Genomic DNA, 112,490 nt, shown 5'->3' on the forward strand with positions numbered 1-112,490 from the left:
ATAATATTATAAAGAAAAATAATATATATTAAAAATATAAAATAATATAATATAAGCTCTATTATAATATATATCTTTATATTATTAAGTTTAGGATTACTTAATTCTAGATTCTATATAARAATAGATAATAAAGCCTAGCACTATAATAGAGAAGGATTTTTATCTAAAGATTAAGTATATTAGCCTATGGTTTTTCTTTTATAGGATTTGATAGATAGATCTAGATATCCCTAGCTGGATATATTGGGATTAGGTTATTATTATTATTATATATTTAATTTTAGTTAATTATCTTAAATTAACTAATTAATTTTAGATATATTATTATTTATAGATCTAGATAACTTAGGCTTTTCTAATTATTACTTAGGTATACTGCCCTTTTGTCCTCAGAATACCAGTTAACCACCATTTAAGTGACGAGTTCTCTCTGATCTAGACGATTATGAATCATCGGTTTGCGACAATATTATAATAATTATAGTTACTCATGACTAAACCTGGGTGTATGGGTTCAAATACTCGATTCACTCGGAGAGGGATGTTTGGGGAATAATGAATTATCTGACGGGTGTTGTCAAACGTACGGACAGCTGGCTATGGGCTTTTCAAAACCGGGAATAGCTTCAAGTTGGTGACGGCTCTTTACGAGTGCGTAACCTGTATACCACGCAAGTCCAGTTCTTAACGTAGTTAGATCGGTTAATCTGGAGAATAAATTCCGGTGGCTTTTTTTTTTGTTGGATAGTGCCAGTCCGAACACTGCCAACAAGTGATTCCAACTCCTGGCACTTGAACGTGCTCATGATCCTCACTTGACGTTTTAATTAACTGACGCCTGCATGGAGAATGAATTGATCATCTTGTTCTTCATAACCCTTATCTAGCACATTATCATTACAAGCTCTCCCCTAATTTCGTATCATATCTATGTCCTGTCAACTCATGCCTCACTGACACCATTGGCATCGGTGTCTGCTTCGACCTCGCGTATAACACCGTTGCCCTGCTTCTCATTTACATCGGGAAACTCTTCCTCGAAGACTGGCTCAGGTTCCACAGTCTCGAACTTAGTCTTGAAGTCGGACAGTCCGTGGTTGCTGCTGTTGGAGCGACGTCGAGCATTGGTAAAATTGTAGTCGTAGTCCTGGACTTCTTCTCCAGAACGACCCCTGAACCAATTGGAGTTAGTTCGAGATTCATACTTTTGACGAGTTAATTGCCCAAATATCAGGATTTCAAAGTCCTACCAGTTTCCCTTGCCACCTCCGTCTTTCTTGGTCTTGTTTGGGTCGGCATTGAAAGGTCCTGTCTTCCCAAAGTAGCGCGGCACAACCCCGGCTGGGTCATCGGCAAGGCTGGTATGGTCTTGGTCGTTGAGCTTGTGGGAGCGTGTCACTTAAATAGCCATGTCAGAACCCGACAATAGAAATGAGGATCTCTCGTGAGACTTACTTTTGAAAACGCAGTAATGGGATTGAGGGATTGTCTGAGTACCAAGCAAGGCAGGTTAGCAGGAGCAATGGGTCGCGTGATCACGGGAGATTGAGTCTCGATTTTGTGAATCAATTGAGTCATCAAGCCGTAGAGTATGAAGGTGAAGCACTTACCTAATAACTAGTGGAGGGAGAGATTGAGTGGGAGGAATTGTCTTGATGATGATGATGATGGTTGCGAGATGCAGGGTCGTCGCGTCAGAGCTGAGAGATGGTGAAAGGAGATAAAGTGGACGGAGAGAGAGGTCCAAAGGGAGGGAGGGAGGGAGGGGGCACATGACCTCATACGTTCCCAACGGACCATCAGCAGACACTCTTTGCCCTCTGTGGCCCCAAAGAGGTAAGCGCAATCCGGGGTAATACCCCGGATCTAAACGTTTATTGGCCTAGCCCGCAGATTATGTAATATGGCATGATCAACTTCTTCTCCCGGATGGAGCTACGCCGCAAGCAGTTAGCCGGTTTCTCTGTTATGCTTTCTCACTCTACAATGGTAGAATTTCGCTGTCAAATGCCTTGCATCATATGAGGTTCCTAGCATGCCTGTAATGCAATACACATCTCTGGAATGTCCCTGAGAGCGTAACTCAGTGGAGAAATGGTTGACACTTCGGACGATGGTTAGGTTCGAACCAGCTCACGCGTGGAGAAATGGTTGAACAACCAGCCGCAAAAGATCAATCAGATGGATGTCGCGCTTCGTCCTCCCAATTCCACATCTTGTCCGAGACGCCGATGTTTGTCGTGATCGTATGCTTAATATTCGTAGTTCTACTACTCCGATATTCGTAAGATACTCCGTAGCCAGTCCGACGGAGATGGATTCATTCCGAGTCTGATAAAAAGCGGCCAATCAAGCCGCGTACATTATTAAAACGCTGCCGAGTCGGCCAATCAGGCAACGAGGCACAAAGGGAAGCCGAGGACGGCTCCTGCCAATCCGAGTCAGACCGCCGTGCTACATTTGCCGCCCAGCTGCCGTCCCGCACAGAATTCCGTGAAACTGATATCTTTCCTCCTGACACTATACAACTCTTCACTGCTGCTTGCGACTGTCTCTTGCAATCCTGTCGAAATCGCTTTCATCTTGAAAAGCTTTGACTCAGTCAATAATCAAAGTCGTCAAGACCATTGCCGCAAAATGTCTTTTTCAACTCTAGTGTCCGATATAGCGTTTCGAGACACCGCTCATGAGGATCGCGACTCACAGATCTCTCGTGCTCGGTCTCAAGTCACTGCTCGATCGCTTGCAAGCACCCGAGCAACCAGCGTCAGTATCTCGGGCGATATATCGAGTCAATTACATGCGGGCTATAGCCACCCACTAGCCAGATCATGGCAGGCCGAGAGGCAGTTGACAAAGGTATGGACTCAACTACAGCACTTGTTGAGTATGACTTGCCTAGACTGACAATTGGTGGTAGGAAATGCTTATTTACCCATTGTTCGTTACCGATAACCCCGATGAAGAAACGCCCATCCCCTCTCTTCCAAACCAATGTCGCCGAGGCTTGAACCGCCTGGTACCATTTCTCACACCGCTTGTGCGCAAAGGATTGCGAAGTGTGATGCTGTTTGGTGTCCCTCTCAATCCCAGCGCAAAGGATCCTTTAGGAACTGCTGCCGATGACCCATCCGGTCCCGTCATACAGGCAATTCGATTACTACGAGCACAATTCCCAAACCTTTATATAACTGTAGACGTCTGTCTATGTGAATATACGTCGCACGGTCATTGCGGTATTCTTTGCGACGATGGAAGTCTTAACAATACCCAGTCAGTTGAGCGGATATCAGATGTCGCCTTGGCATATGCGATGGCCGGTGCACATTGCGTTGCTCCCTCAGATATGAATGATGGTCGGGTGCGCGCTATAAAACTCAAATTGATTGAGGCCGGTGTCTCTCACCAGGTTCTGCTTATGTCATATGCTGCCAAATTTAGCGGTAGCCTCTACGGACCTTTTAGAGACGCAGCAGGTTCTACACCGTCGTTCGGTGACCGCAAGTGCTATCAATTGCCACCCGGTGGTCGTGGACTTGCTCGTCGTGCAATCATCCGTGACGTTGCCGAGGGCGCAGATATCATCATGGTGAAGCCCGCTAGTAATTTCCTCGATATCATCAGTGATGCAAAAGAGCTAGCCAAGGATATGCCCATCGCCGCATATCAAGTCAGTGGAGAGTTTGCCATGATTCACGCAGCCGCCAAAGCTGGTGTTTTTGATTTGAAAGAAATGGCTTTGGAGAGTACGCAAGGAATTCTGAGGGCTGGTGCTGGCATTGTTATTAGCTACTTCACACCAGAGTTCCTCGACTGGCTATCTACTTAAGCTTTCTACGATCTTTATATATTTCGTTTCGTACTGGAGGCGTTTGACTATGTTTCGGATTATACGCTACAGCACGGTCTATACACATAAAAAAAATAATAAACCTCAAATGGCCTGGACAGATTCCACATACAATGAATGATTCAATAATTTCAACGCAATATCAGATGCAACTCGAATTTTCCACATGTCTAGAATTCGTTCCCAATCGTAAACTTCCGGCGTCAAAACAAAGAAAAAACGTAAGTAATCGCTCAACTCATTTCAATTACAAAGAGACATGTATCATATACCATGCGACGCAGAAGAAAAAAATTTTGCAACACACCAATTGACAAGAAACAAGAAGCATATCGCTTTCACATGTAGCTGGGCTTGAGCCCTTGAAACCCGTAGGCAACGATGTCTGATTTCACCACCTCGCCTGGCGCGACATAGGCACCTCGTCGAAGACGCACACCAGGGTATATAGTGCAGTTTGCACCGACATAACAATCTTCTTCGATGGTAACGGGGCGGCCCTGATATCTGCTCTGCGAGCCTTTGCGCTCCTGCATATTGGCATGGGCCATTGAGCCAAGAATAGTGACATTGGGACCAATCCACGTGTGGGCACCGATATTGATTGGACAATCGTCAACCATAGAGCAGTTCTCGGAGATCATCACATCTTCCCCGATGTGTATGTTAAAGCCGTAATGACAGCGAAAAGGAGCCTCGACAACCGCACCTTGGCCGATCGAACCCATAGGCCGCGGCGCAGGAGATCCAGATGGCGTAGTCGCTGCAGCAGGTATGATAATCTCCCTTAGCAAACGATTTTGCTCCTTGGAACTCACTCCAGATAGTGGATTACAAGCATTGTTGAATCGCCACAGTGCGGACTTGCAACGGTCACGGTCTTCCACTAATTGCATGTCAAAAGGACGATATAGCTCACCATGAATCATCTTCTCTCTCTCTGTGTCCTCGCCTGTATTATGGCGTGCCGATAATTGATGCTCAATGCTCAAAGCAAGTCGTGCTTGAGCCTGTGGACTACTAGTGTCGATGGTGCTAGGATGTGGAGGTCTTTGATCGACAGGTCCTTGAAACATGGGCATGCCAGGTTTCGGATGCGGGCCTTGTTGCGAGAGCTCACGAATAGACGGCACGACATGATATTCAGCCTTTGGTTGGCCCTCGCGGGAAAGTTCATGGATCGGAGGCACTTCTCGGTAATCGGTAGATTTTGCCATGTGCTCGGCCATGTAAGGAGGATGTGATGCGCTTGGCCAGCCTCTTTTGGGCCAAGCGTTCCGACTTCCTGAAACATTCGTTGGCGTGCCTAGGTACTGCGCGGCGGCATTGTCATCCTCAACGACAACCGGCCTAACTTTGTTGACTTCAGCCTGTTGCGCGGTGGTTTGAATTCGCTCGTGATGGCGAGCGTTAACGTCTTGCAGATACTGATTGKCTGCTTCGGAGTATCCATCCTTGGATTGCAAAGGTACCGGACCCTTGCTGCTTGATGGTTTCTGCCATGTACTCCTGGAAGAGTAACCCTCGCAAACAAATCCACCACGTATACAATTGTTACCTATTGTCAAAACGTGATTAGGCAACCTTTCGACAAACGCACCGAGCAGATGAGTGAACTTACATGCGGGATGCTGTTCGTCACACTTTTTCTTCCTCCTCCGACAGGTCAGACATCCAGTCTTGGTCCGATTGCTGAATACCCGCTTCCTCTTTGGCCCAACCTGAACAGTTGACTGTGACTTTTCTTGCGTGTAAGGCGACATGGACTCGCCCGTAACGGACGGCGGACCCGTGGGCCATGGTTTCTGCTCTATTGAGTCGGCCGAATGAGTTTCTCTCTGAAGCGCTTCCACTAGTTGAGCATCAGAGGTATCTAGATTCTGGGCCTTCTGGGCTTGACTAATCAGATGAGAGTCGTAATCCTGCCAAGATCCGCCTGTTCCGTTGATCGCCTGTGCATCCTTCATCTCTGCATGCATATAGCCGCCGGTGGAGGACTGTCCCGAATACTCGTGGCCTGCGGAAAATAATTTGGCACCGTTGGAGGATTCTGACTGCATTGGCGGTTCCGAACCCAGCTCCGAAGAGCGCGCAGAAATTGCCTGGGCATCACTTGGTAGGTCCTGTTGTTGCGATTGGCGTTCGAGAGACTCGGAGCGCTTTCGTTTATTCTTGTTTCCTCCATTTGGCGTCGTCTGAGGTGATGATTCCTGAGGAACATACATGTCGACTTGTTCTGCGCTTGCATTCAACAGTTCGCGTTGGCTTTCTGCTTGTCTTGAGCCATTTGTGTTGCCGTTGACCCCTCCTCCTATGGCGGTATTCTCGTTACTCTGTGGTGGGCTGGCGGTGGAAGCTGCCGCGTTGGAGTTGTGCACGGTTGTGTCTTTGCCGTTGACAGCAGTGAAACGCGGAGGGCCATGTTCGGTATGCTGGTCGCTTTCTTGCACATAGGTCCCGTTGGAGATGGAGGCGGGCTGCGCTACAGTGGCCATCGTGTACGAAAGATTGTGTATTTCTATCGGTCGTTTCTGTCCGTTGTACCACGAGGGTTTCCTTGAGATAGTTCCGAATACGCGCAACTACTGCTCCCGTGAATGTGTCTTTTGAGAAGCTGCAGGACAATCAACTATGCCAGATGAACATGGATTTGATGATATGTAATTCTCTGGTTTGCTCCGACAGAGCGAATCACAGGGCACGTAGGCCCGCTTAATATCGATGTGGTCGAGTCGGATTCAGTATGTAGGCGGTTTTCGACTCCTGCACTCCTTTAATCTCGGAATCGAACTTGCGCCTCGATAGAATCCGTCAAACCAGCTGATTGAATAGAAATTGAAAATCTCTTTTGAGACTCTCAACTGCGAAACGCGCAATAGTGGGATCGCGTGAACAGCGGTGAGAACAAATGCGACGAAGTTATCAAGAGACGTTGGAGTTTCAGCGTACACTAAGCGGCGCGGGCCTCGGGTTTCGCCAGTGCGTGGTAATTACCTCACAGAGGATCGCGGAGAGACGAAAGACTCAATCAATGTAAGGACAAACAATAAAGCAAGACAACTCGTAAATTGCTGATCAGTCAGCTAGTACGGGCATCACGGGGGAACGTCGTATCCTCAGACGAGAAGAAGCAAAGCAAGACGAGAGAGTGAGAGAGAATGGGAGAAGAGAAAGAAGGAGCAGATTGATGGGGGGAAGGTAGGAGGAAGGAAGGAAGTACTAAGTTAGAGCCGGCAAGTCTCCGCGCAGGCGATACTGTGTTTGGCGGTTAATTAGATAGGATTACGTCCATATGCAGTTGATTTTATAGCATTAAGCATTAAGCGTTGCGCATCAGCCAAGGTCTAAGGGCAAAAGGCCGGTGATAAAAGTCCTGGGAAGGAGCCTACTGGCGCGCATGGCAGCTGGCTGTCGGCAGTGGCAGTGGCAGTTGTAGAGGCAGGCGCAACTGGCAAGAGCAGACAGAGCAGAGCGACAAAATGGAAGGAGGGGAGGGGCGGCGGGCGCAGCTTCCCAAAACGCCCAGAGGCAGCAAGCAAGCGCGCGAGAGGTCGGGTAACAGCACGGGCCTAGGCCAACAGTGAACAATGAGGCGGAATGGGCGCGCTGCGGGTGCACGTTGGCGCGCGATCGGCGGCGGCAGAACAGGAAAACTCGCGCCGTGGTTGGCTGGCTGTCCGGAGTGTCTCATTAGCGCCGGTGCCCTCCCTGCCACATGCCCGCCAATCAGCGCCCGGAGTCGCGTGTCCCGCCTGCAAGGACAGCCGCAGTGCACCAATGGCCGTTTGTCAAGCGTCTCCACTTGCGTTTGGAGGGTGGCAGCAGGGAAACCTCGTCGCTACGATTGATCTAGCCTGCTCCCCGAGAAGAAAGGACGAGTCGATGAAAGGATAAAAAGGTAGCATGTACGTAGTAATGCACTCTCTTGTTGAGAGCGACACTAACTACATTGGGTCATTACTCGAGGGTTCCTCAAGTTTGGGCCGCGTCGCGCGCGCCAGAGCGTATGGTTTAGCGCTAAAATGCAAACTGGCCATCTTTCCATTCAGCCCGGAGTGGCGCCTATGCTGCTTTCTCATTTGCTCCATGTCCGTGCTGGGAGCCCAAGGTGGATTTTTCACGACAATGATTAACCTCAATCCTCAAGCTCTGCCTGCTCTTGAAACAATTCCAGGGCGTGTAATTGATAGAAGCTTCCACATCGGAGCCAGGAAATGGAGCCGCCGCACAGGTCCAAAGCCGCAAGAGGCAACAGCGGCGGCTGTGACACAGTCAATTTGCTTGCCGCTGACTTGCGTTGGTGGGGGCCGGCGAGCAAGCACACTGCAGATGCATGTCTGTCACGCCGTCCGTCCTGGCTCCTGGCGAGAAACGCAGCACCTTTTCCTCGTCAATTTATTCGCCATTGGCGCCGTAAGGGCGCGCCTACTCAAGAAATAACCACTGGAAGCGACCGTCCTCTTTCTTCCGAGCTCTTGTTGTTTTGCGTGTCAGGAGTGAATTCTAGCCACTTTGTGCTACATGTAGAAGACAGTCAGGAAACGACTTGGGCGGCGGTACAATCTCTGCGAGTCAGGCGCTCGATAAATTCATAGAACCTCTTTTGTGTATTTCATTGGCCGTCTAGGACATTACTCAATGCCTCTAGTCATCGTTGGCGTCTATCTGAGACGACATCCTTTCCTTCATTACTATTACTATGTAAGTATTAATCAAATTCATTGCGTCTCCTCCAAAGCGGCCTGGCGAATCATGCACTCCTGCTATTTTTGGAAAGAGGAGTCCTGGCAATTAAGGCTCCCGATCAATCACTGCCGAAGCCTTCTAAGTTCTTCAAGAATCCGAAACGCAGCGTGAAATCTGGGCCTCGATCTCTGAAGCTTGGCGCCCTTCTTTGGTGTTCACCCTGGTAACTGCTGGATGCCGTCTTTGATAGTCTTTGCTTTTGCCTGGACCTACGTAATGAGAGGGGTCCTTTAGTTGCAACAGAACCGCCATGACGCCCTGATAATACCCATTACGCCGGTACTCAGCTTTGAAGTAGAGTCGGCAGAGTACGATATAGCGTGCCGTATAGAAGAGGTACACAACGAGAATAAACTCCTTCGTTAGGTTAGCTAGGGAACTGTGGTTGTTATTGTTATGGATGCTGACTCAGCATGACGGTGCTTTTCTTCCAACCAAGACTTACTGGCCCGTCACTGCCTCAACAAGCTTCCCAGACCGAGAAGTTTGATCCCTTCATTTTACCATCCAGCCCTACACTGAACGGCTTACGACCATATCGAGAGCGATCAGAGCTTCACCTTGCCTGAACACTCGTCGTACCGCCGATTCCCTCGACTGTTTACCCGTATAGCGCTGGCTGCTTCGCGTTTGACCGCCCAGCAGCTATCTTTCTCTGCCCCGCCCCGCCTTCAATCTTCCTTCTGGCCCTTCTCCCATCGATCTTCCTGCAGCAACCCCACCGGTTTTTATTACTTTCCTTTGCGACATTGATTTGGAATTATCCTTTCGATATACTGCGACCCTAGAATCTGAAGCGACGCAGAAGGCGATCTCGCCAGAGTTTGGTGCGGCATGTCTTTCTCAGTGCAAGAATTGGACAACACTGTCCGCGCCTTCTATGAGGGCAAAGGCGATGTGGTGAGTATCCATCGATCGGTTCAGCTACGTGCATCTGGAGACACCAAGCAAGTGAAAACCGAGCGTACAAGGGCTGACATATTTCTATCTAGCAAAAACAAGCACAACAATCTTTGACCGAGGTATGATGAAAAGTCATCACTGGACTCGCAGGCATCGACTGATATAACCTAACAGTTTAAACAAAATCCCGACGCGTGGTTGTCGGTGGGGGAAATTTTACAGGAATCGTCGTACTCTCAAACAAAATGTGAGTGTGCCTTTGACGGAAACTCGTTGCAAAAGATGTGAATAAAACTCATTGTGGTAGATCTCGGATTGCAGGTTCTAGATGAGGTGATTATGACAAGATGGAAGGTCCTACCACGAGATCAGTGTCAAGGTAAGATCGGCGACAGATACAGGTGAATTGCTAAACAAAGCGGATAGTTGACACTAGGAAATAGGAATTCGTAACTTCGTCGTCAATTTGATCATCGAGCATTCGAAATCCGAAGAGAAACTGAAGAGCGAACGCGCATTTCTGAACAAGCTGAACCTCGTCCTCGTCTCGATACTGAAGCAGGAGTGGCCGCATAACTGGCCGACCTTCATCAATGAAATCATTTCCTCATGTCACACCAGCCTTTCAATCTGTGAAAACAACATGGCTATTCTTCGATTGTTGTCGGAGGAGGTTTTCGATTACTCGCAGGATCAAATGACGTCTACCAAGGCCAAGAATCTCAAAACAACGATGACGCAGGAGTTCTCATCAATATTCCAGTTATGTTCCGAGGTTCTGAATACCGCGAATCAGCCTGCCCTGATCAAAGCAACCCTGGAAACCCTACTCCGCTTTCTCAACTGGATTCCCCTGGGCTATATCTTCGAGACACCCATCATCAATACTCTTCTTGAAAGGTTCCTCGACGCGCCGGAAACTCGTAACGTGACACTGAAGTGTTTGACTGAAATCGGCGGCCTTCAGATCGGTCCTCAGTACTCTTACGACGAGAAACTGGTTGTGATGTTTACCGAAACTCTCACGCGTGTGGCTAAAATCATCCCACTCTCCTTGGATCTGAAGAGCACTTACATGAACAGCAATTCCAGAGACCAAGAGTTTGTTCTGAACTTAGCGCTGTTCCTCTGCAACTTTTTCAGCGTACATCTTAATGTAAGTCAATTCTCCTTTTGGATGTCGGAACCGTCTAAGTGACTAAATGCTTCAAATAGCTCATTGAAAAATTGCCCAACCTGGACTATCTCACCCACGCACACTTCTACCTTATCCGAATCAGCCAGATTGACGACCGCGAAATTTTCAAGATTTGCCTGGAGTACTGGACCAAACTTGTGCAGGAGTTGTACGAAGAGATGCAACAGCTCCCGATCACCGATATCAATCCACTAGTAAGCATGGGTGTCACTGGTCTTTCGAATGGAGGCGCACCACACCCCAGCACACTCGCAAACTATCCTTTGCGCAAGCACAAGTATCAAGAAGTACTATCGAGCCTCAGAACTGTCATGATTGAGAAAATGGTACGACCGGAAGAGGTTCTGATTGTGGAAAATGACGAAGGAGAAATCGTTCGCGAGTTTGTGAAGGAAAGCGACACCATCCAACTCTACAAAACGACAAGGGAATGCTTGGTCTATCTCACACATCTTGACGTTGTCGACACAGAAACTATCATGGCCGATAAGCTCGCCAAACAGGTCGATGGTACTGAGTGGTCCTGGGCCAACTGCAATACTTTGTGTTGGGCCATCGGTTCAATTTCTGGCGCTATGAATGAGGAGACCGAGAAACGTTTCCTGGTCACTGTGATCAAGGACCTTCTTGGTCTTACGGAACAGAAGCGTGGAAAGGACAACAAGGCAGTCGTTGCCAGTAACATCATGTATATCGTTGGTCAATATCCAAGGTTTTTGAAGGCTCATTGGAAATTCTTGAAGACTGTCGTGAACAAGCTATTCGAGTTCATGCACGAAACACACGAAGGTTTGTTATGATATGACTCCATTTTTGAACGTTCCACTTACTGCTTCTAGGTGTTCAGGACATGGCTTGTGATACGTTTATCAAGATCGCCAATAAATGCAAACGTCATTTTGTAGCTCTTCAGCCTGGAGAGACTGAACCTTTTATTGAAGAGATAGTTCGTAATATGCGAAAGATTACCTGCGATCTTTCACCACAGCAGATCCATACCTTTTATGAGGCCTGTGGTTACATGATTTCGGCCCAAGGCCAAAAAGGCCTTCAGGATCGACTGATTGAGAGTTTGATGGCATTACCGAACTCTGCATGGGACGCCATCATTGCTCAGGCCAACCAAGATCCTTCAATATTGCAGGATTCCGAAACGATAAAGGTCGTTGGAAATATCATGAAGACCAATGTTGCAGCCTGCTCCTCCATTGGCACCTACTTTTATCCTCAAATCGGCCGCATTTACCACGATATGCTCAATATGTACCGCGCTTCCAGCCAACTCATCTCCGACGCTGTCGCTAGTGATGGTAAGTCCTCTCAACTTGCATTCTCGTAACTTTTACTTATTGCTATCAGGAACTATTGCAACGAAGACCCCTCGTGTGCGAGGATTGCGGACTATCAAGAAAGAAATCCTCAAACTCATTGACACCTATGTCCAAAAGGCAGACGACCTTGAGATGGTTAATCAGAACATGGTTCCTCCATTGCTCGAAGCTGTTCTGCTAGACTACAAACGAAATGTCCCCGATGCGCGAGAAGCAGAGGTATTAAATGTTATGACGACGATCATCCACAAGCTTCATGTACGTTGGACCCCAAGAACTTCGCGATTCTCGGTTAGAATACCAGTCGCAATGCCATGTGATATCAATACTGATTTTGCTTTAGAATCTTATGGATGATAAGGTGCCGGCTATCATGGAGAGCGTCTTTGAGTGCACTCTTGAAATGATTAACAAGGACTTTCATGAATACCCCGAACACCGTGTTCAATTCTTCAAGTTGCTACAAGCGATCAACTTGTATTGTTTCCCTGCGTTGTTGAAGTTGGACGGCAATCAATTCAAATTCGTTATTGACTCGTGCATGTGGGCAAGCAAGCACGACAACCGCGAGGTCGAAAACACAGGGTTGACCATGTGTCTTGAACTCATGAACAACATGGCAGAGACTGATCTACAGACGTCGAGTATCTTCTTCCGTCAATTCTATCTCGCTATTCTTCAAGATGTTTTCTTTGTTTTGACTGACACTGATCACAAAGCTGGTAAGTTGATAGCACGCATCTCAAACCTTGAAAAGTCTTGCTAATACCTTTTGAAACAGGATTCAAGTCGCAAGCAATGCTTTTGTCACGCATGTTCTACTTTGTTGAGTCGGGCAAGATTCAAGAGCCCATATATTCCCCAGAACAAGCACCAGCTGGCACTTCAAATAAGGATTTTCTACAAGAATACGTTGCCAGCATTCTCCAATCGGCTTTCAAGAATCTTCAAGAGTAAGTCAATCCGTTTTTTTCTCTCTTCTCTCGGTTACTAACTTGAAGCTTTAGAATCCAAATTAAGAATTTTGTCATCGGATTGTTCGCGTACAACGACGACTTCACCAAGTTCAAGACACATTTGCGAGACTTTTTGATCTCTCTCAAGGAGTTCGCCGGGGATAATGCTGAACTTTATGCCGAGGAACGAGAGCAAGCGTTGCAGGATGCCAAGGCTGCGGAAAGAGACCGTGCCATGAAGGTCGGCGGCTTACTCAAGCCCGCCGATATGGATCAGGATGATGACCTATAGTGTCATGGATCACTCGTGTGGTCTTCAGAAACTTGGTGAGATTGGGAGCAAAGCAAAATGTCCACTTCGCTTCACGAGTTTAGGAAACAGCGCAAAGTCTCAGGTATCTCATCCCGTGACTGCCGTGTCCTTGCCTGAATCTTTTCCGACTGTTGATGTATCAAAAAGCATACCCAGTATACCTGATCTGGAGTATGCATATTCAGGAGGATGCGCTTGCTGGGGTTCAAAGGCCCGGATCGGTGTTTGATAACCGTTTTCTCAGGAGGAGTATATCTAGCATTAGGTCTTATCAGTCTAAAGATCAAATAAAATAATGATATTGCTGAGGGTATTAGTTGTCCTGTATTTTAAAGCAATTTGTACATAGTAATACATTGATGTCGGACTTGATCTGCGGGGAATCGCTGGACGATTAGCCCCACTCATACTTTTAAGCCTGCCATTTCGCCATCGCCAGAGTCACCTTCGCAATTTTTGGCTTGACTCTACAAATCTTGACATTCTTTGCACCTTGTACAATAGAACAAGACTTAAATTGACCAACGATGCAACGGCAACAGCGACAACGGCAGTTAAATACCGGCACAACGACATCCACCACAACATCAGACTCCGAGTCGGCAATAGCCGCAGCAAGCTTTCCGCGCACCCTTCGCCTCCGAGGCGAAAGCCAAAGCCATGTCGCGACTGTTGGTGACAGTGCTCGTACAGAGACGCCGGAACAAGAAGCAGGAGACGGGTCTGCGTCTCGTCGCGTGAGATGGGATGAGAACGTGGTGAATAATGAGGGGATGGGGAAGAAGAGTTCAAAAGGTTGTTGGCATTGATATCCTGCCTGTGTTACGAATTTGACTTGCTGATATCTCTTCTGTTGGTTTAGTATGCTGTATATATCATAGACCTCGAGCCATGGACGAGAGTAGTTCCGAGTCCGAGTCGTCGTCTAGCTCAGATGATTCGGATACCGATGACGATAGCGATATGCGTGCCAGGCGGAGACCTGTTCGACGAGAAGGATGCGGTCACGATGGTCATGACCTTGAGCACGATCACGACCATGAAATTAAGAAAGCGAAGAGGAAGAGGCCGAGTCCGAATGCTTATGAGCGACAGCCCAGGAACGAGCGTAGACCTACGCAACAGCCCAAGGCTGCTGATTAGCAAAGGTGATGACGGAGGGCAGAGAAAGCAGTAATGATTATTGCATTGTCATTATGAACTACAGATTTCTAGTCATGAGATATGAATATCTAACTGATCGAGACCGACGAATGAAACAACTGACGGGTATATCTTTGGAACCGGACCCTCTTACTCCTGTCTCATACAACTCCGACGCCTTGCAAAAAATAGATGGACATTCGAGAACGCAGTCACACAACTCCACAAACTTATACCATCATACTTCGCCTTCTTGTCGAGATACGCTGGCCACGCTTGGTTTGCAAAATGCTATTCTCTTCCGTGAGAGTCCGTGCTGTTTTGGCTTTGATTGTGCCGATATCTTTGATGCTTGACTGAGAATCCTCCAAGCTGTCGTCGTGGAATTCACTGTCATACCCTGATATCTCATCGTCTAAGCTGGTCTTTCCGCGATCAGAAACAGAAGGGTTGGAGGAATGTCGGCGGGACTGCGCAGTAGGATTTGCTGATCGTCGGCGTGTATTATCGATAGAGGCGCTCTTGCCGGCTGAGGGGCTCAAAATGGCGCTCGAGTCGTCGATTGACCCAGTCTGCTTCGAAGTTGATCCAGACTCTAAAGTATTCAACCGTATAATATCATTCGTGCTTGCAGACAGTGTCCTTCGTTTTCGCTCTGTAACCATGTGCTTTGGTAACTCAGTAAGTGCTTGTGTCGTGATAGTCGCAGTAATACTGTCGGTAGACGATTCATGCTCTTCGGGGATGTTATTCAAAGTCGCGGTTTCGTGATCGTGCTCTCGGCCAGGTGTGCCTGTAACAGTGGTTGAAGTACGCCGACCACCTGCAATTATCACTGCATCCACAAGTTCATTCGTAGCCCTTCGCATCTTGTCACGCAGATTCGGCTCTGCATAGCTGACTGCGCCTCTTGCGCGCCTGGATGGACGCGATCCAAGCCCGGGAAGGGGCATCGAGTCTGTGACTGCGGATTCATTCGCATTGAACGACTTTTTCTGAATATGTCCGCTTTCTAGGGGCTTCGGCATGGTTGGGACTAGCGGTTTGATGGACTCGTCCTCGTATATGGTAGCTGTGGCTGCTCGCTTCGGCTTTTTCGTGTTTTCAGATCGAAACTGTGAAGCGTTCTTCGCTGGTTCTGCTCTGCGTGAATTTTCATCGCCTCCCTGTTTATTCATCGATTTCTCTGGCTTGCCTTCAGCCTGTTGGGCTGTCTCCTTGGTCTGTTTCTTCGTTGACGATGCCATGTTTGTGGTTTCTGCAAGATCTAGTCAGCGTGATAATTCAAATATCATGAGTGCAATCGACTCAACGTACTCGGCTCCAATACCTTCCGCTTAGCAGCAGGTGCCTTCTTTGGGGGCTGTTTCTTTTCTTGGACCACAGACTCATTCACAATTTCAACGATCACCCTCGGACGATCGGTTCGTAATTCGACTGCACGCGTGAACTGAAAGTCGTCGTCCATTGTACTTGTGTTGGTCACAGGCAGCGGCGAAAATGTGAGCTCGTCTTCCGTCGCGCTGAACTTTCGCTTCGAGCCGGAAAGGACAGGAGGTGATGCAGACTTGGCTGGCGAGACTTGCTGCTCCTGTATTGGTAGCTCCTCGTTTATGTTGCTTACAGATTCTGCAGGATTGTGCCCGTTATCTTCCGCTTCTGGCAGAATAGCCTCGTCTGTATCAAGAAAGTCGCTGTGTCGTCTTCTTGCGAGTGGACTCTGGTTTATATCGAAATGTGCAACTGGGGGCGACCCTATGCTAGGGGAATCTATGTCCTGTGATTCTGCGAGTTCCTGAGGACTGAATACGGTTAGCGCTAGAACTCTGATGGGAATCGGTGCTCATCTTACTCGAGCGTTCGTCTTGGAAAGTATTTGTCTTCCATGATAGTCGGTAGTCTGTCGCCATTGTCGTTCCATGTTAATGGTCTCCGGTTGGGATCAGCGGAGCGCTGAGTCTCACTTTCCGCCTCAAGATGCGCAGTCTTTTTCATAAAGCTCTCAGGGATCAAACCCAAGTCGCTGACCAATTTGTTCAACTCCGATACCTTGGCTGCCAATTTATCTTTGCATTGATGAATTTCCTTGTGGAAAGCTCGACCGGCGGCATACTTTTCGGCATCGTGCGTTAATGAAATGACCTGTTCCTTGAGAGCGGCGTTTTCTTTAAGTAGATGAGATAATTCGGCCTCTAGACCTTGGATTCGCAGTGACTGGAGTGAGTTCACCCGAGCAATTTCACGGTTCTGACGCACGAAACGTCTTTTGACTATTTCGAGTTTTTCTCAGCGCTGAGTTCAAATTAGTCAATAGACAGATAGACAATTACTTACGAGCCTCTACAGACTCCGCCGGTCCAGGTATTTCGTTCAAACGCGCCATGTCGCAGTTTAAGATGTTTCTCTCTATCAGGCTCAATGGCCTTCAGCCGGTAGCTGCGGCAACCTTTCCACGATTTTATGATATCCTCGTATCATACAGTTTCTGTTCGTCGTAGTGAAAGCAACAGCAATTGGCGACTCGATGTTGACCGAAAAGTGATGGAGATTTGTCGTGTGTTCGGTTGTTGAGGAATGATGTTTTACCGCTCGTTTGGGTTGCTTGTTGATGTTTGTCCGGATCTGGTCTAGCTTCGCTATGGACCCCACCTACTGAGATTCACTTCTTCTACACACAACTTCTGCTTCTCTATTGTTTGAAGACTCTAGTTCTCATTTAATCGGTGACTTTACTCTTGCGAACAACACAATGGCGCATCCCACCATTAACGCATCTCTCCGCCAGAGCAGTGCCTACCCGACGACGTCACAGCAAGCCATGGCTTTAACCATGCGAATCGAAGCGAAAAAGGCCGAATTGGAGAATCTCACCCAGCTACGTGATCTGAGCAATGCGCTTGCCTCGCAAATGCAAGCTCTCGAGGCAAAACTAGCTACCTTGAAGGACGGCACGGAATGTATGTCGATAATGTGTTGTCAATCGCCATGTTGTCTTTTGTACTGATACATTTAATAGCCATTGCTTGTGTTTTGGCAAATTGGCAGAGCGTTTTGCAGGCGATTAATATGGCGACCAGTATGAGCTTCCTTGCGATCGATCTTACTGTACTCGGGTTGTTTTGCATAGAGCGAACGATGCTGATGATATTAATTGAGCAGAGAAAACAGCGGCCGGCGTTGAAGGGCTTGCGACCGGCGAGAACCGTCCAGCTACACTTGTGAGGATACCTACTGCGACGATTGACACGCTTCGGGATGCTTGATCGGTCTACTACTGGATTGAGCTCTTTCGAGTGCTAGACAAAATTGCGAGATTTCAACTATGCGCAAGTACGACAAAACACGTGTTCCCACTACATACTTCCGGATCGAAGCTCGATGGGACCGTCTTAGTCCAAGCTTGAAACTTTTCAAACTCGTGCCACGTACAAACTCGGCATCCACAACGCAACACGATGATCCACGATGCTTGGCCATTATCGCATTATCGGGCACGAAGCAGGCAATGACCTACGAAATACGATGATTTTTTTTTTTTCGCAGGAACTACAATGCGATCGTCACCGAGTTCGAAACAGGCAATGAGAGTAGTCGGAGAAGTGGGACTGCAGTGATAGACAGTCTGTTCGCGAGAATCGATGGCGGCGATCGGGATAGGGCGTAGCGTCGAGCAGTAGATAGCCAACAAATACCTCCAGAGTGAAAGGCTTTCGAGCTAGTTATGGGGGCTTGTTATCTTGATCTCGAAATTGGGGAAGGGAGGAGGGGATTCAAAGAGATAAAATCTAAGGGAAGAAAGAGTTGGGAGAAAAACTCCTCGAAAAGACGTAAAAAATGGCCTACACACTGGATCGAACAGAGCATACAGTGCTACCACACCATATGGGCATGCTGCGTCGGGTGTACTAGGGTGAACCGCCCACTCGGCTCATCGATTCGACACTACGTAGTGATTTGGAATCAGAGCATCGTACCTAGCTACAATAGATATGTGTACATGTGAATAGGAGGGCGCAGAGTCGAAGATAAGCTATCTATAGTCAGTGGTCAGTATGAGGTGTGCTGGGATCCGAGTGGCTGAATCATGGCTGGATCGAGAGAGCCGGCTCACGATTCGTGATAGCTACGTTACGTCCATATATGGTACATAGTATATCTAATCTGTAGCGGCGTAGTTAGTTGGAGAGACTAAAGTCATTCATGGTGTGTTCGGTTATCAAGACTGATCCTGGTCGCTGCGTTGATCATGTTGCAAAGCATACTATATCGTACATCGTATGTATTTTTGATCTGCGCATACGAGATGAACGGTCCAATCAGACAGCTAGCTTAGGTTTTTGCTTAAGCGCGCGAACCCGCCGAAATTATCTGCCCGTCAGACTTGGAAGAATGCTGAATACTTGATATGCATAATCTTTCCACCTGTTTCTACACTACACACAGTACGTACATAGTACGTACTGTAAAAGACCAAGCGTCCGTCGCACAGAGCTTCCCCTCATTTACTGGCGTGGGCGGCCATTGGAATGCTTATAGAGTAGTTTTGCTGTTTCAGCATCGACCATCACCTCGCCTCGAAGCGTGCTAGGCTGAAGTCATCTGATACGTACAGTGAAGGAATTCCTCGACAATACGGAGTAGTTATTCAATTCAGTTCAGTTCAGCAGTCAACGGCGAATCAACGACGGCATGTGCATAGCAATCGACGTGGAACCATTCAGTCTGAGCGTGGTTGTCGCTGGCCAGTCCAGGAACAGCGCTTAGTGCGTGCTCGCCCACACTACGTAGCGCTATGTAGAGCTATATTGGCATACTAGTAATACCGTAATACTTAGTATGCATGCTGATGCAGGCCACCATGAAATGAGGTACGATAGGAGACGCCCAATCAGCCTGCACCGTGCGAGCTGCCGGAGGACGAAGCACCGCTGGAATCTCATTTACATACTATGTGTATGTAGTATGTGTTATTAACTTACCTAGAATAACATGGTATGTATCCACCGCGAGAGTCTATCATCTGCACCTTCTGTGCTCCGTGAGTGTGTTTTTGGATGATATATCTGTGAATATATAAATATACATATATATGTATATATGTATATGTGTAGATATGCAGTCTCTAGTAGACAATCAGACAATACGGTACAAATATTCCTCTTCGATGGTGCCATCAGATGACATTCCACTGCATGTCCAGTACGTGTATGAGCTAATTAATTATGTGCAAACCCTGGTCAAATGCCCGTAACGTTTCGTACGGCAGCGTAACGCTGTAATTATCTGCAGGGTGACCCCGTACTAGCACGTATTACTACATAGTGCAGAGTATGCACTAACTAAGTTAACTTACTGCCTATGCTTCATTGGCTTGACGTGGGAGACTGGAGGTCATGGCGCTATCGTGATCATTGCTCAGACCAGCCAATTCTGACGAGCTAGTATGTACTATGTTTGCTAATGTTGTGGGGAACTTGGGGATGAAACCCCTCTGCGCAGACAAACTGATTATATATCCACGATTCTTGCCACTTCTTTTCAGATGTTGCTGTTGTTTGGACTTAGGACTGATTCCAAAGTCGAGCACGCCTACCTGTGATGGTCCGTTGTTTTCTATTCTCTTCTTCCTACTGTTGCTCTCGGACACGCTTGGCTCTTGGATCCATCAGCCTTGCTCTTGTGTGAGCCTTGTGGTCTTGTCTTAACCGGTAGCTTAGACCAGGCAGACATGATACAGCCTTTTGTCGGATACGTTGTTTATAATCTGTGATTGCGAAAGCCCTGAGTCATCCGCAGACATCCGCGAATATAAAGCTGGCCACTTCTCGTCAGATAACCCGAAGGACTCTCAGTCATACCAAATCTCACCAACATAATGTCAGCCGACTGGTCTCTCGATTTTTGCTTGGTCTGTGACCAACAGACCTCCGGAGCAGGACCCTACTGCTCCCAGAGCTGTCGACTAGCCGACTTGGATCAGAGTGCATCCGAGTCTTCTCTCTCGAGTTACCCTGTCTACCTCTCTTCCAAGTCAAGCATACAGCCCAAACCGAGTTCAGTCTCATCCACACAGTCCAGGACCGCTACCGGCAGTCGACAACCTCTCGGCAAACGCTCTTCTTCCTCCTTCTCCTCCACCAGCTCGAATGAGCAGTCGTCGAGCCTGACATCGACTTCGTCTCAGACGTCGCTGTCGTCCCTTACCAGCACACTGTCTCCTTCTGCAGCACTGTCGAATCAGGTCCGGCATGAACTGCAAGACTATTCGAAGAGCTTCGACCAAGTGCGAGACTGGAAGAGACGCTTAACGAACTCATGATCATCCTTCCAATCATCATCACCACTCAACACTCTGCTACGCTCTCACAACGACGACATCGATGGCGTTCAAACAAAACATCTTCCTTTCGGCGTCTGGATTCACTTTACTACTATCGGCGTTTCTGAAATCGTTCACATCAGACATATCACGAATATCCCATTTGCGACCATTTTCTTCAACATTACCATCATGAAACATTATTCGGCGTATGAATGGAGGCTCGACTGTAATATATATCACATCACATTTCATCAGACTATCGATGGACTATCCGGTAAACAGTGACGGATTGCCACGTCGGTTCATTTTACCTGTGCTTGGGGACGGAATAAGGGTTAAGGTTAGGGTTACAGGCATGGAGTTTTCTTTGCATCGGCGGATCAATCTACATAGTAACGCACGATACTGGACTTGACTTGGAGGGATACTATGTAGTGTCAGCATGCCGGTCACATCTCCGACATCATTTGCGCAATCTCGGGCCGAGAAGAGGCGCTGCTCCACATGATCGGCATCCCTTTTCTTGATAATCTTGAATGCTTTTGATGGCAAAAGGGAAGCCGTGATTGTCCTGAATCGTACTAGTGCAGCATGACATACTACATAGTATGAATATATATGATCCCTCCTCATCCTCTGTACCGCCTGAATACTCCGTGTCCTACTATGTATACTCGTGACTGCATTACCCACTGGCAATTGACAGGGGACTGAGAGGCTGGGCCAGATTTTCGTGCGGAGGCAAAGGTACCGCAATTCTCCCAACTCCACAGTGGGTAACGCGAGATAAAAAAAATTATGGGTATTGTATCAGATTCTGATGGTCAGATGATGACATTTTTAGCCTGGGCAGACTGAAAGCAGTAAACGAAAGTAATCTAGAACCGTCAATTGATCTTGAGAGTATTCACTCAGCACTGCAAAGGTACCACTGAGGAGGGAGGATATATAAATATCTCTATATATATACTTACTATACCGCGTAGTATATAGGACTATGAACTCTGGCATGCCGCCACTCCCGCCCATGATTGGTGGGAGAATTATGTCCGACACTGTTCTGTACTCTGTAAGTTACTAAGTATGTGTGCTCTGAGCGAACACAAAGTATTGCGAGCACGAGTAGGCACTATCGCGATGACTATTCAATAATGTCAACCCGCAAGGAATACATGTGACTGTACAAAGGCGTGGCTGGCATCTGACTGCCATAGGTGGAGTGCGCACTCCGTATGCTAGCACGGAGTCTCACCGGACGATGGCCCGTAGATCGTTGTCGTCTGTTTGACTCATCTGTCATTCTGCCAATTGTCGTATATAATTCTGTACATGGCACTGTTCAATTGAATGAGTATACACTGATCTATACTGTGAGATATATATATTTATATACGTACGAGCATACAAGGAAAGACTTCCGCAGCTCGTGGATCAACCACGTCATAGTTCTTGCTCATCCACTTTTTTTTATTGAACCGGTTCTCTCTTCCTCCTGCTCGCTCACTCTCCCGGTCATCTCTCCAGGGGCTCCCTTGTGTCGTTTATCATTTTTTCTCTTCTCTCTCCTCTCCTCCTTCCGTTTGCACTCTTCGACTATTCGTTCATCGCGGTGTTAGACAATGGCCTCCCAGCACTCCCGCCGCTTTGTCCGGCCTCTTTTATATACGTCCGCCGCACTAGCCACCGGCACTGGTCTTCTCTACGTCGCATATCGCCCACGCAACATCCCAGGTTCAGAGCCCGCGGTTGTGCCGCCGCCCGGTTATCGTTCGGGAAAGCTTGTGCCCCCAAGTTTCCCGCGCATCAAATCGCGTGAAGAGCAGATCGCCGACTTGCGCCGGAGCGCTGGGTTCGGTGCCCAAAATGGAGAAGAAGAACCCTACGACTTGCTCGTCATCGGAGGAGGTGCGACCGGTTCTGGTATCGCGCTCGATGCTGCGACCCGCGGTCTGAAGGTCGCCGTGGTCGAGAGAGACGATTTCAGTGCGGGAACAAGTAGTAAGAGCACCAAGCTGGTGCACGGTGGTGTTCGTTATTTGGAAAAGGCCGTTTGGGAATTGGACTATGCCCAGTATGCTTCTACATCATAACACCATCTCAAACTACCCCGAAGAATCCGAAAACAGAAAAAAGCGAATCACCAATTCTTTCGTTTGAAAGATGTAGCTGACGAGGTTATCTTCTGCCATTTCTCAGGTACTCGCTCGTCAAGGAAGCGCTCCGTGAGCGTAAATACTTCTTGAAAACCGCTCCTCATCTGTCTTCATGGCTGCCGATTATGGTCCCTGTGCAGAAGTGGTGGCAAGCGCCATACTTCTGGATGGGTTGCAAGGCCTACGACTTTTTGGCTGGATCCGAGGGAATTGAGAGTTCCTACTTTCTTACACACAGCAAAGCTCTAGATGCTTTCCCTATGTTGAAGAAGGAGGACTTGTTCGGTGCTGTTGTTTACTACGGTAGGATTACTTTCGAAGTGTTTTACAACATCATACTAAGAAGTTACAGACGGTGCACACAATGACTCGCGTATGAACGTTTCTCTAGCGATGACCGCGGCCTTGTACGGTAGCACAGTCGTTAATCATTTGGAAGTGACCGGTTTGACCAAGGATGCCTCTGGAAAACTCAACGGAGCATATGTCAAGGATCTTGTGGCCGAGAAGAACGGCCAAGAAGCAAAGGACTTCCACATTCGCGCCAAGGGCATCATCAATGCTACCGGTCCTTTCTCCGACTCTATTCGCAAGATGGATGAACCCGAGACCAAGGAAATTGTCGCCCCTAGCTCTGGTGTCCACGTCATTCTGCCCGGTTACTACAGTCCCTCCAACATGGGTCTTATTGACCCCTCGACGTCTGATGGCCGTGTGATTTTCTTCTTGCCATGGCAAGGAAACACCATCGCTGGAACAACCGACCGAGCCACTCAAATCACTGCTCATCCTCAGCCTGACGAGGAGGACATTGACTGGATCTTGAAGGAGATTAGCGGATACCTTGCTCCGGATATCAATGTGCGACGAGAGGATGTTCTTGCGGCATGGTCAGGAATCCGACCTCTCGTCCGAGACCCCAAGGCTAAGAATACCGAATCTCTTGTGCGAAACCATTTAATTACTATCTCTGCAGCTGGTCTCTTGACCTGCGCTGGTGGAAAATGGACAACCTACCGACAGATGGCCGAAGAGGCTGTTGATGAAGCCATCAAGGCATTCGCATTGCAGCCTCGCAAGGTACAAGATGTCCCTGACGTAAGCGGTACAGGACTCAAGACGGACAACTTCAACCTGGACGGTACCTGCCAAACCCATCAGGTTCGCCTCATTGGCGCACACGGATACTCCAAGACTCTCTTCATCAACCTCATTCAGCACTTTGGAATCGAGACAGACGTTGCCAAGCACTTGACAATCTCATACGGTGATCGTGCATGGCAAGTCGCCGCCCTCTCTTCGCCTACAAATGCTCGCTTTCCTCTTCGCGGAACACGTGTGTCCTCTTTGTATCCCTTCATTGATGGAGAAGTCCGCTATGCCGTGCGACACGAGTATGCTCAAACCGCAGTCGATGTTTTGGCCCGCCGAACCCGTCTTGCATTCTTGAATGCTCAAGCTGCCCTCGAAGCGCTACCCAGCGTTATTGATTTGATGGCCGAGGAATTGAAATGGGACGAGAAGCGAAAGAATCTTGAGTGGAAGGACACCGTTCAATTTTTGACTTCCATGGGTCTTCCTCAGAGCCGTGTCAACATAACAAGAAAGGAAGTCGAAGAAGGAAAATCTCGTATCTTGATTGAGGGCAAGCCCAGCTCAGCCAGCACTGGTATGTTTCTCTCCCTTGCGCCGTGAAATACTCAGACTAACGACTTTCCAGACTCGCCGGCCGATATCCTCCAGGGCGATCTTACAAGCATCGGCAAGAAAGATCCCGGCATGAGCCCGGAGTCGCCCGTCAACAAGTAGATTGACTTTGGGGAGGCGGTTTGTATTATACCTATAGAACAATATCTATAAAATGCTGTATGAGAGGGTATGATCTTGGGTCGTTCCTTGTGTTAGTTGATAGAACGTACATAGATCGTTGGCGTTATCAAATGTTTTTCATCAATATTTGTCTCAAGACCGTTTCCCCTAGTAATCCTACAGGAAGTATAGAACAGCCGCCCGCTTTCATTGGCGAGACTCCGATAATGGTGCTGCCCCACCTGATCTCTAATTTTGTACGCTTCAATCCTCAGCAGTCTACACCTGCAATTCTCAGCTCTGTGTATTTGAATACAGTCGAATTCTCAAAATGGTCTACTACTTCGTTTCCAACGTCGTCTCTCCCTCTGCCACCATCTACGTCGGCAAGGACAAGTTTGAAAGTGAGCCCTCCAAAACACCGAACAAGTGCTATACAGGGTCTGATGTACAATTCTCTAGATGAGGAGCTTATAAAGCACGGCCTGGAATCAGACGTTTGGTAATCCACCTTCATATTTCCCGGTTAAAAACAGCATCGACCGGCATATACTGATTGCATGATGCCAGGGTTCGTTGTCTATTCCCTTCCCCGCCAGAGTTCTATGCGAAAGTAAGAAAGAGAAGCCTGACACGGCTGCTAGTTCCACGTCGATAATCTGTCCAGTGCGCACGTATACCTACGACTAAGGGAAGGCGAAACATGGGAGAATATACCCAAGGAGCTCCTGGAGGACTGCGCGCAGTTGACCAAGGCCAATTCGATCGAGGGTATGCCGAACTCGACATAACCAGACGGAAAGTTACTGATGGGACCCGGAGGATAGGTAACAAAAAAGATAACGTCACAGTCATTTACACCCCCTGGGCAAACCTCTTGAAAAACGCCTCCATGGCCACGGGCCAAGTCTCATTCCACAATCCTAAGCAAGTGAAAAAGGTGTTCGTCGCCGTACGCCAAAACCCGATCGTCAACCGGCTCAACAAAACACGCGTCGAAAAGTTTCCCGACCTGCAAGCGGAAAAGGAAGAGGTTCTCAAGAAGCAGCGCAAAGAAGAGCAGAGGGCGAGAGAAGATAAGAAATCGGCGGAGAAGAAGGAGAGGCAGGAGAGGGAGCAGAAGAAATGGCAGAAGGAGCATGCTTATGATGATTTGTTTAGTGAGGAGAATATGATGCAGAGTAACAATCAGGATCGAGGAGATGACTTTTTAGATGATTTTATGTGATTTTATCACCAATTGAAGAGAACCTCAACATATTCATATAATCATTAATCAAGAATATACTCGTAAGAAACAGTTGGATGTATGACAGAAGCTCCGCTATTGACACGCACCTGCCACGGCCCGCATTGACTAAATATACTCCTGCGTCGACAGTTACGTATACCACAACCATCTCGACAACTACACAACTGCCAAACAACAGTCCACCATGTCGCCGGACAAGCAGTCTTCTAGTTTGTCATTCTTCTCTGATTATCTACAATTTGCACTAACAAAATGCAGGCGCAAAGTCCAAGAAGAATAAGAAGAAGAACCAGGCCAACAAGCAGCATGCCGATAGTGGCAAGGCCGCGGAGAACGACACACAGAATGAGAGTGTTGTAGAGGAAGAGTTAAGAGATAATGAGGGAGCAGAGGTGAATATAAATTAATGCAGCTCCTCAGACATTCCTTGCTAACCTATCACCATTCATAGAACGAAGCCCAGGATGTCAACGGTGAAAGCAAAGCCATCGCAGATCCTGCGACGGAAGAGCAGAGACTCGATGAGGATAATGACGATGACAACAAACCCCCCGAACCTGAAACGAAGACAAGTACCAAACCGGCGGACTCGGAAGACAACAGTAAATTCGACGACCTGGTACGAGACCGAGACTCTCTCCGCGCCGAAGTGACCGAACTCCGCAAATCGCTGGAACAGATCCAACACAAACACGAAGAAGAAATGGAAGCGTTGCAGCAGAAGTTAAACGAGTCTGAAGACAAAAAAACGCAGGCTGAGACACAATTTCAGAAACTCTTGGAGCGAGTGAATACGATCAAGTCGCAATTGGGAGAAAGGTTGAAAGAGGATGCTGTACGCCAGCTCAAACACATATTATTGAAGCTTACTGACAAAGTTACAGGAAGAGCTTTCTCATGCTCGATCTCGCATCGAAGAATTGGAAGACCAAAATACGGCCCTGACAGCCGAGGTGAGCGAAAAGTTGACCAAAATCGCAGACTTGGAGAAAGACGCACGAGAACATTCCAATGAATTATCGAGTCTGCGCAACAGGGCCAATCTATCGCAGCAGAACTGGCAGCAAGAGAAAGAGGAGCTCATTGAACAAGAGTCGTATATCCGGTCCGAATTCGAGGAGGCGAAACAGGCAATGCACAATTGGGAGGTGCTGGCGATGGAAGAGAGATCGATCCGCGAGGGACTTACGGAGAAGGTCAATGATTTGGAAGAGCAGCTTTCGAGCCTTCGTGATGAGTATAATAGTGCTGTGTCGGATAATAATACGCAATCCAACACGATTGATGGTTTGCAGCGAGCGTTGCAGGAGATTCAAGACGGTACTTTTCCCTCTCAGGTTGTTTATATATTACTGGGCTGATATGAAACAGCACGAAAACAAGAACTCCGTGAGCTTGTGCAAAGCTCCGATGCACAACTCGAGGAACTCAGAGAGAAACTCCAGCAGGTTGAGAAACGAGCAGAAGAGGCCAATACGGAACTCAAACAGGCACAGGCAGAATTGGATCGACTCCTCCCCTTCGAGAAAGAGGTCAAGGAGAAGAATCTCCTGATTGGTAAACTGCGACATGAAGCTGTTACGCTGAATGATCATTTGACAAAGGCTTTGAGATTTTTAAAGAGAGGTAAACCAGAGGATAATGTTGATCGGTATGTCAATCTATCTACCCTATGATGATCCGGAGAATACTGATCCATCAAGACACGTTGTGACAAACCATCTTCTACACTTCCTGGCCCTTGATCGCTCCGACCCGAAGAAGTTTCAGATTTTGCAGCTCATAGCAGCTCTTCTACAATGGGATGATGGTAAATCTCCTTTTTCTCATCACTCATCCATTGGTACTAACTTCTACAGACCAAAGAGAACAAGCTGGACTCAGTCGTCCCGGCACCTCAACTACAATAAGCAACATCACCACTGCACTCAAAGTACCCAGTTTCTATGTACATCGAACACCGAGCACACCCTCTCTCATGAGCGATTACATGGAGAACGGGAATAATGCTGCTGGCGGGAAGGAGACTCTTGCAGAATTGTGGTCTAATTTCTTGGAGCAAGAGGCCGAAGCTGCTGGGAATGGAAATAAACGGGGGTCTGCAGCTGGAATCTCGCCTCAATAGTGATCATGATCCCTTCTTTGGTGGGTTCACAGTGCGTGTAACAGCATGTCCCAGATGTATGTATTATTAGCCTTATTTACGTAGATACAGTACCAAACAGTTCTATATGCAACATGAACTTCAAGTCTTGAACCAAATCAATCACTAGCCCCAAACTTACCCCCATCAACAATCCAATCTCTTAGCTCTATATAGGCCTTTTCCAAATCATCATTCACAACAATCTTGTCATGTGCACCGGGCTGTTTCGAGTACTCCAACTCATTCTTCGCCTGCGCCAGACGTTTACTCAGACTATCCTCCGTCTCGGTGCCGCGACCCCGTAGTCTGCGCTCAAGCTCTTCAATGGAAGGCGGAGAGAGAAACAAGAACCGCGCGTTGAGGTCTGTTCGTTTCACTTGTTTTACGCCTTCCATTTCGATGTCGAGGATGCAGATGCGCTGTTTGGAGGCGATGTTGCGCACGGCTTGTACGCTGGTGCCGTAGAAATTCCCGCCGAATTGAGCGTCTACATGAAGCAAAAGCTGGTCAATTGAAAATGTGTGTTCCAGTTGAACAGTTGGAAGGGGGACCCACGTTCGATAAACCCATTCTCGCTGACGAGTTTCAGAAAGTCCTCTTTTGTCGTAAAGTAGTATTCCCTTCCATCTTCCTCGCCTGCTCTTGGGGAGCGAGTGGTGTCTTTATATAGCGCAATGTCAGCAAGTCGTGTTGCATCAATGCCACCCAAAAGGAGTATCCATACGAGAAATCGAGAAACCAAAGGTATCTGGGAACTCTTCAAAGAGTCTTTTGAGAAGGGTCGATTTGCCTGTGCCAGAGGGACCGGATACCACGACCGGGCGGTATTTGTGTACTATACGAACATACTTGTAAGCTTCATTTGGCGAAATGTAGGGCAAAGCTGTTCGTACCTGATGAAGTAGCCATGGCTGATGCGCGCGTGCGCGGATAGATGTTATAGGTAGCTTGGAAACTCGACTTTGCGAATACAGATCGAAATCTTTGCGAGGCCAGCGCTCGGCAACTAAACATGTAATTGACTGTCCACAGTTCTGGGGCGTAGAAAGTTGTGTTGAAGACTTTCATATGTCGGGGAAAATTGGCGCGGGGAAATTGTTCAAGTCGGGCGGTGAGAAGCCTGACTGCCTCTATAAATTCCATTAGAATACATTACTTAGAAGTCCATAACTTTACAGCCTTGCTCTTTCTATAGGAACTGACTGTTTAGCCGAAAAAATTGTGCTAATTACTGAATGTCGTTGTAAAGATAGCTAGTCAAGCTCAAGTCATACCCGTATCGGGACAGCAAAGGAAGCAAAGAAAGGAGAGTAGTAACAAGTGACTCGAAAAGAAAATTGCATAGTTAAAAATGGATATCTGTAACAGGCAAAAGGAAAACCGCTCTCACGGGCTTATTATAACAGTAAGCTTGTTTATTTTTGTCTGCGTCCCCGTCCGTCCCCTTCGTCAACCGACATGTCGGTTGTCCATTAGTCGTCACCCATCCACAGCCAATCTGAACCTAGTAGCCGTTCATGGTGACTCTCTGAGAGTTCCGGCTGAGCTCGCGATCAGCAGATGGGCTGATGGGTCGGCTACCACCGGTGTGTCCACCGCCGGCAGCACTGCTCTCCTTTAAGGCCATGAGTTGTTTGGCACGGAAAGTCTCGTAGTGGATCTGGCTGGTGGTTTCAATGAGGTCTTGGAGGTGGGTGCGGGTCAAAAAGTTGCGGAGGTACACAAATTCGCAGTGGTTCTCGTCTTCGACGTTGATCACGCCCCAGCGGTTCTGGCGGCCGCGTACTTGCTTTCCGTTGACGACAATGTTCTTCTCGCTTCCGACGACGGCGAAGGGGATGATATCCTAAATTCATTAGCACCATTGTCACTGTCATAGTGCTAGTAGCACACACCTTGATCTGGACGTTCATCACGCGCTCCTCATCATCCAACTCGTCATTGTCGTAGGGGTACATCTTCAAGTTGTGGAAAGTGAATTCCTCCTTGATTCTCTCCTTGAATGCTTGTCGCTCTTCCAAGGTTAAGGAGTCGGACTTGGCAATGACGGGAACGACATTCACAACGTCGGAAAGCTTTTTAAGGACGACGATATCGATCGGCTTGAGGCTAGGACTCGGTCAGTATCATTAGTAACCAGAGTGCCGAAGAACGTACGCATGGCCGGATGGTTGGATGAAGAAAAGACAGCAGTGAATACGTGTGTCTTGGATGTAACGCTCTCGCTGAGCTGTGAGTTCCTTGCGGAGGTAGGCAGAGTGCTGATCTTTGATGTATTTAACGATGGGGTCCCAGCTACCACAGTCAGTACAAATAATCCTGTTCATGTCTAATCGCGAATTCGTACCATCGGTCATTGTTGACTTGGTCACCGTATCCGGGGGTATCGACAATGTTGAGCCTCAAACGTACACCGTTTTCTTCGATGACTATAAACACAGCAAGTTGAGTATACTATACTTTCCGAACATGTAGATATCATGGCTGACATACTGTGAGAGACGGTCTGAATTTCAGTCGTGGAGCGGACGGGCTCATTAGGGGTCAGGCGACCCTTGGAGTCGATCAAATGTGAAGCAAAGATGGTATTGATCAAGGTCGACTTTCCGAGACCAGTCTGGCCTTATCACACAAAGACAAACAACAGTTAGCTCATTGTTTCGTAACCAGAAAATGTCGAGCCGCGACTGTAGCACTAACCGACACACATAACATTAAACTGGAAACCACGCTTCAGGAGCTTCTTCTCGATCTGCGAGGTGATGCTGTCGAAACCGACATGGCTGCGAGGGAAGACGGTGCTCGGGGGAGCTGCGACAGTGGGTGCAGAGGCCATGGCTAGATGGAACGAGACACGCACGTAATGGGGATGAAAATCGACGAGAAGTGACAATATGAGAGAACAAGAACTGTGAATCAGAAAGAAACAGCCGACAGTCCGAACACCAAAGACGTTGTTTCGTCGATTCCAGACAGATGACCCCCTATTATTGAGTTTGGGAGTTGTTTCTGGCTGTTGCGGGCGGATCAATCAGGGGGACCGCACTAGTCCCGACATGATCTAGCCCATAACAGCTTCAATTGCCCAACGAAAACATTCCGTGCGAGCTCCACCTCGAAAGGAAAGGCTTCATACGAAATTTCTAGGCCGAGCAGTCGGATGCCGCGTACAACTCCAGCACCCGCCGTTGTGTCACTCTTACCGTCTGCGATTTGCGCTCGCTAGTTGAGCACTGCAGTCATTCACGCTGCAATTTCTCGTTTTCGACCGATCCATCCAAAACACAGCCATGGCCGTCCGACACATCTCCGCGCTTCCATTTCTGTCGCCATTCACATCCCCCGTCCTGCGACAGTCACGACAATGGAGCAATCTATACCAGCGAGCCGTTTTGCTCCAGGGCTTACCACTCCTCAGTGGATACATCGCCAATGAAATCCCCTCGTTCCTAGCCGGCCTCTGGGAATCAGTTCTCCGCGCCGTCCCCAAAAAGAAGACCTCCCACATGAAGAAACGACACCGACAAATGGCCGGCAAGGCATTAAAGGATGTGAAGAGCTTGACTAAATGCCCCGGCTGTGGAGAGCCGAAGAAATCGCATGTTCTATGCCCTGAGTGTGTTAAAGGTATGGCAGGKTTGAAACCATTTATTTCTGTTCGCAGACTGATTGTTCTTCTCATAGACATCAAGGGTCAATGGGCGCAGGCCGCAATCGACAAACAGAAAGTAGATGCTGCGGCTAAACGCCACTGATTCATGTCGCGCATCATGAAGACTAAATACTTTCGAAGTGGACTACTTGATTCTTCAGTGGTCGGTGCATGGCAACAGGCGTTATCTGGGTGTTTTGTATTGTAGCATCAATGTTGTTTAGAGCTGTCAAGCTTACTTATCTGTACTATCTGAAAATTTCAAATTCGATCAACAAAAATGTTCTTTTTCATTGTGTGCTTCATTTCCCGTAAAAAAAAGCTGTACATAAAAAGGGAAGGCACCACCCGCACATCAACCTTGGCATCATCAGCCAGTTGATCGAAGCTCACAACCTTCCCCGCTACAAACCCCGCTGTTCTAGAGACAGAACTGCGAAAAAAACATGGTGAGGACACGAATTTCATGGCGCTAGAGTATGACCATATCTAACACGCTTCAAAGTCCAAACAGTATCTTTCGTGGGGCTCCGCGGACAACGGTAATTGCTTGCTCTAAGTGCGATACTACGATCCAAAGCTGATGAGCTATAGCCCACTCCGTTGATATTTTTTCCCTGGCTGTGACTTCCAACCAAATCATTTCAGCTTCAGGAGCATCCGCGCTCAAGATACACTCTACTAAGGATACAGATTTCCCGCTTACTCAAACAATCGAAGCGGCCCACAAGATTGGATGCCATCATGTCGTCACATCAAGGAATGGTCTGAAAGCTGCCAGCATTGGCTTCGGGGGCGAGTTCAAGATCTGGAATAACAATAACGGCGAATGGTCTGAGGAGTCAGCTTTATCGAGTGAGTGTTCTCATGCATGCATGAGCTAGGTCGTCTCTAAGAACGGATCAACAGACGAAATAAAAGAGCCAGACACGTGGGCGATCTGTCTATCAGAAGATGGGCGATATCTTGCAGGCACAACAAACAATGGCCATATCAAGGTCTGGGACCTAAGCAACGGCGAGCAGTTCAGAGACTACGAGACTAAGGGAGCCTTTGGTGCTTGTATTGATATGGTGCGTTGGAACGAAAGCTGTCCTTGAGCTGTTTGTTTATGACTAATTATGATCTAGTCAGGCGATGGAAAGTACATTGCAAGTGGTCACCAGAACGGGAGTATTTACATGTTTAGCAACGAAACCGGTCGTATGCCATTCTCATTATCTGGTAAGGGATCTGAGTGAGGTCAGAGAGATTCATTAATTTAATGTATTTGCAGGTCTTATTAAGCCAGTTCGCGCAGTGGCTTTCTCACCGGGTGGAAAGTTACTTGCAGCAGCCGGAGATTCCAAAGTCATTGTGCTCTATGACACAGAGTCGGGGGAACAAGTGACTCAACTGACCGGGCACTCGGCATGGATTCTATCACTGGACTGGAGTCACACTGGAGAGTATCTGCTAAGCGGGTAAGTTTATGGTTGCTTTGTAAAATCTGGATCGCTTCGCTTCTTCTGACAATTCCCAGATCGTTCGATGGCAAAGTGAAAGTATGGTCGATTGAACGCAGAACATGTGTTGCGACCCATTCAGAGAACGACAAGGCCGTATGGAGTGTGAAATGGTTGCCCAAGATAGGCAGAACGGAAGGCTTCGCGACTGCTGGTGCTTCTCGCAGTATATCCTTCTACAGAGAAGCTACAGGCGGTTAGGCTCACGGTCTCTGAGTTCGTTCGATGATGGAGTATTTGAATTCTATGCATGAAACGTGACGATGTTGACATGACGATCGGTGTGGCTGCAACTTTTTGCGAGCTGGTCTTGTTATATTACCCATGAAAGAATATTCTAATGATTTCATACACATCACTTTGAACACCAAATACTTCTGACAAGTCATAACCCATTATTTCATCGACTCCAAAAACAGTCGGCGCATCCTCTTCAAAAGTGCCCCAAAATCTCGGTCTTCGTTGACAATGTCCAACTCGCGTTCAATGGCCTCCCTCTCCAACTTGGGTTTGGTATGATATATCTCGTAATCCCTCGACGCAGTACCCAATTCAAACCAGGCCTCTTTCTCCCAGTCTTTCTCCAGAAGATGTGTGTATACTATCTTCAACCGATCTTCCCTTCCAGCACCCTCGATCCGCATACAGAGATAATCCTGCCAGAATTCTAATTCAGGAACATTCAGTCGAGCTTGTGAATCGAGGTACTGAGCATGCGCCTTTTGCGCCTGTAATTTCTGGTCGATTGCTTGTTGAGTCTCCGCAATTTGTCGCTTTAGTCTATCCCGTTTTGAGAGTCGGTTGTCGCGTTCAAGTGTGATCGAGGAGATGTGTGCGTGTATCTCTGCGGCTTCGGCGCCTTCGCGCTGAATCGTTTGTTGGTGGTCTTGAGTCTTGGAAGTCAATATTTTGATATCATTCTGCTTCATGTCGTAGTCCTCTGTTCAGGCAATACAATTAGCATGCTACGGCATTCCGCGACATGGCCACATACTCTGAAGTTCAGCCAGGTTGCTGTGAAACTGATTGCGTTCCTGCAAGACTTGTTTCCGTCCCTTCTCAATAAAAGCGTCAAATTTTGCTGTAAACTGTGCCATTCGACTCCGCAAATCTTCAAAGCCGAAATTGAGGCTTGGGAGAGTATCTGCTATGGAGGGAGCCTCTGCAGATGCCAATGGCGGTCGCATGGCGCTGGTGGATAATGAAGGCTCGAAGGACGACATCTTAGCTGCGTGGAGGAGATACAGTGCTGTAGAGAGTTTCAGAGACTACTCTTTGTTGTCTGGGTGTATGGCTGTATGGCAGTGAAGAGACGCGACTGATAGAGATCAAAAAAGGATGGCGCGGATGGCAGTTGCGGGGCAACCGCGGACTCCATACAAATTACTAGGCCGAGCTAGACCGCAACAGGAAACCCTTTGCTAAAAAATATCTCGAGAGCTTCTTTCCTTCCTTCTGCTTGATCCTCTATTGTCACATGAACTCGCTCACTTCGTCCAGATTCGTTATAAACACTTTATTGACAGAGACTCTCGATCATCCACATATCTTCGCCAGTCACCACCAAGTCCAGCTCCTACATGCTTGTTGGCCGCAATGAGTGACCGATTCTACATATTGACGAACATCGTGACAGCAATCAGGACAGGTCCAAATGGATGACCATACTTTTGGCCTTGCCCTTCAATACGGCAACCCGAGTCCTGCAACTTATACTTCAGCTAGCCAGGAGTGGCATTTTGCCCGACAATTAAGGCCCTGTGAGTTTACATAGACGATTTCATCTTGAATAATGCAAGCTGATGGTCTGTAGCGCAAATAATCTCCTACACAGGGTATGAGCGACGAGTAGTTGCCCCGTCTGCAGCGAATTTCCCGGTTGCTAGAGAAAAAAATAAAGACATCAATGCGCTATTGGAAGACTACCCCGAGCTGATAACCATTGCCCCATCGTTTGCGCGCGAAGAGGAATTATCGCACACCGTTCAAGAGGCCGATTCGCATTTCAACCCGCAAATATCTTCAGCACTCGAATTCGGAAATGCGCAGCTATCCGAGTACGTACGCACTCGTCGAGGTCGAATGCGGACTGTTCCTATTGCAGCCTTTACATCTGGACAGAATCAGAACGTGCTTTCTCTTCGCACAATTGAAGCTGAGAAAGTTGTTTCCAATCTCGACCAAGACGCTGCTTTTCGCGTGCCCACGATAGGTAATTCCAAGGGAGTCGATTGGGTTTTTACACAGACGCCTATCCGCCAGATCAAATTCGCCGACAGCATCGAAAGCCCAGGGGGTTTATTAGCCGTTCGTCTACTCTCTAGCACGGCTATATTGCAACCAATCTACCATCGAGAGGCTCAGCTCATAGAACCTCCTGAATTATTCGGCACAGCTTACTCTAGGTCGCAGCTTTCTCACATCGACCCATGTGTAGTTGCCGAGGTTGACGTATCACAGACGGGCGGCTTCACTCATGTTGATGTGACATTCAACCCGTGGTATCTTAAACAGTTCGCAATCGTGGATGAGCGCGGCCATTGGAGTATCTGGCAGTTGCAGGATATTGTCAGACTCGGTAGCGGTGTTGTTCCCGAACTGCAACACTCTGGCTTGCTACCTTGCGACGCCGTGGAAAGCGATGATGGTGACAGTCTTACTGATGAGGTAAAGTACGACACTTGGGGCAGAATTGAGTGGGTAAAAGATGTCAACACATTCATAGTTTGTGGGCGACGCAATGCCATGCTCTACGTTATGCAAGGAACGACTACTACGTCTTACGGAATTGAGCTGAATTGGCAATCTTCAACCGAATGGATCCTTGACGTCAAGTCCTTCTCGTCTCGGATTTCTCTCGTCTTCGTTCTGACTACGAGCCGAATTCTGTGCTTCGACTTCAAGACAGCAGGCCAAGAGGCACAGCTTATTCGCCCGCAGTTCGCCTGGCTGCATGATCGCGACGCCGACGATCTCACTCTTCGACTGACATCGCTCATTATCGGTGAAGGTATGAACATATACCGGATCTTATACACACCGTCTAAGTTTTGCTAACTTCCCCTTTCAGAATATTACTTACTTCTCTACTCGCGTCTTGACTCCTGTATACTGTCCTTTAAAGTCCCAGTTGAAGGATATGAAGATGGCAACTACTCGATGTCGGACCCATTCTTCGTCTATGTTCCCAGCAAACTCAGCACAAACGGCCTGAAGACGATTCGATACGAGACCCCCATCAAACAGATTCTTTTCAAAGAGGTCGAACAGCAAATATTCCTGTCAAAGCGCGTTGCCCTCGATCACTGCCCAAGGTTCATGAAGCTTTTCATACTCGACGGTGCCATGGCTATTCATGAATACTTGTACTCAATGCCAAGTGGTCTATCATCTACTGAAGAGCTGGAAGTGGGCCGTGAAGCTTTGCTCCTAAGTGCAGTCTCTCTTCTGCCGAACAAGAAGAAACGAAAAGGAGGTCGAGAGACAAGCGTTGAGCTATCTGATAATGATGAACTAGATGGAGTCACTGAAATGCCTCTATGTTTCTCTAAGCCTGTTGAAACCAGACCTGCTCGAGTATCTGTGGACTTTACGAGAATCTATTCTCTGCTTTCTAGCGGCGACTGGCATAAACTAATAAGACCATCAAACTCGCGTCCAGAGTATCAGAGCTTGAGAGATTATGTAGAGCATCTGATAACGGCGGTGACCGATTCGGCCGAAGAGGGCCCTCCTTTCGTGCACACCATGTAAGACACATCTTCTGTATATTCTTTGGGCATTGGCTGACTCCTTTAGGTTGGACATAATCGATAACCCTCCTGTTCTTTCTGATATCGACGATAGTTCTCATGAGATCGACTGGTTCAGATCTCGCTTTGCGCCCATGGAGTCCTCTGCAGAAACTGCGTTATGTTTTTTGCCGCTGAATTTATTGTCTGAACGGTCACAAGGACAGGTTAATGTACTTCGTTCATTCCAGCCGTTTGGTGTTTTGGTGCTCTACGAAAAGCTTGTGCGCGACTGGCTTTCCAAGTTGCCACGGCAGTTACCAAGCCGGATCCGAATCTCCAAGGAAAAATTGATCCGGCAAGTGTCTGTTGAACTTTCTTTGGCAGGCACGGTACAAATAGACACTTCTATCCCCGACAGTACCAGTGTCGTTTCATCTCAATCATCATTGCCAGGGCGGAGGAGCTCGACCGTCAGTCAACGAAATTCTGTCAATGAAGTGACCGATTTCTCAGAAGAGCATAACGTGATCACTCATGCCCTGTTAGATCTCAGGACAGTTTCACCGCCAAGCATGAGTCACTCGTTGGGAGGTGCCATACAGGATGTTCTTTCCTTTTGGGATGTTGGAGGGAACCCTGATGCCTTTGATTTGGAGAGGGCTCTGGCGGCAGAAACAACCGATGGGAACTTCAGCTCCAGATCTAGATCCAGATCGAAACAGCGGACGCGCACTCGTTCGCGATCGAGGGCTAATAGCGTCAACGCGAGAACCATACGAAGTTCTCCTGTTGTACCATCGATACAATTCTCTGGCAGCCAGCCTCAGTTCGACAGCTCGAAACTGCCCATACGAAGCAGTCAATTCTTACCAAGCAGTCAGATAACAGATAGTATGCCTATGACTCAAGTCGAGCGAGGCGTATTCGGTAGCCGACAAGCTGGGGGAAATAGCAATGTCAAGGCAAGAAAAAAGAAGAGAGCGGCAGGTTTCTAGACAGGTTGTCATCTGTGATCAGTCATCTGATGTTGACAGTAGCTATTAAGGCTTTCTAGACAGCTTTGCTGTATGTTTGAGAGGTTGTATCAGATGGTAGCAGCATTATCAATCTGATACGCCCGGAACATACGTACATGAAACATGAATGAGATATTTTTGCGCCGAGTCATTTATGCGTTGCATCTGCCACATAATCAAAGACTTTTTTCCAGCCAGTAATGCTCTATTTAGATATGATAGTCAAACAAGCAAGGAGCAATTTTTGCCAAACTAGTTAGTTACTTGCGTCGAATGCATTTGTAATGCATTCAGCTAGCCATTTGCCGCTGCGGAGATAAATGATTACATTACATCTTCACGGATGGCATCATCAGCATAAATATTTAACTACCTCTACCCACCTACCTTTCAAAAAGCAGTCAATTATTCACCTTACGATCTTTCATTTAATAATCCATCCAACGCCACAATCTATAACCAATCAAACAAAGTACCACCTACCTTATCGAATACTGCGCACTCTTCCATCTACATACCCCGCATACAATTCCCCTCCGTACAACTCGAAATGGCCGAACATCAATACAAATTCAACGTCAGCATGAGCTGCGGCGGCTGCTCCGGCGCTGTTGAGCGTGTCCTCAAGAAACTCGATGGTAAGTTCTTACTTTACTTCGCGCTTTCTCAAACAGCCAGATAAGGCGCTAACTCTTCGGTTTCTCTCAGGCGTCAAATCCTTCGACGTAAGCCTCGAGTCGCAGACGGCCACTGTCGTCGCGGAGGACTCCTTGGGATACGAAAGGGTTCTTGAGACCATCAAGAAGACCGGCAAGACTGTGAATAGCGGAGAGGCCGATGGTACTCCTCAGGCTGTTTGAGCTGGGGTTTCCATAATGAAGGAGAGGAAGAGATGGGATAACAATATACCTTGGACTACCACTGCCTGTGCATGTTACATAGTTCATACGATTTTTTATGAAAGCGAATGCATTCGAGGGATCAGAATGAATGAATACATATAATTTGCGTCTATTCATTGCACCAATTAGGATAATATCTACAACCAGGGTATCACTAATAAAACATAAAAGACCAATCACCAACACTCCATGGAAACTCGCAGCGGCGCCCAATTTGCCATGATATGAATATGAAGTGAGCTTGCTATATAGCAAACTAGGACAAGAAACAAAATGCTTAAAAGTAATTCATTGCCGCTCTTGATATGGAGCGGAGCCGTACCGATGAGGATTCAACTTTTCCAGCTGAACCTCGTAACGTCTTACTGCTGATGCAGGGAGCGCATCTCTCTTTCTCTGGCCATCGAAAGGAGGTTGCGAAGAGATGCGCCGTTGCGCCCCATAGTAATGAGGTGTAGTATCAGGAGTGGCATCACGAGTCAAGTCCACAAGTGGTTCCACGAAGTTCTCTTGATTATGCGCCGAACTGTGGGTGGCTCGTTCGATCCTGTGTGTCCTACTCACCGGTAAGGATGGTTGAGGCACGGTAGTCGATCCCGTTAACCAAGCAGGATCCTGAGCTGCTAATAATCTCCTCTGCGAACCGTAAGAGTTAGCTTTACTTCTCCACATTGCATCATCGGAGCCAGTGCCACGGCTGTGATGGCTGCTGACTGGATGATCGAGTCGAGGAGGGGCTTCTTTTGGAGGTTGCGCTACGCAGGAGTCACCACTAGAGCTCATATTCCTGTACTGTGGTAGGGTGTCAACGGGTGGACGACCTGTAGGCGTGCTACCAGATCCATTGAAAGCTTCCGAAGAGTCAAGAAGAACCTGGGGAATGGAACTAGGTACAGCATGTAGCTTATTACCGGGGTATGCTGCCTGGTCAGTCTCTTGCCTGGGCCTGTTCACAAAGTACGAAGCTGGATCAGTCCTCATAATAGGCGCCACACCAGGCCTCTTTCCTTGAGGCACAGACTCATGGTATCGTCTGTGTTTCATCGAGGGTGCAGGTTGGGCTCTTGATCCCGGAGCCTCCGAACTCCTGAACTCGTCCCTATATGAAGACCGGAGGACATTAGATGGAGCTTCCTGGGATTCTAGTCTTCTCCTTTTGGGGATTTCGAGTGTATCTTCGGTCAAGTCTATCAAATCAATTCTCTTCGAAAGTTCATCAAGTGGTCGCCGATACTGCGAAGCCGAAGCTCCACGCGCAACACTTGGCAACATATTGGGGTCGCTTGTCTTGTGCTGAAGCGGAAACCCCGCGGAGATTGGAGAGTCGCGACGTTCAATCGAAGGAATTATCGTGTGACCTCGAGGAGAATCGCTGCTCCAATTGCCGCTGGGTGGACGGTGAGCAGTCGGATGGACTCGTTTTAGAGTCGTCCCATTATTACCTTCAGAGAACAATCTTGGCCCCGCAACAAACACAGGAGCAGACGAAACATCAATTGGAAATGAATTCCTTTTATGCGACGAAGTTGTAGTAATTTTACTGAAAACGGAGCCGTCAGGAAAATGAAGAATATCTGGGGCTTGGTGCTGTGTCGGTGGGCCCTAATTCTTGGTTAGCACAATCAAGCACATCTGAAAATTTGACTGGTAAGAATGAGTATCATTACTGCTTGTAGTCTGTTGCCCTCTTGCGAAGCATACTGGCCTTTGTGCTGAAGTACATCGCTAGAATGTGGTCGATTGTCATATGCCGCCCCTTTAAAAGAGGGACCGGACGTGCGCTCCACTATGGGTGTGAGAGGTCGTCCAGTAACTTGGTTTGGATGGCGGTGCAACGGCCTTGAAGTGATAATTGCTTCATCTCTGGTTACTGCAGGAGCCCTAGACAAGCTAGATTCGCCGTATCTGGAAAGTGATTTTTCTCGGTAACGATCCATGGCTCGATCCCAAGCTTGATATCGACTGAACCCACGCCGATCCACCTTTGTCTTGCTTGAAGCTAGGTTAGTGACTCCAGCTCCGATGTTGTAATCGCTAAAGAGTGGTTTTCTGCCGACTCTGATTGGGAAGGGGCTGACGATATGATTGCTATCGTCGTTTGTGATGACATCAAGGTTGTCTGCAGCGACCTGACTTGACAACACCTCAACACTCAGACCACGATCACGACCAGCTGAAGCAACGTTTTCATTTCCGATGAAATCGCTTTCTTCAGTATCTCCTTCTTCGTCATCAGAAATGACAATGACCTCACGGAAGACATCTTCCAATTCCGGCATTCCATTTTCATCATCACCACGCCACTGAACGAGCTTCTCTAACGTAGAGTCTTCTACCGAACGTCGTGCTTCTTGAAAAGATGTTGTTTTGAGTAACTTGTCGTAGTCCGTGTAGACGTGACGAATATGCGCTACTACAGCTAGCTGGGCTCTACGAGCCAGCGGTAGCTCAACTGCGGTCCCTACTTTACGTTGACCCTAGAGTGATATTAGATGGATTGGAGGGAAGACGAAGCGGAGCAAGCAAAGTCACCTTTTGAAAAGCCGTCTTGATAATTTGATTAATATCATCATCAGGAATCCTAGGGAACAGGTCGCGGATAACGTCTCTGGCTTCCGTATTTATTGTAATCTGAGGAACTTCCACGACCTCGTCGGTCGTAGGGAAGCTGGTCCCAAACTGTTCGAAAGGTACCACATTTCCGTTTTCTGAAATGTATAGGCCAAGCTCCATGCATTTTTGAGCCACAACAGCGCTTGGAAAATGATAACCTACTCGATGAACCTGCTGCGATAGGCCGTGTGTGTTTTGATGCGGGGTTGTCTTAACCTCGAAGATTAGCCACCAGCAGTTAAAAATGAGTTTGATGGCACAAGCTAACCGTAACAGTGAAAATCCTCAGACCTTCTTCACGGCAAAACTCCTTGCAGGCTGTCGTGAATGTTGGGTTACCCGCCGGTATGAAAGTGTATCCAGGAGGAGCTTTCGCTTCGAATGATAACTATGGTCAAATTTAGTGATAAGTGCGTGTAAGACAGAGGGCATATGAGAAACCGACGATTGTTCTAAGCTTCTTTCGTTTCTGCGTCACACTTTCTAATATGACCTTGTGCTTGCGAAATTTGGTCCTGGCCGAGCTGTTTTGGGCTCGACCTGGTCCAGGACGCCCTGGCAACCGCGTCATTATGTCTGTGAAGTTGAAACAGATCTCACTAAACTAAGAAAATTCCGTCTCATGAGATTTGGTCAACCACAAAAGGGCTAAACTAATGTATGCGTTGCCACAGGCAGTCAGACATGGCAGATTTGGCTGCCTGCTCCGGTCTCTTGTAGATTGTTGAATTCGGTGTTTAGGAAAGTAAATGAATGTGTTTCACTGGTCCTGGGGCGAGGTAGCTCACTTGCCCGTGGACAGGCACACGTCGTGGTGGTAGAACATCGAGAAGGTAGATGTGTCGGTGCTTTTAGATACTGCGTGACGTAGGGAGAAGTATGGCAAGGGCCAACACTAGCATACTGTAGGTGCTGGAGGCATGGAAGGATAGAAGATTCTTAGGAGCACGCAGAGCAGGGATGTAGAATAAAAGCTCGGATTCCCCTGTGAGAAGATAAGAGTAAGAAGTATCCTCGCAGCGTCGTGGATGCCCAGCGAGTCTCTTTTGGGGTAGCTCTTGCCCTTTTTATGCCGTCGGGCAGGCGTGAATGCGAGGGGAGGGAGCTGCCCCATTGGCTCCTGCCGTGACCGCTTTCTCCTGCTTCATCAGGCCAACACCGAACAGCAACAATACGACACCACGGCACAACACCACCTCGCTGCATCACGATCAAATGGAAGACCGTCTAGTCATCAGTGCATATCGGCATCTATATAAAAGAGGGCTACAAGCCATCAAACACGCAACCCCAGCGCGCCATGTCCTGCGAAATACCTTGAGATCCTCTTTCAGGTCTGAAAATCGCTCCGAATTCTATCCAGCAAAGATCACACGTACCCTGGAATTTCTCGATCGAGCGGCCGGGTCTAATAGCTACGAGCACAAAATTCTCAAGAATTTGCTACATGTCAGATACTACGAACAGCCTCTCATTAGCATGAAGGTGGAAAGGGACGCCAAAATGTGAGCTGAGAGAACCTCGAATAATGACTGCGTGCAAAACTGGCGACTGATTTCTACAGCTCTGGCCGCCGTGATCATGTACAGAATTATCTTCGACTGTCCAAAGCCGCGCATTTCAACTCCACTTTAATGCTCCTCAACGAGAGTCTCGGCACTTGTCTGAGATGATTTTTCAGAGCCCCCCTTCACACGAAACGTACCCGACGCAGCAGATATGCTTTCGTGCCCGGCCCCAAGGCGATAATCGATCGGGCCAGTACCGTCTAAAATAAATCTTCCACTGCATACGGAGCATGTGAGGGAGAGCGGTCAGCGCTCCCTCTTCGACCACATATGATGACGTGGTTGACTGCACCCAGGACGAGTGGACCAGTTGGCCCTCGATTTTATCCTTCACAAGATTGGATTTAACCGACCGGGATTCCCAAATATCTAAACATATAGGGGATTGGAATACGGTAGACCAGAATGAAATGGACAAGTAGAAAGCCTAAAGAAATGCGTTGTATGCAAGGCGACAGGTAATAGTGGGCTCGCGTGAGTCGTGTCACATGCTTCTTAATTCACCAATTGCCCCCCAGCTATAGACTAGACTACTACATAGTAGAGACGACAGGTTTGCAAATTTGACTAAACGAATATTTAGCGTGCTTGATGAAATGGTGCTACAAGTCACTCCATAGTTATATGAAAAAAGACTTGATTGTTCCAATGAGTGACTACATTTCGTCTCTGTTGATTGAGCCCATCTTAAGACACGCTCGCCGCTTCTCGCAAGTCCCCGAGTTATCCGTCTCCGACGACGAATCAGTCCCGCCTTCCCCAAGAAACTATGACTTTGACGAACCTGCTCCATCAACGCTCTTTCAACTTTCGATCCCCTCACTGCAGAAGCTCGATAATGATGACTCTCACTCAGTAACACGAAGCACCTTGTTAGATGCGGACTTGGACTGTGCTCAGCGACGAGTGGTGGCATGTCGGACTTCGGGCCTCAACGACGACCTGAGACGGACAATGGACGATTCCCAAAGTCAACCAGTCAGCGGTAATCAAGATACTCGAGAGACTCAATCTCGTCTGGCGATGGACACTGATATAGGGAATTATACTGATGGACTATCGGTGGCGGGTACGGCGTTCACGCCTAGCGACGCGATCAGCGATCGATATCGCAGCTCTAAACTGCGCGAACTCCCTGAGGATGACGGAATGGCCGATCTTCGAAGGAGAATACATGCTATAAGAGACAATGATGCAAGCGGTACCCAAAAAGCCCGTTTGATTCATTCCCTGATGATTGAGAGCTACGAAGCTGCTCGAGCAACATTCAGCGAACGGCCGACATCATCTTCGCAATCTCCAACCCGGGTTCGAAGTCGAGAGCAGTCGCCAGCTTCGTCGCCACTGCGATTTAGACGCTTATCTAATAGGAGTTTCGATGATCTTATAGAACAAAGCACGATTGCGTCTGTCAGAGCATACTACAATGTATCACCAGAAGATTTAGAACCAACTTTCGCACCGAAAGACATTGACGTTCCTACGGACACTACCGAACAGTCAACAGTCGCGAACGTCGTGCCATCGAGTGGAAATGAGGACAACCTTAGCAATAGCGATTATGCGGACGAGGCTGCACAGGTCCTGGGCTGCCCGCATTATAAACGCAACGTCAAGCTGCAATGCTACACATGCAAGAAATGGTACACGTGCCGATTCTGCCATAACCAGAGCGAAGACCACGCTCTCGAACGTCCGAAAACAGAGAACATGCTCTGCATGCTATGTGGGTTGCCTCAACCAGCAGCACAATGGTGCAAGGGATGTGGCGAAAGAGCGGCTTCGTATTTCTGTGCCGTCTGTAAGCTATGGGATAATGATAGCTCGAAGAGCATCTATCACTGTCATGACTGTGGAATTTGCCGTATTGGACAGGGTATCGGAAAGGATTTTTATCACTGCAAGGTAGGCACTTCCGTTACTTGATTGATCTTTGAACTAAAGTGATTCCACCTAGACCTGCAGTGTATGTATCCCGATATCCATCGAAAATACCCACCGGTGTATTGAGCGCTCAACACAATGCGACTGTCCTATCTGTGGCGAATACATGTTTACGTCGCCGGATACTGTCGTGTTCATGAGGTGTGGACACAGCATTCATCAAAAGTGTTATGACGAGTTCTCCAAAAACTCCTACAGGTGTCCGATCTGTAGTAAGAGTATCATGAATATGGAGGCTCGCTTTAGGAACCTAGACCGCACAATTGAAAGCCAACCAATGCCGAGCGAGTTTGAAGATACAAGGGCCATGATCTACTGTAACGACTGCGGTGCCAAGTCAAACGTACCGTATCATTGGCTTGGTTTGAAATGTGATTTGTATGTTTCAGCCTCGTCCCATTAACAGGTGTCAATACTGATTTGTCTAGGTGTGAATCCTATAACACAGCACAGCTTCGGCTACTTACCGGTACTGACGAGACCACCGAGTCTGAACTGGCTTTAAGGACCAGAGCCATCCCTGTCAATATACTGGATACAAGCTACGATGTTATATCAGCCACCAGCCTGGGGGTTGAACCATTTGACAGCGCAGATGCCAATCCTCGTTGGCGACCATCCACTGCGACTTCCACTGACGGACGCCCTCGTCAGCGTGCCGTGTCACCTACTGTTGGGAACTATTTTGAAATGTCTCGAGACTCGACCTGGGCTGCATCCATTTTCTCTCGTCGTCGAAGTGAAGGCGGCAATGAGGAAGGGGAACCTGGCTTTTGGGCCACCTCTCCTTTACGGAAATACGCTTTTTTCAGGAAACACAGCGTATCAAGCGATGAGCAAAGCGATAGTGATAATGAAAGCGGGACTACTGATGAGATCGAAGATGAAGACGATAACGAGGTGGAGGATGACGAAGAGGACGAGATAGATGCTATCGAGATTTTCGGCCATCGTTGAGACTTCTTAGGTTCTATCTCTTTTCGAATTCCACTACTATCTTCAGGGGCATCATTTGAGCGAACACATATGTCCTTGAAGACCTCTTCAGACTCCACAAGAGTTTGTGACATAGGCAAATGGGCTATATAACAGGCCGTTGCTAAATTTTCATCGTCTTCTGTTCGGTTTGACATATAATTTACCTTTTTCATGCTAACATGTTATCGTCAACTATGACGGATTCTTGACAACCTGGGATCTTTTTGCGCAGCGAAGCAAGATGTCTGAATTAGGGCTTTGTGTAATTTGAACTCGCTTTTGTTAACTCAACTCAGGATACACATCTTTGCATTATTTAACGAACGAAATGACGATAACGACATCTCAACTTTTACGCAGGACTTGGGGAAAATACGAAAGGAAAAGATTATAAATCGGGAAAGGAGTTTAATTGAGCTGGACACCTAGGGTGGAATTCTTTACTTGCAGACAGTACATAATGTGCTATAGAGAAACCAAAAAAAATAACGCCGCGCATTTTCGCCTTCGGGCAAAAACCTCAATCTTGAATGCATGCCATGCTTCGTGGATATCAATACTGGCGGTGGAAAGGATCGTACAATGAATGCATCCTGACAAAAAAACAAATCGACAATAAACAGAATCAGGAGGACACCCAGTCAGTGTTTCAGGGAGGAGGTAGCCTGGATAAGATATAACAAGATAAATAGGAGAAAGGATATGATAAAGACCACCCAAAAAACCTCAAAAACGCCAATGCTCCAACAAGTTAATCAAGCTCATACTCAAATCCTAAGAGCTAGAAATCTCTCTCAAACTGAGTGACCCTTCGCGTCTTCTCTGGCCGTCTCGTTTCATAGCGAGCTCATTCTTGGCACGGCGAAGACTCTCGCCGATTTTCTTGACCTTGGTCCACTCTTGACTCATGCGTTGCATTCGGACAGTAGCCATCACGGCAAGACCTGCTGTACGGATCTTGCGGCGTGCATCATAGACTTTCTTGGGTTCGGGGGCGTTGATACCCATTTCAGCGATCATGCGAAGATCGGCCTCGTTGCTGGAAGTGAAAACTCGTTAGTTATCTATTTCGCGTGACGGGGGGATGTGATCACGTACCAAGCTGCTCGAACTCGTTCACCAAGTTCCATAAGCCCTTTACTCCAAGCCAAGTCACGACGGAATTTCTCTTCTCTCCTGAGCCGTGTCCGGAGCCATATAATCTCCTTTCCTAGTCCCCGGATCTCTTTATCGTGGCGGGTTTTGCGATTCGTCTTAGCATTAACATCTTCCATGAGCGAATCAATCCGTTCTTGGAGGGCTTTGCATTCTTGACTGGTTTTGTCGGATTTCTTGATCGCCAGGCTGCGCTCCTCGCGGATTCGACGAATAGATGCCTTGAGCTCGTTTACTTGAAGCTCTTTCTCGGAAAGTTGTAAAGCGAGCGATTCGGCTTCCAGAGTGGACGATTTCAGTAGTTCGTGGAGATCTCTTCGATCTTCGGCCTTCAGTGCGGTCCTCTCCAATTCTCGATTCTTCGTTTTGAGTTCCATTACGATCTTATGTGCTTCCTTGAGCCTATTGCGCATCGCTCGTAGATCTTCATGTAGACCGTCCGATGATGATCTCGCAGGAGATGGAATATTCAACTTCTGCATCTGAGCTTCATGAAGCGCCTCTTCGAGTTCCGAAATTCGATTCCTCAATTCGCGTATAGATTTCTTGTGTTCACCCTCGCGCTCAAGTAGTGATTTCTCTCGCTTCCGTGCATCATCAAGATTCTGGCGAAGCAAAGGGATATCAGCAGCGACTGATGAACCTTCCACATTGACTGGTTGTTGATGCTCGGCCATGGCTTCAAGCTCCGAGATCCTCCTTTCCAATTGGCGGACTTGGCTCTTTGCCATGGTCAACTCTCGATCTCGAGCTGTCGAGCTAGCGCGCAGTTGATCTTGTAACTGGACTAATTCACTCGATAATCGGTTTTCCTCTGCTGTGGAACGCTCAATCTCCGCGTTTAATGCATCTTCAATTGATTTTCGTGCAGCTACCAACGATGTCTTTTCTTCTTTTAGCCGTTGAAGCTCATTCTCGAGACGAAGCTTGGCCTTGCGGAGTTCGACCTTTTCATGGTCAAAGTCGTTGCTTCCATTTGATTTGCTCTGAATCTGGTTGAGCTCATTCTGCAACAAGTCGCGCTCGGCTTCGGCTTCAGCGGTGGACGTGCGCAAATTATGTAGTTCAACGTTTGCACTTGCAAGCTGATCTCGCAGATTTTGACGCTCACTTATAACCTTCTGAAGTTGACCTTCTTGGCCAGGTACTCCTTGAAGAGTCTTGGCTTTCGAGTATTCCTTTTCTTCCTGCAGACTTGCTCGTAGAATGGCAATTTCGTCTTCCAAGGCTTGCACCTTTTCTCTGAAAACCTCTTCTTCGCGGCGACTGACTCGAAGCTCTTCCTTGATTGTAAGCATTTCACTTCGCTGTTCGCTAACAATTTGTCTCTTTGACGCGATGTCGTCGCCCAGTTCCTTAATTTGGCGACTCAAGACGGCCTCCTCTTGTAAGTGACGATCCTTTTCGCTATCAATCACGTCCTGAAGTTTTGCTGCACGGCCGGAAACGGTCAATTCGACATCCTGAAGCTTCTCAATTGTACGTTTAAAACCCGCCGCTTGTTCCTCGGCCCTATCCTTTTGCGACTGCAATGTACGTTTCGCACTTTCCCAGCGATCTTGTTCGAGTGCAAATTGTCCTTCCTTGTCCTCGATCTCCTGATGCAAAGACACAATCTCCTCGCTTAGTCGTTCTATTTCTTCTCGATGTTGAGTGCGGAGTTCGTGATTGTTATCCATGCCACGTTGTTTTTCGTCTTCAATTTCTTGCTCAAGGCGTCGAATAGTAGACTGGGCGTTTGCTAATTCCCTCTGTAAACTAGCCGATTCATCTGTTAGAGCGTGATGGCGGGTCTGAAGGAGCTCTTTCTCATCAGTTTTGCGATCTAGATCGTCAAGAACCTCCTTCAACCTGCCTAAAGCTTCGTCTCGCTCCGCAAGGTACTGCTCAGCACTATCGGCTTTGTCGCGAAGGGAGTCCAATTCAACCGCGCGTTCTTGTTGAATCTCCTCAAGTTGTCCTTCAAGCATCTCTTCTCGGCGTTCTTTCGCGGCGTAATCTTCTTTCAAATCGTTGTATTCGTCACGAAGCTGAGTGAGCTCCTTTTCGAGGTCTTCAGCCCTTTCTTCGAATTGACGACTGAGACCTTTGGTGGAAAACGACTTGTTTGCCATCTCATCTTGAAGCTCTCGTAGATTATCTTCCGCTTTATCTTTTTGCTCAATGGCTTGCTCCCGATTACGATTCGCTTCACGCGCGTCAGCCTTGGCCTTTTCGAGATCGTCCTGGAATTCCTCCAATTGTTGTTTTGCCCGCTCGAGCTCGGCTTCCAGTTCAGCAACAGCATTGCTGTCCTGGCCTTCATCTTCCTTCAAGGTCTCAATCTCCTCGTCCTTGGCATCGATAATCCGATCTTTTTCGCGTAGGGTAGTCTCAAGGTCGACAATTTCGTCACGCAAGCGCTCCACCTCGTCAGAATCTCTGTCCTTGACATTGCGTAGCTCCTCCTGTAGGTTGTTGACTTGAGCCTCGCGAGTTGCGATCTCTTCACGCATATATTCTATTTCTCGCTGTATGGCTTCGTCGGCTTGTCTCCGCTTAGCTTTTTCTCGGAGTTCTTGAAGCTGTAGGCGATATGCCTCCAAGTCACGCTCGGCCTGATGTAGACCTTTCTTGTATCGTGCTATTTCCTGCTGCATCGTGATTCTCGCGACTTTGAGCTCTGTGTTTTCCTTGAGTGCTGCCTGGTTGTATCCTGGACCAGCTTTTTTGAGCTGCTCTTCTAGGTAGTGGATTTTTAACTTTAAACCGAAATTTTCCTTGTCGAGTTTGTTGATAGCCTGTTGAAGATCATATTAGCTGATGATATGCCCTCGCAGTTCTATGCGATGAATACTCACATTTTCTTGCTCTTTCAATGAAAGCATATTTTGGTCGGAATCCAGTACTCCTCCAGCACCGCCTTTACGCGAAAATGATGGTAGTGGTGTACCGTTAGGGCTGCTGCTAGCGACTTGAGGTAAAGGCGTGATATCGTCCATGGCCATTGAAGAGGTTCCACCGTCCTCATATATGTTGGTCGCATCGATTGGCGGTAGTCCCGGCGTGTTTCCATTACTTCGATAGCCATCTTTAAGATATGCTGGAGTCTTGGGAACACCGCTGCCTCTCACTGCCGACATATTTCGAAGATAGTTGTTGCGTGTCACGCTTCGCATCATGGGTGTGAATTCGCCTTTTGGCGGCGCATTCGCTGGCAGTGTCCGTTTATCCCCGAGAGAATTGCGTGAAATTCTTGCTCCGGTGCCAGATACGCGCGGTGTCTGCGTTGTCGCTCCATTGGTTGCGTGCCGCCGAGCCTCCAAAGTCTTGATGATATCCCCATCTTTCGAAGGCGTCTGAAATGAGTTTTCGACCGAGTCTAAAGCAGATAGATTGCCACGGTAGGCGCTTCGAAGTCCGTTCGTTAAATAAGTCGCGTTACCGTCTATCTCGGTTCGCGGTGTGTCGATGTATGGCACCGGCATTTTGATGACGACACTGCTATTTATACAAATTCAATCAAGGCGATCACGACAAATGAATAGTATTTGTGGTTTGCGTGTCCATGACCAGTAGAGACGCGCGTTCCTCTGATCGTCGAATGCGGTGTAAGTGTTATTGTGGAATTAAGGTGTAGTAAAAAGCGCCCAAGCCGAAGCCAACACCAAACTGATGATGCGCGTTTCTCTTTCCGCCCGCCGTGTTGACGTTTAGCTGGAAACGGCCTAGCTCGGTGTGGATCTCTCTATCGGAGCGGACACACTATTCTTCCGAACAACTCTTTTTCGATGAGGTCAATTTAGGAAGATTTGCTGGACATGGTGGCAATGTTCCTCCCATCAACAATGGCAACATGCCGCCCATGTCAGAAGAAGACTTGGAATGGTTCAAGTCGACCTTTCGTCCCATTCCGCGTCCCCAACTGCCGGAAGATGCCATAGAGTATTCTCTCTACTTGCTCTCAGCAGACCCCGCCCCCGCTTCGACAGATACCGTTGTTCACACACGCGCGCGTCTTCAGGAAGTCCAGAAAAGTGCGTCAGAACTGGTTAAAGACTTGTTGAAGGATTACATCTGGCAGCGAGAAGCCTTCAGTCTTGAAATTGCCAAAGAAAATGGTAAGTGTGGCTAATCGTACCGGTGCTTTCAAGATGTTCACTTTACTTATTCACATTCTGCGCTAGACGTCACCTATCTTCGTGGACGAACCAATTTCGGCGACTCTATCGAAGACGAATGGGTAATTGTCTATCTTTTGCGGGAGTTGACAAAAAAACACCAGGATCTATGGGTTCGTGTTGTGGATAGTGATGGCGAGTTTCTGCTTGTCGAGGCAGCCAGTAGTCTACCAGACTGGCTGGAGCCTGAAATTGCTGACTACAGGGTAATTAATTATCTCTAGCGAATTCTGGTGATGACCGCTAATATAGTATTGCAGGTCTGGATCAACAATGGCCACCTTGTAATCATAAACCCGAAACCCGATCGGAAAAGAGTCACGGAGAAGATAACGCTCGAGGAGTCGCTGAAAATTGCACCACACGAAAATGATCGCTTATTACGTTCATCGTCCATCGAAGAGGAGGCGTTCTATCGTCTACGAAAATATCCCGAGCAGATTAAAGAGAACCTTCATTGCGCACTAGTATCTGTTCCTCGGAAGGTTGCATACTTGCTTCATCAGAAACCGGCCTATATCTCAGCAGCCGTTGAAGCCTTCTATACCCGCGACCCGATATCTTTACGAACTCTCAAAGCAAGAGGCAAAGATGATTTGCTTTTTCCTCCAGGTGATTTTGTCACGGTCAGCGTTAGATTTACAAGGGTGGGATATGCCCAGGTCAAAAGTCAAGACTTTCCAGCTCCAGTTTCATGGGCACAGAATATGCCGGCTCCTACAGATGTCGAAGATTTTACCAAAGTGGAAACAGGCATGAAAGTGTCTTGTGGGTTTGAAATGCTGCTTAATGATCCCCAGAACCAGGATAAGCCTATGGTTCGAGAGATAAAATTATTACTCGAGGATTTAGATACTGGTGATGAGGTCTTGCCAACCGTGGATGAAATGCAAAGGTCTTGGAGCATGCAACAAGACGATGAAAGTTGGTTGGATATCAGCTTCGAAGATCTTGATAGAGAACTCAAAGGGGAGGGTGGCAAGGACAAAAAATCTGGTGCCTTTGGCGATCAGAGCGCACAGGAAAATTTACAGCGAATTGTCGCCCGATTCGAGGAATTTTTGAAAGACGACTCGGCTAATTTTGACGGGGTTGATCTTTATAATTCCGACACAGACGATGAACCGGACGACGAAGAAGCCAGCAGTGAAGATGAAGAAGCAGATTTGAAATTCGATGAGGAAGAATTTATAAAGTACATGAAGGAAATGCGAATGGACCCTTCAGGCGTTGATTTACGAACGAGATTCGATAAAGCCATGAAAGGAAGAGTAGAGGAGCTCGATTCGACAGATGAAGAGGACGATATAAAGGAGATTGAGGAACTTTCGCGCCAGATGGAAGCAGAGTTGAGGCCGACTGGAGTTTTGAATGTGAACAATCGGGATGCTGATCAAAACCCGGCCGCAGTGAAAGGCAAAGGCAAGGGAAAACAGAGAGCCGACCTTGAAGATTTTGACTTTGACGAAGAAGATCCCGCAAATGTGAATCTGGTGAAGAATCTTCTTGAAAGTCTACAGAGCCAGGCTGGAATGCCTGGTCCTGCCGGCAATCTTCTGGGGATGATGGGCATGCAAATGCCTCCCGATGACCGCAAGTCCGGCAAATCTCGCAAATCATGAGCTTTATACCTGGTTAGTATAATTAGAGCTAACCAGGTATAATATACAATGCCAGCTGTTATATACGATATAATACATCGAAGTAGAACATGTGATAATTGTATCGTGATTGGTCACTTCCATCTCCAACTGTGATGGATTCAGTCTGATCAGCCAATAGTAGCCGGAGGATAGGGCTGCTGTGGGCCACAGCACTCTTATCTGAACGACGTACTCCATACAGTTGAATGACATCCCCGCTTTAACCCGATTCATTCCTGACTTTCTGCCTACTTTTATCTACTTTTATCTTCTCGCCCGTGGGATTTGAGCTTGTCAGCGTTTTCTGAGACTCGCTACCGGACGCGTGATTCACTATTCCGGACGCGTACATTGTCTGTCTCAGGCTGACTTCCCGCTTTGCTCCAAGAGCTTGGAATCGCCGTTGCTTCCGTTTGATATCCTTCCCGCTGAACTTCGCCATTTGTTCTTGATCCTTTGCATTTGATCTTGCCATTTAAGACCGTCTACGTAAAGATATTCATAGAATCAAACGTCATTAGAGTTCTGTCTCACATCCTGGCTTGACCATGGCATCTCCGGCACAGTGCTTCTACTGCTTCGAAAGTCTGGCTGCTTCATACAAGGACGAGGAACCTCCTAGCCTTGCTGCTACAGAGCGCTTGTACTGGAATTATCTACAGTCCGAGCAGCTTGCTGCTGTGGAGGAGAAGGCGTGGGTTTTCCCGTACTTGACTTGAATCTGGAGACATACGGGACTGGCTGACACTTGTCGTCATCTTATTTTAGACTCGCCATGGAAGAAGACGATGACGAAGAACCAGACAACAATACAAACCGTCCAAAAGACATCAAATTACCCTCCATATCTCGCCTACAACAAGATATGTCATCCGATTCGTCGAGTACGACTCCTTCATCGGCTACTTCATCTCGATCGATGCTGTCAGCCTCTACAAATGTGACTACGCCAGATGAGGATTTAAGCTCTCAACCGCCTTTTTCTGCAGACGAAGAATATCCATTATTTGTGACGTGGAATTTGATTTCAAGGCATGGCCACAGTTCGCTTCGTGGTTGTATCGGCACATTTGAGGCACAGAAGCTTTCTCATGCGTTGCAGGAGTATGCCCTGATCTCGTGAGTTCCCTCGCCTCACATGTCCGACAGTAATTGTTGGATTTGATTTCTTCGAATAAGATTTCTGATACAAGGTAACAGCGCCTTTAATGATACACGATTCTCCCCAATACCACAGTCACAACTACCGCACCTGTCATGCACTTTGACGCTACTTAGCAATTTTGAACCGTGTGCAGATCCCATGGACTGGGAACTAGGTACACACGGTTTACGCATCTCATTTATCCATCGAAATCGACGGTATGGCGCCACGTATCTCCCAGACGTCGCAGTCGAACAAGGATGGACAAAGGAGGAAACAATAGAGAGCTTGATGCGTAAAGCCGGGTGGAGCGGTAGTAATAGCGGTGGTAGCGGTGTGGCTAGAAGGATCCTGCGCGGAAGCAATACTGTTGGCACCAACAGCAAGCCTTGGGAGGAAGTCTCTGACTTTAAGACGACGCGCTATCAGGGATTGGGTGCATCTGCCGACTACAGTGACTGGCAAAAATGGAGGAAGTGGGTTGAAGCTGATAAGGCGCGACTGGACTTGCTGTTGGCGTGACCTTTGCCATGGTATGATCTATACCTTATCACCAATCTTGCCTTTTATATAGTAATGTGCTTAGAAGCATATTTGCTCTATTACATGACCTTAATGAACTTACGAATCTCGCTTAATCATCAAGATGACCTTATCCATAATATTCTATACCCTCATCAATGGTGCTGGTATTTATCTACATAGGTGTAGAGTGAAACCTCTACTTTGTTTTGGACAGTTCATCGAATGAAAATGATGTTGAAAGTGATATACCAGACCCGAACTATAGAACAAGAAGCGTGTTGAGTCAAACGTCAACGTTCGTTATCACTCGATATTGCCCATAAAAGCGAATCCATGGCAATATCACACGCACATGAAATCACTGCCGGTTCCCAGCCGCCTTCGCCCACAGCCCAGTCACGACCTCCTTCACTTTCCGTTCCTGCTCACGAATCTGCTCTTCCGTCTGACCGCGAGCATTACCCCGACTGTCAACCTTCATCATATCATCATTGTGCGGCGCATATCTCTCCTCCTCATGGACATCATTACCCACCACCCGTTCCGGTCGCGGCTCAATACTCGCCGCACCATCCATCATCAACCCACCGCCTTCACGCAACTTATTAATTGCGCGCACGGTATCTATTGCCTTGTGCAGCGTCCGTCGCGCATTAAAGTTCTTCTTCACAGTAGGCAATAGATCTTCTCCCTGTTTCTTCGATGGTAGATCGTTGCTTATCCATGGATGCTGTAGGGCTTCGTGCGCGGTGATTCGTGCCTTGGGGTCGATGGTTAGGCAGCGATTGATGAAGTCTCGCGCGCTTTGGGAGATGCTGCGCCAGTGCTCGAGGGGTGTAAAGGAGTAGTCCGCTACGAGGATGGCCTGCATCTCCTCGAGGTTGGAATCGCGGTCAAAGGGCGTGTAGCCACACAGCAAGAAATAAGTGATGACTCCGATGGCCCAGATATCTCTGTATTCCGTGTGTCAGTACTCCATTCGATAATTCAATTCTTTGAGAGTAAGAGGGGCGTACACAGGCTTCCCATGCCCAGTTTTCTTGAAAATCTCCGGCGCCATATATCCCGGCGTCCCGCACGTGGTTGTCAAAACATGAAACTGTTCCTCGTCCATAATCCTCGAAAGACCGAAATCAGCAATAAGAAGATCTGCATTATCCTCTGGTGTGCGAAACAATAGATTTTCAGGCTTGAGGTCTCGATGCACAATGCCGTGGTCGTGGAGGTATGCGACGGCGGACAATATGGCGCGGACGAGGTCGGCGGCATCGGCTTCGTAGTAGCTTCCTTTGCGACAAATGCGGTCGAAAAGTTCGCCGCCGAGAGCGAGTTCGACGACGAGGTACAGGTTGTTCATGGTCTCAAAATAGTCGACGAGAGTCAATATGTTCTGGTGACCCATTGAGACTCGTTTGAGCACCGCAATCTCATTTCGAACCTACCATATGAGCCGTGTTAAAGTCATATATAAAAGCCGAGCTGATGGAATTACCATATGTTCTCTCCCAGCCATTAGTCGTTTATTAATGACCTTTGCGGCAAAATATCGCCCAGTATCGATATGGACGCATTCTTTGACGACTGAGTAGGAGCCAGCTCCTAGAGTCTTTCCGGTTTTATATCGGCATGGTTGGATTTGCGGCCGCTGGGGTTGCGCCTTGGGTGCAGGTGCAGCCATCGGAAGGATATTTATTATGTCGAAATAGTTGATCGAATTTCAATTTGTGGTTTAGACGCTGAGAAATCTCAAATATAGCTTGACTTCGGATGTTTGGAGAGTGGAGGGGCGAGGGGAAAACGGTCCTTGTGGGGTTGGCGGATCGGAGTCTAGGCTTAATAATTTCTTAATAGCTTGCATGTGTTGTCTATCTATCAAAGTACAAAAATATGTATGCATTTAGACAACATACCCTGGCATATGGTATAGACATTACATACATCATCTTCACAAAAACAAATAACGCCGTCATGTGCAAACAACGCTTAAAGCAATCAATCAAATAACAAAGTCATTAATGGAGAGCAACTCTCCGTGGCACCCTGATGCAAAACTGCCAGAGACACCGTCGTATTACATTCTCTGCAATACCTCCTCCGAGACCCCCTCAAGAAGCTTCAGGTCATGATATCTGGCAACGCTAAGCATGACACGTATCTTTTTCTGAATTGCGGTTCGGTCCAAGGTTGTCGTCCACTTGCCACTGCAGGAGCAATGTTCCATAAAAGCGCTGACCTTGAGACTGTTGCACTTGGAGCATTTGAGATCCTGTGCCTGCCAGGAGACTATCATGCCATGTACTTCTCCGACGAGTCGCTCCTCTTGGGCTAGGCGGTCATACTCTGTTTGACAGAATGGGCAGCGCCAGGCTTTGGGAGCTGTCTTTTTGCCGTCCGTGTCTTGATCAGGTAGAATGTCCTCATCTCGACACAGATCCAAGTCACGGATCAAACAGCAAGCACTGCATGTCAGCTCCGGCAACTTCAGACTGGCGCTCGGATTCTCAAAGCGGCCTTCTTTGCTAAACTCACGGACCTCAAATAATGCCAGGAGTTCGCGACGAAGAATACGCGTTTCCAACGTCGTGATCTTCGATAAGCTGAGGACTTGCATCAACGCCTTCACTAATTCTAGCACAGCATTGCGATTTTCCGTGTTGGGGTCAACTAATGCCCCTGGCAGTACCGGGAAATTGTAGTCTGATGCAAGCTCAGGATGGAGAAGCTCGTCTCGTTGTTGACGAATCAGGCCGATAATCTGTTTCTTGAGGGGCTTGGAAAACTTGTCGGAGAGAAAGTTAGTCACTTCGTCGTCTGTTATTTCAGTCAAAGACTTTATAGGTATTTGGGTGAGGCGCGGTGTCGAGCTATCCTCATCCCCCTCCTCGCCTCGTTTGAGGCCATGCATCAAGTCAATGTATTCAACAACCCAATCGGTGAAGACCTGCTGCATGGGACTTGGCAAAAATCGATTCATCTGCCAATGCATAACGGTGTCTAGCTGTTGAGATTCTGCTTCGACAACCTCCTGGCAGCCCTTGCCTCCGTAGTTGAATTCATCATACCACACTAGGAAGTCCCAATACTCCTTGAGTTCCAAGTCGATAAAGTGAAAAACCGGGTTGGCTCTGATAGACTTGAGAATGTATTGACTGTAAGCATAAGCGGTTCCGACTTCTTGTTTTGTCGTTTGCAGCAGCAACCGTGTTGGGCTAGCAAAAATTACATTTGAGCCAACACGGCGGAAGTCTCCCATCAACTGTTGGAATGACTTTCGAGACATCATTCGGACATAATAGTGCAAAGAACGATCATACAGGCATGAGCTTGGACTTTCCACCCAGCGCACCAAATGTTGAACCATGATATCGGCCATAGTGTTACCCGTACAAGCTTCTGACCACCACTGTTTGACCATTTCCCGCAGTACAAAGACACCTGCTGATGCAAATGCCTTCTCTGAATAGAGAACACCATCGGCAGACTCTTTAGTGGAGGCGAGAAGTGTATCACTGCCTTCTAAATCATTGATAATTGACGACGTGAGAATTGTGTTGATCGCCAGATTCCGTACTTCGAGTTCAATCGAAACTGTGGTATAAGTACCCGGTACATTGATGGAAGGCATCTCTACCGTGTCAAGAGATCCCAAAATGTCGTCTTTCTCATACCCAGCATGATCGGGTCGGGGTCCTGCAGACCACCACAGCACCACGTTACTCTTTTCTAGTCGTCTCGCATACGAGACGTCTATCAGGTATCGAGGATCATCACTTTCCAGGTTGCAAACAGGGACGTCTCCGTAACGCGCAAGCATTTTGAGATGCTGAATCCACGAGCCCAAGTAGAGATAATGAGTTAACAACCGCTTTGCAATGAACGATTGCCATCCGAGAGGTGGCATATCAGTGTCCGAAACTTCCGGCTTGACAGATAGCATGGGATATTCCTTCAGTATTGGAATGTCATGGCACAATTTCCCCTTTTGCTGCGACTGTACAACAAACACCACAGGGTGACTCTCTTCGTTGCGTAATTGCTTGATCAAGTCTCCTACTTCCAAAATAGCCTTGCGATGAGTGGTCACTTGGGTGGTCTTGAAATGTATCTTTTCCTGATAATCGAATGCGCCTGTAGAAGCATCGGAATCAGCAGCGATTTTGCGGCCGAGAAGCTCCATGTACATCTTGTCAATATTAGGTAGACTTGACATGTCGCGGTTGCGATTCAAGAGAATTATGTTAGCTTCGCTCTTCGCAGTCGAGAATAAAGCGAAAACTTGTCGATCACCAGAAGTGACGTGATATAGGTAGTAGTACGTCAGAGATATACCCTCCAAGTATGGAGTTTCAGAGGTGGTGTGCAATAGAGATGAAAGCTCAAACCCACGATCTAGACCATCACCAAGCACGCCTCGTTGGCTCTCGTCAAAAGTGCAGGTACTACCAAGCTTCATAACAGCGCGAAGAGTGAGAGGAACATGGCGTTCATAGACACCCTCAACGCTAGGATGATTCAGCAAGACGGCCATCTTTTCTGACTCTCCCAAATAGACTTCTTCTGGCAGCGTAAGCTTAAATAGGTGGACTGATGGGTGACCGTTGGGAAGGGTGTTGTTGACTTTATCTACCTCACAACTGGGTAGCTCAACTTCTGGAAGTGAATCATCCTTAAAGTTGATGAAAAGTTGCCGTGGCACCTTCACGGTAAGAGCGTGCACTTTCCGATCAATTAGCACGAATGCTCGCACTTCGCCAGGTACATCGGTCTCTCTGAGCTGCAGCAATGTCCATGTATTGATAAACAGCATTTGCGCCTGGTTTCGGAAGTAGTGACTGAGTGAGTCTGATGCCTTGGATTTCTCTCCAAAGAGCTGTCGCCGGCGGATTCGAGCTTGCTTTTGAATCTTCCACTTTTGCTTCTGATATTTGATGAAGCCTTCGTAATCCTCGGTGATTGACGGCATGACAGCTGGCAAACTGGCATACGGATCAAGTGATGTTGTAGTAGGTCCCTCTGGCAGCTTTCGCTTTTGTACCATCTTGCCTGAAGGAGAAAGCTTCTTGTCCATATTCTGGGCTGCCATATCTTCAATGTCGGCATTATGAGGTACACGGTGGTCCACTATATTGGCAGACTTTTCAGCAAGAGGGTTTTTTGCGAACATATCAGTCATCTTTTTCTGCTTGAACTTGTCATCTCTCGTGTTGATTCGACGCTGAAGCCAGTCAGGATGTTGAACTCTAGGAACAGGATTGCCCAGCTTCTGAAGTGCTGCTGGAATAGTGATCAGTTTCTGAATAACCGAGCCCAATCGCTCAAGATAGTAATCCCAATCGATGATAGATCGTGGATCCATATCATTAGGATCGTCTTTAAGCCACTTGCGCAAAAAGAATCTTTTGACATTTTCTTCTGCAGAGAAGATGGTAACAGGGATAGCTCGTTCCGTGACTGGAGCATTTTTTGGTTTAGATGAGATAATATAGCGACAATTCAGACCTCTGTCTTTGATCATTTGCTCCCCAAGGAACTCAGCTAATCGTTTAGCTGTTGTAATTGAGGTTGACTTTTGTGCTCCGTACTCCTCAACAGTTTTGGACATGCTTCTATTCTCGCAAATCAAATCAATAAGCTCTTCGTCTGCTAGGGTAGCGCCATGCTCATAAAGCACATCAAGCCATCTGTTCGCGACACGAGCAACCGACTGGTAGGTTTCTCCAAGGTCTTTACCGTCCAGGAAGAACTTGAAGATTTGCGTCTGGAAAATCTTGATAAGTTTGAGTTCACCTCGACGTTTGACCTCGAAACCCTTCAGTTCTGCAAGAGATCCATCGTCGTTGAAAACTGCATAACGTTTTTTCAAGTTCTTGTCTTCTTCTTTGGATGCAGGAAGGATCATAGCTTTGTAAGGTCCGTCAACCTCAAAGAAAATCGAATTGTCGCTTGTCGTTTCATATTTGAAAGACTTGGGATCGACAAGAGTCTGATATTGGTGATTCGTGAAACGTCCATGAACGAGATGATTTAGCATCACACAGGGATACGAAAGGGCCATTTTCTTTCCATTCTTCAAAGTGAACGCAAAGTTTTCCGGGAATGTAGCTGGAAGCATGCACCAGATACCGTCTGTATCAAGTTCTAGTGGTCGACCAATACGTTCAACCAATTCCCTCGCCATTTGGATAATCCGAGCGCCCGTAAGACAAGTCACGCCAGCCATTTCCATAGAGTACCACCGAGAACCTTTTCGCATGACGTAACCATAGAAACTGTTCAAGATGACCTTGTGTGCGAGCTGAAGAGAATCAAAGAGGACAATCATCTTCTTCGCTTCATCGATTTCAGCATTCGACGCACCAGCAACTTTCAAAGCTTCCGTTTTGCCCTTCCACACCTTTTGTTTTCCTTTGAAGTCGTATCTTCGATCACGGAAGTCGCGGACTGTATCGACGTAGAAGGGATTTTCTCGTTGACATATGATTGCCTCCTTTTCTATCGTTTTGCTATCGTGGATCTTGTGATAGATCTTTTTGCTATATTCTTGCAATCGCTTCTTGATAATGGCAGCTTGCTCTTCGGTTTGCATGTCTCTAAAGTGGCGCATTGGCGCATTTTTGTGTTTGCCGGGGAATTTTTCGTTCTCAACAGCTCGCCGAATCATGTTGTATTCATCTCGCTTAGCGGGCAGAAATTCACCACGCCATGCCCAAGGAAGTCGACGGTCACAAGTTTTGCCCGGCCGGTTAAAGTCACATGCTGCACAGTCAGATTCCTGTTTCATAGAGTCAGGTTGCAGACGATTCGTCGTCATAATGTTAGGATACATGGAAGCAACGTCTAGATGGTAGATCAGAGGTCGTTCGCTGCGGTTTGGCGTTGCCTTGAGATTCTCCAGTCGCTCGGCAATCTGAGCTTTCACTTCTTCATAATTCGTGACATCTTCCAGTGACTTTTTCTCTTCCACCACGATGCTGAATTTCAAGGCTGCATCGAGATCATGTAGCAGCTCGTCAATAGCCTTTGGGTCTACAGCAAAGTTAACCGGTATATCGCTACGGAAGACACCTGCCTCAATACTCTCGACGTGTCCACCGACATACGTCTCAGAGTCAAGAAGGTGGCCTTCGTAGAAAGATTCAGGCGGGTCTTTATGCTTGTTGGGAAGAATAATCTCGCCCTTGTACGCTTGAACCATGAGAAGCATCTCACATAGCGTACCTGTCCCTTTTCGAAGGACATCGTCCGGATTCAAAGGAATGATGGTGCAGAGAGAAAAGATGAAAGGGTGAATATATTTCATATAGAGGTAGTAGGTCGCAACAGCGTCAGATACTGAATATTCAGCCAGTGTCTGCGGTCGTTCACTGGCGTATCGAGTCATGAGTTCGGGATCCAGCTCGTCTGGATCATATCCTAGCTTCGCAACGGTGACGGCTTTGAGACCCCTACTACCTTGGGGAAGATAACTGTCTCGGTTGACCCATGCAAAGCAATCCATGTGGGCTGAATAGTCGCTTTGGTAGATGTCCTCGCTGTTCTTTTTGAAGCCGATTTCAGCATACATATCAATACCCAGGACACTTGCACGCGCTTCGACAAAGGGCCAATCGAAAAAGTCACCGTTATAAGTTGCGATAACTGTCGGCTTTGCCTCTTTGATATGACTGAAAAAGCGTTCCAAAAGATGGCGTTCATCAGGCTCGTTAAAGATCACGAATGGCCCGCTATATTCTGGCTTGGGCGTGTATTCAAAGTCATTAATATCCTCAGAGACAATTTCACGATTGGTAATGAGAAAACCATTGCCGTCGATCATGTATGAGATCATCATAATCTGATCAATTACTGCATCAGGAAATTTCAGAGGAAGTTTAGTCGTCTCAATATCGAATGCGAGGACTACAGGATCCGCTCTCTGAAGTCGCTCTTCGATGCAAGTCAACTTGGTGACTCCGTGCTTTGCTTCCACATTATACCATTTTCCGATTCGAATATCTGGATGGTCATCAGTCAAAGTGTGTTTCTTGAGAGAAGCGCAATGTGAACGAACCTTTATCAATCGAAACTCTGACATGATATGGCACATCATATTCTCTAATATCAATTATGAAATCGCTTGCATTCAAGGCAGCATTAGGTCGTGATTCGTCAAGTTCGTCATCAAAGAGATCGAAGCCAGCGGAAGTCCTGCGGTTGTTAGTTATGTTGCGCCAATGCACATTCGGAAAAGTCCTATACCTGGCCATCTCAGCATATGTATCCATAGCCGTCACATTCTTTTTATTCTTCTCTGCAATCGGCATAAGCAGCTTTCGGGCTTCCAGCAAATTGCCCACGTTTGCAAAACTGAGGCGCAAGAACGTCCTTCGGTTGCCCATTAAATGGTTGGGCATCTGCAAGTCTTCCCTCACAACTCTGCGGACGTCTTTGACAACACCTTCCAGTATTCTTCGACACCATTCCTCTACCTCCTGTTCTCGGCCTCCCTTAACAGCGATGAGAAAGTATGGGTCGTATTCCACCGTAGCCTTGAAATTGTTGCCATCGTCATCCAGGAAATAAAAGTCCACACCGGCTCGACCACCAGGGATATTCGGATCTTCGACCGTAGTGCTGTGCATATTTACAAGCCATCCGGCTCGCTTCTCACCAGCCTCGAATCGCGGAAATCCCATCGTCTCGTCGATGGTGTTAGCCAGCCGGATAGCCTCAAATTTCTCATCTTGAGAAGTGGCTTCGGTGGAGCGGAGGGCATTGAATTCTACTGTTTTGGCGCGTTTCGGGTTGAAGGATGCCGTGCTCGAGCGGAACTTGGTATTATTGCCATACTTGCTGGGCTTGCGTGAAGGCATCGTGATGTTGCTGCAAGCCTGCAGGAGGGTTCTCGAATTGGTTGTTTGAAGTCACAGATCAAACCATAGGCAGGAGTTAAACGGGGTTAAACATTGGCAAAAGTATAGATGCTTCTCATTTTTTGCGTTGAATATTCTCGTCAAGCTCCCTTATATTGTTGTCGGGGTATCTTAGTATGAAGACTGACTGTAGTAGTTGCGCTGACTCTGCATGATTGTTCACTGTTGACCCATAACGCTTTTGGCAGGAGCCACCTGCAAAAGACGCGAGCGCGTAAAGCGGGAACGCGTCAAGAGCGACAATTAATCTAGCCCGATTGGGAAGCAGCACTCTGTCCCGGATAAATGTGCTTCCGCTCCCCGAGTCCGCGCCGCGATCTAGCGTCCTTTTTAGTATTTGTGAGGATCATGAAAGCGGGCGAAAATGTAATCAAGATCTTTGGATTTTGAGGAGCTGCAATTGACCAGTATATCAAGAAAACGTTTCAGAACACATTTTCCTAGTAGAGCATTTGTCGGGGACGTCATTTCGACTCCAGGAGAACCGTCCTACACGACCACCCGCCAACACCATGGCAGAGGAAACACAAGGCGGAGATGTCGCATCCATAAAAAGTCCTACGAACAAGCCGAAGCACGAATTGCCCCAAACACAGGTCGGAAAGCTATGGGAAGCATTCGGTAATCCAGACGAGCGAATCAATGTGCATCCGGGAGCTTCGTATAATCCCACACATACTCCAAAACCAAAAGACATCACCATTTCCGAATCACTCAAGACGATAAAGTTGGAAGATTTCAGCACTTTTCACAAAAAGCCATGTGCGCGAGATTCGTTGTTACTGGGCCTTGGAGCTGGATTCGGTATTGGAGGAATACGTGGAATTGTTGGAGGTAAGATGGCGCTGCTTCGGAGCTTGGTTTATGGCTCCATCTGACTGACTTGTTCTTGTAGGCATGTCAGCTATGTGGCCCGCCTCGAATTGGGCCGTCGGCGCCTTCGCAATTGCTTCCTTAGCTTCATACGAATTCTGCCAACGACGTCGGGTCAACGAGATGAAGGGTATGCAAAAGGCGGTGGAGCTCATGGCCGAGCTCAAGGCGAAGAAGCAAAAGGAGAAAGAGCAACTGCAAGCAATTCGAGAGGCGGAGGCGGAGCAGCTTCGCAAACGAAAGAGTTGGACGAACCTCTCCAATTATAAATTTTGGTAGAAGGTAGCAAGCGCATTTTTTGGCATATGTGTGGAGTTTCGGCGTCATTGTTCTGTACATATAGATCTCTCCCATGTGCTGAGCGATGATAGGGTATCTTGTAAATTAGTGTCAAAATACACATGATCCAATGACTTGCATTCAGATGTAGAAATATGCACCAAGCAAACCCATTTCAAGATTATAACAAGTCTGGGTAATCGAAATCATTCATATTTTCAGCCCAGGTCGAATTTCACTTTTTTCTGGACTGCACCGCCAGGGTCATGTTCTGGTTTGACCGCAGAGGACCCCTCTCGACGCTCTCTGCGCCTTTCTCGTGCTTCTCTAGCTTCTCGGTTCTTCCATTCGGCAACTTGCTTCTGTCTCTGCTGTGAACGGGCCCAGGCAATTGCAGCAGTAGGTCTGAACCCAATCCCATTGATTCCATAACCGTCATCATTCGGGTCCGTTGGGTCATGACCAGTTATTTCTGAATCATCCCAAGTCAATGAAGTCAAGATAGCACTGTCGTCTGGCGGAGGTGATTGTCTCCTTCGTGATTTTGTGGGTGATGCGGTCTTCACTTTATTGCGAGACGGCCCGTTTATGGATTGTGTCGTGGGTTGCAATTGGTCTTGGGCAACATCCACTTCATTCTTTGAGATCTCTGACTGGTTCGTCTTGTTTAGGCTCTTTTTGGGTGACAATTGTAGGCTTTCAGCCTGCCCAAATGTTTCAGGATTCTCTGCTGTAGAGCCTGAGCCATGCCACTGCGCAATGGGTATGGTATGTGGTACGCCCTCGTTTATAGCGAGTTCCTTGAAGCGACCGGCAACGGCTGTACGTGGACTACAACGCCCCAGTTCCTCTCCTTCAGATAGCCTCAATTCTGGATAACTGGCCACAGAGAGAGTAGAGGTAGGAGACGCTGGCGGAGTGTTGTCTTCAGCTTCTTCTACAATATCTCGTTTGCGCTTCGGCGAGCGATATGATATTGCTCCAGGTACCATGTTCCTTGCGGGGTCGGAAGGATTGCCGAACATGGCATTGCCTTAGGGAAAGAAGAAAGCGCTAACAGTCAGATTGATAGTCGAGGATGACTTATTCGAGCAAGGCTGATACGATATTCGAAGGCTCCGTTCAATGTATGCAATGATATCCAATGTTGATTGCTTGTTGTAGTCTTGTGGGGCGCTGCAAGCGGTAATGACGGAGCGAGAAGCACTGTGGCTTTCGTGGCCGATCTTGCCTGCCTAACTCCTAAGGCAACATCTGAATTACACCAGGAAAGATGCTACGGATTACGAGGTCATGGCAGTAACTGGTGGTAGTATTTTTACAGCAACAACTAAATCCAAGAAGAGAATCACGGAACATCAGAATCGATATTCGACAGACAAAAATCAAGAAGAAATCAAGCAGATCAATGAGCGCCGAACATCCAAAACAACGCCATAAAATGAACACAATCTTTTCCCATGCCGAGTCATACTGATCAAGCCTTTGATTTCTTCTTGGAGACGCCCACTTCGCTGTCGCGCTTTCGCTTCTTCTCCTCTTTGCTCTTCTTGTCTGTTTTGTCTTTCTTCTCTTTCTTTTCCTTCTTGGCCTCCTTCTCCTTCTTAGCCTTCTTGGGCTTCTCCTCGTCGTCCATCTCAACATCACTGTCTTCGGGCTCGTCGACATCCATGTCAGCAAGGATCGAGTCCATGGCAGATTTCTACATGTCATGTTAGTATGTGAGTGACCACACATGTAAGTTAGGATAGTTACGTACCATAGCAATTTCATTCTTTGTGGGAGGAGCTCCAGAGGCATAAAATTCCAGACGTTCTTCAACCTGCTTCTTAAGAGCTTCTCCGAACTTGGTCGAGGGAGTCTCCGAAAAGTTGTCAATTCTCGAGGCAATAGAACACTTGTTGGCAAGGAAACGAGAAATTCTGCCCTTGTTCTTGGGGCCTGCGCGACCAATGAAAGACGAATGGTACAAAAGACCGTACTTGGGAGTGTTTCCCTTGGTCTTGAGGGCTCTGAACAAGGCTTTCTCTGCACCAAGAATCTGAACAGTAGAAGCAGGGTACTTGGACAAGTTGGTCAAGCTACCGGCGTGAGAAATAAGACGAGCACCAACAACCTCTCCGATCAAAGCAGCCAAGTTAGGAGCGACAACGCTCATCTTGGCCACAAGGTATGAGTGCAATGACTTTCGGTAGTCGGACAAGCTGACGACACGCTTGGCGAAAGAGATAACGTTTTCCATATCGGTCTCAGAGATGTCTTGTCCCATGCTGTGCTTGGCAGCCTCAATGACGGTACGAGCGACGCCTTCATCGTCATCAACCAAAGCAGCAAGATCGTGTAGGCGGTCATCGGTCAAAGACTTCTTATCCTGGACGAAAAGCGCAAGTTTGGCATAACGGTAGTTCTCAGATACAATCTTGATAAGCTCGGGGAAATGCCAAGAGTACCATTCTCGCACTCTCATAGAAAAGGTGTTGATAGCCTTATCCAACTGATCCAAAATAGCAATAGCCTGGATGATGTGATTGTCATCACGCTGAACAGAGAACTTGACCTTGGCACGGGAGTAGGCGTGACCAAGACCCAACTGAGCGGTATCCAAATCGCCCTCTCTGAGACCTTTCAAAAGCTTTGTTGAGTGCAATCGAATTCCTCGAAGCATATCCTGCACGACTTCACTGGTGTCTCCGGTTTCGCAGTCGACGGATGGGAAAGCGGCCTTGATGCTAGTTGCCAAGACACGATCGTACACACCTAAACTAACCTTCTTCTTCTTGCCTGCCTTGGGAAGATTGAGTTCAAGGAAAGAGATAAGAGTCTCGGTAGCGACACCTTCGGAAATGTCGTTGATTTCGCTGAGTGCTTGCTTGTTGTTCCTGGAAAGATTCTCAGACGAGAGGTCACACGATAGCAATTTGGGGTAGAACAGTACATACTCAAAAGGCAAAAAGCTGACAAGCTCAACCATCTTTCCAAACTTGGCAAGATCCAATACACCTTCCTGCACCTCTTTCAAGCTATTGCCCACGGTATCGGCCTTGTGCACCGCCTTGAAAAGCGAGTAGCCCATTGGGGCCTCGAAGAGGAGATAGTCGGCCATGACGAGTTTTGTCGCGAGTCGCTCCGGGATAGAAATAGAGTATTTGACTCAATCAAAATTGAGCCCTACCAGCAGCGATTCAATTTTTGCAATTAAGCTGGGCGTGGGTTCGGCGACGCGGACTGATAAAGCGAAGGAGAGTTGAGATGCTCAAGGAAGCTCTACTTTTTTTTTTCTTCGGCGGCGGCGCTAGTCCCAATCGGCAGTGTGGGCAATTTTTTGGGCAAAATTAAGCTCACCGCGTTTAGACGGAAGCACCAAATCGACATTGGTCCTTGGTGATTGCTTTTCCTCTGTCGCCGAATTTCTTGCGATATCAGTTTCATTTCTCGAATTTGGCGAGTCTGTTATTTGTCAAATAGATCATGTCTGCCACTCAGTTACTCAACCCAAAGGCTGAGTCCAGGGTACGAAAACACCTTTTACCCCTCCGCAAGACACCCACTGACAGGATTACAGCGGAGAGGGGAGGCTTTGAAGGTCAACATCAGCGCTGGTGAAGGTCTTCAGGATGTACTGAAGTCAAATCTCGGTCCGGCTGGTACGATCAAGATGTAAGTAATACAATCAATGAAAGAGCAATGCGCCAAAGTTGGGGAAGCTCATCTAATCTGTAATATTTAGGCTTGTTGACGGTGCTGGAGGGGTATGTTTATCGACCATCACTTATGGAAGATTCAAGCTTAACGTGGAAACAGATCAAGCTCACAAAAGATGGAAACGTTCTTTTGAGGGAAATGGTAAGTACTTATTCACCTTAAATAATGTATCTCGCTAACTTCATTAGCAAATCCAAAACCCCACGGCTGTAAGACCCCTTTTTCGACGATACGTCCCGAACCGATCGCTAATTGTGGAAGGTTATGATTGCACGAGCTGCCACTGCACAGGATGATATTACAGGTGATGGAACAACGTCGGTCGTTCTTTTGGTTGGAGAGCTCCTCAAGCAGGCCGATAGACAGATCACCGAGGGTCTACATCCTCGAGTTCTTACAGATGGTTTCGAGCTTGCCAAGAACGAGACCTTGAAAGTGAGTTACCTCGTACAGTATGAGGGAGTTGTACTGACTAACTACGTCCAGTTTTTGGACAACTTCAAAATCGACCGTGAGATTGAACGTGAGCTCCTCATATCTGTCGCACGAACATCACTATCCACCAAACTCAACAATGCTATTGCCGAGAGCCTCMCTCCCGCCATTGTCGACGCCGTCCTCGCTATCTACAAGGCTCCAGCCAAACCTGACCTCCATATGATTGAGATCATGAAGATGCAACACCGAACGGCATCCGATACCCAGTTGATCAGGGGCTTGGCGTTGGATCACGGCGCCCGCCACCCAGACATGCCCAAGAGAGTGGAAAACGCCTTCATTCTTACCCTCAACGTCAGTTTGGAATATGAGAAATCCGAGATCAACTCCGGCTTCTACTACTCGAGTGCGGAGCAGAGAGATAAGTTGGTGGAGAGTGAACGCCGATTCGTTGATGCCAAACTACAGAAGATTGTGGAATTGAAGAAGCAAGTGTGTGGCAACGACCCTAAGAAGGGATTCGTTATCATCAACCAGAAGGGTATTGATCCTTTGAGTTTGGATGTGCTGGTGAAGAACGGAATAATGGCACTTCGACGCGCTAAGAGACGTAACATGGAACGTCTCCAGCTTGTCTGTGGCGGTATTGCACAGAACAGCGTGGATGACCTCACACCAGATGTTCTTGGTTGGGCTGGCCTGGTCTATGAGCACCAACTCGGAGAGGAGAAATACACTTTCGTTGAGGAGGTGAAGGATCCTAAGTCTGTGACTCTTCTCATCAAGGGACCCAACCAGCACACCATTGCTCAGCTCACGGATGCAGTCCGAGACGGTCTACGATCAGTCTATAACACAATAGTCGACAAGAGCGTGGTCCCGGGAGCCGGATCTTTCCAGGTTGCCGCTGCTGCTCATTTACTTTCAGAAGAGTTCAGCAAGACGGTTAAGGGAAAAGCTCAATATGGTATCAGAGCTTTTGCAGATGCTCTACTCATCATCCCCAAGACTCTCGCCGCAAACTCTGGCCACGACATTCAGGACTCTCTTGCCAAACTCATTGACGAACAGCGTCAAGGACACGTTGTTGGTCTGGATCTCTCGTCGGGAGAGGCCATGGATCCTGTTCAAGAGGGTATCTTCGATTCTTATCGTGTACTACGTAACTGCATTGCCTCCAGCACAGGAATCGCTTCCAACCTTTTGCTGTGTGACGAATTGTTGAAGGCTCGACAAATGAGCAGGCAAGGTGGACCTGGACCTGGCATGGACGAGTAATTCTAACCAAAAGGATTCTTTGATTTCCACGAAGAACTAGATGTACCACTAGGTTCAATGTCTTGGGCGCGGTCTGAATAAAAATATGAATATAAACTAATCTTTTAATTCATGAAGATACATTGATTCACCTATATTCGATAATAGGCTTGATTTGTTTTTCTTTCCCTTGAAGCTTAATAGGAACGTGCAATAGCTTCAAGTGCGAAAATAAAGATGTATTCAGAATGATGACTAGTGGGTATCTAAACTTCCCTTCTACTATGCATTCCCAAACGCCGCCGTATGCAAGTCGCCAACCGTAACAAATACTGCTGCCTATCATCACATTGATGAATTGCCACCACTAACCATACCTAATCCTCACTCTCTTCTTGCATCTGGAGTTTTTCGGGAGCCCATTCGCCAATGAACCCGTCCTCTCGCACCGGATCTCGGAGGGTGACATTGTGTATCTTTGTCCATTCCAGCACATTGGATTTTCGAACGATGACCGTCTCGCCGTCTGTCGAAGTCGTATTTTTCCGTTTATTAGTCGTAGTCTTAGTCTGCTGCTCCGGCTCCACCACGCCCATCCCTTTCAAAGCCGTAATCACGTCTTCAGGCAACATTCCAGTAGCCTGCCCAATCTCTCGCACCGTCATGCTTTCCCTCGGCGGGAAGTTTTTCTTCGAAGCGGCTGTTTTCATGGCTGCCTGTCTCTTCTGTTGAGCCTGCTGGATATACTCCTCTGGGTCTCCACCCGGTGGACCAAGCAGGAAATACCGTGCCATACGCTCTTCCCAGAACCGTGAATAGCTTCGATGGCCTAGTTCACTCAGCGGCCGTTCGGGCCCACCGATTAACCCTCCTTCCCATTCCCATGCGCTCAATTTGTAGCTGACGCCCATTAAAAGTCTGCCTAGCTTTTTGTGTTGGTATGGGGGGAAGATGAGGATGCAGGCGAGGTTGTTCAGATCCCAGGATAGTTTCTCCTTGGAGAAAAACCCGAGCACATAATAGTCGTCCGGCGCGTCGGGGTCGGTGAAGGTGAGAACATAGTATAAAAATGACGAGACATCAAAAAACACGGATTTATGATCGAGGAATAATTTTGCAAAAAGCGATAGGTTCTGTGCGAATAGCTTGTCGTCTTCGCCGTCAATCTCATACACTGCGTATCCGCCGTGTTCGTAAACCTTCTCGCCCGGAGGCGTCGCGCGTCGGTCACATAGCTTCACATGACCAGCGTAGGCTACAGCGTCACAGCTATACCGAAAACACCAGCGGCAGACGTATAATACCTCGGTGTCCTTGGTGACGAGTTCCTCCGGGTAAATCGATTGATACCATGTCGGGAAGGAGAGGTCGCCTAGAACGACGCGCTTTACGCCAGCGCGGTTGCCAGGTTGCTTTGCGATTGTTGCGGCAGTGGAGCGAGTCATTAGAAAGGTACTTTGCGTAAGGCGTAAATTATGAGCATGCGAGGTTCATGGGGGTTCGTCGTTGCTGTCTAGGCTCAAGACAGAGGAATGTTCCGTCAATCGTTATCAACTCAGCCGCCTATGTAGTAGATAGATACTATTATGTACGATGAACAAGGCTACGTACAGAGGCTAACTGGGGCTCCGTCTCGGGTGGCACGTTTAACAGCAATCTTTGCTCGCAGACTCAACCAGATGATTCATTTGTTGATTTGCTGATTGTTTTTTATGTAATTAAGGGTAGACACGTAGGAAATAATAACATATGCTTTCCATACGACTACAGCAAACATTGCGGAGTTTCTTTTTGCTTCTTGATAAGGCCGAGCGGGGAAGACTCGGCAGCCTGGGCTAGCTCAGCTCCATCTCTTATCGATTGGAGCTCGCATTGCTCCTTCCTCTCCGTTTGAACTCGGTTGCCTGAGCCTCTCTCCTTCTTTCTCTTCGTCATCCATTATCTTTTTATAATCTTATTATATTCCATCGTTCTTCTATCTCTTCTGCGAGTACTCCAAACTCCAGGTTCTCATTACACTCGATGATGCTGTGCTCCTCATCCGGTCTCGTGTAACTCTTATCGCCACTTGCAGTTGCTGCTCAACAAGGCTGTCACTAGCAGTCTATCAATCGATCAAGCCATCGACTCCCTCCCCAACGCTGTCATCTCCGTCACCCCCATCCCCAGTCACTTATCTGAACCTGGAAAATGGCAGATACAGTGTTGAAGCCGTTCCAAATTAGGAACCTGCATGTTTACCCAGCAGAGGAAAACCTATATGATTCTTCCACTGAGAGTGTCATCTCCAGCTCTCCAACTGACGAGTCTCAAATCAGGCCCTCATGTCTCATCCAGTTATCTGCAGGGGAGTATGATAAGATTATCAGTGATCACCCAAATGGAACCCTAACTTATATCGACGATGATGATGGTGACCTCATCACTGTGAGTGCTCATCCTTTCTTTCATGCTAACTGTACATCTCTGACAGAGTGCTAGGTTGGATCCTCTTTTGAACTCGAACAGCGCCTTGATGAATCATCACAATATAAAACCATGATCTCGAGGGACCAACCAGAACCGTCTCCGATTCACTTGTTTGACATTCGCCGACGCAGGTCTATAATCAAGCTTTGGAAAGACATTGAGAAGAACTCGAAAATTCGATGGGCTCGGCTGGAAGATGAATTTCTCGAGGAGCCGAAATCTAGCGAAGCTGGTACTTCGTTTGAACCTCGTGGGCTAGATGTCAACGAGTCTACAGACTCACGTCAACGATGGTTGGACGCATGCAGGCCACCTCGACTTCAGTCTCAGCAGACTTTAGAAAAAGAGAGTCCATATCCTACCCTCAAGGATATAGATTCGTCCTCACCGACTATCATGTCATTATCAGCTATTACAGATGAAGGCAGACGTCAGGTAAGCCATATTTCTTTATGCAGTACGAAGATGCTAATTTGAAGTAGGCAGAAGAAGCAGGAAGTCGTATACGGAGCATGTGGAACGCGCCTGCCAGTGTCTCTCATGCAGCACCTGATTTTATCCGCAATCAAGAGAATCCTTGGGCTGCCTCAGTAGAGCCTGTTACGGATGACAATGACAGTAACCATTCATCTGAAGCTCAACTGTCAAATATTGAGGTAGAGTCACAGCCGCTTTTGTCGGCATTCGAGGCTGAAATGGCCAAAATTCTGGAAAATTCACAAAAGCCTGTGAACGATGCGAATAGTCCCAAYCCCCCCCCAGAGCCGCAGAATCAACGYCCSGAGCCGATAGAGCAGATATGGCCTGTCAATCTCGTGACTGGTGTCTTGCAGGCCGTTGTTGATGGAATTGAGAATATGGGATCGGAGCTCAAGACAAGGATTCCTGAAATGGAACGCCACCTGGCAAATGCGCAAAGAACCATCCCAGATGATATCGGAACCAAGATGCAGACGGCCTTATCAGCATTCGAATCACAAGTTCAGAATCTAGCACAGATCGTACAGCAAGCATCCGATGCCTCTGGCGAAGCCGCTGAAAGGGTTCGTCAAGCCGATCTTCGATCTACTGAACAAATGCTCAACGGCCTTGGAGACATAGCCCATGAGTTTGAGGACTTTGGAAAAACCTTGTTTGCTGCTTTTGAAGCTGAGTTTGGTCAACGAAAAAATGGCAACGAGGCAGATGTTACTGATTCTATGAATGCGAGTCAGGATGCAAATCCTGCCCAGTCTCAAGCTCAAGCTCAAGAAGACGTGCTCTCTTCCACGAAGGTTGATCTGCCCCAAGAATCCTTGGACAAGGCTTCGGAAGCGGCAGCACCAGCTGCGTATCAAAGTCCAGTACCACCTGCTCCCTTATCACCTGATCTACGAGAGCAACTACCGCCTCATTTACGAGAGTCCTTGCTTTCGGAACTTAAGACAGCTACTTCGCAGGTCTTACTATCAGATGCTAAAGACAGATCTGTCCAGCAGCATCAGCCAAAGCCGCAATTATCGACTTCTACTCCACGCGAATCAATCCTTTCCGAGATCAGAAGCAGGGCTACTTCGGAAACATCTTTGCTTCCAGAGATCATAAGTAGAGCCACCCAGCAAGACTCCCAACACCCAGAGATCAAAAGCAGAGTGACCCAACAAGAATCCTTGTCTTCAGAGATAAGAAGCCGAGCTATGCAAAATAATCAGCCGCAATCCCAACAGCAGGAAACTGAAAAACCCTTGTTCTCAAGCTGGCCAAACCGTCCAGCCTTTGTGCCACCACCATTCATACCTACAACCACTCGCCCTCCAGTGCCTCCAAAAGCTGTCAATGACAAGCCAACTCCACACATGGATGCACGACCAGCAGGTCCTTTTGACACAAGGGACGAGCGGTCAGAGGACATGACTAGGTCTCTTTTTATGGGTAATATAGGTTTCGAGGTCACTGAACGAGTCATAGAAGAGGTATTTGCCTCTCATCTCTTCTCAGCCAAAGTCCATCTACCCATTGATTCGTCTACTGGCAAGCATGCCGGGTTTGGATATGCCCGTTTCCCGTCCGTTTCGTCTGCCAAGGCTGCTCTTGCTAGACTCCAAGGGGTGGTGATAGACGGGCACTCTTTGAATTTGGAGCACTGTGACAACTCTCCCATTGATGACTTGCAAACCCAAATTCGGCCAAATGACAGTCTTCCAAGTGTCTTTAGCGGCAACGCTCGCAGCACCAATTCACGCATTAGCCGGCCTACTTTTGCTCAGAGCAGCTCCTTGAATCCTTTCGATCATCCAGAAGAGACACCCGAGTTCGCGGCACGGTACCCTTCTCTACTTCCAACCTACAAACCCAAGAATGACTCTTTGGCGATACCCCCACGTTCCATGACACTTAGCCCTAACTCGGAGATGGCTCGTTTTCCTCCTGTTTCTCAAATAGATGCACATCTATTAGCGAACAACCAGCGTCGAGATCTTACTGAGACTAGCCAGGACCGACCGCGCCCTCATAGTGTCACCGGGCCGCAGCAACAGGAAACCAGGAGAGTAGGCGAAGAAATTCGACTGCGAAAGCCACGACGTGTCGCTTCGACTATCCATCGGGGATCTACTAGTCAGCTTGATGCACAAACTAGTAACGCGCACACTCTTAGACGTAGAGCAACAGAGGCAAACACATTGCGTCGTCGCGCTCATGAAAATCCGTTTAGGGATCCGCGTCCCGTGAGCCTCTACGACAGACCTGCCGGGTCGATCCCTGGCAGTTTCCCTGTGGATGATACCCCAGCGCCAGTCACCACCAATGAGGAGTCTAATAGTGATGGAGAGTTCCGATATGCGATGCGACAGTCTCTCATTGATCAGTGCGTTGATCACCTGTTGAAACTCGGCTATGGCACGTATATTGATGGAGGGCGTGATAGGCTGAGAATCATTGCTGAAGCCGCTAATTTGCAGGTCTCCGATGCAATTGATATGATTGAAGAGGAGCGGATGGCTTACGAACGTTATACACCAAATGCCTGATTGATTGTTAGAAGAGCGATTACGATACACACTCATTCATGTTTTATTTTCGAGGTCAATGTCTAGCCTGGCGTATCGGAGTGTCGTTTTCTCTTAGTCTAGCTATCTAGCATAAGAACAAATTGAAAAATCTTATTCATGCTAGCGTTATAAAAGTACACTGTCATTGTAGCTTTAGTAACGTTAGACTCAAAAAGTAGCTCAGCTGGTCCATGCGGAGGTCGGTGGACCCACCTTGAATTATTGTCTCTCCGATGATTCACGGCGTTGAGATAACATTCAATCAACCACCTAAGCTATCCACACGCTCTAAACGGTCAGGTCTATTTCTGCAACCGCGCACTCGCAATGCGGGTATGGCGACGCTCATTTCACACGTCCGTCGTGAGACGATACACTCCATCAAGCCCTCTAGCAGGTAATCGATTACGATGCGCCGAACTCTTGAATGCGACCACCACGACGGACACCACAGACGAGAAAACAAAGGCACATAAATACGAAAACGAGGAAATTACATTAAAGGGATTCATTCGATCAGTCAGAAAACAGAAGCGATTCGCCTTTGCGGAGATATCCGATGGGTCGACGGTTAAGTCGTTGCAGGCTATCCTGACGCCGGAACAAGCTGCTGAGTATGTGGATTCTGATGCGTTGTGAATGTGCGCTGACGTTATGTTTGAAGTTTATCGACTGGAATGGCGATCGAGCTTTCGGGAATATGGACGGCATGTCCTGCTGGGAAAGAGCAAACGCATGAATTGCAGACTTCGGCGATACGTATTGTTGGCGATGCGGATGCTGAGGTGCGATAATTCAAGTACTACTGGAGAGTAATGAGCTAACTGAGTGACTTATAGACTTATCCAATCCAAAAAAAATATCATTCTCCCGACTTTCTACGACAAATCCCCCACCTAAGATTACGAACACCCTTCAACTCGCTCCTCGCTCGATTTCGCTCAGAAACCATATACCAGTTAGGACAGGTGTTTAGGTCCGTCCCACAAGGAGAATTTGTACAGGTACAGCCGCCATTGATCACGTCGTCAGACTGTGAAGGCGCAGGAGAGACATTCACCGTATCGCCGCAATCATCAGCGCAGGCGCCAGGACATTCGAAAGGGTCGGAAAAGGAACTTGAGTATGCACATTTTTTCCGCAACCCGAAATATCTTACCGTCTCGTCGCAACTTCATCTGGAAGCATACGCCGCTGAGTTGGGCAATGTATGGACATTATCACCGACCTTTCGGGCGGAAAAGAGTAAAACGCCGCGCCATCTAAGCGAATTCTATATGCTGGAAGCTGAAGTGAATTTCACGAATGAGTTACCCGCTTTGCTGGACTTGGTGGAATATTTGATTCGGGATCTGGCGCGCAGACTATATGATACCCCTGTTGCGCAAGAAGTGCTATCAGCCAAGAGAACGGGTGAGTCGGGCCTGGATAGCAGCGTCGATATACAGGGAGTCCTTCGCAGGAGATGGGAGGTATTACTATCCCAGTCTATCAACTGGCCTCGAATCACGTATACCCAAGCAATCGAAATGCTTCAAGACGCACAAAACAATCATGGAGCATCATTCATCTACCCCCCTTCATGGTCCGAGGGTCTCCAGACCGAGCATGAGAAATATATTGTCGACACTATTTTCAAGGGTGTCCCCGTGTTCGTCACGGATTACCCCCAAGAAGTGAAACCATTCTACATGGCGCCTTCAGTGGGTGCTGACGCTGCGCACCGGGACCAAGTTACAGTGGCTTGTTTCGATTTACTATTCCCTGAGATTTGCGAAGTTGTCGGGGGCTCGCTTCGTGAGCATCGCTTACCAGAACTCATCAGCAAAATGCGCGACTACGGTCTGATCAAACATGACTCTAAGTCACCTGCCCAACTACAAGACGAAAATGATGATGACGAGCACATCCTTGCCCTCTCAAAGAATTATCCATGCCTGCAACCGGGCGAAAGACTCGGCCATTTGCAATGGTACGCTGACCTTCGTCGATGGGGGAGTGCGCCGCACGGTGGATTTGGGCTGGGCTTCGATCGGTTATTGGGCTATCTGGCTGGAGTGGGCAGTTTGAGGGATGTTGTGCCTTTTCCAAGATATTTTGGGCGCGCTGATTGCTAAACACATGTATATGGTTTGTATTATAGTTGTATAAATATATTGAAAATAAAGTGAGGGCAGAAGCGAATCATCTAGCCGTTTCTGGACTTATTCTCAAGGTGCCGTGTGACGATCTGTATGCGAAAAGTGTCGGCTGATGGAAGATCACTAGAGGTCTAAACGAATACGCGCTATTTTTGAATGGTTCAATAGTTGAATCTACCAAGCCTTCCCTCAACAGGCATAAAGCATATCCACCCACTTGCGCAACGAGAACAAAACAATGGGGAAAAGATACGAATACGAGGTCTTTACTATCATATCTATTAGACCTTTTGAGTTACCCTATACCACCAGCTTTGAGCATACCTATATGCCACGGATGAAGTCTTAGCACTGCTCCCAAGAAAAGGAGTATGTTTACTCAACTGGCAGGGCATTGCAGTTGTCTCCAGGATGGGAATTGGGTTGTCCATCTCTGATAGAACGACCTGTCTCGCCTGGCAGAAGGTGAATTCATTTGTACAGCGTGTGAACCCGGGTACAGATAGAGCCGGGCGACCAAATTGGGTAGGAGCTATACGAGACCGCAGAATCATTGGCAAGTGGATGTCCAAACTGACTTTACCTTGCATCGGGTTATCAACTGCCGGTGCTTTACTCTTTTATGTCTAGTTCTGGCCTAAGGTCTGCTGCTGTATGGTATCTTTCTCAGTGCAATGCTCTGAATCTGCAGGCGCGCACTATAGCCCCTCGGTATGATCTCGCCCGGCGTGGTTATACGAACTGATACGAGCAAGCTGATCATTGCATTGAGCCTCCAGCGATAGGACACTACTGCCAACTTGATTCTTGTGATGCTTGACCATAAGTGGTACCCCGCACCCCAGATATTTCCCCAGAACACCTAAAAATACACAATTGGCGATTACTGTAGGTCATCAACCGATCGACAATGCCAATTTCCAGGAGACCTCAGCCGGGCAACTTGTTACTTGCTGCCCCGATTTGCTGCAGTTGGGCGGGCCCAGGTACAAAAACTCGTCGTGGTCCTCTCAATAAGATGGCTGTACTCGTCTTCAAGTTCTGATAGTAGAAGGGTCTTTGTAATCTTACACCACGCTATAGTCAAGGAGCTACTCTACTGCCGAGATGTTTATCTCTGTTCAAATCATATGGCTTCTCATCAGTGCTCTTGCGGGAGCACTTCAAAGCCCTGAAGATGATTCTCAAGATCATATAGGGACATTCCAGAATCCAGGAGCTCTCAGGAGACCACGATACAGATACTGGTATGCTCTCCTTTTCGGCGTGCAGCATATACGGATACGACTAACCACTACTTGCCGCAGGTTACCTGATGCTAGCGTTGATCCGGACCTCCTCATCGATGACATAGTTCAACTAGGCGCACGAGGAGCGGGTGGAATCGAGTTTTTGAACTATTTCAATTATGGCGGGGGAGAGGTGTGTGATTGACCTGCGCATAAACCTTTCTCTTAATTTTGATTTTAATTTAGTATCACATATAGGGCCCGGCTGCCACCAACTGGACTATCTACGGCTATGCCACTCCAGACTATCGACAGGTCCTCAAGGCCGCCCTTCAAGCACATAAGGACCACGGTATGTTCATGGATTACTCCATGGGCCCACAATCTGGACAGGGAGTTCCTGCTGAGCCCGACAATCCAGGCCTCGCCTGGGAGCTTGTGAAGCAACACGTTCCATACATTCCACTGCAATGAGGTTAACATATCAGTACAGGTCTCTTTCAATGCAACCATCGGTGAGAATGAAACCTACATTGGCCAAGTTCCCGGTTGGGGCTACGGAGATCTTGTGTCAGCCGTTACGTTTGCCGTTGTCAACACCACAAATTTGAGCATCCCAGCTATAGTAATACCTGGGGAACCTCTATACTACACTGTCATAGAGAACACCATTTCATCCGATTCTCTAATTGAGGTGACTAAATTGATCTCTCCTAATGGCACTATCCAAGTAACAGCATCCTCTGTAAGCGGGGCAGAATCTTATTACCTTTACGCCTCGTATGCACGAAGATCATATGCAAGGGCATGCATCGCCTCCAGCGATAACCCACAGAATATTCTCCAGAACGGCTCCTTTGCTGTTGATCATTTCTCGACAACCGGTGCTAAGGTTACGACTAGCTTTCTGGAGGATTATGTACTCATCGATGGCATCGACGAATTACTGAAAGAGGTTGGCCACTACATCTGGGAAGACTCGGTCGAGATTCCGACTTATGTTTACTGGACTCCCGATCTGCCGACGGTTTTTGAAGAGAGACATGGAGTAAGTTATGTAACCAGTCTATCTTAACGGTGCTAAAAGGAGACGTGTAGTACTCGATGACCAAGTACCTGCCTCTTCTCTCTGGAAATGAGGGCGAGTTATCCGCTGCAGAGGGACCGATACGTTTCATCAGCGATGCCTCTGACCAGGGTTATGGTTTTGTGTCGGATTTCCGCTCCACCATGACCTATCTTCTGACTACATACCTGGGGTATTTGAATGACTGGTCGCTTCGCAAGCTCGGGCTTCAATTTTCACAGCAGGTGGGCTACAACCTCCCCGTGGACATGCTTGCGGCGATCCCGTCAGTTAGCGCACCAGAGACAGAGACGCTGTCATTCAGAAACATAATTGACGGGTTTCGACAATTTTCTGGACCTGCTGATCTTGCCGGGAAAAGTGTCATCTCAATTGAACTGGGCGCAGACTTTGGGCAGGCCTACTACCAGACGTGGACCCAGCTCCTAATGGAGGCGAAGCATTCCTTTGTTGCAGGCGTCAACCAGGTTGTAATTCACGGAGCCACTTACTCACATGAGTATGCCAATACCACTTGGCCCGGATTTACCTCCTTTGATTACTTATTTGCGGGTCAGCACTCGCGCCATCAACCAGCATGGGACGTTGGCTACAAACAAGCCGGCGACTATCTCGCCCGCTGTCAACATGTTCTTCAAACGGGAACTCCAAAGGTCGATCTCGTCTTCTGGGATAAGCAGACAGCACAGGCGGCGTATCCAACGAGTTTGTACGAAAGCACTGATTTAGAGAATGTAGGATACACTTATCAGTACCTCTCTCCTGAGAACTTTGATTTGCCAGCAGCTTATGTCGAAGGAGGGGTGTTTGCGCCTCAACAACAGGAGTTCAGGGCTTTGATTCTTCGTGGTAACGACACTTTGACACCAGGAGGAGTCGAAGTGCTTACTAAATACGCCAGAGAAGGATTGCCAGTAATACTCTCAGGTGGTATATCGACAATCTGGGCATCGAGCGATGAGGATGCCATCCATCAGGCAGAAAATTCTCTTTCAAGCATTCTGCAACTCGATAATGTCCATCAGGTTTCCTACACAGGTCTTGCCAGCTTTATCAAAGCCATCGGCATCACCCCTAGAGCGGAAATCTCATCTAATGGCACTTGGTACACGCGTTGGAAAGAGGATGCGGAGGGCGAAACTTATGTTTTTATATACAATGATGGTAACTTTAGCACGGGCTACATTTCTTTTGAGACTGTGGGCGTGCCATACTTGCTTGATGCTTGGACGGGTGGAAAGACCCCGATCGTGGAATATGCGGAACAAGACGGACGGACTGTGATTCATTTCGCACTGCAAGAGACTGAAACCCGCATCGTCGTGTTTTCTGCTTCATCCAAGTGCGGTAATGAAGCAGAACACGTAGTCTCCAGCTCGGATTCAGTACTTGGCTACACCAGCACAAGCAGTGGAATCTGGGCAAAAGTTGCAGCCGGGGATGCGACTGCCAGTGTCACTCTATCATCCAATGAGACACAGTTGTTGCACGCAAATCCACAGCCAGCATTCAGCCTCACCAATTGGACCGTTGTCATCCAGCAGTGGCTCCCGCCTGTCAACCTATACGATGTGGAATCGCTCGCAAATAAGGTGAATGCGACATTCTCTGTACCAGGCGCGGTGTTGTCATCTTGGTCAGATTTGGGTCTGCCCAACGCTTCGGGAGTTGGCTATTACACTTCCAGCTTCGCATGGCCAGACGGAAAGGCGAATAACACGGGGGCGTACCTCGTCATACCTCCAGTTGCACAGGGACTTATTGTCACTATCAACGGAAGGGAGTTACCTGCCGTAGATATCACTAACCCGACAACAGATGTGTCGGAATATGTTGTGGGTGGGAAAAACACAGTTCTGATTACAATATCTTCAACGCTATGGAATAGCCTTATTCCTATTTGGGAGGATCTCCTGACAGGCGGCACTGGGCCGGGATTCACCGCTGCAGATTCTGAAGCTTTAGGATATGGGCCACAGAGTTATGGCATCTTGGGTGAAGTTCAGATCATTCCGTACCAGCTAGTTCAGATCAAATAGGTGCTTCCTTTTTGAGTCTAAGAATGTTATCAGATCGGTCAGCTCAATTTACGGAGATTGTTATTTGGTACATGAATATAAGTGATAGAAAACCTAGGTTCTTTCCCATTGAATCGGCTATCCACCTACGTCCGTACAAAAAGGTATGCGAAGGCAAGACTTTCCTTGATTATTGAAGCAAATCCTTCCGGTGTGAAGTATGCCACCAAAAGGTCTCTGCTTTCCAATTTTTTGTTTAGTATAGTGAATTTTGGAATCACCTTAACCAACTGTTTAGTAGTCCCAACTTGGTGATTACTGAGTATGGTCCGCAGTAGCATAGATCCTTGACAATTATGTAGGTACCTACTCGAGGCCGTTGATGTTCGAGATCGACACTCATCATCCTTGATGATCCTTGATAAGATAGATACATGGGTAGGTAGTATTCGGCGGCCCTTGCCAATAATCACTCGAGAACACCGAATGTCAGACATTTTAAAATTCGAAATTATTAAATTACGTTCGTTTGAATGACATCCAATCCCGGTATTCGGCCCCAGAATTGACTTGGGGCACGTACGTAGTAGGCTTACGAATTGAGGCTGAAACACATGTTCCGAAACAGAAGTATCCCCATATAGAAACACCCAAAGTACTCTAGACTACGAGATGAAACTTTCAGAAAAAGCAAAGACAGTACGTAGTGTATTGCTTGACTCGGTAGGTAGAACCCCATATATTCAAGAATCCAAAAAAGCTATCCTATCTACTGGGTATAGTATCCGTAACCCCTGAAATAAGTCAAAAACCACAAAAAAGCAAAGTTCCCAATTCCATGTGTATCATCATCCAGTTAAGGCAACCGGGCCTGACGTCTGGTTTTTCGTTCGTATGTACAAGGTAATACTCCGTATTGGTTTGTACATTGTAAGTTGTCTGTCGTTAATATATGTCCCAGTTCCTTGTTTTTCTATATGCCTGATATTTTCCCAGAAGTCCTCCCAAAAAGATATAAAAAGTTCCCAATAGTCCGTCGTAGAAGTTTAAAAGGTGCGACAAGCTACTTCACTCTGGCTGGAGACAGTGGAAAGTGCGTGGCTTGTCGCGAAGAAAGAAAGAAAAGACAAAAAAGGGAGTTTTCAGTCAATTCAATTGACGTTCAAAGGGCGGGTCTACCTGGACCTGTCTTTAGATTCTCGAGTCTCAATGATCGAACCTCAATAAAGCAGAGAGTTTAAAGGATAGAAGATCCGAGGTCGAGCTTGAGCAGATCACTGCTCTCGCACGAGTGGGTAGCCCAGTTGTCGTCGGGAAGCAAGTAGGCAGCAGCACAGGCAACGTCGCCAGCAGCGCAAGTAGCAGACTCGCAGGTAGAGTCAGTAGAGCTAACGGCGAAGCCCATGGTGGTGAAATCGGAGTTGTCACCCATGTTGATGCAGGAGAGATCCCACCAGATGGTGGGGTTCTCGTAGGTGTACTCGTACTGCAGAACGTTGGTCTGCTCGGGGCTGAAGGAGATCTTGATGGAGATTCCGCCGCCGTTGGGGTTGGTGCGCCAGTTCTCAGAGTAGGTCTCGCCGCTGTTGAGGGTGTACATGTCGCTGGAGACGTCGGACACGGACCAGAGGTAGACGGTCTTTTCCATGTTGTTGACGATCTGGACGCCGTCGCTGGTGATGTTGGTGCTCTCCTGGCGGGCCATCAAATGGCGGTGCATGGAGTGCGCATGGTGGCGCACGTTGTTGAGGTTGTGCACAGCGGGGAGGGCAGTTGCAACGGCGCTGAGAGCAGCGAAAAGTCCGAGGGCCTTGGAGAACATGTTGTTTTTGATATTTGTTTTAGAAACAAGAAGAGTGTTCTGATGTTAGGCTTGAAAGAATGTATTCAATCTTTTCAAAAGACTGTATAATCTCTATCAAAGAGATTGAAGTGTGATTGATGAAAGCTTGGAGGCTTAAGAGAATGGCTACTCTCACGAGAGTTGAAATGAATGATCAATAACTGTTAGGCGAGGGACAGAGTCTGGGAACGGGGATCGTCCATCTTATATACAAGCGCTGAGTTTGTCTGACTGTGTGCCCATGTGGGTGGGATGAGGGGCGGCCTGTTGTTTCAGGTACGCACTCAGGGTCGCTAGCATTTAGCCGTGTTTCTTTCTCCATTTGGCGTTCTTTTCTTTTCTCTTTTCCGGTAGAGTTTTTTCGGAGCGGTGCGGTGTCCACTGTCCTCCACGCAGTCCAATCCGATGCCTTCAGACCACAACTCCAACGGCGCGATTGGGAGGAATCCGACACCCAGTGCCCATCCGTCCCACCGGTCAGGGCTAGGGTCAGGCACACTTGAGATTAGACGGTGCTAGTTGGATGTAGTCTGACACGGAGCAGCCCGTTATCAGACTAGAAAACTAAATCGAGGCGCCCACTTAGGTGGCGCTGGCCGGCGCTGGCCAGACGCAAAGCCAAGAGAAAGCATCGATGAAAATTGAGATTTTGGGCGGCACTAAGTGCACTTCGCAGAGACTAAAGGATCCAGACCGGATCAGCCATGGGATTGGCAGACAAGCCTCCCGCTTGTTTAGTGCATCGGCGCACAATCGATCTGGCGGGTTCTATTGGAGTGTCCCTGAGATTAGCGTGGACACGTTGGCGCCAGCTGCAGCCTCTGACTGTTCTGACATCTGTAGAACGTAGAGTGAACATAGCAGAGTGTAAGACTGTCTGCATGATGACCACAGTGTCTGTCCCTTTCTGTCGTGTCATGTGGTTTATCCATGGGGAGACGTGTCAACCGTGGAAGCAGAAAGAGAGAGCCAGTCGGGAGGCTGTCCACTGTGAGTCGCTGTTTGGTTTGTTTGTTCCTTTTTTTTTCTACTCAGGCACAGTCATGTGATTAGCCAATCAGTGCCTAGAAAGATGACTTGGTGGTAATATGATTGGCTGGTTATGCCCGACTCGTCCCGCTCCGTGCTCCATTTTTTGGTGCGTGGGTTTATTCCTTTGATTACTCCGAGAGCGTGGCATTAACCACCTGTAGGACGGCAAAGTACCATGGATGATGGCCAGAACCATTAGGCATCTGCTCAAACACTCAACAGCAAAGCAACCGGCTATCGGTAATCACTCTACAACGCTATCAGAAAATTATTCCCGTCCTGGACTAACTCAAAAGTCTCATCGGTGAAATCGCTGAAATGACATCTTGCCGCATCATGATAGACGTGAAAAATCAAGGTACGTAAAACACGAGAAAAAGGGCCCAATACTCCATCCAGTGGCGAACATCGTTGGCGGGATGGACCGAACAGAGCCTACAGTGGACACTGAACGTGACGAAAATTTTTACATGTGCCTCAGGCTCTGCTCAGCAAATCAGACGCATGATATTTCCTCTTCGACCCATCTCTTTTTGTTCTGACTTGCAGAGTATCCATCGTATCGGATGAGGCGGATTTCTCCTACTCTGGATTCTGGACAGAGGGATCCAAGTAGCCAGTGGCGAACGCATCCGGATTTTGCAATCCTTGTTGCGGACATCGGCTCAGACGGTTCGACTCAAGACTGTCTTCATGAGGGGCGAGGCCATTCTGGGCAGCCACCACGTGTCCAGCAATAACGCCATGAAAGATCGCCAACTCTATTACAGTAGTATTCCGAGAAGGAACCGATGAGTTAGACAAACACGTAGTGATCCATCATTCGCTCTACTATGTATGTCTAGTTCGAAATGACATGTGTTCTTTGTGAGGAAGAAGAAGAAGAAGAACGAAAACTTTGTTCCTGGTACCTTGCATATACTAACTTTTTACTATGTAGTAGTCCAGCCAATGACAGCCGCCTATCGCTTACCGATTCGCTCCGATTTGATCTGTCAGGAAATGTTTCTGCCTTAGATATTACTACATAATATCGCTTTCGTTCATAGTGCATGTGAATAGTAGATTGGTGGTGTTGTCGGGATATGAACATGTTCCTATTACGTAGATGGCTTCGGAGTCGACAGGTCATGTATTACTTTGACAATGGCAATGCCACCTGAAAGCTCTCTGATAGAAATTGATGGAGATTGAAGTGCTATGTATATGCAGTCAGTATGCAAGAAGAGAAAGGTTGAATTTACACGCAAATCTTAGCTCTGCTCGCTTCATCGGTTTTAAAACTACGTAGTCGGTTAATAATCGTTCAAGAAGAAAATCACTCATTGCCGCCACCTTGGAGTCCACTCTGGATCACCAGTACGGCGCTCGTATTCCTGCAAGACTAGAAAGTGCCCCTTCGCCCGCACTAGTAGCACCGTCTTCCTTCTTCCGGTGTCCTGCCAGCTCCAAATTGATTTGGCGGTGAATATGCACCAGCCAATCAACATAACTCTGCGCCTCGTTGTTGCGGTCTTCCACTAAAGACCGAGCAAACTCGTATTCTGCACCGTCGATGCCCTGTCGCGCTAATTGGATAGTGACTGCTTTGGATCCGCGAACGGTAGAGAGATATTGTAGTAGGTTGCGCACTTGGGCATTCAAATGCGTCTCAAGGACTGGGATGGATGACGTGTTCGGATCTAGGGCTTGCAGAGATGTGATTCCGGGTCCAAAGAGGTCTTCAAGTAAGTTGGGCGATACGAAGGAGTGTATCCAGAGGAGTATGCCTTGTCCGTTGTCGATGAGATATGCTCCTCCTTCTTCGACGCGTGAGAAGGACGCCCGCAATGCAGGAGGAACCTGCAGCTGGCCTTGTTCGTTGGCAAAACCATCCTCGGCACTCATGTTGTGGATGGGAATGATTCGTGGATACAGATACAAGGACAATTCTAGGCATCCAATCGAACGGAGCATTCGCAAGTCGTGTACACGTCGGTCTGCAGTCTCGCTACCTCCTGTATAACACGTCTGTCAGCTCTTATCTTAAACAAGTGATTAGCAAGAATAACCTACCCTTGAAGGCTCTCGACTTGAGTAGACTGAGCATGTACATAGAGAATTCTTTGAGATTCTCTGGCAGAACCAGCTGACCAGGAGGATGCGATCCAGAGAAATTCTTGCGGTATCCGGAAAAGATATCTACTGTCTTTTCCGTGATACTCGCCCGGATATCCTTCAATGTCTTGTCCCCCGCTTTTGAGGCAGCTATTTCACATCAGCATAGTAGCAGAAACCAAAGCATAGATAACTCACCTTCTTTGGCAATAATAGCAACAACAGCATCCTGATCAATACACTTCATCGTCTCAATGCCTCCCTCATTAACACCAGCTACAATATTGATACACCGAACCCGTCGTTGGCCATTGGCTGCGGTGTATAGTAACGCAGCTTGAAAGTGTGCGTCAAGTTTGGGATCAAGTTTTCCATCGTAGCTGAAGATAACTCCGAGCGCCTTATCAGCATCTATCGTTCCAATTTCAAGGTCCGCGCCGAATGTGTGCTGCAAGAAGTTGCCGTGATATGCCGAAACTTGAAGCCCGTTGGAACATCGAACCTTCATTAACGCTTGATATCCAGTCTCACGGGTTACAGTGTGAGATATCTCTTGCGAAAGTTTCAATGAATCCCGAGGGGAATGGAAATTAGGGTAGAAAAAGCATTCGCCACCAGATATGGCCGCAGTATAACCTACGCATGATCAGTCCAACCCAAAAAGTTATCAGTATCAACAGATTCCCTCACCTATCGTCGTCAAGTCCATGAATGATCCACCCGGTGCCGCGACAAAAAAGTCAATGCCAACGCCGGCCTCTGTCAATTTGGTTGCGACCGCCTTGTAGTCTGGATTATCAATGGCAAATAGCTTATTTTCTCCGTCAGGCGCCTGGCTTTTGTCTTTCATGACAAGTTTACCGGGTCCAAAAGTAGGTAGACTAGCTAAACAAGAAATAATCTTGCCGCCGGTCGCTTGTAATGCGGATATAGCTGCTTTGATCGTGGGTAGTAAAGTAGATTCAGGACTTTTGACGCGTGAAAACAAGGTTGGTAGTTGCTCAAGTAAAGACGTGATGACGGCCCTAAGTACATGTCAGTGTACCTTCACCATGGTCATTGCTAGATCACCATACTTTGATTCATAAGGATCCACAAAGAGACCTTCACTAAGAGGGACGAATGGCTCTTCCAAATCAGTCATTACCATCATCTGCGCTTTGTCGAGACGAGACTTTCCTGCCCGTTAGCAAATATGTCCAAAACGTAGAGGAGATTGCTTACGCAAATATTATAAAAGTGTATCTCCCTGTCGAACGTGACAATGCCAATCTTTGACCCCTCAGGGACCTTTCTCGTCTCGGATTCGGTTTCCTCCGCTTGCTCTTCTACGCCGTAAAGCGCGTTGATGATGCCATCACATACCCCCTTTAAAAACCCCCTATTTACAGACTCCTGGCTAACATCAATCAAAAAGAGCTGGTGTAACCCAGCCGGCTCCTTCACCCAGTATTCCTTGGGTACTGTAAACTCAACTGTCCCCAGCATCAACTCAGGCCGTTGCAAACGATCAACGCGCACTCCAGACGGGTCCACAGGAGCAAAATATTCCGGTGGGACATCGTTCGGGAACGTACACATATTGCAAACGAACTTGTTACCCCCAGAGCGGAACGTCATGAACGGGTTGATGTATGTCCTACACCTTCGACATCTTGGTGGCCCAATGTCGCCAAAATCAATCACTGGCACAGGTTGTTCCCCAGCATCCAATTTTGCCAATGGCTGTAGAATCATACCCAGAGGGAGGCCGGTCGATTGCAAAAAGTCTGATGATGATGGTATGTTGTTGAGGGTCAGCCGCGCGACTTTCGGTGACGAGTTGCCCTGGTCATGTGCTATGAAAGGAATAGACGCTGGCGGAGGTACATGGCGTTCCATGGTAGGATAGACATTGTTGAAGTAGTATTGTGCGGGAACGTCTCGCGATCTAGGAACACTGGGGATCTGTTCGGGGTCAATTTTTCCTTGCGTAGGAACTGAGCCAGCTCCTCCTCCCATCTCTGGTGCAACGCCTGGTGCAGCGCTAGGTGGTGTTTGCCCTATTGGAGCTCCGGGGAAAGCTGCGGATGGTGCCGGCTGTTGTTCTGGTTGATTCAAGCCAGTGTTGAGGAATTGCGACTGTAGGTTGGTCTGCGAAGCAAAGGTGTTAAGACCCTGGGCGTTGGGACCTCCTATATCGTGATGCGCATGTCGATGTTTCTTCTTGTGACCGCGAGCACCGGCGTCCGAACTTATGCCCAGCCCTTCCATCTGGGTAGCCAAACCACCCAGAGCAGGTCCTCCCAGAGCTTGTGGTGGTGAAGGTACAGGCCCTGGTCCATAGCCGACACCGGGTTGACCAGGAAACTGCGGAGGCTGTGCTGCTCCATATGGCGGTATTCCGGGATGTTGTATCGCTTGGCCCGGAGGGGCATTGGCATTGTAATATGGTGCGGGCGCAGCTGACTGTTGTCGATTTGGATCCTCCCCTGGAGCGCCGGCATAGCCAGAGCTATGATATGTACCGTATTCGGCCATTGCGACTCATGGACAGCTATCGAGGATGACGGTATTGCGGGGATCCGTAACGTAAACACCTGATTGACGTTGTTTAGAACGGTGCCATCACCCTGTTGTCGTGAGTAAGTAGATAAAGTTTGACCTGAAATGTATTGTCCACAGCAGCACGCAGAATTTATATCACCAATCTGTCCAGATCTGTAGGTACGTGGTGTTTGCGCACCTAGGTTCAAATTGTTAATGGGGGGAAGCTGGGGTTCGACAATTGAATTGACCACCAAAAGGTCTCTGGTTGGTCGATCCATCTCGGATTTACTTGGCGCCGGGCAGTCGCTCCGAGGCACGTGTCGCGGCCTGAGGCAATCCATACATCTTGCCGACACAGTCAAGCAAGATACATTATCGTTGCCGACTCAGATGTCCTCAAATCCAAGGGATGACCCATCTGGACACCATGGAGTGCTGATTGACTTACCTCTACTTTCACACGACAACTTGAAGCTGTAAATACTTAGGTGTAGCTATAGTGAGGCGCGAAGGGAATGTGCGTTACCCACATGAACTATCAGCAATTGAAGATTGCAAGCTGGAATGCATACACCATCCTATTTTGCCCGACTGCAGTGCAGTCTGGAGTATAATACATTTTCTTGCTAGTGAGCATCAAGTGTAACTAAGCATTGCTCTCGTGTGATATCCTGTGTTCTTGTGTATACGTGCTAGACATACGTTAGGAGGGGTACGGAGGAGAAGAGTAAGGGAGCTACGGGTCGGCCCTTCCATCCGTTATTTACTCCTAGTTCTCCACGACTTACTTCTGCTTCTACTTCTGCACCTACTCCTCTTTTCCTTTCTCACGAATCAACGACAATGTCGTGCTTGCTCGTGTCAGTGTCGTAGCGCGTCTAGCTGCAGTCCGTTATCAATCACATCGACCAGCTAGCTCAGAGGTGGGTCGGACATGGATAGATAGCTACACCTCGTTGCTGTGGAATATCACCCGACAGAAGCCAATCCCGATGCTTCTTTCTAGCATGTCCAATTTGTCGAGTGTACGACACCGCTCATTCATTTGCCGGATATATCCCTGGCTTCCCTGAGACGAATTACCCGGCTTTTTTGTTATTGCTTTGCAGCACATTTATCCTTATCAGTCAATCATTTAAGGAATCATTCCTGGTAACGCAGCATACAACAAGGGAGGGATACAGATCATACACAGATAGCCAGTCTCGCCACAACTTGATCGTCGCACTAGTTGCGCGACCGAGCTGTACCGCCCAAAGCCTCAACGTATATAACGGGTATGTGGTTGGCACTCTCCCATCCTCATTTCAACTTTTTATTATGAGATAAGCAACCATGGCGCTAAATTCGACTGTGCAGTACCCGGAAGGCGTCGTAGTCGAAGATAAAAGTAAAGCAACACTTGAAACTAGACCGCCAGATGATAGTAGACCGTCGGGAGACATGGCCACCATACACGATGACGATGAACGGCTTTTAGCCCGTATCGGGTATAGACAGGTAGGTGTTCCACTTGCACGTCAATTGCATTCTTACTGAGTTCGTCAAAATTAGGAACTCAGACGAGAATTCTCGAGATGGTCAACTGTGTCTTATGCCATTTCAATACTTGGAGTGCTAGGTTCAGTTCCAGCTACTTTCTCGTATCCCCTCGCAGCCGGAGGCCCGGCAGCCGCGGTCTGGTGCTGGTTTATAGGCTCTTGTATGGCAATGTGCGTCGGCAGTTCTGTCGCTGAGCTGGTATCGGCCTATCCAACAGCCGGCGGCATGTACTTTGTCACCAAGCATGTTGTGCCAAAAGAACAGGTCGCTATCTTTTCATGGATCCAGGGATGGTGCAATTTGCTTGGTCAAACAGCAGGTGTATCAAGTGTCGCATACACTGTTAGCCAGATGCTTCTTGCCTGCGTCAGTATGAATTCAACTTATGAAGACAGCGGCCGGTACTCGTATTCACCGTGAGTGGCCCATCCCGCAGATATCCAAATTATAATGCGACTGTGGCTAATAATTGGCTAGGACGGCTGCTCAGACAGTACTTGTATCGATAGCAATGCTCTGCGTCATGGGTATCATTTGCTCTCTCACCACAAAAACATTGCACCGGGTTATCCTATGGTTTGCGCCCATCAATAGTAAGATATAATCTGATCGTTTCCCAAACCCTGCACTAACCGTATTACTCGTCTAGTCCTAGCAACAATTGCTATATGTACTGCGTTGCTATACTTGACACCCGAATTACAGTCCGCTAAATGGGTGTTCACTACTGTGACAGATGGGTCAGGATGGGGATCCAAGTCTTTCTCGTTTCTTCTTGGCTTTTTATCTGTGACGTGGACAATGACTGACTATGACGGAACGACTCAGTATGTATCTTTGTCATGGCTGAATTCACATTTACTGATGATATGCCTATAGTATGTCTGAGGAAACTCATAATGCTGCTATTCAAGGGCCAAGAGCTATTCGGACTGCGGTTGTTGTATCCGGAATTTTTGGCTGGTTTCTGAATGTGGCCATGTGTTTCTGTATCAATGACTTGGATGCAGTTTTAACTAGCCCGACTGGAATGCCTGCAGCGCAGCTTTTTCTCAACGCTGGTGGTCGAATCGGAGGAACTGTAATGTGGTTCTTCGTGATTCTAGTTCAGTTCTTTACCGGATGCTCTGCAATGCTGGCTGATACTCGTATGACTTATGCATTTGCTAGAGACGAAGCTCTTCCATTTTCGAAGTAAGTCACGCGGTATTCTTGATTAGTTGTTATAGAGCTTACCTGACCCTGATTTAGATTTCTAGCAAAAATCAACGGGATAACACACACTCCAGTAAATTCTGTCTGGTTTGTGGTCTTCTTCAGTACCATCCTCAACCTCATCGCCATCGGATCGACCGAAACGGCAACAGCAATTTTCAACGTTACCGCCCCAGCGTTGGACATTTCATATATCTCCGTGATCCTTGCTCATCGGATATACAGAAATCGTGTCCAATTCATAGAAGGTCCATTCACTCTTGGACGCTGGGGACAACCCGTGAATTGGATCTCTATAGCATGGGTTATTTTCATCAGCATTATTCTATTTTTTCCTCCCACGAGACCAATCACAGCGTCAAATATGTGAGTGTTACAGTCCTCTTACATAATAGTGTGATAAACTGACCTATGATACTTTCCAGGAACTATGCTATATGTGTGGCCCTCTTCATCGCTCTCTTCTCTCTATCATGGTGGTGGCTATCCGCAAGAAAGTAAGCAACAATATCCAATTTACCAAAGCATTTGTTTCAGTATTTTTCTAAACGGAGGACAGCAAATACATCGGTCCTCGCACCAAAGAGCTTATGCAGTCTGTTCCGGAAGATGATTATGATGATGTCGATCATCGGAACTCAACTGATGTGTGATAGATTTTCGGTATATTGTGTCGATGCTAGATTTTGGGGTTTTAGGTTCAGGTTGCAGACTTTAGAACGTGATAGAAGAATTTCATTACGCTAGTTGGTATAATCCATAATGAAGACTGTATTCCTAATACGTGCGATCGATTGAGAAATAGTCTTGGGGTACTTTTTTACGTGATGTTACATTTCAAAGCACCACAAAATCCTCGTGGCTCTCTTTCCCTACTCGGCTCTTCCATAGCAAGCTCTTCTTGCCTATTAGAAGCTTCCCTCCCCGATAACCTGGGCTCGTTCTCGCTTACTGCGGGTTGACTGGGAGTCTGGCTACCATGTAGTCAATTCCCACCGATAGCAACCTTGGAGACCGTCTCGTAGAATGCCTTGCCCTGACTTGTGGCAATTTCCAATTCAAGCGCGGTAGGAGAGCGAGAGCCATCAGCGCCCTATCGTATGCATTGCATGAATTAGTCGAAGTTCCCCTTCAGTTTCTGTGGGAAAGGGGTATGCATACCGCAAACGTCCCAGCACCCCATGCACTACCACCATGCACCTCATCCAGATTTGCCAACATCGGAAAAACAGTCTTATACCCCAGCGGCACATAAATAATCCCATGATGCGCAAGCGTACTCATCGCAGCAATGCAGGTACTCTCCTGCCCACCACCCAGCGTCCCCGTAGACACAAATAAGCCCGCATATTTACCCCAGTAACCGCCCGCAGCCCAGATTCCACCGGTGCGGTCCCAGAATGCTTTCCATTGAGCGGGGAAGTTGCCGTAGCGGGTTGGGATGCCAAAGAGGACGGCGCTGTAGTCCTTGATGGTGTCGACTGTTGCGACTGGATAGTTGGATTTGGGCGGTGCGTGCATTTTGGCGAGGACGTCCTCTGAGAGGGTTTCGGGGATTCTGCAAGTTTATCAGTCTCGTTGTCGAGACAGTTGAGTGGTGGTAAAGGTGCTTACTGGAAGATATCGGCTTTGCCGCCAGCAGCTTCTATTCCAGCTTTCTCAGCTTCGGCCAATTTGAGAATGTGGCCGTACATGGAATACTACATTTTAAATCAATTATATGCTTAGCTTCACAGGCAATGTCAAGATACATACGAAGAGAATGGCGATTCTTGGAGAAGACATATTGGTTGCTATTAGCTATACCAGGAGCATAAAGAGCACGTTGAGGTTAATTGAAACTGTTCGGCCGTGAGTCAAGATTAGCACCACAGAATATAAAGAGCTTGGTGCTTACATACTGAGTTTTTTGTGTTGCAAAGTCATGGCGCCATGATGACGCTGTCATTATTGAGATATCGACGGATTAGGAGACCCTAGAGTGTTACTTTGTATTTTCCCTCATCGTAATCCGCGTTCACTAGGCAAACATATTGAAAGTCCGAGTTCTTTCACATGGTTTTCAATTGGTAAATAGTGTCCGTTCTGTAAGTGATGATGCAATGATCCCTCATTCCATAACTGCTTTCTGACACGATTAGGGCTTAGGGCACTACCGCTACTAATCTTAAAATTCAACCAGTAGTCGACCTCAGTAATAAAGTCGTCTCATACTTCTATCCAACTCAGAAAATTATGAAATAAGGGTTTCTTAGTCTATGGTTAGGGCAGCCGGTTTTGACGCAGTGTAGAAACATAATGGGTGTCTTTACTCCTTTTATCATCAACAATTCCCTAATCCGGCTACCGTGAGTTCTTGGAAGAAGCCTTCATTTCCCTAACCCTAATATTATCCATCAGACTTGTATAATGTAGAAAGTCATTTTCGTCTTTCTGAGATGGCATTACCATCAATCAATAATAATAATAATAATAATATATTGCAACTGAATACGTATTGATTGGTCTTTGCTAGTATCTATACCAAAATCTTGACACGCAAGTCGACAACGGCCGTACCGAGTCCTGTGCGATCAGCAAAATGCCGGGTCTGTTCCAGCAACGACTGCGCTGCCAGCTCGATCTCAGAGCATCTCTCCAGTTTTCGCAGGTGCTGCGGTGACCATTCTGACTGCGGCTAACGTATAAATTAACAGCAGACTGAGGGTCTGACTGAGAAGGATATAGCGAAAGCTATCGTTATTATCCCTACTGCCGCTACCCATAAACAGATGCCCAACGACCGGGTCTGTATCCAGGACCCCTGGCCGCTTTCCTGCCTGGAGCCTAGCTTGATCGTGTTATCAATTTGGATGTCCATGCTTTAGTGAATGTATATTCTGTCATGGTTCGTTCCAGAAAGTTCAAAGGGTGATGAGCGGTTGAACTGGCACTTCATGCATTGCATAGTTATGTTTTATACTAAGTAAATGATAGCCGTACAATGTCCCATTAAGGAGCTAAACTAGCATGGGGGTTCCAAGACTAGGCTGTTTTTACATATGAATTTGGTTCCTTTTTAATATTCGATTCTTGTCCCAAATTCTAAAAATAGGCCAGAATCAACCGCATGAGCATGATTAAGAGAATTCCGATAGTGACGAGAATTGATGGATGCATTGGAGTCTCATGCCTCATATGCCCTAATGCCTCACGAGACTCACAAAAACCATGCACTCATTAAAAGGTTAACTACGTATCTCGCGAATCAAGCCTCACTCCGCATAGTATACATTTAGTAAGCGGTAATAATAGTAACTTAGTTAACTATAGGAATAGGAACCCCATCTTTCTAATAGGTCTATGGTTGTTTACGCGATGTTACGACGACTAGTGCTCTGCTTTTCACAGGCCGACAAGGATTGGCACCACTTTTGCCCTGGCAAATAAATTAATACCAGCAATTGCTAAGTGGTGAGAAACCCGAACACAGCAAGCAAAGTTCATACCACCTCCTAAACCCTAAAATGCTAACGCCTGGGCTGAACGAGCACATTGATTGTAGTACTAGGTAGCTGATAAAGTTTCCAGAGTTGAACGCTTTCAGCGAAAACGAACTTTGTGCATGTTGGTTTCAACTCCGATTCTATCCTCTACTTTGCAGAATAGATTGACTTACCATTCCATTTGTCAAAATCTCGTGCAGTCGTATGACAGGGGACACGGACTCGTGGACTCGTGGACTATACTAGGGTAATACATCAATACAACCAACCATGACTCGCGGAACTGAACCTTCAGGCCCCCTTCATAAGACACTAGTTATCTGGGCTTGAAGTTAAGAGTGAAGGCAAACTTGTCTTTCACTTTGTGGCGTGTGCGTATGTGGTACGTACAACGTACTTGGTTGACGACGCAACGGCCGAAGGGTCCGAACCACCGAGAAAATGACTTGTCAAGACTCCACATGTCAAGCTGACCTTCTAGAAAAGTAAATTCGTGCGGCCGCCGGTGCCGGTCACCCTGTTAGGGCTTAAGCTTCAATCTAATATAATTCGCCTAAGCACACGGCGGCGAGTAAAATATGCCGACTCACTTACTGAGTCTGGAAAATGGAATAGAACTATGATCCGTCAGCCGGGCCATTGGGATTCACTATTTACTAGTACGCACGCAGCTGCACGAGGCTGAGTGAGACAGATTGAGGATGATTTAATATACTCATCAACAAATGAAGCATGTTCCCTGCATCTGTTTCCCATCTAGGAATGACGTATAACAGAGAGGCCAATTGGATACGGCCTAGCAATGTATGAACCGAGAATTATCATATCTAGTATAGATACCTGCCTGAATAAGGTTAAATAGCTCGCCATTCCTTCCTACATGGAATTACGAAGCCAAAAGCCCAACACATTACTGAGTAGTGGCACTCGATAGTTGACCGAATGGTATCCATAAGTGCACCAAGAAGTTGACAAGAACGCTGAAAAGATGCATAGAGACGAAATCGTGTACATAGTACAGTTTACACAGTCTAAGCCCACTTTATGTTTCGGGATTTATTAACAATTGCGGACAATTTGAGTGGAAATGTCTTATCATCGGAAACGAGCACAAGCGAAAACCTGCCAGAAACTAACACAAGTCTATCGTTGTTGGTGCCCATACCTCGGGGTTGGCTCGCTTATGCTAGGTATTATTATTGGACAACAATTCCGTGGCTTTATGCTATCATGCACTTGTTTCAACTCTAAACTTGGACCGTGCTAACTCAAATCATTGTGAGATTGGTTGGCCCGAATTTCCTCTCCGGAGTTTCTATGAGCAGGTTGTACGTCGGTGCAGACGAATTCCCTTCTCATTCTGTTTCCGAGTTGTCAGTAACACTACTTTTGCGCATTCTGCTCAGTCTAGCCCTAACTTCAGTTGTAGAAGAAATGGAGGACTTGCTTGCTTTGAGTTTTGGATCCTGTTTTAACTTCCCATAAGCAAAGAGTCATTGGCTAGAGCGGCGAGTCTGTATGTTTTTGGACTAACGGCATCCGGTCTTCTAACACGATGGATATGTACCTCTTCGTACGCTGGATAGTGCCACAGTGGGCGAAATACAGTTCTGAACAAGTCAACGAAGATTTGAGTCAACAAGCACTAAGATTACGTGCCTGAACAACTATGCAAGAACTTAACAGCACAAAAGGATTCGGATTATTCCATATTGAGATCCTGTAAGCAAGGCTGAACTAAACTGAAAGAGTCCAACGGGAAATTTGTCAGTCAGTTGGTTTTGGCCCTGTTGACCTGTTGGCCTGTTGTTCCTCTCTTATATTTCCCAAAGCATGAATTACGGCCGTACGACGTCGTAGTTCGCCACGCTTTTCTTAATCGAACAAAACCAAGAGAAATAATGCATTGCGATGTGAATAAACAATTGAACATGGTCGTAAATGCGGCCCCCTCGCCCTTCAAAAGCCAATCTTTCCACATGGCAAAATCTTAATTAAAACCATCCGGAGTGTCCCTATTGGCACGCTTAATTGCTGTGGAGCTCGCAACTTTGCCTGATTTGGGGGCTTACCCCGTGAGCTTACTTTGCGGTTCGCACACGAGCCTCTTTTTATTTCCATGTACGTAAGTATATACGAAGTACCCACGGACTACCTGGGTAGCGTTTGGAAATTGAACAAGAAACTGGAGAGCTGGAAATCGAGACATGAAGTACATACCCTGCCTCCTGATTGTCGAATTGATCAGCCAAACGATTCATTCGCGGATGATTGCGAATTATCGCGCCGATAAGCGACATAAACCAACATTGAACATATGCTTAGTCCTTCGTATGGAAAGTTCCAACCTGATTCGGGAACAATACACATTACCATACATAGTACATACCACGGTATGACTCCGTATCGTACGGGCAACAGCTTTCCCGCTTAGGGAAAAGCCCCGGGAAGCCTTAGCAGGGTGTACCTATAATAAACCGGAGTACGTACTACTAATCGCAGGCCTCGTCAGCACTAAGATCCTAGTCATCCTACCCTAACAAGCTTAAATAGTAAATAAGCGTAACTAAACTAGTTTTCAGCCCAACAAGCTCATGGTTCCGATAAATGGTTAGACTATCGAGCACCAGTTGACCACCCAACAGCGATAATCAGTTATCCACCGAGAATCCGAGACATGTAATGCTGAAACTCGTGTCCGGAGACACAACCTTGTACCGAACAGAAAGACTCGTTTCATTGTCCAGTCTATGTATTTATTTTAACCTCCCCTATGGTAGGATGTTGCATACTTTTACTAACATAACACCGCGTATTCGTATTTGTAGCACATAAATCTTTCAGGGTTATGACCTTAACAAAGCTATAGGAGCAATTGATCTCCGACTGTTCTCGCAGTGACTCGGCGCTTTTCAGCTCTGACATACATTATTATATTACCATAATAATCATCCAACTCGACCTAACCGATGACCCGTCCTTAAAAGGCCCGGTATAGGGTAATGACCACTTCTTATTTCCAACATCGGAAAAACAAGTTTCAGCTAAGGCCTACCATAGCCCTTGTAAGCTGTCAGAGGTTGGTAGTAGTGCATGCTTACTTGGGACATCCATGTCTGTTGCATTACGTAGTTTCCCGTCCGAGCGATTGTTGGCGGCAAGCAAGGGGGGTGTGAGTGGCACATGTAGCTAAGATTCATAATGGTGGTCTGCGCCGTATGGGATATGGTGCCAAGTTGATTGCCATGTAACTCTACATTCAATAAATGGATGATCGAAAATAATAGCACTGTGCCGACTCACCGAAAGTGGTAGTGAGAGACTCAAAAATAGTCAATGTACGTGTACTCGGGTCCGTAGACAGCTAATGCATCAGAAAAAGGATGTGGCTGAATCATGCTTAAAAACCTTAACGGCGATATACATGCTTAAACCTTGAATAGGAGGGGACAACCGGCGGGATGCTCCGCTCTATTTGGGAGCCAAATACTGAACTGACTCCAGATGTACTCTACTCCATACATACCTGCGACGTATACGAGGACCAATTTTCATTTTCCAATCACATACAAATTTGTGGAAAGATCGTCTTGATGAGCATGCGTAATCAAGTGGGCCGTCGGTGACCGTAAAGCAATGCACGCCAACATAAACCAACCAACATGAATGCATTCATTACATCGCGCACGATGATTCGCTTGTCGGCCTATTTCTAGTTCATTCGACCCTTGAATCGTTGTACTTCTCCCAATACATCCAATGCATTCATCCATCCTGGTTTGCAGTTCTTCCTTGTAGATTCGTTGGATCAAGACCCAAGGCTGTTAAAAATAATTAGCGTCGTTCTAGTACGCAATCCATTGCAGTACTTGCATGATACGTCTTTCCAAAGCTAGTGTTCATGTGTTTAAATTTAGGGATAAAATTAGTTCCCGAAAAACCGAAGAGTGTTTCCCTTTTTGGGTATATTCCGGTGTGAATCCTTAATCAAGATCTTCCTCCTTTACTACAGAAAATGTGGTTTTTACTTGTTAGCCTAGTCGGTTGATTCTGATCTCTAACTATGCAGATACTCAAAAAATAGATGCTGAATATTGGGCTTGTCTTTTCGATGTGGTCGGGTTCAATGTTCAAATTCGGAGAACCGCGGAAATCGATTTTGGGAAGGTACCTTAAGAGCCAAACGGGGAAAGAGATCACATATAGGGCAGATATTCATGCAAAGACGGAGATCGAGCGGGAGATCTCGGAGGGGACACTACAGCTATTAAATTGTGAGCATACTTCAGGCAAATTACATGGTTCTAAATAGTATATAGCGATTGCTTCGATCTTCGTTGTTGTCATTGTGCATGACCAACACAACAATAAATGTGAGATAACGGACTGGCCCGGCTGGATTACCATCTTGACTCTACTCCGTACGTCTCAGCCTGGAGCAGCAAAGGCGAGATGCAGACGAGGGGTTTGAGGTTGCATCTCGGCGCATTCTGATGGAAAGCCGGAGACTAAACCAAGCATCTAGATTAAGAATTGGAATGCTGTGAGGGGATCGATCGTACTACGTAGCTCAGATAATCGAGCCGAAATAAGCTTGTCAGATGGATTGCACGTATGTACTCTCCATACTTGGGTATGTACGCAGTCAAAACAATAAAATTAGATTTTATCAGATGTCGATCTGCTTGATCGTCCTGCTGTGTGTGAATATTTGTGTCACCGTCACATTCCATATGGATCTAATCAAGTTGGTTTGACATGATCTACACGGGCTGGAAATTCAATACATGCCTTTTGTACAGATCCCGGTACGGAGTTTCAAGATATCCATCTTGAAATAGGTTCCTATGCCTGCCTCATTTCAACCACGAATGGATGCCTCGATATTACCATAATACCGATTACATTTTAATGTCCGGTACGTTTCAAGAATGTAGAAGGCTCCGTCATAGTTCTTGTATCAAACTCCTTGCAACAACAAGGGTTACCTACACCCATGATCCCTGCGGGTATGCTTATGTATGCATGTGCAAAAAACAGCGAGTGGAGGAACAAAGATTGGGACCCTACATGCATAATCACTGCTTAGTTACCTGCTTACTGAGCTTAGTAATTCGAATGGTCCCACGGAAATACTGGTCAGGCCGTTTCGATATCCATAAGAATTAGGTAGACCGACCGTATGAAGAGGAACCCAAAAAAAAGTAAAAATTATAAAAGACCCACAATACGCACTGCTCAGTTCTAACGTCTTCTAGTACAACCCGTGATTTTATAATCGACATAGTAATCAAACCATTTGAACTCTGAAGGGCCAAGTGTATGATATATCGCAACGATGACTACGAACTGATTACCGAATGCAGCAAGCCAGATTCTCTAGGGAGCCAATAATGATGGCTCACGCTTATTCTTGCCACTGTATTCCTCCAAGGCTGTGCTGTGCCGGCTATTGAATACTTCCGGGATTGATTAGGGTTTGTCTGATCGCATGTGACTTGACGCTCAACCCACAAATGCCAGACGCAAATCAAAATAAGTTTATTTCCATGTCCAACCGCGCCATATGATCCTTGTTTTGAATATTTCAAGTGTTCTGGGACGTTGGCGTTTCAATGCGTTACTCAGGGTTTATGTAAAATTGAAAAAAAAAAAAAAAAGGTTGGCACTGATCCACACTGGGTCCTTATATACCTTACACGAAAGCACACAAAAGCGAGCATTACGTACCATCGTCCAGGGCATAAATTAACATTGACAAACGTTGTCCACCGGATGGGTCAGGTAGTATTTTGTCTCGGATATCGCTACTTGCTTCCACTCACAGCCTTGTTACAGTAGTAGGTATCGAGTTTAGCTTCCACGCGCGCTGAATCGATCCACAACTTTAATCGTGCAAAAAACAAGAAAGCTTAAAACAGTGAACAAGTCAGTATGTGGTACTCCGTATTAAGTACGGAGTTACGGAGTATGATATACGCATACGTACATACTCCGCGCCGCAGTTGATGAAATCGTTTCAAGTAGGTTAATCCAGCCGAATACGAATTTGCGACTGCATTTTTTGGAATAGTGTACGGCGTACGTGTACTGCTAATACGTCGACAGGAAACGTAAGGATAAGGATAATCAAGCGGGTAGCGGAAAGAAAAAAAAAAATGAAAAGCGTAAATCCATCCAATAGCGGCAGATCTTAGGCGAGTCGCGCCAGAATCGTCGGGATCAAGAACAAGCCCAGGTAAGAAGTTGTAACCAAGCAGAAGGTTAGGATTTGTGTCATTTCAACCGCTCAATGTCAGGCGACAGAGTGCCAAGGGCCAAGGCGTCTATGCCACTCTACCATGTATGGTTGCGACCGTGACCCCGAGACCTTGGCTTGGGATACACACGGACAACTTTAATTAATTCTGGATACGGAGTACTGGTCATCCATGGTTCTGCATCGGCATCGATGAGAACTCGAATTTGAATCGCAGGCCTGTTATGGAGTGCAATCATTACATACGTAGTATAATCTGACTGGATCATGGGGGGGCCGGCTGCTTATGGATCTCTTAGGGTTAACTCCGTTACGTGTTTCGTACAGGGTACACATAAGCATACGCACTTATAGTATGTATTGTCGGTGTCAGGGTTCAGGACCTCGTAACCCGGTGGAGCGCACCAAGACTTGTCTATGCCGTTAGCGTGAGCTTTGGCCACGGCCCTAACGCCTTGACAAGCTAATTATTTCCCCAGTAGGACTAGGGGCTAGTACTAGTAGATACTTAATCAAGTAAATTAACAAGCATAGCCAGCCACAGGCTAAGTGGGCTAAACTAGCGTCTAATGCCTCGTGTTGGATTAAGCTTAAGCTTCGCAAGTCGCGCCAAGCACTGGTGTCAATCTTATTGACTGGTCAGTATTACGACGGTAATTAATAAGTCCTGTATTATATGTAGCGACCATTTAGGTTGCGAGCGTGACCGTCCGTACCATTCCTCGGTCCGTATTCCCTCGTTTGATCGATTGGTCAGGCCGCTTATTTGTGCTCGTTCTATTTCGGGTGCTTGTTGGAAGGTGTCATCACTTGACTATGAGAGACACCGGTATTGAGTCAGTTGCGCACTAACTAAGTTGCCTACACATCTATGTACGTGCTACGTATGTTCGATCAGGCTGTCGTACTTTGTCTCTGGTAGCACAAGACCCGCGTAAAATTCCGATTCTCAAAGCCAAGCCAAGCCAGCCAAGCCTTGTCCTCTGGACTGATCCAGAATCATGATTCATGTTGGCTTTTGCCTGAGATAAATGCAAGAATGCAGGGTGGCACACCTTGCTTTGAGTAAGACAAGATTCTATCATCGACATATGTACCAGTCGGCCAGATATGGAGAAAACGCATCTATGCTTGTTCGTCGATTCGACCCTCACATTCTTTATTTTTCTACTCCACTCCACAAAAGGCTAACGCAGAGGGCAGCAAGTCTTGGATTCTTGGCCAATCTTAGGACCAAAAAGGCAATTTTTTCAGAATGTTGCAATCTTAACATTCATGCCATTACTCGCGCTGTCCAATCAGATATCCTGTCTACAACCAAAAACGGATGAACGGAAAGGTGTCTCAAATTGTGAATATCGGACGGAGTACGACTACGTTGCCCTGACCAACACTTGTCCCGTTTTGACCCTTTCATTAAATTCATTTGTTTTCCATTCTGGATTGCCCTCTGTTTGAATGATTGTGGCGGAGCGCCACACGTCCCAGGAGCCAGAATAATGTATTATGGGGCACGTCGAGAACTCGAACAGTCACTCAGAGGTCGAACAAAGCGAGCCTCGTTCTTTCCTCCCTTTGCAAAATCAGCCCCAACTCAATTTGAATCCCGAGATCACAGATGTGGTTCGTCAAATTTGTCTATATTTCTAATTTTCCACGCCTTTGGCTCCAGCCCCTCCGTTGAAGACTGACACTTGCATGTTGTTCTGATAATCTGATTGAGCAGTCAGCCATTTACCAACCAACACACAAAGCCCTCTTTCTTGCTGCCTGCTCATTAATCACTAATTACCGATCGTCCAGTCGCTGGCGAATGCAGAGTCCATGATCCATCTGTGCGTGTGGACTCGGGTGGAGATTAGGGTTTCCCGACATTCCCACTTAATCGCCAAGTCTAATGCTAGCTTTGTGTCAGTCCGTACGTACGTAGGACGTTCATTGTTTATGCAATCTGTCCTGAAACATGCGTAGGAGTAAGGTGTGCTATCTATACCTGCAATAGGAAGCTTGTTCATGCTTTACCCCATACAGTAACTATGTCATAAATTCAGCGAAAAAGAAAAAGCTACACAAATAAAGTCAAAACGCTGCCTACCGTGCTCTCCTCTACTCTTCGATCTTTGTCGCTCCTGCTCTTGCTTCTTTTTCTCGCGTCTTTCTAAACGTGATTGTAACTGCAGTGAAAGAGGCAAAAGACGAAAATAGTGTGTGGTCATTGTAGCAAATAAGAAGCGATACTATTCGTATCAGCTTGTCTTGGATTGCGCAGACCCACCATGTCTTTCTTCAATTTTCTAGTTCTCCATACATAGAGTCTATTTGATTGCTCTACTCAATGTACTGCGCCGCACTTATCCTGCGCCATTAGTCAGGACTTGTTGGTACCGACATCACTAGTAGGTAGTAAGTCACTGCGTACGTATACGCATCTCCAGATGGAGTTACTCCGTAGGCGACTAACTAAGCTTAAATTCCTTATTCAATATTACCGACCGCCGTAATACGGCGTAAGGTAAGCAAGTAGCCAACCGAGTGGGGCGCTGCTCAGGGCTGTTTACGCATGTACTATGTATTAACATTTGTGGGTCCCCCGGAGGACTCCGTCTGCATTTTCACACTTTAAACGGTACGGATACGACGTAATTTACGTATCCACGGGTTTCGCTATCTTGGCCCCGTTGGGTGACGTTGGGTAAAATTAAAGCTACCGCCCGGTCGCTCTTTGCCCACATGGATGGATGGATGGAGGGATGGATGGATGCATCGCGCCGCGATCTGATATCCGAGAGCCCCTGCCTGTTTGTTCAGTGGTCTTTTTTTATATTATTGTCGCTCCTCCCTTCTGGGCCAAGCTTTACTCCCTCTCTTCCTCCTTCCTTGTTCGCTTCTCTCTTTCATGCTCCATTGAATCTCCTCACCCACTCTCCCTTCCTTCCGTCGACTACATAACTAACTCGACATACAAGCTTGTCCTTCAAGTCAACCGCCCATTCACAGCTCTACATCAGTCCGAGAGATCATCGTGCACGACAGTCGGCAACCGGGAGCAGAGGCTCTCCCAAATCAACTACCAATGGAAACATATCACGGTCTCGTCCGCACTCCGGCGGACGCCATCATCCTATTCGAAGCCTGCAGACTAGGACTCCTTCCTCGCGTACAACGTCGCCTGTCGGAAAAGGAACGACAAGCTATCAAATCAGGCTCTGTGTTTGTGTGGGATGAACGGGAAGCAGGCATGCGCCGATGGACAGATGGCAAATCGTGGAGCGCTAGTCGGGTTTCCGGCAGCTTTTTGACATATCGTGAGATGGAGGGCAAGCGTGGAGGCGGCGTTTCAACATCTCGCAGTGAAAAGACCCCCGACAGCCGGGGAAACAGTGACGACGACAGGGATGGATCGGAAGATGGCCCGGATGGATACCGATACAAGCCAGATGGTCTCATGAAACAGTCGTTCAGCATCACCACCTCCGCAGGACAGCACCTACACCTCATCAGTTACTACGCCCGATCACATCCTACCGCCCCCAACTTCAACCAACCTTCCACTGATCCGGCTCTACGACATATTCGCCCACAAAAGGGTCTCTATCCAGAGTCAACAGTCAATGATCAACAGAACCTGCCGGTTGTCACTCGAGGTCCAATGCCAGGTACCATGACATTGTCTCCCCACATGCACATGGCTGGCTTTCCTCGAAATGGTGCCACTCACCCGCAGTCATATGCTCCTCTCTACAGTTGGCCCCCGACCCCTTCGGCGACTCCTCCCACTGCAACTGTGCCATATCATCCTGGACAAAGCTACCTCCCACCTCTTGGGGGCCCTTCACCTTACGGACAACTACCACCACATCCTCAAGCAGTCGCGGGTCCTCCTCATCCTGCTGCTCACCACCAGCTTCCTACACCTTCTGAGCGATCACTTCACCTCGATACAACACTACCACCACCTGTAGCATCTGGCACTGTCTCCGCACCTGGTTATCCTGGTTACAACCGTTCTCCTCGCTCTGGTCCTATGTCTATAGAGGCACAAAGAGTCCATTCTCCAAGTTATGCAATTAAAGCAAATTTGCCTGGACAGACAGACCCGCGGTTGATGTCTCCTCGGTCTCAAAAACAACCAGGATCCAACAACGAAAACCGGGCGTCTCCAAGACAACCTATCACACCCAATCAATCCCATCTGCCGCCACCTCAAGGGCATGAGGCTCCAGCAACAGGTGCAACCGTGCCCAGCATCGTGACATTTATGAACGGGCCTGCTACTTCACCTTACTCAAAATTAAACGGCAGCCCAAGTTCTCTACGAGTGGAAGGGCCCAAAGATATTCCTAGCGACAAGATTGGATTCGGTGGAGAAGATATGCGCGCTCTTCGACAGTTGGATCGGGTATTCACAGCCTAGTCGGTTTATCCGATCAAGTTACGATCTCAAAAGCAGTCATGTATTTGTTTCTTGTTTGTTTCGCAGCTGGGTTGAACTAGCCTAAGGGCTCATGGAATGGCGTTTATGTTTCTGGGACATGGCGGGGAATCTATCTTGCATTGGCGGTCTGGTTTTTAAGGATTAAAGGGGTTTTCCTTCTATTGATACAGGGGCATTTGACATGTATCATCATCGGGCGGGTATTTGATTGTTTCGTCTGAGTTATTATTACGTTTTAACATCAGTCAGTTTGTGCTGTGTGTATGTGGGCACGATTCACCTGTCTTATTATTTTGATTCACTATGATGATGATCAGGTTAGATAGATGACTGAATTCTATGATCGACTGCATGGTCATAAACACAACTACATGAAAAATACATGCTTGTACGTAACTATGAAGCCAAAATCAGCAAGGGGTATCGTATAACAATTCATCTGGATACATAAACTAACGGCGCATATCCAACATTCATGTGGCACGGCAGGCGTACGTATACTCAATATGATATGCTGCGCCATGTACGCCCATAACACATCCCATGACGGTACGTCTATATGTAAGCATAATCAATCACACACGTTACGCACTCATACGTGTTGGTTGGTTGGTGTCATTTTACCTTTCCGGCTCTCTCTCTCTACGGAGTACACTGAAATTGTTGGGTTGGTTGGATTGATATGCGATTTGTATGACTCGTTTCGTATGTTGGTTACCAACGAACGAGAATTTCGTCTCGGTTAGTGCTTACCTATTACAGTATGGAAGTATCGAAGTATCTTACAACAACAAACATGCATATGTAACTTTGACTGGAAATAACTGAGCAGGTATTATTTCACCGATAAGCATATAGATAAAAATGTACATTGCATATGCAGGGTCACTCGTTTGCGTGTTCGTTTGGGGAGGGGAGGCTGGGACAGTGGCTGGCCATCCCTGTCTGTTTAATTACAATAACTACGTGGGTGTATGGGCTAGGCGAGTATTGTTTGCTATATATGTATATATCCATGTAGGTAGGTAGTATCTTGGATTGTAATTGAGACTGGCTGGCTGCAACGTATAAGATGAAAGTAGCAAATACATTCCTCAACGATGTAATAAGGTAGCACAGATTCATTAAATGTACATATGAATTGTATTACGACTATTACAATTGGTCGAATTAGCTGAATTACTGTCTAGTTTACTGGTGGATCTTGGGTTTCTCCAAGCTTGACTACTCTGTAGTCACAAGTTGCTGATTTAATAGATGGCGCAGGAAATTACCTGAAAAGAATATGCTTCTATGATACAACTCGCGTTTTTTTTTGTGGCCGTTTCTTGAACTTTTGGAAGGAATACAAGTGTAAGATTCCAGATACCACACAACGTTTTGTACAACCTTTGCATGAAGTAATCGATCGACACTTACCAAGAATTCAGACAGTCCGAAGAATCAAAAAGAAATTTCAAGAACGACTATGAACGAGCACGACAGTCCTCCACCTTCTCGAATCTTAGCTGAACAGTGGGGCGGGCTAGAAAAGGAAGGGAAATGCACAGACTCCCAGAGGCTAGCACCATGCAACCTATCTTGAGAAAACAAAGAAATCACCATTTTAGCTCTTACTGTCGCATAAGACCGGCGGACTTTTTCTATTTTCTGTTTCTAGAATTAGACTACTTCGCGGCGTTCGCGGGTCGATTCGGGACAACTCATATCAAGCAAATCTTGTGGCCTAATAAGGGCGAGTCATGGTTTAGGACTCAAAATGGGCCAGGAAACGCACGAACCAGTATTTTTTGGAGATACGTACGGACGTGCTTCTATGAACAAAGAAAAGAAGATTAAGGTATTTCCTGAAACAGTCTAGAGTACGAAGCTGGATCTTAAATCTGGCATAGACAGCGGTTGCTTTATGCTTAATTTCCGAGTATATTTTGAGTCATACCTGCACCCGCTTGTGATCACTTTTCTTGTATGGTTAAAGCAAAGACCAGAATAGAAGCTTTTTATCGCGTCCAAGTATTGATTACTTTTCTGAGTCCTTCTTGGGCCTCTATCATCTATCACGTGGTTAACATTAGTGAGGAAGGATTAGAAACATGGCAAACAAGCTATTCATGAACTATCGAGGGCTAGGAACACAGGATGAAAAGCCAATAATAATGTTTACAACTTTACAAGACTCAGATTACGACAAAGGAGAGATTTCTGTGTGTTTGACGTCATTGTGTAGCTAAGCAAGTCTGTTCTAGATCTTCTACATGATTAGTAGTACAGTGTATTGTGTGTACTGTCACTCTATATCACGACTAAAGGAAAAGGCGTTGGTTTTTAGCTGCTTCAAAGGATCAAGGGACCATTGCTAAAGATCCGAGCTTGCTCCTTTGTTTGTCTAGCACGATCTGATTCGAAAATGCAGGATCATGGGAATCTTTCGCAGCTCGGGCTTTGAACTCTGTACGTGATTATGTGCGTAGAAGTACGGAATAAGCGATGCCAAATCTTGAGTAAGCAGCGCGAGATATAGAAATAAGCATACGCTAGCATACGTGATTGCTCCTTCCATGAAGTAAGTCACAGTCGGGGCAGGTTATGTCTGGTACTTTCTACAGATACTAGATAGAAATTACATACTAATTCACGCTGATCCAGGATTGGTGATCGCCTCAACATAGAACTTACCTATCAACGTAATTATAGTGCTTTTCAGATACTACACGCGTATAGAACTGGTACCTTTACGATATTCTTATAAAGAAACCAAACCCTACAGAGTAATCGTACTTATTACTCTAAACGGTACCACGAAACAGTATCTCAGATATAACATTTCTATCGTCCTCCAGCACCGAGCTCGGTTCCGCTTTCCCTTCTCCAAGCTCGCAAAATGCAAATTTTAGTCCTATACCGGTAAGCCCTTAAGACGCGCGGCGAGCAGCATCCGTCAACCCTTGTAGAGGAACCAATACTATACGCATTGCATTGCACCAATTCTTATGTAGCTAGTATCCCGATCTGTTACTGTGCGACGGCGCCGACATATTACTACTTGTCTGGGTATAGTCTGGTCAAATGTCGAACGGTATCAAAAGTAAATCCCTGTCAAGACTTTAATATCATAATTAGGAGCTGGTCCGCTTGCGCCGCATTCAGTTCGGACAGTTCAGCTAGTAATCTATTGGCACATCGTACATACATGTACGTATTTAGTACTTACTACGCAGTGGCACCTTATTTCCGGGGTTCTAGATGTAGCATATTTTCCGACGTTACACATAATATGGTAAACTATGGAGTGTGCCAAGTACTTATCCACTCGTAATAAGATTCCTAAAGTGGAAGTGTCTAGGGGATGTGGGTACATGGGCTGGTATGATGATTAAATATTGGGTAATGAAACACCTGTAAGGTTATAAGTTGCTCACTGCTGTAGGCGATCTCATACTAAGTGGTTATCGCATAGTCCGGTCTTAGATCAACGGGGAGATGTCCTGTAGTTTGGCGAGCGTTCAAAAAGCTGCAATAGAGGGCTATCTTAAGCCGACGAAAGCAACAGTCTCGAGCACCGTCCATTCTAGGAAGTTGATTAGCAAACGGAGAAGTGCGGCCGTTCAAGGCCTCCCAATGCTTACCAAGACCCTCACAAATATAGAAGCGTTGACTTCGTAGCTGTGTTCTTACAAATACGCGGAGCACAAAGTCCGCACTTCCATCACCAACTCCACCTGGATAACCCTCTTCTTGTCAAGGTTCAGCGTACCTACCGTTTCAACCTCGCCTGTCCATTCATGGTTTGAAAAGTCGGAAATTAACACACACGACATGCACCTTAGCGGTATTCCCGATTTAGTAATTATCTTTGCGAACCCTGAATTACGTCAATCACGGAGTTTCTCGTCAATTTATTGGGGCGGGTAAAGAAGATCTCCTAGACTGTATGCAACGTTAAATGCATGGCTGATTACTAGTCTCAGCTAAGCACTAGACCCAGATCCTAGTCGCTTACGCCGCGATGAGCGCCGTTCACGCTTGCACAGTAAGCTCGACCTGAGACCTCAAGGGATGCAATAGCTGAACTTTTTGAGCATCTCTGACACATGCCTTGTTACTCAAAAATTAACAGCCTGTTGTCGCTGAAACCTTTGACGAGGTTAAAAAAAATCAGCTTCCACCAAAACCCTAGTCACTTCGAAGGGCGTAGCGGTGGATCTACGGACCCGCGGCCGTCTGATATCCTCCGTTCGGACTCCGTCGCATTCGGGTCATTTCTTACTATATCCAAGCTTCCAAGGTCTGGATTTATTTCCTTATCCTTAGTGTGAGTCTCTTTATGATTGGGCCTTCGGAGTTGCAAAGAAAAAGAAAACTCCGAATACGTGTCAGAGTCGGGATATGTCAGAACTTTGGGCTCACACGTTCAAACGTTCTACCAACGTAACTAGATAACCAAGTAATATCCACGCCCGTATGTCTAATCCAATTACATTTAATGAGAATTAACTTAATTAAGGAAGCTTCTGCTGACTCAGCTTACTCATGGACATAATCCGCTAAGTCAAACACCATAAAATCTCTTAGGGTTAGGTTCAAACTGTAATTTAAGCTTAAACTGAGCATTCGTTGTGCACAATTCATACACCCATACCTGTTGAGTGGTTATTTATTACGACCTGATTTAATGCTGTCGTAGAACGATTATATTTCAAGCGACATTACACACTGCTGTATGACTAACAGTCAATTTTACATTCAGGACAGATGGTGGATACATTGCAAATCTGACTCGCAGACGTTATGCAGAGAAGATCAAAATGGAGAAGAAAGCATCATCAGCCCCTCGGTTGCATTCAGCCGCAGTATTCATAACCCTATATGAATATGCATATCTAATTCTGGCCCCCAAGTCAGCTGATTGTGTAAAGTACATAGAGCCGGTATCTTGAGCAGTCTACAAAAGTAGCTTTCATAATTTTTGTCCTGACGATCTTCAAATGATCTTCATTGTTGGCAATACTAGATAGTACTGTCATGCATACAATTAGCGCGTTACATGCTGTGGATTTTGACACTTTGATACGGTTCGACACACATAATTGCGCACGTAAGAAGGATGCGAAATGTTTGGTCAGGTGTTTACAGCGGTGGGCGCCAAATGACAGAAAGCAGACTTGATTCGGAGTATTTGGCTCTTTTTGTTTCATTCATGAACATAGTAAATACAACCTTTGAGTCAATTTTTGGGTAAACAGTAAGCTCTGATGAGTTCCTGGCTTTCAACTTCCAGGTCATGTGATATCTCAAACCCTACTCTGGACAACGAGTCCTAAAGGCCTTAAGATACACAGAATGATAGACTTCGCCTATGATCTGCGGTTCTAATCTCAATTTGTGAACAGTGTCTTGCTTATATATGTGGGGTCTCAAATGATGATGGTCATCAACATGTCATTGAAACCTGGCCAAAAAATGCTATATTGACCATTGTTATTCTGACGGAGACAAGTTGGCTGTTCTGTAGCATCAATTTAGGCTCTAATTCATCGTTATCAAGAAGTGCGAGGTCTGACTTAACATCCATTTGAGGCTTTATTCAAACCACAGATTCCTGCCTTAACTCCGCGTCTTGCCAAATAGCTCGGCGAATTTTCTCGTCGCCAGCGCCGTGGAGCCTCTCCCTCGGTCCGGCTTCTGGTAAGATATCTCAGCGGTGAAATTTAGAACAGAATTGATGGATCATCAGACCTAAATAGAGAAGTGAAGCTCCTTCGGCCATCCGACCACCAGATGATGAGGCAAGGTGTGATACGCCTCTAAAATAGTATTTATTGCCTTGTTATTTTTTGATATCACTGCACTAACGGCCTAGTCGAATGATGAGTAGACATGACTTATTGCAAGGAAGTTTTTCCGTGTTGCATGAAAAGCTATCGTTGATAATCCAAGCAGCCAGTGGAGCAGGAA

The 112,490-nt window shown here is 47.2% G+C and overlaps 33 protein-coding genes across 33 annotated transcripts; 18 read left to right on the plus strand and 15 right to left on the minus strand.

Annotated features, from left to right (window-relative positions):
- Positions 1–946: 946 nt before the first annotated feature.
- BHQ10_001295 (uncharacterized protein) lies at positions 947–1,581 on the minus strand (the record flags this gene model as incomplete). Its single annotated transcript, XM_040873315.1, has 3 exons — positions 947–1,175; positions 1,254–1,384; positions 1,459–1,581. The coding sequence occupies 3 exons, from the start codon at positions 1,579–1,581 to the stop codon at positions 947–949; spliced, it is 483 nt and encodes a 160-aa protein (XP_040729800.1).
- Positions 1,582–2,640: 1,059 nt separating this feature from the next.
- Positions 2,641–3,832, plus strand: BHQ10_001296 (uncharacterized protein; the record flags this gene model as incomplete). The annotated part of the gene is made up of 2 exons (XM_040873316.1): positions 2,641–2,862; positions 2,924–3,832. 2 exons carry the CDS (start codon positions 2,641–2,643, stop codon positions 3,830–3,832), a joined length of 1,131 nt encoding a protein of 376 aa, XP_040729801.1.
- Positions 3,833–4,191: 359 nt separating this feature from the next.
- Positions 4,192–6,348, minus strand: BHQ10_001297 (uncharacterized protein; the record flags this gene model as incomplete). Its single annotated transcript, XM_040873317.1, has 2 exons — positions 4,192–5,411; positions 5,475–6,348. 2 exons carry the CDS (start codon positions 6,346–6,348, stop codon positions 4,192–4,194), a joined length of 2,094 nt encoding a protein of 697 aa, XP_040729802.1.
- A 3,085-nt stretch (positions 6,349–9,433) lies between these two features.
- On the plus strand, positions 9,434–13,279 carry BHQ10_001298 (uncharacterized protein; the record flags this gene model as incomplete). Its single annotated transcript, XM_040873318.1, has 11 exons — positions 9,434–9,499; positions 9,592–9,621; positions 9,677–9,749; positions 9,810–9,881; positions 9,946–10,658; positions 10,718–11,489; positions 11,540–12,010; positions 12,060–12,289; positions 12,375–12,753; positions 12,813–12,984; positions 13,039–13,279. The coding sequence occupies 11 exons, from the start codon at positions 9,434–9,436 to the stop codon at positions 13,277–13,279; spliced, it is 3,219 nt and encodes a 1,072-aa protein (XP_040729803.1).
- Positions 13,280–14,191: 912 nt separating this feature from the next.
- On the plus strand, positions 14,192–14,443 carry BHQ10_001299 (uncharacterized protein; the record flags this gene model as incomplete). The annotated part of the gene is made up of 1 exon (XM_040873319.1): positions 14,192–14,443. One exon carries the CDS (start codon positions 14,192–14,194, stop codon positions 14,441–14,443), a length of 252 nt encoding a protein of 83 aa, XP_040729804.1.
- Positions 14,444–14,673: 230 nt separating this feature from the next.
- On the minus strand, positions 14,674–16,826 carry BHQ10_001300 (uncharacterized protein; the record flags this gene model as incomplete). Its single annotated transcript, XM_040873322.1, has 4 exons — positions 14,674–15,701; positions 15,761–16,245; positions 16,296–16,713; positions 16,778–16,826. The coding sequence occupies 4 exons, from the start codon at positions 16,824–16,826 to the stop codon at positions 14,674–14,676; spliced, it is 1,980 nt and encodes a 659-aa protein (XP_040729805.1).
- A 366-nt stretch (positions 16,827–17,192) lies between these two features.
- BHQ10_001301 (uncharacterized protein) lies at positions 17,193–17,706 on the plus strand (the record flags this gene model as incomplete). Its single annotated transcript, XM_040873323.1, has 3 exons — positions 17,193–17,400; positions 17,460–17,519; positions 17,603–17,706. 3 exons carry the CDS (start codon positions 17,193–17,195, stop codon positions 17,704–17,706), a joined length of 372 nt encoding a protein of 123 aa, XP_040729806.1.
- A 4,678-nt stretch (positions 17,707–22,384) lies between these two features.
- BHQ10_001302 (uncharacterized protein) lies at positions 22,385–24,727 on the plus strand (the record flags this gene model as incomplete). The annotated part of the gene is made up of 4 exons (XM_040873324.1): positions 22,385–22,836; positions 22,962–23,221; positions 23,271–24,587; positions 24,639–24,727. The coding sequence occupies 4 exons, from the start codon at positions 22,385–22,387 to the stop codon at positions 24,725–24,727; spliced, it is 2,118 nt and encodes a 705-aa protein (XP_040729807.1).
- Positions 24,728–25,058: 331 nt separating this feature from the next.
- On the plus strand, positions 25,059–28,104 carry BHQ10_001303 (uncharacterized protein; the record flags this gene model as incomplete). Its single annotated transcript, XM_040873325.1, has 11 exons — positions 25,059–25,131; positions 25,190–25,229; positions 25,395–25,498; positions 25,555–25,951; positions 26,109–26,188; positions 26,238–26,371; positions 26,431–26,814; positions 26,864–27,299; positions 27,351–27,630; positions 27,683–27,789; positions 27,839–28,104. The coding sequence occupies 11 exons, from the start codon at positions 25,059–25,061 to the stop codon at positions 28,102–28,104; spliced, it is 2,301 nt and encodes a 766-aa protein (XP_040729808.1).
- Positions 28,105–28,180: 76 nt separating this feature from the next.
- Positions 28,181–29,034, minus strand: BHQ10_001304 (uncharacterized protein; the record flags this gene model as incomplete). The annotated part of the gene is made up of 5 exons (XM_040873326.1): positions 28,181–28,206; positions 28,265–28,612; positions 28,681–28,785; positions 28,850–28,960; positions 29,019–29,034. The coding sequence occupies 5 exons, from the start codon at positions 29,032–29,034 to the stop codon at positions 28,181–28,183; spliced, it is 606 nt and encodes a 201-aa protein (XP_040729809.1).
- A 595-nt stretch (positions 29,035–29,629) lies between these two features.
- On the minus strand, positions 29,630–30,961 carry BHQ10_001305 (uncharacterized protein; the record flags this gene model as incomplete). The annotated part of the gene is made up of 6 exons (XM_040873327.1): positions 29,630–29,971; positions 30,021–30,234; positions 30,283–30,420; positions 30,473–30,554; positions 30,619–30,747; positions 30,826–30,961. 6 exons carry the CDS (start codon positions 30,959–30,961, stop codon positions 29,630–29,632), a joined length of 1,041 nt encoding a protein of 346 aa, XP_040729810.1.
- A 454-nt stretch (positions 30,962–31,415) lies between these two features.
- BHQ10_001306 (uncharacterized protein) lies at positions 31,416–33,483 on the plus strand (the record flags this gene model as incomplete). Its single annotated transcript, XM_040873328.1, has 8 exons — positions 31,416–31,752; positions 31,810–31,853; positions 32,283–32,319; positions 32,372–32,632; positions 32,687–32,850; positions 32,908–33,001; positions 33,054–33,240; positions 33,300–33,483. 8 exons carry the CDS (start codon positions 31,416–31,418, stop codon positions 33,481–33,483), a joined length of 1,308 nt encoding a protein of 435 aa, XP_040729811.1.
- A 194-nt stretch (positions 33,484–33,677) lies between these two features.
- BHQ10_001307 (uncharacterized protein) lies at positions 33,678–34,505 on the minus strand (the record flags this gene model as incomplete). Its single annotated transcript, XM_040873329.1, has 2 exons — positions 33,678–34,222; positions 34,277–34,505. 2 exons carry the CDS (start codon positions 34,503–34,505, stop codon positions 33,678–33,680), a joined length of 774 nt encoding a protein of 257 aa, XP_040729812.1.
- A 431-nt stretch (positions 34,506–34,936) lies between these two features.
- On the plus strand, positions 34,937–38,011 carry BHQ10_001308 (uncharacterized protein; the record flags this gene model as incomplete). The annotated part of the gene is made up of 4 exons (XM_040873330.1): positions 34,937–35,042; positions 35,096–36,292; positions 36,353–37,031; positions 37,081–38,011. 4 exons carry the CDS (start codon positions 34,937–34,939, stop codon positions 38,009–38,011), a joined length of 2,913 nt encoding a protein of 970 aa, XP_040729813.1.
- Positions 38,012–38,582: 571 nt separating this feature from the next.
- On the plus strand, positions 38,583–38,892 carry BHQ10_001309 (uncharacterized protein; the record flags this gene model as incomplete). Its single annotated transcript, XM_040873331.1, has 2 exons — positions 38,583–38,670; positions 38,741–38,892. 2 exons carry the CDS (start codon positions 38,583–38,585, stop codon positions 38,890–38,892), a joined length of 240 nt encoding a protein of 79 aa, XP_040729814.1.
- A 330-nt stretch (positions 38,893–39,222) lies between these two features.
- Positions 39,223–42,118, minus strand: BHQ10_001310 (uncharacterized protein; the record flags this gene model as incomplete). The annotated part of the gene is made up of 5 exons (XM_040873333.1): positions 39,223–40,536; positions 40,602–41,411; positions 41,467–41,763; positions 41,816–41,935; positions 41,993–42,118. 5 exons carry the CDS (start codon positions 42,116–42,118, stop codon positions 39,223–39,225), a joined length of 2,667 nt encoding a protein of 888 aa, XP_040729815.1.
- Positions 42,119–43,763: 1,645 nt separating this feature from the next.
- On the plus strand, positions 43,764–46,016 carry BHQ10_001311 (uncharacterized protein; the record flags this gene model as incomplete). Its single annotated transcript, XM_040873334.1, has 3 exons — positions 43,764–44,841; positions 45,314–45,437; positions 45,488–46,016. 3 exons carry the CDS (start codon positions 43,764–43,766, stop codon positions 46,014–46,016), a joined length of 1,731 nt encoding a protein of 576 aa, XP_040729816.1.
- A 795-nt stretch (positions 46,017–46,811) lies between these two features.
- On the minus strand, positions 46,812–50,659 carry BHQ10_001312 (uncharacterized protein; the record flags this gene model as incomplete). Its single annotated transcript, XM_040873335.1, has 3 exons — positions 46,812–47,076; positions 47,136–49,972; positions 50,033–50,659. The coding sequence occupies 3 exons, from the start codon at positions 50,657–50,659 to the stop codon at positions 46,812–46,814; spliced, it is 3,729 nt and encodes a 1,242-aa protein (XP_040729817.1).
- Positions 50,660–51,027: 368 nt separating this feature from the next.
- BHQ10_001313 (uncharacterized protein) lies at positions 51,028–52,974 on the plus strand (the record flags this gene model as incomplete). The annotated part of the gene is made up of 3 exons (XM_040873336.1): positions 51,028–51,292; positions 51,359–51,558; positions 51,613–52,974. The coding sequence occupies 3 exons, from the start codon at positions 51,028–51,030 to the stop codon at positions 52,972–52,974; spliced, it is 1,827 nt and encodes a 608-aa protein (XP_040729818.1).
- Positions 52,975–53,543: 569 nt separating this feature from the next.
- Positions 53,544–54,661, plus strand: BHQ10_001314 (uncharacterized protein; the record flags this gene model as incomplete). Its single annotated transcript, XM_040873337.1, has 3 exons — positions 53,544–53,689; positions 53,764–54,114; positions 54,274–54,661. 3 exons carry the CDS (start codon positions 53,544–53,546, stop codon positions 54,659–54,661), a joined length of 885 nt encoding a protein of 294 aa, XP_040729819.1.
- A 361-nt stretch (positions 54,662–55,022) lies between these two features.
- On the minus strand, positions 55,023–63,516 carry BHQ10_001315 (uncharacterized protein; the record flags this gene model as incomplete). Its single annotated transcript, XM_040873338.1, has 5 exons — positions 55,023–55,617; positions 55,681–56,102; positions 56,754–62,659; positions 62,715–62,851; positions 62,903–63,516. 5 exons carry the CDS (start codon positions 63,514–63,516, stop codon positions 55,023–55,025), a joined length of 7,674 nt encoding a protein of 2,557 aa, XP_040729820.1.
- Positions 63,517–64,088: 572 nt separating this feature from the next.
- On the plus strand, positions 64,089–64,728 carry BHQ10_001316 (uncharacterized protein; the record flags this gene model as incomplete). The annotated part of the gene is made up of 2 exons (XM_040873339.1): positions 64,089–64,410; positions 64,472–64,728. The coding sequence occupies 2 exons, from the start codon at positions 64,089–64,091 to the stop codon at positions 64,726–64,728; spliced, it is 579 nt and encodes a 192-aa protein (XP_040729821.1).
- Positions 64,729–64,946: 218 nt separating this feature from the next.
- BHQ10_001317 (uncharacterized protein) lies at positions 64,947–65,720 on the minus strand (the record flags this gene model as incomplete). The annotated part of the gene is made up of 1 exon (XM_040873340.1): positions 64,947–65,720. The coding sequence occupies one exon, from the start codon at positions 65,718–65,720 to the stop codon at positions 64,947–64,949; it is 774 nt and encodes a 257-aa protein (XP_040729822.1).
- A 485-nt stretch (positions 65,721–66,205) lies between these two features.
- On the minus strand, positions 66,206–67,831 carry BHQ10_001318 (uncharacterized protein; the record flags this gene model as incomplete). The annotated part of the gene is made up of 3 exons (XM_040873341.1): positions 66,206–66,430; positions 66,488–67,607; positions 67,668–67,831. 3 exons carry the CDS (start codon positions 67,829–67,831, stop codon positions 66,206–66,208), a joined length of 1,509 nt encoding a protein of 502 aa, XP_040729823.1.
- Positions 67,832–68,196: 365 nt separating this feature from the next.
- On the plus strand, positions 68,197–70,146 carry BHQ10_001319 (uncharacterized protein; the record flags this gene model as incomplete). Its single annotated transcript, XM_040873342.1, has 7 exons — positions 68,197–68,238; positions 68,291–68,385; positions 68,456–68,477; positions 68,530–68,571; positions 68,619–68,639; positions 68,692–68,865; positions 68,917–70,146. 7 exons carry the CDS (start codon positions 68,197–68,199, stop codon positions 70,144–70,146), a joined length of 1,626 nt encoding a protein of 541 aa, XP_040729824.1.
- A 356-nt stretch (positions 70,147–70,502) lies between these two features.
- Positions 70,503–71,570, minus strand: BHQ10_001320 (uncharacterized protein; the record flags this gene model as incomplete). The annotated part of the gene is made up of 1 exon (XM_040873344.1): positions 70,503–71,570. The coding sequence occupies one exon, from the start codon at positions 71,568–71,570 to the stop codon at positions 70,503–70,505; it is 1,068 nt and encodes a 355-aa protein (XP_040729825.1).
- A 745-nt stretch (positions 71,571–72,315) lies between these two features.
- BHQ10_001321 (uncharacterized protein) lies at positions 72,316–75,602 on the plus strand (the record flags this gene model as incomplete). The annotated part of the gene is made up of 3 exons (XM_040873345.1): positions 72,316–72,552; positions 72,607–73,029; positions 73,077–75,602. 3 exons carry the CDS (start codon positions 72,316–72,318, stop codon positions 75,600–75,602), a joined length of 3,186 nt encoding a protein of 1,061 aa, XP_040729826.1.
- A 348-nt stretch (positions 75,603–75,950) lies between these two features.
- On the plus strand, positions 75,951–82,119 carry BHQ10_001322 (uncharacterized protein; the record flags this gene model as incomplete). Its single annotated transcript, XM_040873346.1, has 7 exons — positions 75,951–76,237; positions 76,288–76,408; positions 76,463–77,595; positions 79,072–79,186; positions 79,252–79,431; positions 79,487–80,041; positions 80,092–82,119. The coding sequence occupies 7 exons, from the start codon at positions 75,951–75,953 to the stop codon at positions 82,117–82,119; spliced, it is 4,419 nt and encodes a 1,472-aa protein (XP_040729827.1).
- A 1,216-nt stretch (positions 82,120–83,335) lies between these two features.
- On the minus strand, positions 83,336–83,920 carry BHQ10_001323 (uncharacterized protein; the record flags this gene model as incomplete). The annotated part of the gene is made up of 1 exon (XM_040873347.1): positions 83,336–83,920. The coding sequence occupies one exon, from the start codon at positions 83,918–83,920 to the stop codon at positions 83,336–83,338; it is 585 nt and encodes a 194-aa protein (XP_040729828.1).
- A 2,406-nt stretch (positions 83,921–86,326) lies between these two features.
- BHQ10_001324 (uncharacterized protein) lies at positions 86,327–89,590 on the minus strand (the record flags this gene model as incomplete). The annotated part of the gene is made up of 6 exons (XM_040873348.1): positions 86,327–86,970; positions 87,029–87,220; positions 87,269–87,706; positions 87,761–88,095; positions 88,147–88,244; positions 88,295–89,590. 6 exons carry the CDS (start codon positions 89,588–89,590, stop codon positions 86,327–86,329), a joined length of 3,003 nt encoding a protein of 1,000 aa, XP_040729829.1.
- A 1,344-nt stretch (positions 89,591–90,934) lies between these two features.
- On the plus strand, positions 90,935–93,009 carry BHQ10_001325 (uncharacterized protein; the record flags this gene model as incomplete). The annotated part of the gene is made up of 8 exons (XM_040873349.1): positions 90,935–91,099; positions 91,154–91,557; positions 91,619–91,734; positions 91,791–91,968; positions 92,021–92,335; positions 92,393–92,722; positions 92,782–92,853; positions 92,916–93,009. The coding sequence occupies 8 exons, from the start codon at positions 90,935–90,937 to the stop codon at positions 93,007–93,009; spliced, it is 1,674 nt and encodes a 557-aa protein (XP_040729830.1).
- Positions 93,010–93,341: 332 nt separating this feature from the next.
- On the minus strand, positions 93,342–94,141 carry BHQ10_001326 (uncharacterized protein; the record flags this gene model as incomplete). Its single annotated transcript, XM_040873350.1, has 4 exons — positions 93,342–93,449; positions 93,518–93,914; positions 93,971–94,056; positions 94,112–94,141. 4 exons carry the CDS (start codon positions 94,139–94,141, stop codon positions 93,342–93,344), a joined length of 621 nt encoding a protein of 206 aa, XP_040729831.1.
- An 11,032-nt stretch (positions 94,142–105,173) lies between these two features.
- BHQ10_001327 (uncharacterized protein) lies at positions 105,174–106,514 on the plus strand (the record flags this gene model as incomplete). Its single annotated transcript, XM_040873351.1, has 1 exon — positions 105,174–106,514. One exon carries the CDS (start codon positions 105,174–105,176, stop codon positions 106,512–106,514), a length of 1,341 nt encoding a protein of 446 aa, XP_040729832.1.
- Between the last annotated feature and the right edge of the window lie 5,976 nt (positions 106,515–112,490).

The sequence above is a fragment of the Talaromyces amestolkiae genome (assembly GCF_001896365.1).
Source record: "Talaromyces amestolkiae strain CIB chromosome Unknown scaffold2.1, whole genome shotgun sequence".
Taxonomy (NCBI): Eukaryota; Fungi; Ascomycota; class Eurotiomycetes; order Eurotiales; family Trichocomaceae; genus Talaromyces; species Talaromyces amestolkiae.